Here is a 110,161-nt window from a genome sequence, read left to right on the forward strand (position 1 = left end):
CTTATACCGACTCAAACCGAAAATTAATAGCATTTAGGTTCCTAAGTATAACGCGAAATTCCATTAATAAAATTTTATTATTCTTTCTGGACTCAGTAAAATATTTTGTGACTTTCTTCTGAGGTTCAAACTAAACTGAATTTAACGAAAATATATTGGCATAGAAAGATAATTGAATATTAACTCTTTTACTATCCGTGACTCTGAAAGTTCTACACAATTCTTATCGACACAACTGTAGGTAATCTTTGAGACACAGAAATGTTTTTAACCGACTTCAAAAAGGAGGAGGTTATCAATTCGATCGGTATTTTTTTGTATACATATACAAAAACTTTTACTCTGAGATTTATGATCCGATTTACGTAATTTTTCTTAGTTCGATGCAGAATAGATGCCATTTGGTCCCATAAACATTTTACATAGTTTGGCCCAGTAATCTTCATTTTAAATGAACATTTATATGAAAATTTTTGTTTACCTGGATGATATAATTGTTTTTTTGTGTACGGCTTTTTTAGTAGTTTTCATTCGGCCACACAACAGCCACTGCTCATAGAATCTTTGTGAAACTGGATTTTGCGACATTACATCACTTCTTAGACTCCTTAGGCGCCTCCTATCTCGTTAACGCGACGCGGTTGCTATCGGCAGTTTGATTTAGGAGTGAATAGTAACGAAACAATTTCGTGCTCGGTTTGTAGGTTTTTTCAATTTTCGAAATTTAATTTTGCTGCTTACTGTGAATAGACTCCAGCATGTCATTTATATACACCGTAAGTGTAATTATCCTAGTAAAATTTACGGTAGGCAGCTTTTACTTATGTGTCATAGTTTTTTATAAAAATGTACTAAAGGACAGCTTGGCATGGGGTGGGAGACATTACCCTGCCGTCGGGAGGAGAATTTACCCATCTCTCCCGCAATAATATTTATTTTCATATAATTCTTGGACTTTCAACAACTTCGCACGGAATGAATGGAACGGAGAGGATTTGAGACAAGAAACTTTGAACTTAGTTTAAGAACCCCAGAAGCAAGCAACTTATCTAGATCAACCAGGTTTAATAGAAAAAGTGTTTCTGATTTCTTCGAAAACTCAAAGAAGTTCAAGTTGTCAAATACGCAAATTTAAATGGAGTAACTGCAGCCAACCCCCTGCAGAATTAATTTAAAGCCTGTAGATATTGCCATTTACTCACCTCGCATGGCTAGATATAATTCAGCCATTGGTAATTGGATGGTTAAAAATCCAGTACGAACTATTAAGATCTACAATATAGCCATTTGTAAGAACAATTATCTCGCAGGCTTTTAGGCGACATTTTTACAGATAAAGGTTTTTATACTCCATCACCATCAATTTTGACTAAGGAGGATTCGGAGCAAGCAATTGTAATATTCAGACAATCAGCAGAGGGAGCTTCTACAATCTCAAGATCTGGATATCCAGAATAGTCAAATGACAAAGGTAGATTCGGAGTCACGACAAATGTTTGTAGTCTTACTACAAATGATTCGTCCATTTCCAAAAGCTGCTAAATGCCAAAAACTAGATAAATCTTCGTCCTGGTAGACGTCTCGGAAAAACTAGAACTAAAATTAATATACTTAACTAAAAAAAACAGAAAGGTAAACAAAGAAAAAGATAATTTTTGCAGTCAAGTGACAGACCCAAGAATGATTATAGCTCTGATACTGAATTCGATGAAGAGCCAGATGTAATTGAATTTGATTCACGTGTTCGGAGAAGAGAAAGTAATGGGCATGAGAATTTGTGCTTTTTGTGGCAAATATGTCTATGAAATTTGCGATGGAGTCTCCAAAGATGATAAGGAACAGTTTATTTGTCCTAATTGCTCCAATTAAGAAAAGGAGGTGATGTAGATTCAATTTTTGTTTTATTATTTTTACCTAACCCGGGTAAAGGCTCCCTACTTGGGGGGTAAAGTCAGGAGGTAAAGTAAAGTAGTAAAGTCCCACCCAGGCGGGAGATATTAGCCGAATGTCACTTTGGTATAAATCGTTAATTACTCTTAAACTATGATGATGTGTCAAACTTTATTAAGATAAAATGTAGCTAAATAATGCAGCTTAAGATAAAACTAATGGAAAATAGCGATTTGTAAGTAAAGAAAGAATAATGAGTATTTTAGTCGAAGGCGGGTATACTCTCCCGGATTCCCCCTCCGTTTAAAAAAACCGACATCAAAAACAAAAGTATCAAATAACTAAAAATTTAATACACCTTTACCTTTAATATTAATAAAATACTATGATTTGTATGTGCTACATATTGATAGCTTTGAAGTCGGTGCCAAGCCAAGTAAGTACCTACACTCGCCACGCGTGACTTTGAGCGGGATAGTTTCGTCTGGAAAAAAACAAACCAAGCGGACAGACACGCGTGGCCAGACAACTTTAATAATTACAGTAAGTAAGATGTTTACAATATTAAGATTTATTTTGTTTAGGGCTTGGCACCGACTTAAAACCTATTAATAGGTAGCACATATAAATAATAGCATTTTATTAATATTAAAGGTGTATTAAATAAAATTTCTAGTTATTTGATAATTTTCAGTTTTAGAAGTCGGTTTTTTTAAACGTTTTTTTTTTATAATATCATTATAGTGTACATACATGCGTATAAATAAAACGCAAGAGATATTCAAAACTTTTTACAATCATAGACAAAAACATTCATATACAAACAACAAAAGTGTTTAAATATTAATTATGTTAAAGTAATTTATATTTACTGTATTGTCACGTGAATCGTCACGAGATCTATCGGGTAGTCACACAATATTTTATAACCTCAAATTAATACTATGAGAGATGAGAAAATGCATGATCTATCTTATAAATGGGATAGTAGCAGTCTTATGTATAAAAAAAATCCAATTCCAAAACAAAAAATGTTTGCTAGTTATTAAAACAGCAGAAAAGACCTCCCTTCTTTTGTATAAATATAATGATGGTAATAGAATGGACGAATAAGTTTTATCTATTGATATAATATATTAATGTACCCTTAACTTAAATTAATTATTATTACAAATAAGGAACATTGCGGATAGCATATTTTACAATTTCACTTATTAAGTCAAATTATTGATTGAGGTTCGCTTGTAAATGTACTTTAAGATATACTATAGATAACTAAGAGCAAATATTTAAATAAATAGGTGGCGCTATTATCCCGACATTAAATGAACACACGGTTGCAGCAGGTATCTAACCTTAATCGTAAAAAAATGTAAAGTAAATACTTGAAATTTTCAAACAATCAAATTATATATTTAGGAAACAAAAATTAATCACCCCTTCGTGTTGACATAAGGCGGCATATTTTTATGGGGAGGAAAGAAAGGGAAACGACTACAATTCGTTTCTGGCACTTGCCGGCCGTTGCCGCGGCACGCTACCCTCGGCTCGTGCGTTGTTTTAACAGTGATCAGCACATGATTAACTAAAGTGTCAGTGCAGTGTGCTAGCACGCGGCTACTTGATATCTGACAGGTTGTTCCGAAATGATATTATGGAAAATTGATTTATGTAGGAGAAATACGTATTTTATTTTGAATATTTTTTTTATGATTACGGTTAAGTAGTACTACCCGTGTGTTTATTTAATGTCGTCATTGTAACGCCACGCCGTATAATAAAAGCTATAATTGCGAAATAATAAGTTTGTGCTGTTACTCAATTGTTCAAATTAACTAATATTTTGTGTGACTACCCTCACAAAGTACAGTGTTATTCAATGAGTTTCTTAGCCTTGAAGTACCTGCGGAGGTAGAGCACCTGCCACGTGGCAAGCCCCAACAAGCATACCATAGAGAATATGCTGAAGAACAACACTCTGTTATTTGTTGACTCTGAAATATTTAAATTAAAAATTGTAGTACATCATTAATCTAAATCAAAAACAAGTATTGCTTTTACTTCAGTTATGATTTTTTTTTTATCAGAATAAGAGACGCCCTGCCCAATACAATGCAATGCCGCTGATGATTCTTGAAAAACCCAAAAAAAAGATATAAAATGTTAGGTCTCATTTGCCCAATAATTTCATTAGCTATGGCGCCCCCTCAGACCGAAATACAATAATGCTTACACATAATTTAGATGACATTTTTTGCAAAGGAGCCTCCCACGACACCTCCTTGGCGAGATGTCGGAGTGAAACTTTTTCACATGATAGAACATATTATATTTATAAAAAGCAGAACACTGAACTGTTTAAAATTCAATGAAAACGTCATATCTTATTTAAAGCGGGGGACAAGTATTTTACATGATGAAATTAAAAACCAGGCATCCAAGGACATCCGCCATACTAGAGATCCTACTAAATGGTAGTGTGCAAAAAAATATTCTTGACAAACGTTCGACTGTGGAATGAAAAAAAAATATGAAAAATTTTCAATTTCTGACGTGTTCATCATGTTTTATTGAAGATTTTGACAGACCGAAATGCTAATAATTATAATTCATGCATTAAATCTATCAAAATACTTCAAATATCACCAACCAAAAGGTTGATATTTGCAGTTTATTGTATTTTTTTTTTTCAATTTTGCTTGCTCGTAGAGTATAAAGCATTACATAATACATATTACTCTATTGTATAGAGGTGTATTGGGACCATCAATTTCTTGAACCTACAAATTATAACAACCCTTCATAGTGACCACTAACATGCAACTCTTATTGAATTATGTATGGGTAGGCAGTTTATTTTGATGGTAATGTGTTTAGAAAATTGTAATTGATAGACAAACACGAAATTTAAATGGATACTATCACAACAGAACACAAAGTAGAAACCAGAGTATTATAATTGTGAAAAAAATGCATTAATTACCATTAGTGTCTCTCATTTCTTCTTCTCTTTTTCTCATCAGTGTAAAGTCTTGAACAATAGCCTCCGACAGATCTTCCAATCTTTTTAACTCTAATTCCATTGGTTTCAATTTGGCAGCTTCACCAATCTGTATGAACACAGTAATCATATTGTAACATCCATACTTAAACAAAATGGACGTGTGAGTTTGTTTTGTCAAATTAGCACTAGTTACAAAATGCATTCTATGACCAAATGAAGAAAAAAACCAAACACAAAACCAACCAAAAAGTATTGGCTCGCAATAAAACTTTGTGTCTCCCAAGCTGCTGGAAGCCATAGAAATAGACCGTCGACCTAACTTTAATAGAGACAAGGGTTGGGCCTTCTTGGAAACCCGTGTTACAAAACTCATCTCGCAATAAGACCCATAGTGCCAATGTTCACGTAGACATTGTGAGTACATTGTGTGCAGCCGTGGACACCAATAGTGACATAATGTCAGTGATACATGATGTCAATGATCAGTGACCGGCGCACCACGCGCCCTGTCCAGCCGCGCACTACGAGCCCAAGTCCGCAGTAAGAGACGGGACGTTATCGCGAAACCACCACACTCACCCTGATGAAGGATCTCCGAATGGTCCGAAACTAGTCGGTACCCACACCGATAAAATATACAATAATAATAATAAACAATTAAAAAATTCTAATACATTAGTCAGTTATCTGTTATAGGACAATACTAAACTCTTACAAATGATCTCCGAATGGTCCGAAACTAGTCGGTACCAACACCGATGAAATGTACAGACGATTCAAATAAATAAAAAGCTCATGGTAATTATAGTCTTGTAGAATTATGTTTGAAATAAATTGTTGAAAAAAATCATTTAATTTGGATTCTTAACAAAATTTGTATATTTGATAATTTGCCTGGATCCATCATGTTGCCCCATTACTTTTAAATCTACATGTCATTGAGCGTAACAAGCGCGCGAACAAAGGTTTAAATTCTACTACTTAATTACTTAGTGACAAAAACAATAGGTATCTAATTAAATGAAAAAAGAGAAATCGAATAAAGCAATAATTTGTATTCTAGTCCAAATCGTCTTTCTAGTCGATATCTTTGTCGAGGAATGCGTTAATTTGGTACTTGAGAAGAGTGTTGATGAACAAAAAAAACAACATTGTTTTTTTCTGAACAAAGAACCTTTTCCTTGCCAATGGAATCTTTTGCTCATTTTAAGCTTTAGCTGTTAATGTTTCTTGCAAATAAATAAATTTGATGTTGACTTTGAATTATACTGTTTACTGATGCATCAGGGAGGTAAATGAGGTAAAGATGTTGCAGCAAATGGTCATTTATTTCAAACTGTTAAATATTCATGCAATATTTTTTGCAGACCAAAACTAATTAGTATTTCAATTATGCTGTGAACATACATTGCGCCTAAAAAAATTCAATTATTTAATATTCTATTAACATTAGAAACATACAATCAAAATGAAAATTTGATTTGTGATTTTTAATACCTTGCACAAAATTTAAAATAAAAACTGTAAGTTAATGGGAATGATAGTGATTTGTTGTAATGTCATAATTATAAAATGACTACAATTCTTTAACACAGATGATTATTAGGGAAGGCTGAGACTAACTTACTCAGGCAATATGAAATATTATTCGTATGGAAATAATTAGTATTAGATCTTTGTTATTGAAGGACATTGTTAAAGGTGAACCTCAAACACATATTACCCATGAGTTCTAGAAGATAGCAGTGGATCCCAGCAGACACAATAGAAAAATAAACATAGTTTAACAACAAAAATTGTAAAATATAATAAAACTTTGTTCTAGTAAGGAATAAGCAACATATTATACTCATTATGTCGTGAGGCGGTTCTTTATGACATAAGGGATGAGACAAGCAGGATGTTCAGCTGATGGTAATTGATACATCCTGCCTATTACGATGCAGTACCGCTCAGAATTCTTGAAAAACCAAAAATTCTTAGCGGCACTACAATTGCGGTCGTCACCTTGAGACATAAGATATTAAGTCTCATTTGCCAAGTAAATTCACTAGTTCCAGCTACCTTCAGACCGAAACAATAATGCTTACACATTACTCCACGGCAGATAAATATGCACTTGTAGTTACTATAATCTAGCGGGTATTCTGAGCAAAGAAGCCTCCTACTGACAAATTAAATTAACTAAATTGCATCCTACAACACTTTTAGGCCTGGGACATCCCTATTCTTTTTATGCCCCGGAAAGCATAGGGCAAAATTATTGGCAGTGTCCAATTATTTCAATAATTATAAGAAAACGAGGGAGTAGACAGATATGGATCACCTAACAATAGATAATCAGGGAATACTCAATTTATAATACAATGCATAATATTATATTGTATGTTGTCTCCCCTAATGCAAGGGATGCAAGTTCAGGATTTTTGATAAAAGACATAAGATGTTAGGTCTTATTGTATCACTTATTTCACTGGCTTTGGCTCCCTTCAAACCCAAACACCAATAGTGCTCACTTTCTACTGTTTGACAAATGAATGTCTACAACAATAAACAATGGCCACCAAATGTCCATTGACAGAGTACTGAATATAAGAATTCTAACAATACTTGCATGAAGTCACATTCTTTGAGTTGATACTGAGGTGCACCAGATCACCAGGAGTACTTCCTGGACTTATATCCAGGAGAACTACACCTTTTGAGTTTGACTGCTGGAGTAAACATGTTAGCATTGAAGTCAACTCACAGGCACAAATTCTAAGCAAGGTGTTAGAGATGCAGACCTGCTATACTTATAGAATAGCTGTGACACCTTGGGAATGTTTGAGGTGTCATTCCATTTCCGAGTTGCGGCCATAATTCATCCGGAACATTCGTATGCTGCTTTAATTGGTACATTGAACCAGGACTGTGATCTACCACCAATTGGTACTACAGAGCTTGTTACTTACATACTTCAATTTTATAATTACAAACGAAATATGAACACACAGAAATGGTTTCTTCTTTTTTACTTTGACCTAAAAGTTTAAAAAAAATATGGTTAACTTACACCTTCATAATTTTTTGCTTCTATTCCAACTTTTATATCTAAGTTTACATCTTGAGGTACTCCCCTCCTTTCTGAAAATTTAATAATAAATTATCATTACATTATTAATTATTGCTAAGTACAAGAGATGCTCTTATGTCTAGTTTTATATTCATATTTCTTAATAATTAAATATTATTAGTTATTGACATTAACTTGTCACATTTGTAACTCTCATCACTTTGAGGTCTTGTGGAGTAAAACATATTATTTATTTATTGAGTATTAATATACAACAGTGTGTTTCAGCCCTAAACCTGGAAAGAACAAGTCCCTAGGACAACCACACTAGTGCTGAAGGGCAGGGAAGTATTGTGCAACAACTGAGCAGTGGGCAAATATAACCTGTGCTTACTACCAATTTTCCTTGTCATTCTTATAAATATATCTATTTCCATTAATTTTACATGTGTCCCGGATGGGTAGGCAGAGATTTACAAATATTTGCTGGAACTGACTTCCCTGGTTTGCTGCACAAGCAAAAAAACTTTCATACAATCTCATTAAATTATAGTGACCTGATTTTAGTTACTTTATTGAAGTAGGCGTTACTTTGCGGAAATCCATAATTATCCAAATGATTTGAGTTTTCTTTAGTGTTAATTCCACCAATATTTGTCTTTAAACAATTCGACACGTGTTTCGCCTCTACACGAGGCATCCTCAGGACGTGTTGACTCGCCAAAATCTGGCACGAGACATTAAGAGACTGTTTTTAGTTATTTATTGCTTGTGAAATGTTTGCCTAAGGTCTGGGTCAAGACTTCCACCAATAGTTAAATTAGTTACGGTCAATCTACTTTCATAAAGCTTTCTCCTTTTGTTGACAAACTGTCCTAAAAATGTTTAACCCCATTTGATTGTTTAAAAACCTATATATTTATAAATATCCATATATATGACGACCTGTATAGCAGAGTGGTTAGCGATCCTACCTACTAAGCTAGAGGTCCCGGGTTCAAATCCCGGTAGGTGCAAGCATTTATATGATGAATATGGATGTTTGTGTCTGAGTCATGGATGTTTAAATGTATTTATGTATGTTTATATGAATTTATAATAATAATAATAAATCTTTATTTGTTGCAAAAAAAATACAATTTTGCTTAAAATTACCATCGACCCCCAAACTAGGACAGCCCGTGACATGGGGGTCAGTCTCTTCCCAGTTGTGCATTGTAAAATGTCAAATAACAAACATCAACGTATTTTAAGGTCTAACAATGGAAGTTATGCAACAAATTATGAACACAGAAACTATTTTATATATAATTTAGTGTGTTGTGTGTTTGTGTGTGTATATGTGTGTGTGTGTGAGAGTATGTGTTTAGCTTTTTATTTTTCAAATGCTATACCTGGTTTAAGTAGTGGTTATCGAATAAGATTTTCAGTAGCTTCGTAATTTAGGTTTCTTAACATGTTCTTGAGTTTCTGTTACGGGTTTTATTATGTAAATGACACACCTTTGGTAAATAAGAACTTATATTTCTTGCACTAAATCAACTGTAGCCTTATTACACCTATTATATTTAAACTAAACTAAAGCTAAGTACTAAGACTACTTTGGACGCCAGGAGAATTTTATCCACGTTGGAGGGAATTCTACCAAAACCCAAGCTCTCGGCTGCTCAACCTCTCAGGGTACTTATGTATTCATTAAAAGGGCATTTCCATAGGCTAGGACAATAAAAAATAGTAATGTTATTTTCAGATACAAATACAAATGCCTAACTTCTATCCCAATTAGATATAAATTCTGTGCAACTTACCCCTTTCCTTGTGGTTTAATAAATATTTTTGATGGCACAAATTATTTTATTACTATAACAAAACTATAACCATGACGAACTATAATATCACATTGACGATCACAAAGGTACGTGTTACTTCATTGCACAGCTGATCGCTAATGTCAATGACCGACCGTAACATTCGTTATGAACCAATAATCGAGAAAGAAACAAAAAAAAACTAAAAACGAAAATGAAGCCAGGATTCGAACCCCCGATAGACGACAGTATAACGCTTCACGATTCTATCGTCGATACCGCTAGACCACGAACGTTATGACCGAAAGTGTGAAATTATCTAATATGTTATACTCAAAGAGTCGTAATACTAATTCATAACATTCCCCCAACCTACAAAAGAAAAAAAAAATATATATTTTATCTAAAATATATATATTTTATTTCTTCTATGCATCAGCCCACAGTCTTTAAATCTTTTGCATGCCAAACGCCAATCGGTTTGCCATAAGCATTATTTAGCTGAAATACATTATCCGACAATTTTTTAACAATTAGAGCTTTTTCAAATTTCGGTGCAAGCTTGGCCATAAATTTGGTTCCCGCTTTTGACAGGAATTTCGTTCGTCTCCATACTATATCGCCCTCTTTAAAGTTTGCTTTACGACGTCTTTCGTTATAAAACCTGAGACTTTTGTCATGTGCGAGCTTTATCCTTTGTTCAACCTCTCTATGTAATTTCGATCACGATTTTAAGCTATGTAAATATTCTTCAATGTCCACACGTATCGGTTGGTTCTGCACTACGTGTTGTGTACCAACAGATTCACCAGTCAGTTTTACGGGAAAGGATGTTTCTCGGCCAAAGAATAAAAAAGAGGGTGTGTACTCAGTAGTTTCATGAACTGATGTCCGTATTGCGTGTGCAAATTCTTGCAAATGTTTATCCCATTCATTATGTTTTCTTGAATTAATGTAAGACGCTATCATTGTGCCAACAACTCTGTTTACACGTTCTGTAGGATTGCTTTGAGGATGATAATTAGGAGTATACCAAATTTGAGTGTCATATTTATGTGCGAGATCTTTGAATATTTGTGATACAAATTGCTTTCCATTGTCACAGATTATAGCTGAAACTTTGCCAAAAAGTAAGAACTGTTTCTCTAAAATTTCACAAATTTTGTCTGCTTTTCCTGTTCTCAAGGGAAACATTAGTGTGAATTTACTAAATAAACAGGTTATTACTAAAAGCATTGTGTTCAAATTCTTGCTTTTTGGAAAGGGGCCCATGAGGTCTGTTGATATGACTTGCCAAGGTCCAGTAACAGTCCTCTCTTGACCCATATGACCTAAGGGTGATTTCTGTGATACTTTCACTTTTGCACAAGTTTCACATTTCCTTACATATTGCCTAATGTCATTCAGCATATTTGGCCAAAAGTAATGTTGTTTTATCCTGAATAAAGTCTTGCGCACTCCGAAATGGCCTGCTGTAACATCATCATGACAGTGTCTTAAAATATCAGATCTCAAAGACTGTGGAATGACTAGTTTCCAGTCATTCGATTCATTGGGATATTGCTTCAAACAAATTTTCTTGTATAAAAGACCCTCTCTAACCTGCCAGTCGTTACAATTATTCTGTTCACTTCCAAATTTAGCAACTTTACTTTTATACCACTCATCCTTATGTTTATCTAATATCCTTATATTTCCCCGATCATTGTCCATAATTGCATCAACACACCTAGACAGGGCATCTGGCACCACATTACTTCTGCCTGGTCTATGAACTATATCAAAGCTAAATTGTTGTAACTTCATAGCCCACCGTCCTAATCTACCATGCGGATCTTTCATATTGTGTAGCATTTTAAGTGCACTATGATCAGTAATAACTGTGAAGTGAGTACCATCTATGTAGGGTCTGAATTTCTCAATTGCATAAACTATACTTAAAAGTTCCCGTTCGGATGTCGAGTACAATTGTTCACGGCTATTAAGTTTCCTACTTAAATAAGATATCGGTTGTTCTGCATTATTAGTTTTTTGACAGAGTACTGCGCCAATTCCTTTGTTGCTTGCATCACATTGTATTATAAAGGTTTTACTAAAATCTGGACAGGAGATGACCGGTGTTGTAGTGAGCAATGTTTTTAATTTAAGAAATGCTTTTTCTGTCTCATCTGTCCAGACAAACTTTTTGTTTTTCTTACCTTTTGTCAAATCATGAAGTGGAGCAGCAATTTGTGAAAAATTTTTAACGAATCTCCGATACCAACTAGCGATTCCGATGAACCTTCGTAATTCAGAAATATTTTTAGGTCTTGGAAAGTTCATGATTGCCGAAACTTTTTCGGGATCAGTGCGCAGACCATCTTCATCTATGATGTAACCTAAAAATCGTAAACTCGGCCTTGCAAATTTACATTTCTCAACATTTATTGTTAATCCAGCTTCTTCCAGAATATTCATTACCTGTCTCAGGATTTCTAGGTGTTCTTGAAAGGTTTTAGAGCAGACCACGATATCATCAAGGTAAGACCACACTTTACCCTCTAAGGCGTGAAATAATATGTCCATTAACCGTTGTTGCGATTGTGACGCATTTACTAAGCCAAATGGCATCACTTTGAAATGAAAAAGGCCTCTACCTGGAATTGCAAATGCGGTCTTTTCTTTGCTAGTTTCCTCAAGTTCAATTTGCCAAAAGGCGGATTTTAAGTCAAAAGTGCTAAGGTATTTTGCATTACGTAAATTATCGATAATGCTAGATATTCTTGGAAGTGGGTATGTGTCCCTTTTTGTAACTTTATTTAGCTGACGACTGTCTAAACAAAGTCTGTTGTTACCATTAGCTTTTTTAACAAGTACCACCGGTGAACACCATGGACTGTGAGACGGTTCAACCACATCTTTTTCTAACATTTCATCTAATTCGCTTTCGATTTCTTTCTTAATGACCGGAGAAAAAAACATACTGTTTCTGATATATTGGTTTACTGTTCCCTGTATCTATAGTGTGCTTAATAATTTTAGTTCTACCTAAACCTGTACCTATACATTTCCGTATTTCTTCAATAATATCAGTTAGTTGTTGTTGTTGACTTTCATCTAAATCTTCTTTACTTGTTAAATGCGTTGCTTTATCTTCAATGTTGTTGACTTCTGATAATTCTTTTACCAACACTCCTTTAAATTTAAAGGAAATTTCAAAAATGTCAAAAAAGTCTTTACCTAATATCAATTTCTGTGACAAATTAGGCATAAGAAGCATAGTGATATAGTGAAACTGATCATTAAAACTTACCGGAACATCAAAACCTTCAGTTACAGAATAACTGGCACCATCTGCAGTTGCAATATCCATAGATTTTATTTTCTGTATTTTAACCCCCAAGTGCTTCAAAGTTCTTGCGAATTCACTATTTATGACTGAACAAGTGGCACCTGTATCTAATAATCCGTAACAATTATAATTTAAAATGTTTATTTGTATGTATGGCCTGTTATCATTTTCTTTCTTGAGGGTTAAGGGTGAAAGTGCTTTCTTGGACATGACGATACGAATAAAATTTAGCCAGTTCTGCCACACTTTATTAGTTTTAGAGGAGAGGTTCAGTTGGCAGGTTTCAAACCCTCCTCTTTGGCGTTTCCCTTGCAGGTACAATCTTTTGCAGTTACGCCAAAATGACCACAACGATAACAAAATATACGCTGTTTTGGCATGGTGCAAGATCTGAATAAATGACCAGATTCACGACAATTCCAGCACCGCATGTTCACACTACTTTTATTGGTGGTTTTTATTTCATTAACTAAGTCATTGTTAGTCATAGAATTTCTGCTCAATTTATAAGCTAAATCGGGTTCTAATGAGTAAACTGACGTTTTCGGTTCCTGAAACTTGTCACAATTAATTTTAGTTCTTTCAATGATACGCATAACATTTATTAGATCGGAAATAGAACAGAAAGTGTCCCTACATATGGCCCTTTGATAAAATGGTTGCAAATTTTTACAAATAATCATTATTTTTTCTGATTCAGTAATTTTGTTGGGGAGTCTATTAAACATATTTTGCATTACTGAAATAAATATGAGTACTGACTCATTTTTACCTTGTGTTCTAGCTTTTGCTTCGGTCAATAGTTCCTCTTGGTAGTAAGGAGATTGAAATGTCCGTTTAAGCAAGATTACCAGCTCATTCCAAGTACTTATAAACTCTCTATTTGCACGAAACCAAATTAACGCATCATCCTTAAAAAAATCAATTGCATGACGCCATAAATCATCCTCAGTTGCGTTCCTAGCCTCCTGAAGTTCCTCAACCCGTTCAATAAAAGCATTCACGCTAAATTTATTGTCACCATAAAAATGGACACCCCATTGACTTATAGGTACAAGCTTGCGTACTGGTCGAGTCTCCTCGAATGAAGTGGAATTAAATAATTTAGAGTTTCGCTTTTTGCCATGAAAAGTTGGACTTTCAAAGTCCTCTTGCGCAAAACATACCTTTTTGTGTTCTAAAGAATCTTTTAAAATTTGATCTTCTTCTACTAACACTCCGTGCAATTCCTTAGACGTAGATGCCATAGGTTTCGTCATCATATTTTCTTCCTTTAAAAGATTTAAAATTTTTTTACTATCCTCACCTATGGAGTTATGTAAAGCCTCTTTCATTTCCGGAGTTATTTCCTCCCCATCCAGTATGTCGTCTTTGCCCTCTAAATCTTTTAAAGTTATAACGGCCTTATCTAATAGTATGTTACGCCTATCTCTGTCTTCCTCTTCCGTAGGCGCGGCCAATTTCAATCTGTTGACAATGTGACACAAACGAGAAACTAGACGTTTGTACAACTGTTTATCTGGCTTTTCTTTTAACTCTGAGACATAACGCATAACATTGCTTATTTTGTCTGAACAAATGTCTAGTTCTAGCCCCGGGGTGGTAATAGATGCTTGCGGTGACTTTATTTCATAAGAGACTATCATTGAGCTTTCAGCTTCTAACATTTTTTTTAAGATAATTTTAAGAGCTGAAACTAAGCCTGGATAAGTATACCCCCGACACGCAAGTTCGAATTCGACTTCATCTTTTAACAAAAATTGAGGATCCATATTTAATATACAATTAAAACAAAATACTATACAAAACTAAAATTAGTTGATTACAATAGCGGTATTGTGTACAATTGCCTTATATTATGTGTACCTAATATAACTAATGTAGAATTCTTTAATTACAAACACAAAGAAATAAACTTTTATGTTTATCCGGTAATATAAATAAGTAAATACTATCAATAATAATATTATTCGCAAAAAAAACTCAACACAATATACAGAACCACAAAATAAACTTTTCGCCAAGAGGGAACTCTAAAAGTATGTACCTACATGTACCAAACTGATTACTGTCATACATAATATTTTAATCAAAAGTAAGTCTTATATATTATCTTATTTAGATCTAAAGTCTGTAAATGTTAACAATAATTAAACAAAATAATTATGTGCCTAATAATGTAAACTAGTATCTATTAGAATGCACTATCTAACTTAATCTATCTACTTAACCTATAAGTAACCACAAGATTAGGCAGTATTATATTATAGGTAAATGCAACAAGTTAGTGTGACTTTTGTACCTAACTGCTCGCCAAATATTATTATACTAAGCTTAGGTAGATGTATGGGTAACCGCATTGAATTACTATTCTTTTTGAAATTTAATTGCATACAATACACTATATTTTACAAGTTACAAACCCACGACAGGTATAATATGCCTACTGCCACTATGTAACTGCTACAATTAACTTATGAATAATTAATATATAAATAACCAACTTATGAATTACAATTAAGTATAAGCGTTATAATATACGCAAGCGCATCAATCTTATACTTCAACTAAAGATGCGTAAATAGGTATGAACAAGTTAAGTTAAGCCGTATGTAGGTATTTAGCTGCCGTTAAGCAGCCAAAGCATAACCACGATGTCAAACATAACCCTTTAGTTTTAACGTTGGGCGCTATTCTGTTACGGGTTTTATTATGTAAATGACACACCTTTGGTAAATAAGAACTTATATTTCTTGCACTAAATCAACTGTAGCCTTATTACACCTATTATATTTAAACTAAACTAAAGCTAAGTACTAAGACTACTTTGGACGCCAGGAGAATTTTATCCACGTTGGAGGGAATTCTACCAAAACCCAAGCTCTCGGCTGCTCAACCTCTCAGGGTACTTATGTATTCATTAAAAGGGCATTTCCATAGGCTAGGACAATAAAAAATAGTAATGTTATTTTCAGATACAAATACAAATGCCTAACTTCTATCCCAATTAGATATAAATTCTGTGCAACTTACCCCTTTCCTTGTGGTTTAATAAATATTTTTGATGGCACAAATTATTTTATTACTATAACAAAACTATAACCATGACGAACTATAATATCACATTGACGATCACAAAGGTACGTGTTACTTCATTGCACAGCTGATCGCTAATGTCAATGACCGACCGTAACATTCGTTATGAACCAATAATCGAGAAAGAAACAAAAAAAACTAAAAACGAAAATGAAGCCAGGATTCGAACCCCCGATAGACGACAGTATAACGCTTCACGATTCTATCGTCGATACCGCTAGACCACGAACGTTATGACCGAAAGTGTGAAATTATCTAATATGTTATACTCAAAGAGTCGTAATACTAATTCATAACAATGTCTAAGTTCATATATATTACAATGCATAATTTTAAGTTTTGTGTTAATATTTTTGAAAAGATATCGTCCCAAATAGTTATATTGGCGTTGTGCAAATGAACTTTTTGTTCAGGGAATGTGTATTACAGTTCGACGTCGGGGAGTACTGTCCAGTGGTGGAATTTGGTGCATCCGATGGTAACGTGTAACGCTTCTGTCTATATACAGCTGACGTACCATAAGAAGTTCAGTGATTTTGTATAGTTCCTCAGTAGAGAATCTACGAGGTTTACCGAGCATCACCTTTATGATAGCTGTTTGCGCTCTTTCTACCTCAATAAGGTGTGAGGAGGCTGCTCCACCCCATGCAGATATGCAATAGATCAGTAGGGATTGACTTAGTGCTTTATAAACCTGTATTATCAATTTGGTGTTAGCAACGTCACAGAGGTTTCTAAATACGGGGATTAGCCTCCTGACTCTATTAGCAAGTGCTGTGATGTGGGGATGCCACTTTAGGTTTTCGTCGATGACAACTGCCAAGTACTTCATGGTTACTTCTTTACCGAGTACTTCACAGGAGCAGTCATTAGGAGTGACTTCTAATTTGTTACAGGGAAATGTGTGTAACTTAAGTTTGAAATTAGAAGGGGGCTGGGTGACTCGCGTTATGCTAAAGCAAATGTACTTGGTTTTTAGAGCATTTATGGTGAGTAGATTATTTTCCAATGTTTTTGTGATCCTTAAAAGTCCAATTTCAGCTATTGTGCGGGTCTCATTCCACGTTCTCCCATGAAATATTATGGCAGTGTCATCGGCAAAGGCAATAAGTTGGGCATTATCTAGTCTTATGTTGCAAATTTCATTAGCATATACTAAAAAAAGCGTTGGTCCCAACGTGCTACCTTGTGGAATGCCGTGTGTCACATTTAGGTTCTTGCTAAAATATTCTGCTACTTTTACTTTTTGCGTCCTTCCTAATAGGTAGTTATTAAAGCAGTCAAGTGCGATTCCTCGTATACCAAGGCTTTCCATTTTTCGGAGTAGGAGAGGTATGGACACGGTATCAAACGCTTTCTTGAGGTCAAGAAATACTCCCAGGCATTTGTTTCTTTGGTCCATGTGCTTGGTGACAGTATTGGAAAAGGAGATCACAGCATCTTCTGTAGATTTTTTAGCCCTGAAACCATATTGGTTACTTGCTATCAGGTTATGTTGTTCAAGGTAGCATATTAGTCTTGAATTAACCACCTTTTCCAATACCTTACTCAAGGCTCTTAGTAGTGAGATGGGCCTGTAGTTTGAAATGGACAGCTTATCACCACTCTTATAAATTGGAACAACTATCGCTTGCTTGAATAATGATGGGAAAGTACCTGTCATCATACTGAGGTTACAAAGATGATCAATAGGATAACAAAGGATATCCCGGAACTTTCTCAATATACTCGTAGGTACACCATCATCGCCAGTGAATTTTTAGGTTCCCCAGAATACCTTTAATTTCTATTGGATCTGTGGGGTTTAACATCATCGAATTCCCTTTATGTGTGTGTGTTCCCTGTTGGGATATTAACTGTTCTTCGGTTTTATTGGAGGAATTTAATATTTCCTTAGCCAATGAACTTCCTACATTAGTGAAGAAATCGTTAACTCCTTCTAGGGATTCCAGTGGATTGGAAGCCAAGCTTAATAATTCATTAGCCGAGGTTTTTTGCGGGCTTAATTGGCATATTTCTTTTATAACATCCCAGATTTCTTTTTATTATGTATGTTTATATGAATTATATGTATGTTTATTATTATTATTATTATAATTTATATGTATGTTTATATGAATTTATGTATGTTTAAGTAAGTATATTGTATTAAATATATCATTGTCTTGTAACCCATAACACAGGCTATATATGCTCAACTTGGGGCAAGATAATTTGTGTAAAAAGTGTGTCAGTATTATTATTATTTATTATATAAGATGGGGCAAATGGTGAAGTGAAGAAAGTGGTGAGAAAACTGCCCATGAACATCAGAACCAACAGGTGTCAAGAGATGTGTTGCCAGCCTTGTTTGGACCATTTTCTGGGACTTTGCTGTAAAAGCATATACAATGCCCCACAAGACTTACTAACTCAAAAAATTTGTAATACTAATTTTATTAAAAGTTATGTTAGAGAAATACACTAGATAATAAGGATGTCCTTAATATCTATATTCATATACAGTCCTTAATTGGTAATAGGAGATTGGTATTTTATTTCATTTCCTACTCATGGCATTTCAATGCAGATCTATGGAATGTTTCATTAATTTTGTTTGTCAATCTATATGGGACGACATATTAGTATTTTGACTTTTAAATATATTAATTTGTATGAATGTGAGATTTAAGAAATTAATATTGAAATGCAGATCAATTTACGGATGATATAAAATCTTGATTAAAAACAGTCTTAAACTCCCAATGTGATATTGTAAATTGCTTTTATTAGACAACCTTTCTAATTTGAAATTGAAGAATTATTCAAGAATTCAAACCACCACCTGTGCTATCACCTAAAGTAAAATGGCAATGTGAATGCTATAATAAAGTTTACCCAATAAGTAATGACTATATCAATGTTAAACATCCACTATCACAATTAATAATAATATTTCCCTCAATAGAATGTCAGCATTATACAGTAATTTTGTAAGAAAATATACCTGGAGGCACTCGGGATATGAAGCATACTTCAAATGTGTCGTATGTCTCTGTTACAAATGTAAATTTGCCTTTATTAATGTTGTCTTTTTGTGCAAGAATATGACCTTTTGAGTCTCTTACCTGTAATTATATAAAATAAATAATTTTAGGATGTGTTCAGTTCTAAGCAAAGTGCAAAATGATTATAACAAAAGATTTAATAATAATAATTGTTAATAATTAGTAACATACAGGTACATTTTTTATTTGCACCAATTATGGAAATTATAAAGCTTGAAAAGGTTAACAACAATAACTATTTGGTTAAGAATATTGTAGGAATAATTTCCAGAGGTGGGGGTACAAATAATATCCATAAATTTTGTTACAAATACAATTTTTCAAATTGTTTGAGCTGTCATAAACTAAATTACCTATCGAACTGATTTCCCACCAACTTCCTAATCTAATATTAGTTCATAGTTATCCACTATGATTTATTTCATGTATATATACTCCTTCATATATCCTAATCAGAGAGGGCATAAACCACAGCTATTTATTTATAGTGATCTATATTCTCTTCTTAATAATATATATTAAGTTCAAATTGGTAATTCATTTTCATCATTCCTCAAGAGAATAGAACATCATATATTTATGAACTGCAGGGAGTGACAAAAACATAACATATTGCAACAAAACTTGGTAAATGTCATTGAAATAATTAAGCTAGTAAAGATGCTTTGACATGGGCAGTAACTGATAAGAAACTTCCATTCCCTTTAGCTTAGTTAATATGTAGGTACTACAACTAATAAAACAACAAAAGATACAATTTTAGGTGGACCAGAACCAGTCAAGAATCATGCATCATCTATATAGTATATGTATAATCTTAAGTGCTCAGGTCTAATACACGGTCTGAATGTAGGGAGGATATGTATTATTTTTGTCATTTTTCCTCACAGCTGGTTATTATTGAGCGTATTTATTATAACGTCGATTTTAAGATAACCTCTAAAACACAAATACTTACGACATAATCAATTCGTTGACCGACAAGTTCTGTGACTTCATATTCACCGGCAACAAGAACATTGGCTTGTAATTCTTCTTTTAAGCATTTTTGAGTGTTGGGAGGCAAACTCCACATAATAGCGTCACACCCGTACCAAAAAATACTAAATAGCAAAGCGAGATATTGCACCTCCATTTTATTGTAATTCTTATACGTACACTTTCAGTAAAAAATTAAACAAATCCCATTACTAGCTATAATGTAATTTTCAATATTTCGTAAAAACACGGATGAGTTGGCTGCTTGAATACCGAAACGTCAAACGACAACCAGAGAATAGAATATGATGGACGTCAACGTTGCCATACGTCACCATTTTTTTGTCATAGATTAAGAAAGAGTAGATTATCACAGACTATCAAGCCACGTCACATTTTTTTCATGTTTGTTAGAATATGGCGCTACACATTTTATTTGGTTTGCGTGGCATTCTGCTATGTTTCGAATTTTCAGTGGGTATATCATTGGTCTGAATGTAATATATAAATTAAATTTTAAAACAAAATTTATGTACTAACGGGACTCGAACCCGCGACCTCTCGCGTTCCGTGCGAGCACTCTTCCAACTGAGCCAACGGTTCGAGTGATGTATCGTTGACAAATCTTGTACATAATATATCTTGTTCAACTATCATGTTGTGGCTTTATCTATAGGATCTACTTAACAGTTGATAACCTGCTCAACGCCAAAATTTGCATTTTAGGAAACTGACTTAAGATATCGCACTTTCAAATGTAAACAAGTCCCGCATCATTCATAAATTTTGATCGTTTATTCACAAAATTTAAATAATAATAATTATTATAACTAAATCTCAGAAGCCAGGGTTGTCACTTTAAAAATAAGAAAATGGTCTAATGTTAATTATTGATATAATATAAATACAAAATATTAAAAAAAATTAGCAGAAGAGCATTGAAATGTATTATACTGAAGTAAAAGTTTGGCAATGCAAAAGAGTCAGCATATAGTAAAAGAGTGTGTTGAGCAAGATAGACAGATGGAACCATTTCCAAACACGCTATCAGCCTGTAACGGCCTGATGTTTGTTGTTGGCAAAACATATCTGGCTTGTGTGGAAAGACTCCGTAGTAGTAGTAGATTAAGTAGAAGAGATTGGAAATGGTAACGTATGCTGTATCTGGATGTAACTCATCCAAGAAATAAAATCTTCAGAATAGTTAACACATTTCACATATAAGTAGGGCTTCCAATATTTAGCTGTTAAATGCAATATTTTGGAATTATTCCTAAAACCTTATACACGTTTAATTCAATTTCTAAATATTCCAATAATGTTTGCATTTATTTTAATTAAATATCTTTGTGTCTATGTTTTTGAAATGTGTGTAACACCTATAATTAAGCCAACACTTAGAATTAATTATTTATTGTAATAATATTATTAAACTTTTGTTAGTGTTTGTCTTGATGGTGTTATATTTTAAAAATAAAAATAAATACACTAATAGATAGGAAAAAAATCAAGTTTTATCACATTAACTACTCATGATGCTTAGGAATTCGAATAAATAAAAACAAATACGAAAATTTGTTCTATTTTTTATCTAGTTTATTAATTATAATTAATTGACATTTTCAACTCCCAAGTATATTTGTTTAAACTGAATAAATGCTTAGATGTAAAAGAAAATAATCATATTTATCAACTTCACTCTTTATAGTTTTATGGGATATTATATGTTTATTATTCACACCAGTGATGTTTTTCAAGTCATGTAAAAATCAAAAACATATCTCATCATAATTTTCTACTAATGTAAATACATCTACTAATGGTAGTGCTACGTTGCGTCCAAAAGGACACTACCAAATAAGGCCAGCACGGCCGAAATGATACCACTATCCCACTTTATAATCGTCACATAATTGCGGCTTTGCCAGTGTGTATATAGTTCAGAGTGTGCCAACGAAGACCATTGGCCCTGGCAGCATATAATGTCAAGACACTGCGGACCAACGAGAAGATGGTGGAGCTGGAGGAAGTTTTGAGAAGACTTCGGTGGGATGTCGTGGGGTAATCTGAGGTCCGAAAAAAGGGTGAGGATTCGATACCGGACTTCCAGGTGGTGTCGGGTTCCTCGTGCACAAGTCTCTCGTCAGCAACGAAACTGAAGTGGGGGGCATGTCAAACAGGCTAGCGTACCTAGTATATCAGTTACTATGCTTGGAATTCCTGGACTATGAGAAAGCCTTTGAATCGATCGAGATCTGGTCAGTGCTTCAATATTTTCAGAGCTGCTACATTAATTATCGATATATCGAAGCGTTGAAGTGTTTATACGAAAACGCCACCATGTCAGTCCCTCTCCAAAATCAGTTCTCGAATCCTATCCGACTGTAATGACATCGGTCAAAACTGTTCATCGCTGCGTAGGAAGATGTCTTTAAGCATCTGGACTGTAACGGGATGGGTATCAATATCAACGGCAAATACATCACTCACCTTCGATTCGCAGACGATATCGTTATCATGGCAGTGACCATGTAAGACTTAAGCCATATGCTCGATAGCCCCAATATAGCTTCCCACGGAGTAGGTCTCAAAATGAACATGGACAAGACGAAAATCAAGTCTAATGCCCATGTCACGCCCACTCCTGTAACAGTTGGGTACTGTACTCGTGAAATTGTTGACGAGTCTACCTTGGACAAATAATGCGTTGGACAGGTGCAATTTCGGGAAATAGGTCACTCGTCGAATCCAACTCGGATGGGCAGTGTTCGGCAAGCTTCGTTAAATCTTCTAGTCCAAAATACCACAGTGTCCGAAGACGAAAGTTTTTAACTAGTGTGTGTTGCCAGTGATGACATCCGGACCTCAAACATGGTCGCTATGAGCCTTTTGAGGAAGCTCATGGTCGCTTAGAGGGCAATAAAGAGGGCTATACTTGGAGTTTCCCTGCGAGATCGAATCAGAAATGAGGAGATCCGTAGGAGAACCAAATTCACTGACATAGCCCACAAAGTTGCCAAACTAAAGTGGCTGTGAGCAGGCACATAGCTCGACGGACAGTTGGCCGTTGGGGCAGTAAAGTCCTCGAATGGCGGCCACGTACCGGAAGACGTAGTGTTGGCAGGCCCCCCACAAGATGGACAGACGATCGGATCAAATTCACCGGAATAGGTTGGATGAGGGCAACGCAGGACCCATCGTCATGAGGATCTCTGCGGGAGGCCTTTGTCCAGCTGTGGACGTCTTCCAGCTGAAATGATGATTGAAATGAAAAAAGTTCAAAATTAAAAATTTCCAAAATTTTAGCTCTGGAAAGGACAAACTGTACATTTTGCAATACAAGTATAAAATATAATACAACATGTCAAGACAAACAATAAAGAACAGTGAAAAAGCAAAAAAATATGAATAATTTGATTTAAATCAGCAAACTGATTGATTTTTATCATCAAATTTAGTACAGACAGCAAAAACGGAAGACTTTTTTTATAAAAAAAAAATCAAATTCAATTGTCATTTGTCAACTCCACTCACAGAATATAGGCAAACTTCTAAAATATAAGTTCTAAAGTCAAAACTTCTAACCCTAAAAGCTATTGCCCAAGTCCCAATTAATAATATTATTATAAATGTTATAATAATATTACTTATACCTAGTTAAATTTATTTTCAAATATTGTGAACCTACATACACAAGTTGCTTTAGCAAACATTTGAATTATTTTTCCTCATAGAGTTGAGTTTTCGAAGTTTTAGCAGTCATGACTCAAGTGATTATTTTTTTTCAATTTAATGAGTAGATGTGGAATCATGGAATGTATACATATCTTGCATATCATCTGTTTGTAAACAATATTACTTCATATCTTTAGTATTGATTGTAAATGTAAGTCTTACAACATATTCTAATTTTAATTCTTTACATAACATTGTAACTTTGAAGTTTTGTTTGTGATATCTTTGGCTAATTAATTAGTCATAGGGAAAAACATTGACTTCTTTTATTGCAATAAATTCTCTTCATTGGTAACCACCAATTTCTCTTGATTTGTATTATCCCATCAGTCTTAAGTTCATCTTTGAAGTTTATATACATACAAGACTGGTGGCTAAAACAGAAAGTAAAAACAACAATCACTAAATGCTATTGATGAATTGAGGTCACAAGAGCTTGAAATGCCTTGTTTAAAGTCCTTCAAAACTACACAATATTTTTAAAATTGAAAATGTTACTACCTTTTCCAAACATCTTCTAACTTTAGTTTAGCAATCTTTTGAGAAATTGCAGTGGTATAGTAAAAAAAAATGTTTATGTTATAACTAGCCACACTTTGCTGTGGGTCAATCTTACAGCTTAAGGAAAATATGTGCAATAGCCAATAAATAAAATAATTTTGCCCGGATCAATGGTATCCAATAAACAAGAACCTATTAAATTATCATTAAAAATATCCACACCAAATGGTCATAGTCACAACCCAATAATATGTGCCTTAGAATTATTATATATATTGCCCAGTAATGTTCCTGTTAGAAAAGTGATTTTCATTTAATATAAAAACAATAATTATGGCAGTAAACATACACTTTGATTTCTTTTAATAAATACACCAATTAAATGCTGAATTTAGAATATCACAATAATTAATTTATAAAATATTGTTATTTTGTACTAGGTGTCAGCTATTTCAATGTTTTACTTTCTGTACTTGTTTTCTGATTTTAGTTTAAATTTTACACCATATTTTCCTTAGTATGATAATACTTATTACAATTAGTTTCTTCAAGTACTCTCAGTTAAGTTTTTAATTTGTTATGTTATTTAATTTCAGGGAATTGAGAAAAAAATTATAAATTTAATACAATAATTATGTATATCACAAGGGATTTGGATTATACAACAAAGAAGATATTCATATAGGTAAGTAAACATATTGAATAATACTCGTACCATAATATTATGGTGTTAATAGCTGTGGGTGAGTGTTGCAAAAAAAAATACTGTTGCTTTAGTAGTCCCTCACTGTGGTTATTCTAATAACAATCTACAAACAAATTGTATGCCCTGTACAGACAATTGGCTATACAGTTTTGTAATTTAATTTGCACTACAAAATTTTAGTGCAGTATATACTTCTCCCACACCTTATTTGTAATTAGTAGTACATACAAGTATAGTAGAAGCCTCACCTGTCTGCTACAATGTACTTAAAGTTGAACAGTAACCAAGTCAGTAATATTAGTATACAGTCATACAGTAGTATAATACAGATTTTTGTAATAACCGCCCATTGTTGCAGGATGTTCAGCTGATGGTAATTGATACACCCTGCCAATTACAATGCAATGCCACAAAGGATTCTTGAAAAGCCCAAAAATTCTGAGTGGCACTTCAATTGCGCTTGTCACCTTGAGACATAAGATGTTAAGTCTAATTTGACCAGTAATTTCACTAGCTACGGCACCCTTCAGACCGAAACACAATAATGTTTACACATTACCGCTTCACAGCAGAAATAGGCGCTGTTGTTGTATCTATAATCTAGCTGGCATCCTGTGCAATGAAGCCTCCCACTGTTAATATAGTTTAATAGTAAAATAAAATTTTACTTAAGTGGTAGAAGCCAGGAAAGCCAACATGTCTGGGCAAGGCTAATGGTGATATATAATCTTCGCCTACCGCCTTTAAGACAGGTGTGATTGTGCGCATCAAACGGGCATCTTGAAAACACTGATCTAGAAAATTGCACCTGTTGAATCTTAACTGAAAACGAACTCAGCAATTGCCCATATTACTATTGCAATAATAATATATATATTATATAGCTTTAGTTTTATATACATAATATATAAAATTTGCTAGGATAACATATTTTAAATAAAAAAGGAGTTATTAAAAATACTTTTATTTTTTTATTCTCTTGATTTCTTATGCATTTCTGACACATAATAAGAGAACTTATACTGATTATTTGAGAAAATAGCTATGTAATAATAAAATTGCCATAGTGTTAGTATATTTACCTTTTTGAGCAAATTATATAAGCTATTTTGTTAATGCATATATTTATTTAAAAAAAAATTGTAGCAGTCTATATCAAATGCAGTTAACATGGTTAATCAAAGTGTTATTATTATACTTTTATTGGTAAAGATCATGTTCCTTATTGGTACAGACTACTTAAAGATATAGAATAAAAGTGATAAATCAAATCAAAATCACTTTATTCATTTAGGTCAAATATGAATTAGGCACTTATGAATGTCAATAGTTATAAATTTTACCAATTACCATGATGCAGTTAACATGGTAAATCTACTTGTATATTTTTATCAAATTCCTTATTGATACTGAATACTTAAAGATAAAGTATGACAATAATAAATTAAATCAAATCAAAATTACTTTATTTATTTAGGTCAAATAGATGGGCACTATGAGTGACAAAAGTTGTACTTTTTACCATTTACTACCAATTTGTAATGATGCAACAAAAATACTCTAAACATCAAAAAATTAATGACTTACATAAGTAAGTTAAAAAAATAAATGTCAATTATTAAAAACATCACAGTATGAAAGTTATGTTATAAGACTAATTATTCATTAAATTTTACTTTATCAGCTTAAGTAAGATTGCAAGTGACCTATTACAGAAAGGGTTCATTCATGTAGCTGTGCAATGTATGAATTTAGAAATAATTATCTCTTTTGCTCCCATTTATGCAGTTTTTTTATCAACTTTACTTCCATAAACTCTTGTTTTTTTTAAATAAAACATTGAAAAGTGTATAAAGCAATCCTTTGGATAGAATTACTTTAATGGGTATATTGTTTTGGTCCACTCAATTCGCAGAGGTTTCAAATATAAGTAATTCCATAAGTACATTAGGAAGTGATTTTTGCTACATATAAACTAATTCTTAGTACAACACATGAAAAATAATTTTAATACAGTTAAAAACTATCAACAAACTTGTCCAAGTGATAAAATGAGCTAAGATGGACGAGGTTTGCAAGTTAATCGACAAATGTAAATAAAGCGCGTTCATGTTGTGATGTAACAACATTATACAACGAAATCGAGAGTTGCATTCGTTTAGTGCGAAAATGCTCTTTATTATGCTGCACTCGGTTCCATTCAGCTGCCGCGCCAGGCGGAGGCGGCCGTGACAAACGACAGCGCGCGCGGGCCGGGGGGCGGGGGACACGTTGGAAAAGTGGGTCGCTCACGATGTGTTGTCAAGTTCAAGGCCACGCGGAGAGGGACGGGGCTTCTGAGAGCTCATAGATAGATGGCGTTGCGTGATACGAAAAATTTTGCGAACGGGGTTGAGGTGGGCGCAGGGGAGAGGCGCGGGAACGAAATTTCGGTGCAACACACGACACGATTCTGCACTCGTGTGTCGAACGTCGCGACGCACAGTACTCTAGCGGGGCCGGACGCGGTAGTCCCAAATTACAAATACCTAAATCGGCACAATCGTCCCGACATGGAGTGGATGGAAATGGACGATGTGGTGCGTACAATTTTCCCTTTTTTAATCATATTATTTCAGGACGTTACATGTTACACGGATACATTAGTTAGTGTTTATATTTTTTATGAAATATCTAGTCTTGACCTATCCTAACATTTTATCAGTGAACAAAACTGTAGTGTTCTTATCATATTTGAATAAATGTTGGCATATAATATTTGATATCACTAATTATAATCCTTAACATTTACATGACATAGAAATGATTAATACTTTTATTCGACTGTAGAGAATGAGGTTAGAAGGTAAAGCAAAGTCTTATCGTTTTAATAAAATAAACAATTGTGTAAATTGTTCAGCAATTTGTTGCGGTCTAATAACGCTTTCAATTTCCAACCTATTACGTTGTCGAACGTAGCCTTCACATGCGTGCCGGAAGTCCATAGTTCAGCAAATATATTTTTATAAAAATTCTAAATATATCATGGACTATTTATCGGAGTATGCATATAGGAAATAGTTGTAAAATATTAAGTAATAAATATCTAGAAACACGGTGTTACACGTGAAAACACGGAAAGCGTACCTGACCTGCCGCAACGCGCTGTGATCGATCGTAATTCGTAGCCGGCCGGCGTCTAGGTGTTGCGAGTTGAGACTTCCCTAACGGTCCTCACTCCTATTTCACGCATTCACGCCTATTTGTTTAGACTGCCAAACTTATGATTTCTTTATACTCGGCTCGAATTTGACGGACAAAAATAGTTGTAAATTTGTTTTGAATCGATAAATGGAACGCAGAGAATAACGTCATTCTATGAAGAAAATTTGAATAGTGATGTGTGTGTTTTTTCAAATTTGAACAGTACGTACTATTAACTATGATTATTAATTTACTTTTGACATAAAATAGATAACTAATAGCATATAATAGCTTTTGGGTCACTATTATTGTATCACCGTTCTTTTTTTTTCCAAGTGGGTTTTGCCCCACACCAAATGCCTCCACGCTCACACACAAAATGTCAACCATATTAAATGAAAGAAATTAAGATATAGGATGGATTACAAAAAATATCTCATGGACACATCACGGACTAGTAAATAAAGAAGGACTCCGCGCCGTGATATTAGCAAGTGAAGCACCTTTATGCTAGTGTGTGTGCGGTTACGGCGTATACCAGTTACACAATTTTTTCTCCCTTAAATAATCATATCAATAAATACCTTTATAGTATTGTTTTTACACTTTTTCACAACGCACGACGGCATTTTTAAAATATTTTATTGCGACGCAAACTGATCTGTCACAGACTATGGCAAATCTTATAATGGCGGCCGATCAGCTTGTATTAGTTTACACTAATACTTAGTTACATTACATTAGTTTACACTAATACCCCACGCCTACACTTGCGTGTAGGCGTGGGGCTATGTACTTCCACGTTTACCGGCTTGTTTTGGTGCCTCACTGTTATTTAAGGTGACACGGAGTCCTTATGTTTTTACTCGTCCGTGAGACACATTAATGCTACAAACTAAGTTGTTGTTTTTTTTAAATCCTTCTTTATTACTTTCAACACTATCATATTCTGTATTGAAGTTTTGTTGATATATTTATTGCACATGAGCTTACAAACATCTCCAAAATCCATCATCTTTAATAATCTTTTTATCGGCGTTTATTTAAACAGGTTTCATAGCGAGATTGATGAGTTAGGGAGGGGTATGGTGTTGCATTCTTTAAAATGTCATGTTCAATAGTTAAATATTGTTTATCTTTTAATTATTAATATTAATTACGATCGCGTGTTATTTTATGAGAAAACATGTAGTCTAACTCCATACTAAATTGCATCAAAATTCAGCGGGCTTTGATCGGATATTGAACTCGGATTATGTGTTAACATTATTGATATAAACGTGCTCTAGTCATGCGAGTGAATAAAGAAAACCCCGATTTAGGTGTTAAAAAGCCCTAAAAGTGTATCAGACAGACAGCGGTTATATCACAGTATAACCCTGAGTTTTCCTGACAAAATTCAGATTTGAAGGTGGATTATGAAATTCATATTAGATTTCATAAGTGCGATCTTTCGCCTTATCGAAATTGCTCTTAAATCACTCAGATGATTCGAAAAATACATTTTCAGTGACATCCCGTTCTGTTGCTATGCAACTCAATCAAAAGAATGATATTTCTTTATTTTTAGTTACACTGTTAAGTATGTCTATTTTAATTATTATTATATATTTATTTTGTCTTCTATCTAATCTGAATTGCATTTGAAATATCATTTAAATGCAATGGCCTTGATGTCTTTATTTATCGTATAGCAGGTTTTTGCCCAACACAATTTACAAACATCCGAATTTCAACCTTATGTCGGATCACGAAAATCTTTGTGTTTACGTAATGATAACATTTAGGTCTGTTTCTACTAGTGTTCCAAGGATCATGTGTGGCTATTGTGACTAAGACTGATATCTATAGAGCGTACTTACGACTTTGCTCAAGACTTTACTTAAGGCGAAGAGTAAGCAGAAAACACGCAAACATGATGTTTTTAGACAAGTTTTGTGGTGAAAATATGGCATTACGAGCTATGAACACTATTTAATCCTGTTACACATATCCTTTAGTCTTATTTGTAGGTTGCTAATGCTTGCTCTTGGTTATAGTTAAAACTGCCGAGCCTTTTTGAACTACCACTTTTCTTTGAAGTTAAACAAGTTTTTTGGCATGGCGGGACGCATTTTTTGGTACTTCTCTCCGAAAAGTTATTCTTATAGCTTGTAATTTTTTGTGTAGGTTCATTTATTCAGATTTCCACGCAAGAATTTTGAAAATATTGGCTTTGTTACATAGATGGCGGGCCAGCAGCTGTGAACTCATATCGCTCAAGGTCGCTGGCATTTAGTGTCGCCTTAAGTAAAACTTAGCTGAGTGTGATAAAACGCGAACTTGACTTTTCCATTGGGCTGTCTTAGCTTACGCTCAGCACACTGACGTCTACTATATACCACTGGACCGGCGGCTGTCAGAGTGCTTTTGTGCCTGATTGATATTCGCCATTTTGGCGCTGTTGGCCATGTAGCGACAGTCTGCAGTACTAAAACTAGTAAGGACAACCTCAGCAAACATCGATAGATGGTGTGGAAACTATTTACAAAAAAATTGTCTATTTTATTTGTTACATCGATTCTTGAAGTATATTAACACGGAAAACGAACGAAATTAATTCGAAATACAAAAATACTTCAGAGTAGGTAATGTACGTTCCTTCGCAGCCATTTGTATTATACGTCAAAATTAGTTCTCTGGACCCTCGCGAATGGAACAGCCTGTCCAGTGGTATGTATATATATATCCAGGTCAGTGGCTCAGCATAATTTCAGCTGTCAAATGACTACAAAAACAAAATCAAAGATTCAACTAAGCTAAGTTTTACGTAAGTAAAGTCTGAGCATAGTCTAAGTACGCTCTATAGATCTCAGCCTAAATCTAGACTCCGTTCCTTGTTTGCTTTTTCTGTCTTTGTCCAGTTAAGTAATACTTTAAACAATATTCGAACTGTTTGCTCATATAATTAAAACTTTTTGCACCGTGGAAATATTTAGCGGCGTTATCGTCACTAGCCTAGGTCATAAACATATGTTGTCACGTTTACAGCGATAATACTTTAATATTAGATACCTGTGTCATTATGTATAGCACTGTACCGTGATAGCGCGATGAAGGCTGTATTCAGCTAGGTCTGGGATTCGAAGGCCAGACGGCGGGCACAAATAAAAAAGCGACCTGTCTTGGTCTTACATCATTGTGAGTCGACTGGGGAAGTCGGACCGCGCCGCCCATAAATTACAGACTGCCGAATAGTGTTACTCATGTACTGTTTTATTAATAAATAAATAGTTTATAGGTACCACAACGGCGCCTATTTTTGCCGTGAAGCAGTAATGTGTGGCTAGTGAAATTACTGAGCAAATGAGACTTAACATCTTGTCTCTAGGTGACGAGCGCAACTGTAGTGCCGTTCAGAATCTTTGTGTTTTTTTTAAGAATCCTCAGCACTGCATTGTAATAGGCAAGGCGTATCAATTACCATCAGATGAACGTCTTGATCGTCTCGTCCTTTATTTTCATAAAAAAAACGCAATGTAAAGTTACTCCACGTTTAAAATAACTTCTCCCTGTCATGTAATTCTATTGTGGCAAAGAAAAGAACGGCCTTACAAATAAATTTGACATAAAGTTATACACTCAGTGACCAGTGTAAACCAAGAATATGCAAAATATTTTTTAATTTAATTTTTTTTTTAAGATTTAATAACATTTCCCGCGTTTATTTGCAAGGCTGCTTGACATTCGGAAAACTTCAGGATTATCATTGTATTGACAGTGTTGACAACGATACAGTCAATATTTTGCATATTCTTGGTTTATTCTCAGGTATAACTCTATACTAGGTTTATTTGAAAGGCCGAAAAAGTTTTAATTTGGAATAATTTTAGTTCGCGTTTATTAATAAGACATATAGAGTCGAAAGCGAAGGAAATAAACTAAAGAGACTTAAATAATGTAATTGAACAACAAAATAAAACAGATGATAAAATACAGATAACCTGTAGTAAAATCAACATAAATGGGTCAAATATTCTTGGAGAATGTTTTTAAAAACAGTAGAATGGTTTACGGGTAGAGGAGGGATTCGGACCTTGAGTTTTAAAGGCAAATAGAGATATGTTTTTTTTTTGCGATTTATTTGGAAAAATGTATAAACATACATTGTTATGTACGCTTAGATCATGTATACGTCTTGATAGATAGACTGTGACAGCTGTGAAAACGTCGAAAATAATTGAGGTTGACAGTTAACCTCTATTTTGAGCAATGCACGCACACCAACATAAATCGACATACAAATCGCGAGTGTGTGACGTAGTCCTATCACCGACACTAAAGTAATGGACTTGGCCTGTTTTGATCTGTTGTCTAGCAGCAAGAGGCTCGAGCATTACCTTGACTTGGCAGTACCTGAATCCTACATCGGTTTAAAAATATTCTAAATATTTTCACAGCTGTGATAAAAGAACTTAGATATTTTACTCTTTGTACTGTACTACTGTTGTTAATATTAAGTGGTAGATAGGGTTGTCAAGGTTTTCTAGAAAAAGTGAAGTATTTATAATTCATAGAGGTTGAATGATTAATATTTTTTTTATGGAAAAAGGAGGACAAGCGAGCGTACGGGTAACCTGGTGCTAAGTAATCACTACCGCCGACATTCTCTTGCAACACCAGAGGAATCACAAGAGCATTGCCGGCCTTTAAGAAAGGTGAACGCTCTTTTTCTGAAGGTACCCAGTATCGTCCCGGAAACACCGCACAAGGAAGTTCATTCCACAGCTTTAAAGTACGTGGAAGAAAGCTCCTTGAAAATCGCACTCTGGAGGACCGCCGTAATAGTAGAGATTAATAAAACAGAGTATTGGTTATTGTGATTTTTTAAAATGTATTTATTCTACACAATAACTTGCCAAATTTTACATTATATTACGTCGTGACTGATTCTGTCTGCTTGCAGAAACGGTCGAGTTCGATGGTATGGTAGTATGGTATACATTATTATCTTTGTTTAAATCACATAATATTTTTTTTTGTTTTGTGTGATCGCTGGCATGGACTCTGTTATTGTCAGATTATAAACTTTCTTGAAAATGAGTACAAAACTATTTTAGAGCACGTTTGACAACCCTAGGTACCTAGTAGATAGTTTATTGCAAGTATATTTATCATTAGTCGACGCGATAGCATGTCACGGTTCATGAGTTGAGATAGCTTTGGTCATGGTTGTCCATAGATTAAACTTCCTGAATTAGATTTGTCACAGTAATATGAATGTTTTGCACATGTGCATTAGATACCATATTTCGTCTTGGTCTCTGACATTGTAAGTGGTTTTCTCTTTAACAGTCTTCAAGAGTGATTAATGAACCCACACGTGTTTTGATTGTAACACTACTTAATTGTATACATTGTTATTCTAGAAGTTGCATTTAATTGCGTTATCTGGGGAAATCTTTGGATGATATTATTTCCGTTAGAGTTGACGCTACAGCAACTGTCAGATGTTGCAAAAGATAAGATTAAGACACGTTCACACGTTGAAATCGTCACCTTTTTGCTCTTAATGGTGATTTTCATTATTATAACACAGGAAATAAGGGATTGCTTGTAGCTAATTCTAGTAGGCTTCATAAGATACATAATAGCTTTATGGGTAAATGTATACATTTTTAAAAAAAGTCCCAGCCACTGTTCAGGCATTATCTATAAATAAATTTAAATGTTTTATTAAAAAATGGCTCTGTCGTAAATCCAACTACTCCAAGTTACTAGATTATGATTATTTTATAGCAATAGCAATGACAGTACAATATTGTATATTTCATTTAAAAGAGCGCAAAAATATAATGCTGGGAGAGTTTCTTGCGCAGTTTATTCTCTCTCAGAGCGACATTTGTTTCTAAAGCGGTTGTAGTATCTAGTATATTAGAAATGACATCAAAAAGAATTCTAGAGGAGTCAATTTTGTGACAATTTGCCTTTTATGCCTTTATAATGTAGACTTGTCAATGTCATATTCTTAGTTAATTAGTGCCAGCTGTGAATACGTCGAAAAAAATAGCGGCGAACTGTTAACCTCCAAAACATACCTACGTATCGCTAGTGTAAGATGCAGCTTGTCATGCACACTAAATAATTAAACCTGTCCTGTTTTTATCGGTTGTCTAACAGCAAGAGACTATATAGACGTATAAATTATGTAAGATTATATACATTGTAATTTATAGATAATGATATTAGTTGCAATTAATTGAGTTTTCTGAAGAGATTTCTGAATAATATGTTTTCCGTTAAAGTTGACGGTGCAACAACTGACAGATTTTGCATAAGATAATGTAGACTTGTCAATGTCAGGTAGCGATAATTGAAGTTACACTTCTTTAGGCGCGTTACGAAAAAACTATGAGAGTGAAATTATAAGATGCGCGCGCATCACTTTAACACAAACGTAACAGGTTGAAGTTGGCTGCTAAAATTTTTTGACGTTAGCGTCATTCTTTTTTTTTTGTTTTATCGTCCATTATTAGGACAGGCAAAGGGTTCAAGCACATACATACATGTTCATTATGCAATAATTAATTGTCAAACCCATCTTTATTTTTTACAAAATTGTTCTTTCCATAAACGTAGAATAGCACAAGGAATTAATCGTTTTAATGATTTTCGCCAGGCCAAAGAAGTATAACTTCTTGCGTGCATATATAAGTACACACACTCTTTTTAGTACAGTCTGGAAATCTGAATTTAATAGTAAAGTAAATGATAGTCTGCTAGTGTCTGAGTCAGTAGACTATAGTATGATATGTGAAGGGGTATGGAGAGGGGCGATCGAGCGGGAAATTTGGCAGTTGGCCTTGACAATGAACCGGCGGCGCGCACACAAAGCCCTCGTTTATTTCACACACACACACTGAAACCGCTGCTATTCCTCGAACGGCCTCTCCCACACAATAATAATTTTTGTAGGGATGCCATGATACTTGCGTCGCGCTCGTATTTCGAAATAAGAATTAATCTGGTAATATAAACAATTTGTTATTTTTAAAAGTGATAACCCTCGCTTCTGGGATTGAAAAGAGATCATACAAATTAAATATGTAACAAAAATTTTTGAGCGATTTGGACTCGAACCCCCGACTTTTCGGGTTTTCTCCGAGCGCTCTTTCCAACTGAGCAACAGTTCGAGTACGCATGGGTCGTAAATTTTCGTACATCGTACCATCCATCCTAGCCAGGTTGTGGCTCCATCTTCAGGATCTACTTAACAGTTGATAACCTGCTCAACCCCAATACTTGCATATTAGGAAATTGACTTGAGATGTCGCTTTTTCAACTCTAAACAGCTTGGACAATTTGGCTCGGACAGAACCCGAGAGATCGCGGGTGCGAATCATGCGGCCATAAGTTTTGGTTACAAATTTAATTTGTATAATCTGGTAATGTTAAATATTCGTTCAGATGGACCTCTCAGGGCCGATCTCATCCGGTGACGTATTTTCTTCTACTTCTCTGCAATGTAGTCAGCATATACACAGAAGCAAGCAATGACGTGCTACAGATACAGATCTGTAGTAGTTCTGAGTTGCGAGCTGAATGCTCTTGATCCTAGTTTCACTAGTTCCTCCCAATCTCATCAACCCTATCTTGAAAGCTAAGAGAATCTTATTTTATTTATAACCTAGGTCCTAAACAATCATTAAGAGAAAAATTTAAAGAAATTAACATTTTGACTGTTGCATCTCAATATATTCTTGTTAATGTTTTATATGTTCATAGGCACATTGAGGAATTTTCTAGAAACTGTGAAAGATAGATAGAAACATAAACTAGTTACTGTTTATTAGGTTTAATAGTATTTTTAGGTTAATACTGTATATTTAGTTTTATTGTAAGTAGTATAGTTAGTATTATAGATATTTTTGTTAGTATTATCTTTGCACGAGAGTTGCGACAAACTACTTGGCAGACTGTACTCATGAAATTTGTAAAGGCTACTGCAATAAATGAGTTAAAAAAACAGTTATGCCTACTACTAGGTTAAGTCGAGTTAGTAAGTCTTTTGATCCCAGAAAATGTACAAAACAATTAACAAATGCGTTACGTAATTTTAAAGAATTGTTAAAAACGTTTCCTAATATATAATTTTCCTAATGACACCACAGACTGAGATTGAAGCGAACACCCTCATGCTCTTGAATTTATAATGTTTATTGTACAATATCACATTGTAATCCTTATTTATATAAAAAAAAGCCCGCTGAGTTTCTTGCGACCGTTCTTTTCAGGTCAGGGTCAGTCTATTTTAGGTCAGGGGTAGTTTTTGACGTTCAAAAAGTGATTTTGAATCCTATTTTGAATAGAAATGTTTGAATTTGAATTTGTAACCTTCTTGGTACACTTTATTCTTCACTTCTACATTCACACACCTACATTGATTTATGCCTGATCGACGGATTCAGCTCAAGAAGTAATACCTTGTTATATCTCGTTTACTGACGTGTTAGTTTTAATTAATATGGTGTCAGTAGACGTTATAATATCGATGGGTGATTCCGCCAGGTGTATTTTCGTATCAAAGGTAGGTGCGAAGTCAAGAACACCTGGGTGATAACTCCATTAGTCCGTAATTGCACTCAGAATTTTTAGGTTTTTCAAGAATCCTGAGCGACACTGCATTGGCAGGGCAGGGCGTATCGATCACCATCAGCTGAACGTTCTGCTCGTCTCGTCCCTTATTGTCTTAAAAAAAATATACCTAATCATAAATGTTAAACTTTTCGGTAATCACTGGGGTGGTCATACACACGGTTCCCAGTGAGAGCCAATCAAAGGAATTAAATTCAAAGACATAGAAAGTACGACTTCAAACGAAAGACATAGTATAAAAGCACACACCACCTTCTCTTTTACTCTCTTGCTTCTTTCTTTCCTTCTGTAGCGCGTGGGTCCTCCCTCACACGCGGGATCGTTGCATAATAAAACAATGTTACTTCTCGGATACTTCTATATATATTCACATTCACTTTCTATTAAATATCTAATATATAAATTCTCATGTCAACGGTGTACTTAATTGAAGTCCTCCGAAACGGCTCGACCGATTTTCTTGAATCTTAGCGTGCATACCGACTAGGGTGGAGAATCGGCCAACATCTATATTTCATCCCCCTAAATGTTAAGGGTCCACCCCTAATCTTATTTTTTTGATAATTATTTTTTAATTTTATTTTATTATGATACAGCATTAAAAAATAGATGTCTACATCTTCAAATTTTCGCCCTTCTACGATCTACAACTATTTTTGTATCGCGATTTTTATATTATTCTGTTGCATCCACAAATCCGCTATAGGGTTGCAAGATGGCAATACTATAATTATTGTAGTACTATAATCTGAGAATCGGTTGCATCTACTCTTTCTACCCCAAATTTTTTTTTACTACGTCGAGTATTAATTATAAATATTAGGCTAAAGGCCGACCGTTTTCACTCTTCATCATTCCTATTCTGTCTTATTCGATAATTTTATCATTCGCGTTAATACCTATTCAAATTTCAAATAAAATTCAATTCTTTAGCTTGACGGCCAACCATAGAACAATGAGTTCTTATATGCGGATAAGATCTTCTTTCAAGTTACACTTCCTTGTTTTTTCGCCGTCTAACGTTGTAATGTCCCAGGTTTAAAAATATAAAATAGTTTTAAGCGTAATAATGATGTATTATTTGTAATATTCTTTCTATACATATAAATAAAATTGAAGTGTTAAAATTGAAATGCCTTACATATGGTAGCTGAAGTATGATACAAATGGTCTATTGACCAACTAACGTCAGGGTGTCGAATTTGCGTGTCGGTGTGTGCGCGCATCATAAAGATTTACTCTGATATTTTTTCCCTAACGCGCCAAAATTCTCTTCCCACGATGGCTTAACACTACGCGCACTTCATCGGTATTGTCATGAGACTCACATCTAGAGGAGGTCTATCACAGGCATCGCAACTGATGAGGTATTCTTATGCCAATCACGTGACCCTTACACTATAGTTTCTCAACCTTATTTTGCTCACCGCCCACTTTGAGAATATGTTTTTTTATTTTACTTTAGTACGTGATAAGCGCGTATTTTTTGCCTTTTTAGACTATATTTTTTAATCTAACAACGCCCTATCTGCGCCATCTCAATGCCCCCTAATTTTCTCTGGGTCTTCTACTGCCCCCCGGAAGTCTTAAAGGCCCACAAGGGGCGTTATCGGCCGTTGAGAACCTATGCTATAGACCCTACGTGATTATACAATGAGAAATATCAGTTCAAAAATAATATTAAATAAATAAAAACAGCGAGAGACAACCCTAGCTCCAAATTTGGAGGTTGTGAGCTCGCCGCCGCGGGCCTGCCCTCACTCAACATACTTATAGCCAGCCTAGGCGTAGGCTCTATCGACATCGCTCGGTTCGATAGAGCGTGCCTTCCCGACTCAAGGTCCTTCGTCCCCTGCGAACAACTGCCAAATTGTACCTCACAGAATATATTAATCGTATTATTTATCCGTCCTACACAGCATATCAATTAAGCCATATATAAAATCTTAGCCACAGGCATTGCTTTGACTCTGTGAAGAATACATTATATTGTTATGATTTATTCAAGGTGCTGCATTTTGGGTAAAAACTAAAATGGCCTTGCTTCCAATTGTCTATTAGTAGTAGTAGGGATTCGCCGGTTCTGGCTCGATTCTGGCTCACTTGCTCGTGATGCCTACTAAAAAAAAAAAAAAAGAAGTTTGGTGTCAAACTGGGGGTTTTGATGTATTTCCGAGCGATTGCGCTGATCCGTTTTTCGATATCTCTTATAGTTTCAAAGTTAGCATTTTAAATTAAACAGATCCATAATCATTAATAATCACTGGTCATTTAGCTAATGATTGGTGAACGACTCAATGTCTAAATTTCCATGAACGTGATACAGGTAATTTACTAATTACCTCTATCACATTCGTTACTACGATTAAAAAGACAGTTTCTGTATTTATTATTTATTTTTAAAACATGATTTAAATAAAGTATATAATAAAACATCATTGCAGATTGTATCATTTTCAAAATATTTGATGAAATCATTCAAACTCTTCTTCTTAAACTTAAAGTATAGATACATTATGCAGTACTCGCCACACACTGCGGTATATTCATTCTGTACTCTTGCAGTATTGTAGTTATACATTCTGCAATTCCTTTGTAAAAACATCAGCTGGAATCCCTGAGGTGGACGACCATATGAATCGAAGTATTGTCCAATACCCTGCTCATCAATGTGTATTGCAACCCAGTGAGTGCCTGGCTTATTATCACTATCTAAATTGCTGACAATATAACAGGGCGTTACAACATATATCGGCAATCGGTTTGCCGCATAAACATTATTTTTAATACTGGGATCGATTTTGTTCAAATAATTCTGTATCTCGATTGTATTCATATTAGTTGAGAACAGGGTCTTGTCAGTTGCGAGGATTGAATAGTTATGTGGATCATAATAACATAAGCACTCAATAAATAAGGCTTTAATGTATCTTATTCATGTATTTAAAACTTATATGGTTACAATAAAACAAAATATCATTACAAGCGATTCAAATATAAATCTATGAACATTTGATGAAATTATATTTTCATCAATTTTATTATAATATAAAAGCTGATTGAAAACGAACTTTGTACCTACATACTTACGTAGTCATTAGTACAATCTGGAAATGTTGACTCCATTAAACTATCAATAATTGAACTTATCATTTAAGTGCCATTATGTTTCACCACAATATTTAAAAACCAGTACTAATCATAAACAAATTTACTTTTACGATATTTTAGTATAAAATGCTAGAACTGTTCAGAAAAATAATCATTGAAGTGGCGTATTCAGTCAAATTATTATATATTTTGTGTGTTGTGTAATTGTTGAGTGATTTGCTGCAATGGAGGTAAGTTTTATCTATTATTCACTTTAAAATTAAAAAGTAATATCATTTGTTATATTAAGATATGTATGTATAATACTATTCTAAAGCAGTCTTATTGTTGTTGTAGAATGCATTCACCCCAACAATGGAAGAAACTACATATAAAACATTTTACTATCCATTATCTGAAGATAGTCAGGATTCATTAAAAGTTCCTCAACTTAAATCCTTGAAGAGGGCCAGCTCAAATGAAAATATAGATGCATTATTCGAAGTGAAAAAAACAAAACAAAAGAAAATATCATCATCAATATCCAGAGCACATGAGAATGGAAGTATTTACATTACAACTAATGCAGATGACGGAAGAAATGCATCACATTTGGTTAAAATAGAAATCTATGATCTCAATAAAATAAAAAACACGCCTGCACAAGAACAATGGAAATACGCTGATTATAGATTAAAATATTATACAATCGACAATAATGAAAGTTATAAGGACATAAAAAAGATTTTATACAATGTTACGAAGAAAATTTTAGAAACAGAAAATTATAAGAAATATAATTTTAACAATAAGTAGGTAGCTATGAAGATATACATAAATATTAGTTCAGTTTAGTTATTAGTTTATTTATTCTCTTATACAAATAATATTATTATATTCTCATCATTTGGAAAATTAAACATAACGATATGGAACTCTGCTTTGTATGTAATGAGGTTGAAAAAATTATCAAGTGAGTTATTTTCTTTGTAAATTATTTAGTATTATATTATTGATGAAATGTGGCTAATATCATTCACTTATGTTGTAGTCAACCTGTTCTACAAAGTGGAGGAGGTTTTAAGAGAAGAAGTGCAGTATTACAAGGCAGTGAAGACAATGATACAAGTACAAAGAGAGGACGACAAGGGGAACCATCCACATCATCGGGGCTCACCAGTGTGAACGATGAAATGGTGAACTGTTCTTTATGTCAAATCTTAATACGGAAAAGATATTATGCAAATCATCTTAGAAGTAACCTCCATAAGAATAACGTAATGCAATTACATAGTACTTTAAAAAATGTCACAGTACACGAATCGGCTTTTGGTAATAGAATTATCTCATATAAAATTAAGAGTAAATCCAACCAATTACAAACATTCGAAACACCAGAAATGTTTTTGAATTCTATTAAAAATGAAATTATTTCACTATTTGAGGAATCTGTTCGATTGCTTACAATTTTTAAAGTTAATTTTATTCTGCACGCTAATTTTGTTCAAGAAACAAAAAATATTTCTAATGAATTTGAATTTCAAACATGTGGTTATACTATAATGCAGGGTGAGGATTTAAATTTTTTCTTTTCGTCCTTATGTGATATGTTGATGACTAAAATTAGCACATTTGAGAAAAAAGATAGTGGTTGGAGTCTTAAGAAAATAAATGCATTATACATGAATATAAACAAATTCAATCCATTACGTGGAAAATCATATATTGAATTACCTAAAGAAATCAAATTAAAAAAAAGTGTTATAAATGTACAAAACTCGGATGATTTATGCTTTAAATGGGCTTTGCTTTCTGCATTATATCCAGTTACTAAGAACTCTCAGAGAGTTTCATCTTACAGTAAATATTCAAATAAATTAAATTTTGACGGAGTTACGTTTCCTGTTAAAATGACAGATATACAGAAAGTAGAAAGGTTAAATAATTTAAGTGTAAATGTTTTTGGTCTTGAATACAATTGTAAAAAGAAAGTACATGAATTAGTTGGTCCATTGTATTTAACAAAATCACGGAAAATTGTTCATATCAATTTATTATTTATTTCGCACGGAACAATTAATCATTTTTGCTACATTAAAAACCAATCGCGTTTAGTAAGTGGTCAAATTTCAAACCATGAACATGCAATCTACATCTGTGACGGTTGTCTTTTACACTTCTCAACAAATGATAAGTTATCAGCTCATCAATTGAATGATTGTTGTCATATTAAAGTGGAATTGCCTAATACAGAAAAAACTTTAAAAGATTGGTTTGAACAACCAATTTCAAACAATGTCTTAAAATTTGATAAATTTAATAAGATGTTACAAATACCCTTTGTTATATACGCGGATTTTGAAGCTTTCCTTAATCCAATTCAGACATGCTTTAACGATCCATCAAAACCTTATACAACTAATGTTCACAAACACGAAGTTTATAGTTTTGGGTACTATATTAAATGTTCATATGATGATAGTTTATCAAAATATGAAACATATAGTGGTCCTCATTGTACTCATGTCTTTATGAATCAGTTGTATAAAGATTTAGAAGTGATTTGCACAAAAAAATATTTTGTCATAAGTCCAAAACCTTTGACTTCCAATGATAATGAAATTATTTCACAATGTAAAGACTGCTTTATATGTCAATCTAATTTAAATGGTGAATGTGCATTATACTTTGACTCGCATACAGGAAATTTTAGAGGAGTTGCACACGAAGTATGTAAGACAAAGTTTAGAATCCCCTATCACATTCCAGTTTTTTTACACAATCTTAGTCAATATGACTCTCATTTTATTGTTCATGCATTAAATTCTATTGAAGGGGAAATTGATATTATTCCACAAACGAAAGAAAAGTACATTTCTTTCACAAAAACGATAAAATTAAATAATCATAAAATTCAATTGAGATTCGTTGATTCGTTTAAATTTTTACCTTGTAGTTTAGACAAACTTGTTCAAAATTTGAAGGAAGAACAATTTCAAACATTAAAATATAATTTTCCAAATAATAATGATTTTTTACGTCTTAGAAAAAAAGGAATTTATCCATATGAATTTATGTCATCACATGATTCCTTAAAACTTTCAGCACTCCCTAGTCGCGATAAATTTTACAATACATTAACCGACACACATATTTCCGATGAAGATTATGAACATGCCAAGGATGTTTGGCAACACTTTCATTGTCAAAATATGTCAGATTATTCTGATTTATATCTTAAAACCGATGTTTTACTTTTAACAGATGTGTTTGAAAATTTCCGAGCCTTATGTTTGCAAACATATGGTCTAGATCCAGCTCATTATTATACAGCACCTGGGTTAAGTTGGGATGCTATGTTAAAATGCACAAAAATTAAATTAGAATTACTTCAAGACTTTGAACAAATAGCTTTTATTAGATCGGGCATTCGAGGAGGTGTATCTCAATGTAGCAATCGTTATGCCAAAGCTAATAACAAATATATGCGAGAATATGATAAAGACACACCAAACTCATTTTTAACTTATCTTGATGCTAATAACCTTTACGGATGGGCCATGTCTCAATTCCTTCCTACAGGAGGTTTTGAGTGGGTAGATGTCACAACTAATTTTGATGTCCCTGATGATTATGAATATGGTTTTATTTTGGAAGTAGATCTAGAATATCCTATTGAACTGCATGATTTACATTCTGACCTACCCTTATGTCCCGAGAATATATATATTGGTAATACAAAAGACATAAAATTAGTTCCAAACCTTCGTAATAAAATTAAATATGTGATTCACTACAGAAATTTAAAGCAATGTCTGACAATGGGTTTAAAATTACAAAAAATTCATAGAATTTTAAAATTCAAACAATGCGCATGGTTACAATATTATATAGATTTAAATACAAGCATGCGTAAACTAGCCACATCTGATTTCGAAAAAGATTTTTATAAATTAATGAATAACTCAGTGTTTGGAAAAACAATGGAAAATATCGAAAAAAGAGTAAATTTCGAAAAAAGAGTAAGTAAAATTCTAGGCGCACAAGATTTAATTGCTAAGCCAGAATTCCATAGTTTATCTATTTTTAATGAAAATTTGGTTGCAGTTCAATTACGAAAGACGAAATTGTTCCATAATAAACCTATTTATTTGGGATTTTGTATATTGGATATTTCTAAAACTCTAATGTACGACTTTCACTATAACTATATGTTTAAAAAGTTTCAAAACAAATTAAAATTATTGTACACAGATACTGATAGTTTAATATATCAAATTTTTACAGATGATTTTTACAGAGATATAAAACCTGATTTACATTTGCGTTTCGATACCTCGGACTATACAGAAAAAAATATATTTGGCTATCCAAAACTCAATAAAAAGAAGTTAGGCTACTTTAAAGATGAAAACAATGGTAACATATTTAATGAATTTGTAGGACTTAGATCTAAAATGTATGCATTAGATGTTGAGGGAAAATTCACAGCTAAAGCTAAGGGGGTTAATAAAAGTGTTACTAAGAATATGAAAATGGAAAATTATAAGACTTGCTTATTTGAAAATAAGAACGAATATTGTTCAATGCTTAGATTTAAGTCAATAAAGCATAATATTTTTACTCAAAGAATAAATAAATCTAGTCTGTCATTTAATGATACCAAACGGTACATTTTACCAAATAATATTGATACCTTAGCTTGGGGTCATCATAAAATAGAATAAATATTATATTAAATTTTAAGAATAAATTATTATAGTTTTAAAAAACCAAATGAGAGATTATTGTATTTAGATGTATAAGTTGCGGAGTAAAACATGATGTACTGTATATTGTTTCAATTATAAATTTTTCTGTTTAAATAAATGGTGGTTTAATAACAGATTGTTTCATTACTATACTAAACCTTAACACACATAGACGTAGTAGATAATGCATCATTTCAATCATCCATTCACTGCAATAGTTGCTGGTCCAAGTGGATGTGGAAAATCAGTTTTCGTAAATAATTTTATAAAATTTTTGAATGATATCTGTGATGCAAATTTTACCCAAATCACCTGGTGCTTTGATGAAATGCAGCCTTTATATAATCTCAACCACATTAATTATCTTCAAGGTTTACCTGATTTATCTATGTTTGACGGAAAAAATCCTCAACTTGTAATAATTGATGACCTGATGAGGGAATCAGATGGTCGTATTGTTGATATATTCACGAAAGGAAGTCATCATAGAAACTTAAGTGTGTTTTATTTATCTCAAAATTTGTTTCATCAAGGTAAAGGACAAAGAGATATATCACTCAACTCAAGTTATATAATATATTTCAAAAATCCTCGAGATAAAACCCAAATTCGATACTTATCTCGTCAAGTATTCCCTGAAAATCCGAAATATTTGGAAGATTCTTACAGAGATGCTACCAATGAAGCTCATGGTTATTTAATGATTGATTTGAAACAAGAAACAAATGAATTGTGTCGCGTTAAGACAAAGATATTTCCATCCGATGGATATTGCACTGTTTATGTACCCACAAAAGGGTTTAAATATGGTAAGAATCAAGAAATTTCGATCATTTATAAATGATGCATAGACGTTTAAAGACGCATAAAAATTTGTTAATTGCTCTACATAAACTGAAGCCAAAATATCAAAAAGCTTTATTAAAATCATGTAACAAAACAGAAATAAATTACATTTGTGAATGTATTCATAACGTACTGCGGGGTAACGTTGAATTGGCCGAGAAAGAAAAATCTAAATTAAAGAAATATAAAAATATTCTTCGAAAATTGGTAAGAAAAGGTACGAATAAAATTAGAAAAAATATAATTGTACAAAAAGGAGGTTCATTTCTACCGATAATATTGGGTTCTATTCTAAGTGGGTTGATTAATTCATTTATTTAAGAAAATGGATAATGCTAAAAAAATGTTACTTATTGAACCATCATTATTGGAGAAGTTAAAACAACACAAAGAAAATGATACGCCAAGATCTCGATTAGATACTGATATGCAAAATATCTTAAGCAGTGACATAGAAGATCGAAAGAAATGTATTTTATATTTGCAAACCCTTCAAAGATATCTAAACTTCGTCAAAGAGGATCGACAACCATACCACATACCACTTATAAATGATAATGATTCATATATTGGTTTTAATCAAGGTCATAATGAAATCGATACTGATTATATAAATCATGATGTGAATAAAATAAATGTAGTTCCTTCTCAAACATCAGTGGAGGTTAACAAAAATATTGGGGAAATATACACGAGCTCTGAAATACTGAAACTAATACCGAAAACATATGCTAAAAAAGGTGAACTTTTACTAAATTTGATTTCCTTGAATAAAAATAAAATAAGCTGGGATGAATCTGGTACCGTGATTATAGATAATGAAAAAATACCTGGGAGTAATATTGTGGACTTGGTGAGTGATACCTTGAGAGCTCTTCAGAAAAGTGAACCTATAGGTTGGGAAAAATTCGCAACAACTTTGAAGGAAATAAAAGTACCACTCACTTATATCGGGAACCCAAAGCGAGTGGATTTTATAAACCATTTGCAATTAAAAGAGGTTGAATCTAAATCAGTACCTGACGAAGAATTTTCTACACCAACAAGTAATAAGTACACAGGGAAACTAAAAAAAAGATCGGACTGGGAAAAATGGACCCCATATTAGAAATAAATAAAATTTATTATGATGCATCACATCCTGCTGGCTACAGCACTATTGATAAATTGTCAAAAGCAATGAAGGGTAAAATGGACAGAAATAGTGTCTTAAAGTGGTTACAATCACAAGAAACATATACATTACATAAACCTGTTCAAAGAAAATTTTCTCGTAACAGATATATTTTGTCTAATATTAATGAGTTATGGCAGGCCGATTTAAGTGATATGAGATCTTATTCTGAATATAATGATGGTTTCAAATACATACTTTGTGTTATTGATGTCTTTAGTAAATATGCGTATGTTCGAGCAATGAAAAAGAAAAACTCTGAAACAGTTAAGGAATGCTTTGAAAGTATTTTTGCTGAAGCTAATACTACACCTACACATATACAGTCTGACAAAGGAACTGAATTTGTTTCCAAATATGTACAAAAATATTTTAAATTAAAAAACATAAATTATTATACAACCAATAATCCAGATATTAAAGCAAGTATTGTCGAAAGATTTCAGAGAACTCTTAAAACGAAAATGTGGCGCTATTTTACACACAAAAATACTCATAAATACATTGATGTTTTACAAGATCTAGTGCATTCATATAATCATAGTTTTCATTCTAGTATAAAAATGTGTCCATGTGATGTTAATAATACAAATATAATGAGTGTATGGCAAAATTTATATGATAGAGAATGTAAGATAAAAACATCAATTAGTATGGTGAATCCAAGAATTCACGTTGGAGATTATGTTAGAATAACAAAACATAAACATATTTTCCAAAAAGGATATGAATCAAATTGGAGTGACGAAATATTCATCGTATCTACCATAATACACCGATCTCCGTTTGTAGTATTTACTTTAAAGGATTTAGAAGGCGAAGAGATAGTTGGTACTTTTTATGAAAAAGAGTTACAAAAAATCATATTCGACCCCACTACTAAATACAAAATAGATAAAATAATACGCTCTCGATATACCGGTAACAGAAAAGAATTGTTGGTGAAGTGGAGAGGTTATCCAAATAAATTTAATAGCTGGATATTAGCTTCTACTTTGAAAAAAATATGAATAAAGATAGTTTTTATTTAACTTTACTAAGCAATAGTTCTATGGATTATTTTCCTGATAATACAACAACATTATTTTCTACGAAACTGCCAAAACCAACAATACTAGAAGGTGAATGGAGGGTTGGAGTAGTAGAATTTCAGTACCCATGCACTATGTTCACCGTTCAAGAACATGAAAACATTATTTATATAACAAAGTTGATGCAAGTACCCAATGAAAGTAAACCGTCATATGTTTATTACAAGACACATATTCCAGCCACAAATTACGATAACATAAATCACATTTTGATGGCACTGAATAACACTCGAGAAAAAATTAAATTTAAGTGCGATGAGGTTTCAAGGATTGTAGTTGCTACGATAACGGATGAATCCATAAAATCTGTAACTCTATCACCTAAATTATGTCTTCAACTAGGGTTCGAACCAAACAGGAACCTCGTTGAAAAAAATTTTGGAAAGTGTCCAGCTAATTTGCATTTGGGTTTACCGTCTCAATTATTTGTTTATTGTGACATAGTGGAGCCTCAAATCGTTGGAGATGTTATGACACCCCTTTTACGAATAATACCATTGGATCCCTCAAAATACATATATGGAGCGTACAAAATGCACGTTTTCTCTCCTCCCCATTACCTACCTGTGATGCGTAGAGAATTTGATACAATTGAAATAGATATAAGAACAAGCACCGGTCAAAAGATACCATTCCAATTTGGAACAGTGTGCATTAAACTCCACTTTCAAAAATTATAATGTACGGCAAACGTGATAATATTTCATGTCCATATGAACACTATTATACTCACCAGGCCGGATCAGGTATCGGAGTTATTTATAAAGGAGCACCGTATCAAAGAGGTCATGGAATCGGAAGTTTTCTTGGGGGGCTGTTTAGATCTATTTTACCACTACTGTCTAGTGGTGTTCGAACTATTGGTAAAGAAGCATTAAGTACCGGTGTAGGTATATTATCAGATATGGTTAATGCACGCCCCATGGAAGATTCAATAAAAACTCGTCTAAAAGAAGTCAGCTCAAATTTGAAACGAAAAGCTGATGCCAAAATAGATAATATCAACATGTTTGGATCTGGGTATATAACAAAACGAAAACGTCGTTCTGCGATCATTCCATCATTGACTGCGAAAGCGAAAGCTATTAAAAAATTAAAATTGAATCAAAAACAAATCAAAGATATATTTACTGATTAAATATGTCATTTTTACATAGTCAGTCTTGTGAATGCATTAAGTCCGAATTGGATTTATTTGCATTACCATCAACTCAAACTAGCATTGAAAGTGGACTATGGATTCATTATAAGCCCATTTCATCACTTGCTGATGATGGACCAATAGAATTTCAAGTACCTGGGGCAGGTGATGACTATGTGGATTTATCCCATACTTTACTCCATATAAAAGCTAAAGTTTTGAATCAAGATTATACAAAACTGACAGTACCGACAGTTGTGGCCCCAGTTAATAATTGGTTACATACACTTTTCAGTCAACTTGATGTATATTTAAATCAAAAACTTGTATCGCCACCGAATAATACATATGCATATCGAGCTTATATTGAAACTCTATTGAATTATGCACCTGCTGCAAAAGAATCTCATCTCACTTGTGGTCTATGGTATGAAGATACAGCTGGAAAAATGGATGCAACTGATGAACAAAATAAAGGATTTATTAAAAGACAAGAATTGGCTAGTGAAAGCAAAGAAATAGAAATGATAGGACATTTACATGGAGATTTATTCAACCAAGAAAAATTTTTGATTAATGGCGTTGACATGTGCGTAAAGTTAGTTCGTTCTAGAGAAAATTTCAATCTCATGGCTTCATCAACTGACCATAAATTTAAAGTGTCTATTACAGATGCAACTCTTATTATTCGAAGAGCACGAATCAACCCAACTGTGCTACTTGCACATCAAAAAGTTTTATCATCTACCACAGCAAAATATCCAATCACGCGAGCAGAAGTCAAAGTTTTAACTATACCATCAGGCATTCAGGGGAAAACCCTTGATAACATATTCCTTGGCCAAATACCCAAAAGGTGTATAGTCGGTTTTGTGAATAATGCATCCTTTAATGGTAGTCTCACAAAAAACCCATTCAATTTCGAAAATTATGATATTAATACATTTTGTTTATACATAGATGGACAACAGATACCTTCAAAAGCCTTACAGCCATCGTTTGACAATAATATTTTTACTACGGTCTATCATACGTTATTCTCAGGAACAGGTATACATTTCCTAAATGAAGGCAATGGAGTATCAAGAGAGCAATATGCCAAAGGGTTTTGCTTGCTAGCCTTCGACTTAACACCCGATTTATCAGCAAATTCTTCAAGTCATTGGAATCTTATAAAACATGGTAGTGTAAGATTAGAAGTTCGTTTTGAATCAGCTCTTACACAAACAATTAACTGTATTGTTTATGCGGAATTCGATAATGTTATTGAAATTGATAAAAATCGTAATATTTCTGTAGATTACAGCAGTTAGAATATAATAATTAATGTTTGAATCGTTTGTATCCTTGTGTATTTTTTATGTTGATTAAATACTAGATTACCTTATAAATTTATATAATAAAAATATGTATATAAAATGATATTTTGTTTTATTATGGTGAAACATAATGGCACTTAAATGATAAGTTCAATTATTGATAGTTTAATGGAGTCAACATTTCCAGATTGTACTAATGACTACGTAAGTATGTAGGTACAAAGTTCGTTTTCAATCAGCTTTTATATTATAATAAAATTGATGAAAATATAATTTCATCAAATGTTCATAGATTTATATTTGAATCGCTTGTAATGATATTTTGTTTTATTGTAACCATATAAGTTTTAAATACATGAATAAGATACATTAAAGCCTTATTTATTGAGTGCTTATGTTATTATGATCCACATAACTATTCAATCCTCGCAACTGACAAGACCCTGTTCTCAACTAATATGAATACAATCGAGATACAGAATTATTTGAACAAAATCGATCCCAGTATTAAAAATAATGTTTATGCGGCAAACCGATTGCCGATATATGTTGTAACGCCCTGTTATATTGTCAGCAATTTAGATAGTGATAATAAGCCAGGCACTCACTGGGTTGCAATACACATTGATGAGCAGGGTATTGGACAATACTTCGATTCATATGGTCGTCCACCTCAGGGATTCCAGCTGATGTTTTTACAAAGGAATTGCAGAATGTATAACTACAATACTGCAAGAGTACAGAATGAATATACCGCAGTGTGTGGCGAGTACTGCATAATGTATCTATACTTTAAGTTTAAGAAGAAGAGTTTGAATGATTTCATCAAATATTTTGAAAATGATACAATCTGCAATGATGTTTTATTATATACTTTATTTAAATCATGTTTTAAAAATAAATAATAAATACAGAAACTGTCTTTTTAATCGTAGTAACGAATGTGATAGAGGTAATTAGTAAATTACCTGTATCACGTTCATGGAAATTTAGACATTGAGTCGTTCACCAATCATTAGCTAAATGACCAGTGATTATTAATGATTATGGATCTGTTTAATTTAAAATGCTAACTTTGAAACTATAAGAGATATCGAAAAACGGATCAGCGCAATCGCTCGGAAATACATCAAAACCCCCAGTTTGACACCAAACTTCTTTTTTTTTTTTTTTAGTAGGCATCACGAGCAAGTGAGCCAGAATCGAGCCAGAACCGGCGAATCCCTACTACTTCTATTACGCAGTTGCGCATTTTTATATACCAAATACTTACCTTATAGTATTTCCCCAACATTTCTGAATGGTACAACACAAAATTTGGAAAAAAAATCTTTTTATTTCTTAGAATTACATACATTTTAAGTAAGATATCATCATTCTTTTTTGTAACGATAATAAGTTTAAGTTTTTTCTAGTGTATGTTTGAGATATTTATTGGGTTAATGTTAGCTTATTATTAATTTAGTCCAAGTCAACGTACTGGATACTCGTACACTGTGTTAGTTACACTGTTTTTTATTAGAATCTTTTTAAATACCTACTCATTTAATATTATATTATATACAGGGTGCTATCATTAAGTATGACCAGGCGATTATTCCGTAACTATTACAGATATAAAAAAAAACTTTAAACTGATATCGAAAGAACCTTACCTAATCAATAAAATGGCATATATAACTTTTTAAAAATCAAATGAGAAGTATTCAAAATTTTGTTACTAAACACTCACATACATTTAGTATGAGATTAGTAGAAGTGTCATTGTATCGCACAGCAATTTGTATTTAGTAAGAACTAATTATTATTATTCAATTAAAATATAGTCTCATTACTTTCTTAGGTCAATACACAGTTTTCTTTAATATCAGTACGTACAGAGCTAATATAAGGAATCTCTACTAGGCTCATACAAAATGTATGGGAGTATTTATTATCAAAATTTTAGATACTTCTCGTTAGTTTAAAAAAAATTGTCATATTACCGATTAGGTAACGTACTTTCGATGTCAGTTTGAAGTGTTTTGATATATTTTGTAATAGTAGGAGCATTTGTAATAGGAATGTATATTGGCCTATGGACTTGCATCCCGTGCCCCTAAATAAAAAAAATAGTTAAAAAAACTAAAAAGCACGCTTTATATAAAATTCAACAAAAAATAGAAAATAAATTTAAATTGAAAATAGTGTAAAAAAGATATATTTTATTGTAAAAAAAGAGTGGGGTGTAGATAGTTTTTTTTAACTATTATTTATTTTTCATTTTTTAGTCAAATTAGTGTAATGTCCTGGGTCCTCGATAAATCTACAAAGTTTGAACGAAATCTAGCCGTTTAGAGTGGGTCAAAATCGCGCCCAAAGAAGTTATAAACATACAGGTGAAGCTAATATAAAGCGTATAAAAACACCCTGCATACATAGGTTGTACCTATTACATAGGGTATAGTTCTAAATTACATAGTACTAATAATACGCTTCCAAACCAAAAGTGAAGTGATAGCTGTTGAAGCTTTATTATCAAATTTGTGACGTTTCTTCCAGGTAGGTACTAACTTTACTCTTCTATATCTAACATTGTAATAAGCGTGAGAGCACGAAATCGCGTATTTTAAAGGTCCCATTCCAATGCCTATACTCATTGGCAATTGATGACTTCCGCTGTGCAAATATAGATCTTAAGGACGCGATCCACAAAACTGGATGAGCGTGGACTCTATGTCTCTTATAAAAATTCTGGTGAATTTTATCTTCCCTGGCTGGTCCCTGGTAGCTTGTTTTATTCCATGCTAAAAAATATGAATGTCAATTTGTATGTAATTTAAACATCATGTAAGTTATACATACATATAATCTCGCCTCTTTCCCGTAGGGGTAGGCAGAGACCACTTCTTTCCACTTGCTACGATCCTTACATATCTACTTGTTTCGCTTCGTCCACTTTGATTAAAAAATTTAAAAACTTTCAAATGAAAGTGGATGAAAGAAAATGTAAGTTATAATATAAGTAAATTCATGTTAACAACCCAAACTGCTTTCAAAGGCCTTTCTTAATTTCAATATTTTTAAATGTAATAACAAAATATGTGTTACGAAATTGAAAAGAATTGTAAAAATGTGTTATTGTTAAAATGGTTACTGTAAATGACAAAATGATAGCATCCTACGGCTAATTGAGCTATTTTACTTAAAAATTTCATAAAATAACCACAGTAGGTACAACATTGCATATGATAATAATAATAGTAGAGACACTCAAACGAATTATGAAGCCCCAAATAAGCAATAATATATGTTATACATCAATGAGCTATGGCTAGACAACATTTAATACAGTATACCTGCATACCACCAGTTTTACCAGTGGGAGGCTCCTTTGCACAGGATGCCGGCTAGATTATGGCTAACCCAACCGTGCCTATTTCTACCGTTAAGCAGTAATGTGTAAACGTTGCTGTGTTTCGGCCTGACCTGAAGGGCGCCGTAGCTAGTGAAATTACTGGGCAAATGAGACTTAACATCTTATGTCTCAAGGTGACGAGCGCAATTGTAGTGCCGCTCAGAATTTTTGAGTTTTTAAAAAATCTGCGGTGCTGCATACAATGCAATGGGCAGGGCTTATCAATTACCATCAGCTGAACGTCTTATTCGTCTCATCCCTTATTTTCATAAAAAATACTTTAAACATAGGTACATTAAAACATAAAAATCCATGACTCGGAGAAAACTATTAATACCTATATATTCATCATACAAACGTTTACACCTACCGGGATTCGAACCCGAGCATTCCTTAGCTTAGTTAACTTCGTGTTAATTTTAAATTTATATCCACAAACTTCCGCACCTTACTGCCTGCTGTTTATATTGGCCACAAATTGCGCCAAAGCAATAAAATTCCCCTGATAACCATGTCTAAATGAATCCGAACAAAGGCCGTTCAGACAGTTTGCGTCATTTTATATGCAAAGGCATAATAATTAAAACCTAACATTGTGTAGATCGCAGACGAACGACGAGGGGAGGCTTCAGGTTTCGCCATAGAATGGTTTCCTTTAAATCCACAGGAAGTAGTTATGATTGTATAATCTGAATTTGATGACTCAGCTCTTCTGTCAGTGTCGTGCTAGTTCGTTTATTTTAGTGTGATATATTATGTGATGTCACTGACCTGTATAAATACAACTGGACAGGCTGTTCCATATGTTTGACGGCATTTTTTTTGTGCCTATTTGAAGCGCCACTCGCGAGCGTCCAGTGAACTAAATTTGACGTATAATACAAATGGATGCAAAGGAACGTACAATACTCTGAAGTGCTTTTGCATTTTTAATTAATTTCGTTCGTTTTTCGTGTTATTTATACTTCAAGAAACAACGTTATTACGTTGATTCTTGTAGTATAAATAACACTTCTTTCAGTACAATTTTTTTTTGTAAATACTTTCCCATCATCTATCGATGTTTGCTGAGTTTGTCTTCAATTTGTGTTAGTAGCGCAGACTCGTTAATGGCCAACAGCGCCAAAATGGCGAATATCAAACAGGCACAAAAGCACTTTGATAGCCGCCAGTCCAGTGGTATATAGTGGAGGTCAGTGTGTGGCGTTGTGAATCTTCTTCACAAGCTTCTATACTCTAGATAGACTGTCACAGGTGTGTACAAGTCGACTCACGCACACTAAAACGAAGATACGAATATATCGCGAGTTTAAGACGTAACTTGTCATGCACACTAAATTAATAAACCTGGCCTGTTGTCTTTCGTTGCCTAACAGCAAGAGACTCTATCTAGACGTATACATTACCTAAGTAATATACATACTTTTGTGCTGGATTGAAATGCGTGCAACTTCACTTGATTAGGTTTTTACCTATAAAAAACTAAAACTATATCGATTTTTATATGCAGCATTTTTTTTCAAATATCTTGCCTTAAATGATGACGAATGAGTTAACTAAAAACATAAAAATACCACGTCCGAAAAATTAAAGTGTATCAGTGTAGGAATCATACTGTTTTACCCTAAACACATGATCGGATTTGGTACGCTCGGAGATATCCTCTCCAGCATTTTTGCTCGGGCCGCCCGTCGTATTCTGGGGAGGGCACAGTAAATTATAATCCTCTGGTGTTGCAATAGAATGTGAGCGGCGGTGATCACTTAACCCATACCCTAATCTGTCCTACCCTACCATAAAAAACTCACGTACCTACATACTATCTACCTGTGTTTTAAGTTTAGGTACTGTAGGTACCTAAGTTTTATTATTCATAAACTATGTAACACTCTGTAGGTAGGTACTGTATTTAAATCCTGCCTTGATTATGTTTATCATAACCCTGCAAGTTAAGTACCGCAATTTTGAATCCTTCCGGATTAGACTAAACTCATATTAATATATCTACATCTTATAAAAAAACTACGATTAAAAAAACCGTCATATAAAAATTAAAAAGTATAAAATAACTCAGTAAAGATGGTATATATCTTATTCATAATATTCTGCTAACTTAAAGCATTGCTAATTCTCACTCTGTCTTCTTCTATTGACCTAAGTCAGAATGAGAAAAAATGCTACTAAGCGGCTGTTTAAAGTTAGCGGACCATTGTGAATAAGGGGATTAATTTAATACACCTCTTATGTAAACCTAATAATAATAATAATAATACTACTGACACACTTTTGCACAAATTGTTGCCCCAAAACTAGGCATAGCCTGTACTATGGGTGCAAGACAATGATATATTTAATACAATATACTTACTTAAACATACATAAATAATTACTACTAATACCTTTAGTATTATGTATACTTTAGTAGTATGATAGGGCTTAAAGTTGTGTTATTATGTAACAATATTGAATTATCACACGCATGTGGAAAGAACCTGAGTTTTGTTCAAAACACTGACATGTTGTTTATTACATTTATCTTGGGGTCAATTAAAGCAACATACATACATATTGATACTACAGTTTATTTAAGTATAAGAATTCGGCTAAAGCTTCAATCTAATCTTCGAATTCTTTACAATCCTGTTAAATATAATGGTTATTGACTCTCTCACAGTGTCTCACTGCGCAGAAATCAATCATATCTATATATATATATAAAAATGAATTGCTGTTCGTTAGTCTCGCTAAAACTCGAGAACGGCTGGACCGATTTGGCTAATTTTGGTCTTGAATTATTTGTCGAAGTCCAGGGAAGGTTTAAAAGGTAAATAAATATGAAAGTGTTGGGAATTAAATAAAAACAACAATTTTGTTTTTCCTTTGATTTGTCCTCCATCGCGTCGCTCAGAATCAAATTGAAAGAAAAGTTTAAAATGAATAACTAATTAGAATTTTTGTATCTTTCTCACTTTCTCAAGAGCTAAAAATCAAACTTAATTTTAGCTACCTATAGTTGGTAGATTAACTACAGTTGCTATCTATGATGGCAATACAACGTTTGCTGGGTCAGCTAGTTTAAAATAATTTAAAAATAAGTTGTTGCCACGTTTTGTATAGTAGTAGAGTGTATCTTATTTAAGAGAGGGTAATTTATTTTATAAATATTATTTCTTCTCCAATATCTTTTCACATTGACATTATTAAGTTGACTGATTGTGGGTGCGTTCAGAAACTTCGGCGTCATGGCTCTAGGCTGGCATTTGACACAAAAGTCGGTTTAAATCTTAATAGTAATCTATACTAATATTATAAAGCTGCAGTATTTGTTTGTTTGTTTGTTTGTTTGTTTGTTTGTTTGTTTGAACGCGCTAATCTCTGTTACTACTGGTCTGATTTGAATGATTCTTTCAGTGTTGGGTAGTCCATTTATCGAGGAAGGCTATAGGCTAGGTTTTTTTTTCAAAATTAGGGATCCGTAATAAAATTGCTATTTTGTAACACAAGGTGTAAAATCGAAAACCTATTTTTGCGTGCGCTGCAAAAACTATTGACAATAGAACAAAATAATGTACAGGCTATAATATAGGCAATATTTTATTACTTATAAAACTATCGCGTGAATTATACTTTATATGGCAAAACAACGTTTGCCGGGTCAGCTAGTTCATAATAATAATATTGACACACTTTTTACACAAATTATCTTGCCCCAAGTTAAGCATATATAGCCTGTGTTATGGGTTACAAGACAACGATATATTTAATACAACATACTTACTTAAACATACATAAATTCATATAAACATACATAAATATATTTAAACATCCATGACTCGCAAACAAACTATTTATCATATAAATGCTTGCACCTACCGGGATTCGAACCCGGGACCTCTAGCTTAGTAGCTAGGATCGCTAACCACTCGGCTATACAGGTCGTCAAAGTATTTTACCGTTCTCTATTAAAGTACACTTACATGAAATAAAGTATAATCCTCTATATTAGAGCACGGCTGACAACCCTACTAATAAGGCTCATATGATAATATCTATCATTCACGTTTAACGGACGTATTTAATAACCTATCTATCCTTAGTTTAACTTACTACATGTAGACAAATCTATCCTTTTACGCTTACTTATATTTCAATAACTTATCAACCGATAGCATTGGACTTTAACTAATAATATAACTATATTGGGCATAATTATGGATAGATAAGACCTTGTCATTAGCAATGTATCTGTAAAACGCCCGTAAATCACCATGACTGAATAGAGTTACCTAAACGTTTTTAAAAAAGAAAGGTTTGCTTCCGAAACTTACAATACATGTAATATTTTTTTTCAAAAACACAGAAAGACGTATTGGTTAGATGAGAGCAATTTCAACCAGAGCGTTTGTGATAGGGCCGTTGTAATGCGTGAGGTAATAATTGATTGGATGACAAGCTATAGGCAGTTAACATTGCAGCAAGGCAACAGCCAATAGCGAGCGAATGCACTTGCATTGCGGGAAAATATTTTCTCCCGCATCAAATCGCTGTTGTACTTGAAGGGATATTGTATAGTTCAGTCGTGGCTGTGTAGGTGAAGGGACCAATCTGAGCGCGGTGCGAATGATCGCCGATCTCTTGGGCGGCGCGTGTACGCACGCACTGGTGGGGTTAGGCGTGACTTGCGCGTACGCAGTGCGTGAGTGTCGCTGACCGGCCGCACCCCGCGACGGCAGTGCGTAACTGTAGTTTGTTTGTTTACGTCTTCATGTAACGTATTTAATTACGTCACGAGCCGGTTTGGCCTCTTATCCATTTCGAGATGCGTGTCAATGTTTGTTGTCGTAATAATTTTGGGAAAAGTGTAAGCAAGTCTAGAAATATTAATTTATTTAAAAACGGTAATTACTATCATATATCGTAATTTGATCATTATAATACATAGCAGTTTTAGATTATATTATATTATTACTAACCGTTCCCGCCCGCTTCGCTGAGCGAATTTTAAAAGGAAATAAATTAATGAAGGAACATTGGAATTCGAAAAATAAGTCATAGACCATCTAGGATCAATCAAAGACCATTTTTATTAAGTATATATATATAAGATAGATTAGAAATGCTGACCCTGCTAACGTTGTTTTTTCATATAAATTAAGTAGGCCCGCTCATCTGAGTAATTGCTTGACTGGATTATATGTATTGCGAATACACCTATAGGTATTTCTATGTAAAAAATATAGGATCTGGTTAAGAATTCACCAACAATCATATTCTAAAACCTTTGCCGTAACACGCTGCATCTTCTGGTATAAGTATTATTCCAATCGGTTCAGTAGTTTTCGCACTGTAACTGAAAAAAAACGAATCTCCATTTATTAGTATATAAAATTATTATATTTTTTATGTAAAGCGAATAGTGTCTGGCTCCGCAACTTACACCAATGTCCTTGTATTTGAAGTGAAGACCTGATAAATTATAAATATTGATGTCTTCATATTATTTTTTACATTATTATTCTAAACATGTGTAATCACCTTAATCTTTAATCAAGACGGGGTATTATTATAATTATTGCATTGCAAATAATGTTTGTTTTCGTCGTACATTTTACGAGCGTCAGGTTTCTGAATAACTTCCACCTGACTGTGTATGAGGGATTAGTCCGTATTTGTTTGTGACATTCTTGAATATTAAGTGCCCTCTTCATAAATATGATATTATTCTACTTCTTTTTGGTAAATTAAGACTAACCATATCGTACTTACCGACTGCAATGGTATTAGGTCTAAACCGTGAAAATTAGGCCTATAATCAATTATTGTACCTACTTATGAGACGTCTATTGGAGTAGGTTCCAGTTCAGAACTTTAAAGACCTCTTTGAACGCAGTGGTGAACATCTTCCGCGATATGGCATCGCCTTGAATGACTCCCCGGTGCAGTCGGATAGGCTTCGCGAACTGATCCTGAAGACGGACTGTCGTGGTGGCGTTTCAATACAAACATACCTCTGGATTCTGGAGAGACTGAAGCACCGCCCAGATGTCGATCGAATTAAAGGCTTCCTCATAGTCCACGAAAGACGAGCATGAGGCTGGTTATACTCCTCTGTCTTCTGTATAACTTGCTGCAGCGTACGTATGTGGTGTATGGTGCTAAAGCCTTTTCGGTTACTTCGGAAAAAAAGAGCTATAATGAGACGAAATGGCGAGGAGCTCATCTCTTTTAAATCAACAGTTACAGCTTAATCGTTGTACAAATTATTTTAATTTCAATATATTATGTACTAGTTGACCCGACAGACGTTGTTCTGTATATAATAAATAAAATACTGGTTTTTATGAATTTGTCAATAATATTTCATAACATCAAGAATTATTTCGTAAAATATGCTCCCTGTTGTTGTAATGAAATTGTTTTACAGCAGAACTGTCAAACCGTGCGTCAATAAATTTTCTCTTAGAATATATGTCCATACAAAACAAATATCGGACGACGGGGGACACATCAAAGGAAAAACAAAGTTGTTGTTTTTATTTAATTCCGAACACTTTCATATTTATACCTTTTAAGTTTTAAACCTTCCCTGGAATTCCACAAATAATTCTCGAGTTTTAGCAAGACTAACGAACAGCAATTCATTTTTGTATATATAGCTTGTAAAGAATGTAATAAAGAAAAATAAATTGTTTCATTAGGTCAAACTGACACTTACGAATGTCAAAGATTTTACCAGCACTTCGGAAAAATTGAGCTTTAATAAGAAGACATGGCAAGAAACTATTTGCCACTCGTTTTTCGAAAAGAGTAAAGGTTTAGAATTACATATTTTTGAAGAACGGTAACCTATTTAAATGAAAGCAAAAACTTTATCATTTCCAGCTTTAATATATTGTTTAACACATTAAAAGCAAAATGGCGTCTAAAAGAATTAGAGACATCACAAAAAATACCCCAATTGCAAAACTGTGCGGCTGTGTAGGCTAGCTTAACGCTTTGTTCAACTCGATTCGCCTGCCTAAAAAACGACAGCGATGCAGTTTTTTTTCTAGAGAAATAAGGTTTCTGAGTCTACTAAGATCCGGCTGCTGTGTTTCAAAGAATGTACTGCCCGATTTGATATTTAAGGGGACGTAGATACGGGGGTAGATATAGAATTTTTTAGATATGGTATAGTTTTGTGAAGCAGATGAACTAATCGTAAAAGATCTTCGAGACTAGTCCCGACTTTAATATACATTATTACAATTCTGTCACATGTTGTAACTAAGTGGTTTTATGTTAAGCAATTAGGTTTTCTGATTGTATTTTCTCTGAATAAACTTCCTATAATCAGCCCTACCAAGGTATGACTAGGGTTTATTGCGCAGGCCAAATTTCCGCGTTGATATTTATATTGCATCACTTTACATAATATATTGTAATTAATATTATTTGTAAAACGATGAAGGTGTAAAATGTAAATATTGATTTAAAGGAGTGGAAATGAGTTTCTTGCTACTCCTTTCACATTAAAGCAATTCAACCTTTCACGAAGTGGCGGTAAATGTAAAAAAATCATAAGAGTCATTTCAGGGACCTGCATGAATAAAGTGATTTTAAATTGATCGTTTGATATAAAGGAAATCCCAGCGTCTATTGAAATTGGTCAATATTAATAATAATAATAACTTCAGAATACCTATTTCTGTACCGTGTTGGTATCTAGAACATGTTAGAAAGAATTATTATATAAAACGGCTATCCGCCACGGAGCCCTAACCATTTTGTTCAATGATTACTGATCAGGTTATTTTCCAAATATCTACTAGACTGCGTTATTTCCCCATTCTTTATTCATTCAGGCATACGTCAACTGCTGAACCACTCGGAATCCACAAATATAGGTATCTTGACGTCAGGCAATGACCTGAGTACGATGTAGGCTTAGGTAAATATTTCGTTGTGTTGAAAAGTAAAACTCAGTAAGCCTGAAAGCGACGAGGCGTATTATTGCGCCTATGTCTCGGGCCTTGGTATAGGTCGGTTGTAGAGTCATCGGCCGAGCAATGTCACCCGTAGAAAACCTAAGCAGCCTCCCCCTCTCCTCCCTCTTCTAACTCCATGTCTGCGTGAATCACGCGAAGTTCAATTTGGTACATTTCCGAATTAAGATTTACATTTGAGAAACTGATTGTCGAATCTTAAATATCATTCTGACGTATGAGGTCCTCGTGTACTGTTCCGTAACAATGGCTTACAGGGAAGTATTTATTGAAAGTATGTACAGAATGAAGAAGAGAAGAGCGGAAGCTCACGTAATGATTGGTATACCTCCGCTGATAGCGGTGTGGTCTGTTTTTCAGTTTTTGAACTTTCTAATGGTTATTTTTTTAAACATATGAACACCCCGAAATGCCCATAACTTGTGTTAAAAATGTCCTAAAGTGTTCCGAACAGAGCAGGAATCAGGCCCATCGAATACCCACTACCTTTAACAAAAAACTCGCTTGCAAGCTGCATGCTTTAGTACAATGGGAACGGACTATATTCTAAGAAGCTTATTAAGACCCTCAGGGCGTTGTTGCTGCACTACGATTGGTTGGGTCTTATTGTGCTATGCATGTTATCCGGATGGAAGGAAACGGCTTATCCAAAGTGAAGGTAGCGATTCGTACCGCGGTAGTCCAGGTGGTTGGTGGAACCGTGGCTCGTGCTAACTTTGTTTGGCTATTCGGCGCTGAGTAGTATTACAAGCCTTAGGAACCTCGAGATGGAAGCGATTAGCTCACAGTAACACCAATTGGTGTTTCTATAGTAGCTGTACGGCCGTTATAGCAGATATATAGAGCGGACTTAAACTTTGCTCAGACTTTACTTGCATAAAACTTAAATAAACTTAACTTAAATAAAATTAAATAAAACTTAAATTTATGCTTATAGTTCTGTTCTATTATCGTGTTAACCCACAAAAATATTGTATAACTCTTGGAGTACTATATTTTCCGAAGCGGCGATGATTTAAGTAGTTTATTAGGTTTTAGTTACATTGACGTCATAATTCGCTGTGGAATGTTTTTGACATGCGAAAGTTTGTGAGGAGCGGTTAGTAGGTATAATTATTTTTTAAACAAGCAGGACGTTCAGATGATGGTAATTGATACGCGCTATCTATTACCATGCAGTGCTGCTCAGGATTATTGAAAAACCCAAAAATTCTGAGCGGCAAATTTACAATTGCGTCGAAACACAGAGTTAACACGTTACTGCTTCACAGCAGAAATAGGCGTCGTTGTGGTACCCATAATCTAGCCGGCATCATGTGAATCTAGGTGGGTCGGTGGTGGCGGCGGCAGGTGTATCGCTCTGGATGTGTCGCCCATTGTCCGCGTGGTGATATTGGGCGATGTCGGTCGTTGACTTGACGCTATCTGCATTATTTAGCCCCGGCTCAATGTCGACGCAATGTCGAATCGCTAGAGTTCACAGACCGCCGCGCTGTCGGCACACGGCGCGGCGTGCGCCTTACCCACTGCGAAACGACTTGTTCTAGCTCATTTTTATCGCAGATTCTCACTCACACATATAATATTATGTGATTAAATAAATTTATTACGTACGCTATTCATAATATCTGTCGCATTTTACTTCAGAACATGTTAGACATTGACTTGGAGTTATGAATTTCCAAGCCGTTATCGAGTAATTTTAGTTTTGACTACCCGTTCCCGCCCGCTTTGCTGGGCGAATTTTAAAAGGAAATAAATTGAACAATATAAAAATAATAGCCATAAACCATCTAGGATAAATTTCGCATCGAATGATGGTAGTTTCATGTCGATACGATCAGTGGCTTAGGCGGTTACAACTTATGTCTCATGTTAATTTTATTATTGAATATGCTATCAATTATTAATTAACAATATTGAATTAAGTTTTTATTAAAAGGTACATATATAAAGAGTTTAAAATATGATATATTTTGTAACGCACGCACGCACTAAATCAATCCAATTTTTTTAACCGAATTGGTAAAAATTTTTTCATTTACTCGTTCGTCATTTAACTGAGTGCTCTTTGATTGCAGTCTCATAGTTGAAATATGGTCTAATTGTTTTAATACGTTCTATTGGATGCTTAATAGCGCCATTATCGCTTGGAATTCAAAATTATTGTATGAAAAATTTGCTAACCGACCGCTCTATGTCCTTATATACTTTTGGGTATTTCTTCGTAATTGCTTTATGGAGTACATTGTTATTAGTATATATATTATTATTGTCCAAATCTCGATGCAAATACAATGGGATATTGTGTAACAAAACACATATATCAAGGCATGTAATTCTTAGCAGTCCCCCCACTGAGTACCGTTTCTACACGGCCGCGGCGGCAATACTTGTCACTCGGTCTGTGGGCTGCGACAGTGGGTCGACTCTACATCGAGCGCACGGAAACCACGCCACGGTCAAGGCCGCTGTCTAGACGCGATCCCCTCCCCCACCCCCTCCCACATCCCCTTGCCTCCCTACAACACCCTACTCCCACCCTCGTTGTCCCCCTCTGTATATTTTTAACCTCTCGGGCCGCCGAATTCGCCTGGGCTTCGTTTGTAGGTCCACGAACCTGACCTAACAATACGTAACGCTATAGCCTAGTCGCGACGTCTGCTCCGCGCTCAACAAATAAAATATCTCTCTCAATAAAGTATCTAGTAGCCGAGACGTAAATTTTACAAACATGCTTTATTGCTTACAGTTTTCATAACGCCAGCAATGTGGTCGTTAAAAATATCTTTATGTAGGTGTTTGCTATTTTTGCAATGCTCGATCGAACTCTTTTTTGGTTTTTTGGCAATATTTGCCTTATCCTGAAAGAATACTTTTTTATGTATGTATTTACAACCAGATGTATGGGTATGGATGCTTACTTATTGTTTGACCATCCATACTGAACCATATTATGAAAGTGAACATAGACGTACGATTTAGGGGTCTTGGGTGATTCAGCACTTTAAATTGGCCATCGTGCCTTAACCTTGCCCTAGGTAACTTACTTGATTTATTTTCAGATGATATACCTGTATTATTAGATATAGCCCATATACAACAAATATTTAAGCAGTCATTTTCACATTCGAACGTTGTTGAGTGTTTCCTTCTTTGTTTTTTCAGCCCAGATGTTAACATATTTTTATTTAGTTTTTTTATATGCTAGAATACAAACAGTGCTTTAAACGGGTAAACCATAGGCCGCAAACTACAATCTAGTATGTAAATCCCACAAGCATAAGCTGAAATATTAAAAATCCTTCCCATTTAGTTTACGAAATTTCTTACAATTGGTTGATACTTTTAGACGAGGAAATAGTCGAGAACGTAACCTTGATTTTTGAGTTATTTACTAAGTAATGAGTTGTAGTCTAGATGCAGTTGTCCTTGTCCCACTGGTTTTGTTTTGGCCCGCATCAGTGCGATAGTAATATTCATTTAGGATTCTTAAATCTCAGACAGGTCTTGGCTAATGTTACCTCTTAAGCGGCGATATTATTGAATACGCAAAGAAGGGACCCAATGATTATGATTATTTTATAGCAATAGCAATGACAATACAATTTTGTATATTTGATTAAAAAGAGCCCAAAGAAATGCCGAGAGATTCTTTCGCCGCTTCTCTCAGAGCGCCATTTGTTTCCGAAGCGGTAGTAGTATCTAGTATATTAGAAGTGACATCAAAAAGAATTCTAAAGGAATCAATTTTTTAATGGTCGCCTTCTGGGGCTTTATGCGTAAGACGATGCTTCGACTTCATTCGAAAGAAATAGAGGAAGATAAATAATCAGATGGGAAAATAATCTAGCATCTGGCTGCAGGCTGTCTTTCAGCTAGCTTTAAACACTAATTTTTGTGAGGTCAGTCGGATAGGCTGGTTCACTGCGTCATCGGCGTTCGCTGGCGTTATAGTTAGGGCTTTATAAATAAAATTATTGATCCTTGCCTAATACATTTTTAATAGTTCGGGATACCATAACACGACTATTACTCCTAATACAATAGATATTTTATGATTAAAATTTGTTATACATGGGTGATATTTCCGGGCTCAGCCAGTTAACTACACCGTAATTTTAAAATTTCGAAAAAAAGTGGTGATCAGACAGACATTTTTTTGAGAAACAATATATAAAAACAATGTCAAGGTATCCCTCGAAATTGCAAATCATTGACAAATTTTGTTCTATTCACAATTTATTTAAAAAATCGTTTAAAATCGTTTAAAATAGTTTATCGCCCTGTGCTACTTGCTGCCACCGATAGTATTCGTAATATACACTTTCATTAATAAGTATTGTATGCATAATTTTATAAATAGGAATTTTGAAAATTTAGTAATATTTAGGTCTATTATTTTTCAGTAGAAAAATGACTGCGTATCAACCATCATATAACTATTGTACATTGCCCAGCCTTCTTTAGTATTTAAAAAATAGTTGTGTATAATAAAACTAATACAATAAACCCTTTTATACTAATTATCTAACTCTCGCTACCTTTTCAGTACATTCCCGATCTAATCATAAAATGTCGGTGATGTATTCCTACCTGCTACTACTTATGTACTCCTAGTGCGTCTTCCAGAAAATTCGCTCTATAAATTTTTGCAATCAACCCTCTTTCATTTATCCTCTCTATATTATCACCACATACATATCCAGAGTCATATATTTTTATCGATCACGTTTTCATCTGTACAAATGCCTTCTCAAGTACTACGAAATATCTATATGAAGTCTAAATATCAAATATTCGACTAGTTCTCAGTCGCCATGTTGATTGAATGTTGGGAAGTGAACGAGCGGCCCGTCTGAATCACTAATGTGCCGACCTTGGACAACGTGGCCGTGCTTGGACCACACACAATTATTACTATTATATTTTAGTTGATTTCAATATTCACCAATCCATCTATTGTTACGTTCGCGGCTGACATTTTTATGAGACAGAAGTAGTTGTTTGGGATTTCTTATTGGGAGTCTCAACTTTAGCTTTATTTTGTGTCTTTCTCTATTCAGTGTATATAGAAGATACACATACACCTTAAGCCGAAGCCTTAACGATCGAACTAGCATTTAACACACGCGGGGTTACCATTAAGTAATATGAAAAAGCCTGACATTTCGATAAGACTTCGGACGGAGTCGTAAAGGTTAAAGACTTATTTGATATTAAATAATATTCAAGACAAAATCCGGACGGATGGTAAGCCTTAACACACGTTAAAATAACTCTACCAACGGTCTCGTGGAATATAGTTGTTAGTAAATCGTCCACATAGCTGATCCTCCTACCTTTTTATGAACCCGAAATGATTTCAGTATCATAAAACCGATATACCTTACGAGACAACATGCAAAGCTAACCCGTTTAAGTCTTAGCCAATTATCATGCAAACAAAATAGCTAACGCTTGCATTCGGCAACAATTACAGTTTTTGTGGGGTATACAGAAAAGGTCTAAATCAATTTGTCAGAACACGGTGTACCGTAGCAAATTATAACATAAAAACTCATAAAACCTGTCAGATTTGTAATTACAGGGTTTATTCTTAGAATATTTTTGCGAGTGCTGTTTTGTAAATGATTTTGTTGTAATTCTTCAGTCGTATAAAGTTCAACCTGTCTGCTGCGTTTGTTTTTCAGATTGTAAGACTGAATAAGTTGTATAATCAAATACAAATATTTTTGGAGCCAATGCAATGTAGGTATTTTTATGGTATGCAGATGAGTGATACTCTTGTATCATCAGGAGAACCACAGTAGCACTGCCGGAATTTTAGATGGGAGTAATTTGACGCTATTTTTGAATGCACAAATTTTTATATTAAACTGGAAACCAATAAAAAAATAAAGTGGAAAATATTACTTCAGAATCGAAAAATCTAGATGATAAAACTGAAAAATAAAATAAAATCTAGATGAGTTCATTCTTAGGAGCAGATGTTATAGATCTTCGACAGAATAACTTATTATGATGAAACAAGAAAGTAATCTCTTTGAGAATGTATTAAGCAAATCAAAAGAGATAAATCAAGATTTTTGAAGCATTTAAAAATTGTCTGTCTGCCTAACACCTAGACAGGCTTATTAAACTTTAGAGTAGTTAGCACGTTTTTCAGATGGAAGTACAAATTCAAATTGACCTCATAATAATTGTGAGCGTAAATATCTATTTTGCCCTCCAATGTTCTCAAACAAAGTATAAAACTACTCAACCAGGTTGTGTTGTCTAGTTTTTCATTCGCATTACAATGACAAAGATATGATAAAACATGGAAATGCCTATTGTACAGTGGCAACGGTAACTAATCATGTTGAGGCAGGTCCGGGTTTTCATAAACAATGTAGGAACGGTCTATGTCGCGTTCAGTTTTTTCTATCAAAGATTACTAATCCGCTCACGTCATTGTTGCCGATAGCGTCGCCTTCAGCTTGATGTATGATAATACCATTTACAGATTTATTGTCACGTTTTTATGGTCCTAATTATAATGTACATTTACCAATTGCGTTATTTGATCATTTTGTTCATCTACTTAATTTAATAGTAAAATGGAAGGAATAGACAATGATTGTGATTTTGGGGGTACTAATTGATTAATTGACGTTGGCAATTACGTAAATCCAGCAGGAATTTGAGGTCTCTTTATTCACACTTTATCCGTTACACGGTTTCTCTAATCTTCTATCTGGTTTCGTGACTGAGGTCCTCAACGTTGGGACCGAGGCCCTTCATATCCTTTTGGACGTATCTTATTTATTTTATATCAAAATTGCTTTTCAAAGCATATTTTCATGAGAATATTAATATTAAGGCTACCTACTATCATGAAATAACTAATGTTATCGTTGTATTTTTATCCAATTAGAAAAGAAATGATTATGAGCACAGTGATAAGATATCTAATGACAAGCTTATTTGAATAGTTCAGAGGAATTAGTTGGCAAAAAAGTAGCTCAGGCGGGTGGCCTTGAATTCGATAAAATCGTAAGTATATACGAATTTTGGTGTGTTGTGGCGCGAATAGATATTCATAATAACAAGCGCGCCAGTTCATCGACCGTGAGTCCGCCAAGTCACCTTGGAGATTCGTAGATAGATGGCAGTTCTACGCTGTGGCCTCGACGCGGCCCGGCCGCCTACCGATCACGCACGTTGCCCAAATCTCACGAATCGGCAACCCGCGCCCAACCGCTGCTCGGTTGGGGTAGGCTTGCGAAAACATCTAATCTGCTCTACGCGTTTACTAGCTTTATCTATTGCTTCACGTCTTGTAATAATCAAAATGTTTTGAAAAGCGTTTCTTTTTTGTTTGAATTTTGAATTATAGATTTATTATATTCTGGAGAGGACCATCCATATTCCAACTCTGGTATATCTATTTTGCTGTAAGTTTAATTATCTGTTGCTTCATTCACATCTTGAAATCAACTAGAATGCTTTGAAAAGCGTTTCTTTTTTGTTTCAATTTAGATTTACAGAATTATGTTCTGGCGAGATGGCAAACCAACCATATTTCCAACTATGATATATCTCTTATTCTGTGAGTTTAATTTAAGGTGCTCCGTGCTAATGCAAATTCCTGACTATAAGAAATTTAGTTAAATTTACTCAAATTTTTTGTTAGAAATTACTATTATTTGGTATTGATCTTTTCCATCTAAGTGCTCTTAAAAGCCTACTTGTTGAATTTCTATTTTAATAATGGAATTTAATTTCCTTTATTGCCAGTATCGATGATGCTTAAATCTAGTCAAATGTTTCAGTATATCTAGGTAACAAGTATTTGTTTTGTTAGTAAGATTCTTATGTTTAACTTGATCTGTTATTGTTTTTTGTCCAATAATTTAATTCCGACCAAGTGTTGCAGCTATTGTATAATCGTGGCTATTTATAGCAATTCTTTGGTGCGATGTAGATAGTTATTTTTTTGTTATCTTAGCTGTGCTGATTGCGTCACGCTTATGTTTATCACAGCGCAGCAATGTCATTGGGTCGATGAACTCGCTCACTGCACTACAATAATCATTTTGGACTATTCGATAAATTGTAATCAGCAGTTTTGTTTCTGGTGACCTATTTTATTATGCAATTTAAATTTGTTTGTTAGTTGGGAGGGTTTTGGAAGCTGAAAAAGCGTTTATAAGTCTTTTATTAGGGTCATTTTTGTTCGGTGAATTTCTTAATGAGTAATTATGAGTTTCTGTGGGCTCTCGCTAGAGCAAAATGTTTGCTCTGTATACATAGTTATCATCGCACATGGCTAGTTTTTTAACTGGAACTGTGAAGGACTGCGTGAGTCTTCACCTGCACGTAACCCATGGTTAATGTTCTGATACGATTATGAATTAGTTTGCTCTTGTTGTATGGCATTGGTACTAGATTGTCTACAATATGCTGTCAAAAGATCTTGGGGTGTTTTGACCATTTAGCCCGACGCCTTCCCAGTAATTTAGACAAACTGATAGTCATAGGCAAGGTGGAGGGCAAAACACAACGAGGACGATCACCTAGCCGCTAGTTGGACCAAATCCAGACACTCATTGGCCTATCACTTACGACAGTTTAAATATCAGGAAGTTTGAAAACAATGATCAGACTTGTTAGTGAGGACCTTTAAGGCCCCTTCCACTTGTAGTATGTCGCAAATGTGCAGGGTTGCCAAAAATGGAAAAATAAAATAATATTATTATGTACCAAATCATTATTTGTAAATATCTATGTACCAACGACAAAAATGTATTCCTTACCTACTTTGCTGATAGTCCTACTAATATCTTCCCTTTCTTGGCATGCGTCCGTGCAGAATGGAATGTCGCTATACCAACTTAATGGCTGACAGGCTTGCCCTGCATGTTTCAGTATGACAACTCTCTCTCTGTTATCCCTACTTAAACATTTTATTGATTTAAAACCTTTCCTTGCGAATGCAACGGGCAACTACTAGTTGGAAATAAAACAGTTAAGTTTATATTTGCACGAAAGAAATTGTATGACTATTGATGGACTGTCAGTGTGTATAAAATAACAGTTACGTAGAAAACATATGTTCAAGCGATTTTCGACCTACTTGTTTATTATGACTGTAGGAAAATAATATTAAGGTGGGTCACGATTCAATTTTGTGGTAAGTAGGTACACAGAGTAGTTTTCAAGTCCTAAGTCACGGCCACATTATCTCTGGACCTCGGTGGAACGGTTTGCAGTTTTAGTACCGTTAGGTACATGTTATATTTTCGTACTATCACTGCTTTGCTTTTGAAGCTTTAATTGTTAAATTTTGACTTTTCTTGTTAAAAGGTAGTTCCGCAGTTTCTGTTGTTCTGTGTCGCTTTATAATAGTACTGGCAGAAAAATTAATAGAACCCATATTCTTTCACAACACCTTAACATCAATCTATAGTACTGAAAAAATAAATCGTTGTTTATTTATTAACTAGTAGTTGCCCGCTGCATTCGCAACTAAAGGTTTATCTCAATATAATGTTTAAGTAGGGACAACTCATAACAGAGAGAGTTGTCATACTGAAACATGCATAGCAAGCCTGTTGTTGTCATGGCAACATCCCATTCTACACGGACACACACCAAGAAAGGTATAGTTGGTAGATATTAGTAGGATAATAATACCCTAGTGATGCTTGTTTTGCACACCGTAACAAAGCGACGATGTGACGTCATCGACGCCTGGTAATGTAATTGGGTTATTTGTTGCAGGTGCAAATGATGTCGGCGGTGAGCGGCGAAGGGATCCTGCGTCGCGTGAAGCAGGAGGCAGAGCCACCGCCGCAGTACTCTCCGGAGCAGCAGCAGACCAGGCCGCTGCAGATGATACAGGCCTGCGATGTGAGTTCATTTTATGTAAAGTTTTTAAAACGACACGTCACAAATTAGGACACCATCCCCACCGTCTGGATGTATGGCTCCTCCACAGTGCGGTTTTCATGGGACTTTCTTGCACAACAAAGCTGTGAAATGAGCTTCCTTGTTCGATGTTTCCGGGACGACACGACACATACATACCTTCAAAAAAACGCGTACAACTTCCTTAAAGGCCGGCAATGCTCCTGTGATTCCTCTGATGTTAATATAAAAATAACATGCGTTATAGTCCAAACGGGGATCCTGGTATGAATTAAGTACGAAAATATACTTAGTGAAATATTCTTAAAATATTGTCTTTTTTTTTTATGGAATAGGAGGACAAACGAGCGTACGGGTCACCTGTTGTTAAGTGATCACCGCCGCCCACAATCTCTTGCAACACCAGAGGAATCACAGGAGCGTTGCCGGCCTTTAAGGAAGGTGTACGCGCTTTTTTTGAAGGTACCCATGTCGTATCGTCCCGGAAACACCGCACAAAGAAGCTCATTCCACAGCTTTGTAGTACGTGGAAGAAAGCTCCTTGAAAACCGCACTGTGGAGGACCGCCACACATCCAGATGGTGAGGATGATATCCTAACTTGTGGCGTGTCGTGCGAAGGTGGAATTCGGCGGCAGGAATCAGGTTAAACAGCTCTTCGGAACACTCCCCGTGATAAATGCGGTAGAAGACACACAATGAAGCGACGTCTCAACGCAACGCCAAGTGATCCAGCCGTTCACAGAGCACTGTGTCCCCGACAATTCGAGCTGCTCTGCGTTGCACGCGGTGAAATGGATCGAGCTGATACTGGGGTGCGCCAGACCAGAGATGACAGCAATACTCCATGTGTGGCCGGACCTGCGCTTTGTAGAGCGCTAGTATGTGGGCCGGCTTGAAGTATTGCCGTGCTCTATTAATGACGCCCAGTTTCTTTGAAGCCAATTTGGCTTTGCCTTCCAGATGACCACGAAATTGGCAATCGCTCGAGATTTCGAGACCCAGTATTCCGATACTAGGCGAGGCTTTGAGGGAAGTGTTGTCGAAGAGCGGTGATACGACAAATGGTGTTTAGTTGTAAACGCGCAAACTTGAGTCTTCTGGGGGTTAAATTGGACAAGGTTCAATTTTCCCCATTCCGCGACCTTCTCAAGAGAGGACTCGCATCATTATTCGTAGGCAGGCAGATTCGATTATTATAATGATAAAAAAACTTTTGTTTTAAAATTCTTCTTATGAATAAAAATTAAAAATTTGTTTGGCTGTTTTTAGTTGACCTAAATTTGCGGAGAATTTACAAAGTACTATGTAAGCAATAGGGCTACTATAAACCCAAGCACTGGCAGCTATTTCGGTGAACGGATCAGCCTAGCTATCCAGCGCGGAAATGCTGCCAGTATTCTTAGTACCTATATTCCCTCGAAACGATAGTTTTAATTTCATGTAATCAAAGTATTGTTAATATAGTTATAAGTAGAAGAATAAAAGTTGTTAGTCCGTCGCGCAAATCATAAGCAATAACTATTGCATCGAGCACGTTAAACTTACTAAACCGGTTATGAAACACCAATTAACGTCTATCTTACTTATCACACTAGTTATTGAGTAAGACCGGAGCGAAAGTAATAAATTATGAAGATATATTTACTCGTAGTTAATAATTATTTCTTATTCGTAATTATGACGTCTGTATATTGTCGAAGCCGTGATAATACAACTTCTATATTATCGATATTTTAGTCGATATTATACTATACCGGTAGATTGTCAATCGACTTCATTTCTTACAATTTAACGGCCTCGCTTTAGTGACATTGTAATGTCACGGGTACACTATAGTGATATTTTTATTTATTTAGAGCATAGGTTCTCAACGTGGGCGATAACGCCCCCTTGTGGGCGATTGAGACTTTCGGGGGGGCAGTAGAAGACCCAGAGAAAATTAGGGGGCATTGAGATGGCGCAGATGGGGCGTGGGTAGATTAAAAAATATACTTAGTCTAAAAAGGCAAAAAAATACGCGAAAATACTCTAGAAAAAAACATATTCTCAAAGTGGGCGGTGAGCAAAATAAGGTTAAGAAACTATGATTTAGAGACTTAAAAAAAATTGAACACCATTTACACCATAATTTATAGACTAAATTAGCATTAGACTAAAACTTAAGGAATGGTGATTGCAACCGGCAGTCCAATTAGATCGAAGCCTGTGGTAGGTCTGTCCAAATATCCTCGGTCAAATTGTAAAAAAAAATCAAAGTTTTCTACTTTGATTAATTTAAATTTACCTAATTGTGATGATATTTTGACAGTTTAGCTGGTGGTTGGTTTATGAGGCCGTGACTGATTGCTCTGTTTGTTGTGTTTATTGTATAGTCATTATTGAAGCTATTTCTTGATGGTTTATGCAAAGCCTATATTTTACAAAATATACTTATATATCTACAGAATATGAGAAGAAAATTCATTTTTTCTTTACATTTCTAATTTGCATTGCAAAAAAAATCACCAAAATACCTCTGACTTTTACAGTTGGAGCAATCCTAATCATTCAATCTATATAAAAATTGTATGAAAATTTACATAACATAGTTTTGTAAAGAAAATTGTATTATGTTTGTAATAAATTAAAAGTGTTTCTAATTTCAAATTAAAACAATGGCGATCTTGTTCGAGAGAGGTTATCTAGTTCCGCTTGATTGCTCAAGGCCATCGGCTCGGTTCCCGGCCTTAAGAGATCACCGCCGCCCACTTTCTCTTACAACACCAGAAGAATCACAGGAGAGTTTTTTACGGTATCGTGTACTTACAGGTCATATCTAGTTTGGGGTTCAATAATATGTGTATAACTAATTCCAAAAGCGGGGTAAATCACTTTAAAATAAAAATTTGTTAAGATTTCAAAGCGATATCTCAAGACAATTTCCTATTGGGGTTGAGCAGGTTATCAACTGTTTACAGTTGATAACTACTTTAGTAGATCCTGTAGATGGAGCCACAACCTGAGAGTTGAATAAATCATACCAAGACTTACGATCCATGCGTCACTTGAACAGTTCGCTCAGTTGGTAATAGCATCGTTCATAAATGGTTTCAAATTAAATTTGTGTAATTATTCCCAGAAGTGATTACTTTAAAATATACAGTCAACAACCATAACCTGAGAGTTGAATAAAGCATACAAGATTTTATAACGACACGTCACTCGAACGGTTAGCTCAGTTGGCAGAGCACTCGCCCGGAACGCCAGAGGTCGCGGGTTCGGGTCCCGCATCGTTCCTAAAGTTTTGTTTTCAAATTTTATTTGTATGTATAGTCAAATTTGTTTTTTTTTTCATACCCAGCTTCAGCTAGAGCCTAAAGAAGAGATGAGGTTCTGTGTGTCCCCGGGCGAGGGTAGCCTGGTGGGTAACACCAGCCCCGAGCAGCAACACTGCTCGTCCACGACGGTGGCGGCGGTCGACCGCGACCACGACCGCGACCACGACGCGCCGCGCCGCCTGTGTCTGGTGTGTGGCGACGTGGCCTCGGGCTTCCACTACGGCGTGGCCAGCTGCGAGGCGTGCAAGGCCTTCTTTAAGAGAACTATCCAGGTCGGTTATGCAATCCTCAAGAACCAACTGAAATTAAAGGAAAAATCTTTATTCGTTTAGGTGGGAGATATTTACCAGTACCAGTAGGCTCCTTTGCACAGGATGCCGGCTAGATTACGGGTACCACGACGGCGCCTCTTTTTTATGAATGTATGGGACGAGACGAGCGATACGCCCTGCCCATTACAATGCGGTGCCCGCTCAGGATTCTTGAAAAACCCCAAAAAATCTGAGCGCCACTAAAACTGCGCACGTCACCTTAACCGTCACCGAAACAAGTAATGTCTACACATTACTGCTTCACGGCAGAAATACGCGCGAATCGGTCTGAAGGGCGCCGTAGCTAGTGAAATTACTGGGCAAATGAGACTTAACATCTAATTTTTGGGTTTTTCAAGAAACCTGAGTTGCGCTACGTTATAATGGGCAAGGCGTATCAATTACCATCAACTGAACTTCCTGCTCGTCTCGTCCCTTATTTTCTTTAAAAAAAAGGAACAATTTATACGCTTATGAAAGTCAATTTTGATGCTATCACTTCAAGAGATAACCTAGAGGCTTTGTTCTGAGACGAACCGGCAAGAAACTCAACAAGATTTAAAGTTTTCATATAATCCATATATTTTTTTATCATCTTTAGTACAATCCAAAACCCTTATGCAGCCTCATCCAAGCCTTCAACAACAAGGCTTGGTTGAGACACTAGGCTTTAGCAAGGAAAACATACGCATTCTAACCAGGACACTAATAGGGCACTGCAGTTTAAACAAACACCTCTCAATCTTAGGCCTCAGAGATTGAGAGAGAGAGCGTGTAGATTCTGTAATAATGCAGATGAATGATTGATGTGATGGTGAATGAATAATGCGTAAACGTAGCATCTCTTTGGGAGTTCCAATTCTTCAACCACTTGAGAAACGTCAGCTCACTACAAAAGATATAATAAGATTCATGAAAAGAATTAATCTTAGCAGTGAGCTTATAGTTAACAGTAGCTGTCACAATAGATCACATTGGTAGTAATGAAACAGGGCTGAACTGAACTATACTAAAAAACCGCTTTACAAACCATAACCATCAGAACAGTCGCATTCTTCTTCTACACCTATTTATTCAGAAGGTTGGTCGCCAGATTTTTAGATTTTTGTCCTAATCCAGGTGATATGATTTGTAATAATAATAGTCTATGCAACTCCGTAAAGGCTTCTTCTAATAACTATTATCAATCCAATGTTCAAAGTATTATTATTCCTAATGTCATTGGCCATATGTCGTCCGTCAATTTGAATGAAAAGGAAGTAATTAAAATGTATAAAACATTGAATAAACCAACAGGCCCAGATACCGCCTATATTAATTCACCACTGTGCTTACGTTTAGAAATTCCACTCACACTTTTGTATTGACGGTCAATATGTAAAGTTCTAATGCCTATCATATGGAAATCTGCATTAGTTACAACAATATATAAAAAGTAGCAAAGAAACAAGTTGAAAACTATCGGCCTATATAATCTTAACTTTGTATTTTTGCTAAAATATTTGAAAAATTTAATAGTTTGTCTCAAACAGTAACATATTTACTGTACAAACTAAAACTTCCCCAGTTAGTATAAAAAACTACCAATTTCAATGTATGTATATGTGAATTATAACTTTTTTATTTATTAGGTAGTTGAGTTTATTGTGATTTTATTGTTCTATTAAATTGCTTCATTTTTTCGCAACTGTATGAAAAGTAGTTGTTCAGTACACGTGCGGAACCTTCACTGCAACTTGTTCCGACTTTTTGCAATGACAGGCTTTCTGCACTTGTAATGAAATATACTATTCATACCAAATCTTTTGACAGAATAGAACACACAATACGGAATCCCCGATAAAACATACACTATAACCGTATAAATTTCTAAGTGGACAATATTTCCACCTTTTACAGTACCTGCATGGCATCAGACCCGGGTTATCTAGTTAAAATAGCAAATGAAATGATAGACTGCCCAGAATTACTTTATTAATTTTGTTACAAATAAAACTCTCATAAGGGGCTCGAATCTTCTTCATATTCCTTTGTACGTTGGGTATCTAGAAGTTTATTACGTCATAAGGGCTTACAGATAAAAAACTGACGCAGATTTATTATACAATTCAATTTAACAATTTAAATATAAATTTATTATTTATTTATCAATAATATTGCCTTTTGTTTTTTTAAGATTGCTGTGTACAGTTCGTAAATATAATATAACACTTGATCGAATTTGAACACAATCAAGTACCTAGTTTGTATAAGTTTGTTAATTTCAATTACACGCACCTAATGTAGGTATCGCTGATCTAAGGACGATGAATACTATTCTTTCGTGATACAGTTTTTACTAGTAGGTACAAACGATAGAGTTAATCAGTTTAATGACAGCCACTGAGTTACCTATAATAATGAAAGAAACTTTGAATAATAATTAGTTCTATTGTATTTAGTTAATTGTATAGATTAAGAAGCTGTATAATGGTTGTTTTCATATTTTGTAATTAGCAAGTAACTATTTGTGTAAACTTGTAAATAGCCTTTAATTTAAATATTTCCAAGTTTAAAAAAAATCATTAGTTATTAGCCGTAGTCACTGAAATTACTGGACCACTGTGACTTAACATTTTGTGTGTCTGAATGAGGAGTGCAATACCGATGTTGTCCACATATTCTCTTGTCATGATGAGCTCGACCAGCTTATAATATAATGTATTGACTATTGTATCTTAACACATGCCTGAAGCCGTGATATTGCGGCTGTCGATAGTAAGCACCATTTTTGCTGCATGTGATAACATTCACATGATGTGACAGCTGTCATATGCAACGAACGAGCGCAAGGAAAAATTTTGATGTGAAACATCTATAGCCGCACGTAAAACCGATTTCTGGCGTGGCGACGCATGCCGTGGTGACGCGTCGCCTTGTCACAGTAATACCGTCCTCAGAGGCAACATCGAATATAACTATTACCGAAGTCACTGATTAAACGAATTAAGTAGTCACGATTTGAAATAAATTCGTAAATTTTTGTATTTAATGAAAATAAATGTTTATTCAATAAATAGTCATCGTTATCTGGAAAAAAATCGTAATATTATTATACAAATCAAGTATCTTTTGCCTATTATTAAGAACATAGTTACATTGGCGCAGGCCATTTCCTGATATAAAATCCAGTAATCTCTGAGCTGGGGGTATGTTAATATTGTTATAATGTTGCATGTGTGTGTCAAATAAAAGATATTATTATTTGATATGCATCAGACCAGGTCATAAGGCACACATAGTTTTAATGTGATGACAAATGTTGAATTACAGGGAAATATAGACTACACATGTCCAGCGTCCAACGAATGCGAGATCAACAAGCGACGACGTAAGGCGTGTCAGGCGTGCCGCTTCCGGAAGTGTCTGCGGACCGGCATGTTGCGGGAGGGGGTGAGGCTGGACCGGGTGCGGGGGGGGCGCCAGAAGTACCGCCGAGCACCCGACCTGCCCGTCACCGCGCAGCAGAGGCCGCAGCTCGATGACATCAAGGTGACGATCACACTCCATTAGGCCTGCTTCAAACTCGGATTATATAGTCTTGGTTTAACATTACTACAGTGGGAGGGTCTTTTGCACAGGCCTTTTACTGCCGTGAAGCAGTAGGTAAGCATTACAGTGTTTGCGTCTGAAGGGCGCTGTAGCTAGTGAAATTACTGGGCAAATGAGACTTTACATCGTATGTCTCAATATTTGGGTTTTTCAAGAATCCAAAGCGGAACTGCATTGAAATGGGCAGGGCATATCAGTCACCATCAGCTGAACGTCCTGTTCGTCTCGTCCCTTATTTTCATAAAAAAAGTGACATTTTTCTATGTATTAGTACAAGAAACGAGTGTCGGTACGTCTGGATCTCCAGAGAACCCTCGAACTCCTATTACGTTTTCTAGATTCTAGAAGCCCTGACGTCATACGAACCGGAGCTACTGAGTTGCGGCGCGAGCCCGGCCGGCGTCACTGACCCCGCAGCCCGTACGCTCACCATGCTGGCGGAGCTCTACGACCGCGAGCTGGTCGACGTCATCGGCTGGGCCAAGCAGATCCCGGGCTTCACCGAACTCACACTTAACGATCAAGTGAGTTTGACATCAGTATGCATATGATTTAAACAAGAGGTAAATATTGCACTGATAACTTCTTATGAGAGAGTAAACCGTTTCGTAACGTAACGCGTTACAGCGCCAGTTTGTTTGCCCTTTCTCTCAGGCAGCGGTAGGCAGTCTCCTCCTTTCTCACTCTAACCAATTGTTACTTTTATAGGATCAAATAATGATACTAATGATGTCAATGATATTTAAAAGTATAGATAGGTTACCTAGACTAAATTCGATGTTTAAAAATGATTCACTTACGCACACATTAATCATTTAACATTTCAATAGCTCACTACATTACGATTAACTTGCTGAGATAAATCTAACTTGCTGATTGAGTCTTCGTTTAAGTTGAAACAACATAGAGTAATAATTTATCAGATATGACTTTTACCCGTACACAATGATTTATGTCTAAAATACGATTCACTCATGAGTTCATGTAGTAAAAGTTATAAAGTAGTAAACTGCATTGATATTAGGTAGATAATGTGTCATTGATTTTATAAAAAAATAGTTTAATATTGATTATAATATATAGCCACATTGATGATATTAATTATTTATATATAAAATAATAAAAAAACATACAGACACCAAAACAAAACCGAAAGGTATCTACAGTAAGGGTCCCATTTTTACAATTTTACTAACAACGGCTCCCAAAAAGTTTTAAGATTACAAATATTATTTTTTGTATCTTATATTATTTATGAATGTTTTTTGTTGAGGGTTTATTACAATAAGGTAATGGGAGAAGAAGAAAATGATCCATTGATTCTTCTGCAGTTAGCAAGGGATATACTGAAAAAACTCCTACGTAAACAAATAGCACTCACTGTCTACATCCGCTCTCTACCCTAAAACTTGTTTTAGTAGTTTGATAGTTCAGCTGCCTATATACGCACTTGTTTATTAAAAATTATTTCGTATTAAATTCACTGCAACAATGACTTTTTTATATCATTTCCTAAAATATTCTACCTCGATCATCCCGCAACAGACAGTATCAATATTTTGTCATTTCTGTATGTTAATCTATAATCGGCTTGGCGGCGATCGGCGTTGTCATGGCAACATATTTATTTTATTAGATAAATAATGAAATCATTTAAAATGTTATAATTCATGATTTCTTAACTGTGTACTTTTTTTTAATTTTTTTTACTTTCGTAATTAGTGCATCTTCCCATAACACAAGACGGCATTTTAGTGTTGTACCTATATCAAATTGTAAGCAATTCTGTCAACAACAAACGCATGCGTACCGTTTTCGTATCGAGAGAGCGACTACGACCCCATGCGCCAATTGATTCAATTTAGGCGATTGATTTTCGGCGCGCAATGACATATCTACCTCTTTTAATATTATAATAACATTGAATAATGTACATACACAAAATTCTAATGTACATATTCAAGAATTGTAACTGAGAATAAAATATAATATTTCATTATCAAGATTTTATTAATAAATAACGTTTCCTTACATTATCATATTAAAATAAACAAAATTTAAGTAATAACCTAACCTACGCTTTTCTCTAGTTATACAATATCAATAGTTTAGTTTAAGTTATCACTACTGTCGGACGTCCCGAGACGCACACGATTTTATTTTCATTAAACTTTAGACTTGTTTGTTGATTGATGATTTTATTTTGAGCAAGAAATAATTTTTTTAAATCATGCAAAACTATTCTGGGAAATTCAAATATTTGACAAGCGACGCCATTGGTCAGAGCGAATCTGATGCAATATACAGGCTGTCCCAAAGTTATGGGACATGAAGAGAAAGTACCTTAAATATCGAAGATAGGCTATTTTACTGAAAGAAGACTTTATGTTATTTTTAAAAGTTAGTACTTCTGCATTCAAAGATTTTCTAAAAATTACCTCGTCTGGGAATCGAACCGACTTAAATGTAAAAAAAAAACCCCTACTCTTATGATGCCAATCGAAAGAATGGCCAAAAACTAATAACTCTTTTTAATTAACATAGTATTTTAAAAGAAAGTAGTCAATTAAGTGGGTATTTTTTTGTATATTAATTAATTAAATGCTCAAAATGTGACCCCTCTTGTCTTACGCAAATCGCCAATCTTTTAATGAGTCCGCTGCCTGTTGATTTTCTTATCATTTTATGGTGAATACTCGATATGATATGGCACAATTCTGTTTGTAACTCGCCCACTCGTATCGTTTTTTGTATAGCATATCTTTCACGTATCTCCAAAAGAAGAAATCTAATGGTGTAAGGTCCGGGGATCTGGCCGGCCATCTAATCGGTCAATTCGTACCAATCCAAGTAGGAAAACATTCATTTTACGTTGTTCCTTTCTTTTAAAATACTATGTTACTTAAGAAGAGTTATTAGTTTTTGGCCATTCTTTCGATTGGCATTATAAAAGTAGGGGTGTTTTTTTTTTTACATTTAAGTCGGTTCGATTCCCAGACGAGGTAATTTTTAGAAAATCTTTGAATGCAGAAGTACTAACTTTTAAAAATAACATAAAGTCTTCTTTCAGTAAAATAGCCTATCTTCGATATTTAAGGTACTTTCTCTTCATGTCCCATAACTTTGGGACATCCTGTATAATGTGTCGTAGATAAGTTTCTGTTCTGTCAAAAGAATAGCTGAGATTTTCAAGTATAGGTAATATGTGTACACGGCCAGATGCGGCTCCTGCAGAGCACGTGGGCGGAGATGCTCAGTCTGATGCTGGCCTACCGCTCCATGTCCGCGGGCGGTGCGAGTGCGGCCGCGAACTCCTCGCTGCGGCTGCGGTTCGCGACCGACCTCACGCTGGACGAGCAGCAGGCGAGGGACATTGGCGCCCACGACCTCTACCTTCAGGTACGTACCACTGTTTTGAGTAATAAATGGCTTTGTTAATTCTAAGTAATGAATTACTTAGAATTAACAAAGACATTTATTGATTTACAATGATTCAATTTGAAGATGTACTTTTCATTTATTTATTTATTTATTTTGTATGGATCTCCAACAGTTGTACATATTAACTTACATCTAACACATGCCTTATAACTAAATATTTATATGTACTACCAATTATAGGAGAACACATCATTCCATAAAAATAACAGTGGTTAATTTGCATTTAATGTGACTATAAACTACTTAAGTGCGCCGTGGACACTGGAAAAGTGCGCCGCAAATAAGTTACAAGTTTCTTTTAGTGCATTCGATTGCCTTTGTCCTAAGTACATCGATGGCGGATATACCGAAGAGTTTTTACGTTTGTTGGAAATGTGTGTCCAGAAATATTTAGAATTTGTACCTATTTCGTGTTCTAGAGTACATATGTATTTGTCATAACATATTTCAGTGAGTTTTACACAGTCGTGACGTAGGTATTGAAATTCTAGTAAATCTAAGGGATTATTATAGATCTTGTACCTTGAATGATATTTCTTTTTTTGCCTTAATAGATATATCAAGTAGGAATTATACCAAACTGGGTGTCTATTTCTATATTTTTTACTTTTAGGTACATACAGATTTATTATTTTATAAAGTATTAGGTACAATTGATTGACCATATCGTTAATGTAAAAGTTCATTTACCCATGAGATTTCGTCCAGGGCTTTAGTTATTTGAGCGTAGTCACCTTTAATATAGTTCGTTTTTTGGTGTTTCACAGGATTTGAGTTATGACTAGATGGAATTGCAATAGAAACTTCTAATGGTGGATGGTGGGTGTCAACATTACGTATAGGGTTGGAACATTCATTAATCTTTACTATTTCGGAATTACATAAAACTAAGTCCAAAATTTTTTTGTTACAATTTATAATTGAATTAAATTGCTTGAAGTCATTCAATTCTAAGAAATCTAAGAGTAAATTCTGTGTATTATTATTGCTGTTTAAAATTGGTAAAAGATACGTACCAGAGCTATGTTGTTCCCAGATAATATTTGAAATATTGAAGTCACCTGCTATTAACGTCTATTTTGTGTTATACTTATTCATGATTTCATTGGTTTTGTTAATATATGTACTCAGTAGGTTTTGAGTTAAGGGTGGTAGTAGGTAAGAAACACAGATTTTAAGACATTCACATTTCTTGCCACTAAAAATCTTAACCTTCACCCAAAGATCTTCGCATTTACTATTGTGATTTGATATGGCACAAGATGTTAAATTGTTACATACTGCTATAAGAACCCCGCCACCAATTTTGTTATTTGCACGATCTTTTCTGTACACTGTGTATCTGTTGTCAAAGATTTCTGAATCATAAACTGTACAGTTTAGCCACGTTTCTGTAAGGATTATAATGTCAAAATTATTTCTTTGGACTTTTAATGAGACATCTCGCACATTAGATCTTAGGCCTTTCATTGAAACTTAATTATTCATTATTTGAGTAAAAATAGTCGCTAACAATTAGAGAGTTTTAACAAACAATAAAACTTACCTATTATTTTTCTGATATATCCGGAATCCATATTGAGTCAAAACCTTGCTTTTCAAGCGTTTTCGATGCTAGCGACATCTATCTCCCTTCCGGTTTGTGCGTGCAGTGCCACCTAGTGTTTCTTTTACGGACTAAAGTTGTTAAGTTGGAATGACGCACAAAATATTTCCTCATTATAAGGCTCAATGTACTAGGTAGACATTACCTGGATTCCGGATATCTCAGAATTATTTAATAGGTAAGTTTTATTGTTTGTTAAAACTCTCCATTATTTGTTTCGTCTTCGATATCCGGAATCCATATTGAGTGATATGTTTATTATCTCCTGGTACTCTTTACGATGATGCTATAATGTGTTGATTGCATAAATAAAATTAAATGAGAATTGATTAAAATCGATATATTAATTATTGGTATACAATAATTAAAGATCAAAATATCATCTATTTGACAGCATTAAAATAATTAGATAAGGAAAGGGTCTCCTGATTATTAACATAAGAAATGATTTGTTTCTAATAGTACTTCCGAAATGTGTGTTGTAATTTCCAATTTCCCGTGGACAGAATCTGATCGATGCTAAAATTTTCTAACCAGTTTAAGGATCCAACTGCCGAACGAACTGAACCAGGTGGGGTGTTAATTCCTGCATCTTTAAGTGCTGATTTTACCCAGCCCTCTATTATTGTTCTCGTAGCAGGTCGTGGACTACCCCTGGTTGTAATAAATAAATGACTGTAGTTGCCTCTCTCACGGCGTTCCTGTGATACCTGTATCAGACGTCTAATCAAGTACACACAGCAGATCTTTTGGTTGGTCTTCTTAAGCATTTTCCACCCGTACTGTCTGTGAATACTGGCCAAAGCAAGACTGAATCACCTTCATCTATAAAGTTTCCTGAGCCTATATGCAGCAAGGTGAGATCATGGACTCTTCTGCCGGACGACAATAATAACAAGATTGCAGTTCGTTTAGAAACTTCAAACATATTATTTTCATTAGGATTGACTTAAGATAAATGACCTATAAGAATTTTAGGATCCCAAATAGGGGGTTTTAAAGCTTTTACTCGTGATACCGAAATTGCTTTTAGTATATGCTTAATAAAGTAATTTGAAGATAAATCAACGTTATTGGTGATATTGGTAAAAGTTGAAATCACGGATTTATGGACAAGTATAGTTCTACAGGCCAATCCTTCTACATTGTGGAGGTAAGCTAAGTATCGTGCCACCTCTGTAGGAGAAGGAAATTTTAAATTTGTTGAACCCTTAGCACACCATTGTTTCCATTTTCTCCATGCTGGCGCATAAGTGTTAAGAGTTGATTTTCGCCAACTGGATAGCAATAAGGCTTTATCTTCTTCTGACCAATCCTCGATTACCTCTGACCGTCCAAAATCAGCCACGCTTCCAACTGGATTTCTTGTATTCGAGGTGGATGCATCCACGTCCTTGTGTCTACCAGTACTCTGTGAAGATTTGCAATGCGAAACGGGGCTTGTATTGCTCTGCGCTGGATGTCGGCTATCCAGAAGGATCTCGTCCATTGTGGGGCTATCAATATGTAAAGACCCTGAGCCTCGCTTAAGTGCTGCAATACCAGAGGAAACAAGTTTGGCGGGGGGAACAACCATGCTTGCCGAAAGTTCCATTGTTGACAAAACGCATTGTGAAATAGGGCTTGACTGTCTTGAGTGTCTCTCGTTACGTAACAGTCCACTACATGAGCCGTATTTGATGCAAACAGGTCCACGACTGGAGTTCCCTACATCTGAAATATAATTTGAGTAGCTTCGTGTGTCAGATGCCATTCGGACAAGAGGCCCCTTTGGCGTGACAAGGCATCTACTTCGACATTGAACCGCCCCGGGAAGTACTGAGCTGTTATGCATGTCTCCAACTCGTCTAGGAGAACCAGTAACTTCTTTGTCAATTTGAGTAATTTCTTTGACTTGGTCCCACCTTCCTTGTTGATATAAGCTACCACTGTGCTGTTGTCGGTTTGGATCAGTATGTGACATTGGGGCAATTGATCCTTCTTTTCCGATATTGCTGCAAAAACTGCATATAGCTCTTTGACATTTACATGCCAGCGTTTCTGTGTCTCTGTCCACTGACCTTTGATCATGGATTGTCCAACCTGAGCACCCCATCCCATATCGGAGGCGTCCGATGTTAGGAGATGGGAGAACGGGGGACTGTGAATCGGTGTCGTACCCGAGGCTGCGTTGTACCCCCATTTCATTTCTGTCACGGCAGGTTCTGGCAACTGAAACGGTTGGTAAGGGTGTAGTTTTGGAAGCTGTCGACTGTAATATTGTAACGTTCGACAATGAAGCCTTCCTCTCCGAATCACGAATGTGGCATAGTTGAGTCTCCCCAGTAGGGACTGGGCCTGTTTGAGGGACCAACTGCCTTTCGACATCTGTTTCTGAAGTGCTTTGCGGAGCGTAGTGCACTTCGGCTCTGACAAGGATCTCGTGTTGTGTTCGGTGTTCCATAGAATTCCTAAAAACTAATTGACGAGTCGGAGCCAGAACAGATTTGTCGAAATTTATCGTCCATCCCAGTGTCTGCATGAAGTGTACTGCAAAAGCTATGTGATCGTAAAGTATCCGGCGATTTTGATTTACGATCATAAAATCGTCGAGATATACTACGCACCTTATGTTGTGTGACCTTAGATGTTCTGCGATCCAGTTTGTCACTGTGGCAAAAGTCCTTGGTGCCGAGGACAGGCCGAAGGGTAAGCAGGTCATCTGGAGCAGTTTCCCTTTGTAGCTCAGTCTCAGGAATCTGCGATGTTCTCTGGCAATCGGCACGTGGAAATAAGCCTGGCTCAAATCTAATTTTGCCATCCAATCTCGATTCTGTAAAAACTGTGGCACTCGGAAATGGCTGAACAGATGGAATTCCTTGGAATTCCGTTTTTACAAATTCGTTTAACTTTCTGAGATTGAATATCGGTCGAAGCGATCCGTCCGACTTCGGGACAAGAAAAAAGGTTGAAAGGTAACTGGGAGAAGTTTCGGCTTCCTCTAGAATTTGGGACTTGAGCATCACTTCTATTTGTTGGGTCATTAGAACACTCTCTTTGGTTTTGAAACATTCCAGTACTAGACGACTTGGGGTTATTAGGGGTGGTTTCAACATAAAAGGGATGCGCATACCTTTTAAGATTTGACAGACATGCGGTGGTGCTCCAATTTCTTTCCAGATATGATAATACTGCTTTAGACACCCACCTCGAAATGCTCGCGAGTCATGCACGGCGATTGAAATGTCTAGTCGGGGAGTCAGAACGGTGCTTTCTTGGTTTTCCATTCTGTCTGTCATCTGAGAATGATTTTGATTTAATAATTTTGCCTCTTTTAGAGCTGTTACGAAATGGCTTTTCATTCAGTTGCTTGCTTGTGGAAGGCTTAGGAATATTATCATTCCTCTGAGGTTGCCTAATTGAACTGTTGCTGTATCCCTGTGTTGTACGCATTGCTGATCTGGCGGCAGACAATTTCTCGGCCCCCCCAATTTTTTGAATCAAGATATTTATTTGTTCGTTATTAAACAAATACTCTGCGGATGGTGGGATTTTCCTCAGAGCTTCAGAATGATACTCATCAGGAATTTGTTTAAGAAGCAGTTCGCGACGGTTCTGAATGGTATCAGCTCGCCTACCGCAAGCAAGTTGTATTAAATCATCTGTAATTTTCATGTAAGTAGAATCTTTATTAAACAATTGATTAATTTTTTTGAAAAAGTGAAGTATGTGTTAGATTTGTTTCCTTATTTCCAGACCAATCAATTATTTCTTGTAATATTTTACCCAACTCATCTTTGTGTCAAAAGAGCATTCGTCATAGCAGAGAAAGAACGTTCTTAAAGATATTGACGATATTCTTCAGTGGATTGAGAACCAAAACGTTTTAACTCGTCATTAATTTCTAGTTCTACAAATCCAGGTGTCGTAACGTATTTCTTTTGTACTTCAGGAAACCGTACCGAATTCCATTCCTTACAATTAAATCTTTGCAATTCTTTTAACTTAGTGAGGTACTTTTCATTTGATTTAGGGTAGATCGGATCTTTAACTATTGTAGATGACTCAGCTAAAACCAGTTGATTTTTATCCTGATCGTTATTTGGGGGCACTAATGAGAAACTCGAACACGATTGAGAACCCGATGTCTGCATTGAGGGTACATCAGAATTTAATGACGTAATCGGAACATTCTTTAAACACGACGTTGCAACCTCTAAGCAAGATTGGTTTTTTGTATGTGAGGTATTCGCAGAATTTAACTGATTATTAATCATATCTGATTGAGATTGGGTAGTGATATTTGTTAAGAAAGCAACTTGTTGTGATAATAATTCAAATTGGGAATCACTTACTTGGCGCACTCGTTTCGACTTACGAATGTGTGATTTTCCCTGCTGCTTATCGGTATTTGAACTGGATTCACTCTCCGAACTGGAACTCGATGACGAATTTTTGCTACTTCTCTCTACATATCTTCTTTTATTTGAAGCACTTATATTTCACTAATTGAATTAGGCTCCATTTAGAAGGGAGACAAAGTAAAGCTTAAATAACTTTTTTTAAATTTAATTTGCTTTACTAAATTAGCTAGATCGATGTGAACGCAACGAAAAACGGCGCTATAATGAGGAAAAGATTTTGTGCGTCATTCCAACTTAAGGACTTTAGTCCGTAAAAGAAACACCAGGTGGCACTGCACGCACAAACCGGAAGGGAGATAGATGTCGCTAGCATCGAAAACGCTTGAAAAGCAAGGCTTTGACTCAATATGGATTCCGGATATCGAAGACGAAACACATAATGTCAATTTTATACATTTTACCATACCAAAACCGAATTGCCACTCTTAAATATATTTTTACAGCTATTATTATTATTAAAAATACTCAAACGTCGAGTAAGTTCATGTGCCGAGCTTGGCCATGAGCATTATACACAAACCAGCCATCGCTTCCCTCGATCATTTTTTAGGAATGGGAGCGACTCGCCTCACGATGCCGCCACAAGCAATGTAATGTTAATGTTAGCTTTTATGCTAATAAAAATTACGATATATCAAATAATAAATTTATTTATTACTCGGGCTAGATAATTTTAATCATTTTAAAACGCGCAAAAAGAATGAGAATAGATATGCTCACTCGTTTTCATTTCTCTTATCCCTACAAAGTCAGTGAAAAGTGGAAAAAATCAAATATAAATTTTGCAGTTGCATGTTGTGTTAAAGTCCAGTTTTAACTGTAGACTGTGATAAGAATTCGATGCTTCGAAAATAATATTTTTATATATATATTTTTTAAACGATGAAGGTACTACTCTGTCAAGAAAGTACCAGGAAAAGATCAATAATACACAAAATGTTATTCATCCAAATTTATTTTATCACCTTTAAAGTATGCTCCTTCAGAAACGATACATTTACGCCAACGAATAATCAAATCATCAAAACATTTTTTAAACGCTATTTCCGGAATTGAGTTCAGTTCTCGCTGCGTATTCTCCGTTGCCTCCGTGCCACGAAGTGGTAATTTGAGTGTAGGAAAAAGAAAGAAGACGGCTGGAACCGTATATGGTGAATGTGATGGTTGCTCGATGGTATTTGTTGAGTGTTTGGTCAAAAATACGTTTACAATGCTAACCTGGGCGAAGACGCATTATCGTGATGCCAGGGGCGTGCATTCCGTATTTGCCAATAGGCATAGCCTACCTCCCATATTTAAGAGTCTCACTAGATTATAAGTTAATTCAGATAAATTTAGTTCTTTTATTCTATAATCGAACATCTATTGAACACCCAACCAGTAATTTTTTCGTTACGCGATATACTAAATACCTATAGTAGGCAGTTCCGATAATGCCTACTCAAGGCTAGTAGAATATGTTCAATTTCTTTAACAAAATTTATTTGTCAAGCTTATACGACCACAGCAAAAACTATTCATGACTGTATATCGTTCTTAAATATGACCATCGCAATTTGACTTCTTTGGCACTTCCTGGGTAGGCAAGCTTATAACAGTTCGAACTGACGACTGCAGCTGTCACGGATTAAACTTACGAAAGAAATTATACCTACATTATGATTTATGAGTAACTATTATGACGTATCTTGTTCGCTTAGTGTCCGAGTTTCAACCTTATTGCGCTCCCATAAGAGTGTTGACATCGCACATGACGTGATTTTGAAATATGAAATATCACCTTTTCGGAAATAAAAATATATTGTTCAGTAATCAACAATGACAGCACCATTTTTTTACTTGTTGTGTTTTCGTGTACTTTATATCACGGGCGTGAATTATTAAGCTAATTACATTAGTTATTTGTTTTGTGTTGATTTGTTTATTGTTAATTATATTTAGTGTTTGTATTGGGGAAAAAAAGAAGTTGCTGTGTGTTTTGTGTTTAAAATAGGTAACTAGTAAGGAATTAAAATATAATGGAGAAATTCCAGTGTCGCAATTGTGACGAAAATACGATTTGTTTACAGAAATTAGGTACGTATCCTTTTCCACAATTTTCGTTCGTAGATAAAATAAAAATTATTTCTCTTAATAGACCAATGCGAAATATTAGTTTAACTCAACAAAAAAGGTAAAACTATGATATTTCAATACAAAGTATTACGAAAAATACACTTGGCGAGCTGGATGCCGCCATTCCAATTTATTGTTCTGCTTTCCTTGCTGTTTATTTTTTACAACGAGGACTGCGTGGAATGATACTGGTTAAGGTGACTTGAATAATTTGACAAATCTTGTTAAAAACACGATCTATTTGACAGAATGGTAGAAAAATGTTGGTAAGTGAACTTATATTTATTCTTATAACAGGAACTAAATGTTTAAATATTAATCGCAACTACGACTAGTTAGGCTTCCAGTGCCTACCGTGCTGGAAAACCAATGCACGCCACTGAGTGGTGCAAACTCCATGAATTTTCTTTCCACATATCTATCTTTTTCGCAGAATTTGCTCTCTTAAATGCCGCATACCGCTTAAATAATAATATTTTTTATTTACCGTTTGACCTTCAGGCAAGAATTGAAGAAGAATTGTCAAAACAATCGCGGTGTTGTGCACTCGGAATTCTTTGGGAAACAGTCGACATGACTTTTGATCTATTTTGGTATGGTATTTTCGGTTTCGGTTCAGTTGGAAGGCGCCTCTCCGAAATTTGTTGACTTTTGTAGTTTGCATGTAAAACTCGTAAACCCATGTCTCGTCACCAGTAACGTTTGATGAATGTTGGGTCGGAATTGACTCCTTCTAGCAAAAAAAAGTGCACTATCTAAATGCACTTTCCATTTGGTTAAATATTCTATTGAGCCTCAATTCTTTTTATTGCGTAAATCTACAGATTAGTATGCGTCGATGTCTGGCTGTATTCGGTGCGTGTTTTGAGAAACTGTCGAAACATAATATAATGTTTTCTAGTGAATTAAGTAATGAGTTCAAATGAGTCCTTATCTGTATTTTATCGTTTGAATTAATTATTTCTTCAAACGCTTTATTAATAATATTTAAGTTATGATTCAGTCGCATTTCGCTTTCATTCAACTTATATATAGAACTATTAAAAGTAGAAATGGTGTAAAGTTAATGGAAATTTCTAGTAAATTCAAGATCAAATCGAACAGAGTAAAAAGGTTGAAAAATGTGTAAGCAGGATAAAAATAGTTAAAAGAAATTTCTAGAACAATTTAAATTTAAAGATGGAATGGGAGAATCATTTTGAAAACAGAACAGATTATTGAGTATTTGGAGAAAATTCAGGTCTTTTGGGATTAATCGGGTGGTAATATGTTTCATACCCAAATGATTAGTTAAAATGGTATAGATCGACTCGTGAGATACAGAAGGTTCGGCGGTTACCTCTCTCAAATTTGAATGAGTATTTTCAGTCACTAGATTTAGCGAACGTCTATTTGTGGCCGGTTTTACTTTCAATCATATATGACTTCGTTTACCCTCTCTACAAGAACAAGTAACTTGTATGATTTTAAAACCAATAATGGTTGAGTTTATTGCCAATTCTTTTCAAAATGAATAGTTTTAGAATAAGTGGTAGTGCTAAAATGTAATCGATGACTCAATAAAGTTTGAAAACAAAATTTTATGAACGATGCGGGACTCGACTTCTCGCGCTCCGGGCGAGTGACATATCGTCATAAAATTTTTATGTTTTGTTCAGCTCTCGATATTTGATTAGATTGAATTTGTACAAAACAAATTGTTTAGAGCCAATAAAGAGCCAGGCGAGTCGCGTTCCAGATATCGGTGGTGGTGCGGCGCCTGGAGCGCGCGGCGGCCGTGCGCGAGGAGTGCTTCCTGCTGAAGGCGCTGGTGCTGGCCAACTCCGAGGCCCGCATCGACGAGGGCAGCGCGCTGCGCCGTCTGCGCGACTCTGTCCTGGCCGCGCTCAACGACGCCGTGTCCGCGCTGCGGTGAGCTGACACCCGCTACCAGCTAGCGAAGTTATACGTCTTTTGGCGCGATGGACAAAAATGATGGGAGTCAATTTAAACGACGCGCGCGCACACCGACACCTGAATTCTATATCGTAAAGTTACTTCTAGGTGGCATGAAAGAAAAAAGTAACAGTGTGAAGTTGGTCCTAAAATTTTCCGACGTTTGCGTCATTCGTTTTTTTTTTCTTCGGCCATTATGAGGATAGGCAAAGTGTTCAAGACCATACAGCCGTATTCATTATTTAATAATTAATTGCCAAAGCCATGTTTGCAAGATTTTTACAAAACTCTCTTTCTAAAACCGTAGAATAGCACGAGGAGGATAGGCCAAAGAAGTATAACTTCTTGCGTGCATACATAAGTACACACACACTTTTTATTTTTATTTACCACACATAGCAACTATCACTACGACAGACCTAATGCGACAGTTACAAACAAACAAGAATAATATATGTTATAAATATTTAATTGTTACCTAGATTTCTAAGTCAAGTCGCTTCAAAAGTAGCAACATCCCATATTAAAATAGCCACGAAAAACACTGTTGATTGCAAACCAAGCAAAATCCACGTTTGTCAAATGCATACATAGCAATATCCTAATTGGCCAATCACAGCCCCTCATGTATCACGAATTAGTATGGCGTCTATTGTTTTGGAAGCTAGAGACCTCTCCGTGTTATCTTGTATTTTTTTAAGTTCTGGTGGAAAATTCGTGGAAAACTTTAATCATGGATTGTTCTCCTGTAGCTGTAGATAATCGTATAGCTCGAAAACGTATTGCACATCCCGAAAATTGGAAAAGGAATGTGGCCAAAGTTGAAAGGTTTGTATACATGTCATTAGTATGATCACATCATTTTAATACATTTATTTTGTTGGTATTTATTTAGGGTTATTTGGTTGCTTGTATGTTTATTTAAATTACGTTTCTTTTTTTCTCTAAATGTGCTAAAGAAATTTAAGCTGCTTTTTTACAACTGCGGTAATAAAGCTGTTTTATGATTTTAAGCTAAAAAGATTTTTTTTTTGTAAGTTTCTTTGTTAATGTGTGTTTCCAAAGCGGCTCAAAAGTTTTTAAGCCAGTTGTCTATAATTGTTTTACATCGATGAAACTTTTATATCAACTTTGACTCCTTTTCAACTATTGCTTTGTTTTAGGTATTCACCGAAAACATTTGCTGTCAGACCGTTATGTAATCATAATAAAAAATTTGAGTGCAAAAATCTAAAAATGTCCGATGTTAAATCATTTTTTGAAGGATTTTATAAATTTAAGGATAAAACTAATCAAGATGCTTTCATATTGAAACACTGCTCAGTAAAGTCGATTCAACGTCATCGTCCAAAAAATAACAAGCACAAGCCAAAATCTTTTCAAATTAGCTACTTCATGTACAGCCTCTCTTCAAAGAAGCGAGTGCCTGTTTGTCAAACATTTTTTTTGAAAGTGCTACAAATTACTAAGTACCGGGTCCAAACGGTAATGAAAGAATATTTTGAAAATGGAGTTTTACTCACTGAAAAAAGGGGTGAAGATCGCGTTTCCCAGAAAAATGCTCGAAAGAAACTTGCAGTTATGGGTTTTATTGAAAATTTGCATTGTGATGAGCCCCATTACTGCCGTGGGAACACCAAAAGGTACTACTTATCGTCAGAATTGAGTATCAACAAATTATGGCGACTGTACAATACTCAGGCTGAAAGTGAGTTAAAAGTTAAGTCGTCATATTTTCGAACAGTTTTTACGAGGAATTACAATTTGGGGTTCGGAACGCCTCGAACTGATGTTTGTTCATTTTGCCTTCAGTTTGGTGAGAAAATCAAAACGGAGACGGATGTTAGTATCCGCAATGATTTAATTATAAAACAAAGACTGCATAAACTAAAAGCTAAAGCGTTTTTTGATTTAGTTAAGGAACAGAAACCGGAATTACTTATACTATCATACGACTGTCAGAAAAATTTATGTTTGCCCAAAACCCCAGACCAATCAGCGTATTACTCCCGACAGATAAACTTGTTTAATTTCACTATTGTGCAGGGTTCGTCAAAAAGTAAATTAGAACCTTCAAATGTATTTGCATAAGAATTTTCTGCCCAGCAATATGGGCAGAAAATTCTTTCCCTAAAGCGTCAAATCAAATTGCATCAGCTATTTATCATAGATTACAAAATACTGATTTAATTGGTATCAAGACAGTTCGCTTGATAGCCGATGGTTGCGCTGGACAGAACAAAAATACAACAGTTGTGGGAATGTGTGCGAAGTGGCTTTCTGAAGCCCCCTCCCATATAAAAAGTGTGGAGCTTATATTTCCAGTAGTGGGTCACTCATTTATACCCCCTGACAGGGTTTGCAAGGATTGAAAAAGAAATTAGAAAAAGGGAGATAATCGCTAATCCAGAAGAATATCACGAAATAATTAAAGAATGCGCAACACTTATAACTTTAGGAAATCACTGTAAAGTATTTGATTGGAAAGATGCAGCTGCGGATGTTTTTAAGCCTGTAGGCAAATGGCATTTCAAATTTAAAAGCTGCAAACGTTATGTACTAAAATGTTCAAAGAAGGAAGGAAATATTTTGATTAAAGGATACGTACATTACAAACATGACGATAGTACTTTCAAAAATGTAAACCTGCCAGGTGTGCTTACATCTAGTCTCAATCCGAGGGAAATTTTTGCAACCAATAGTGTCAGCGTAGCAAAAGCAACAGATGTCCGCAAATTATTAACTAATCACTATGGCAACAATTGGGAATCTATTGAGCGCTTGAGTTTTTATGTTAATTTGGTGTCTCATAATCAGTCAAGTGAAGAAAGTGACACCCAAGGAGGCACCCACAATATGTCTGACATGATTTGTGAACCGCAAGAATCATTCACAGATTTGTATGTTTAATAATTATTATGTATAGGTACAATTCCATAAATCTTGTGGCTAAAGTTACCTTAATTTGATTAAATACAAATAGTATTCTGATTTATTATTTTTATTTATTTGAAACATTTTTTTCAACTTCTTTCAACTAGGCATGAAAAATGTTAGTTGGTAAACTACTTCATGCAAACATGGTAAGTACAGGATTCCGCAAAAAGTATCAAAAATGTTTGTTCCTCAATATCTGTATTCAATATGGCGTCATAATTTAGAAGTTAGGAACAAACACAGCAACATCAGTTGAAGTGAGATTCAAATACAGCAATTATCAAATGTCAAATTCAAATACAGCAAAATCCATTTATGTTTTGCTTTTTTTTAATTAATCGTTTTAATTATTTGTTGTTTTGAATTGTATTAACAAAATATTAACATCTATTAATCATAATATAAATTTGTTTCCATGAAAATGCAACTGTACGTGTCTGAATAAAGTTTTTTTCGTTTTACCAGTAACTGTCAAAAAAGGATATTGCTTGTTTTGCTTTTATATGATTCAATTAACAGATACATACTTTTTTTTCTTATCTGAAAGCTCATAGACAAAATATGTTATTTTCGTTTGCCCATGTTTGTCCCACCTATTCTAGGACATCCAGAATATAACAAATATTCTTAAAAATTGAAAGATAAAAAGATTTAATTTATATTATTAAATATATCCGGTCCGATACACGGATACTCGAGTAGCACACAACTCTGGGGTTGTGCTCCTTCTCGCGCAACAAATTCACCACAAACGTTGCTAGAAAAAAGTCTCTACGGATGCTCAACTCATTATACCCTACTATACCCAGCACGGACAGTGTCGGGTACATAAGTGGGTTAAATGGGTATACTCCTTGAAGTATAGGTGTCTAATTGGCATTTTGTGGTAGGAAAAAATCTTATGGGTTCGCGTCACTGATATAAGGCACGCTATAAATTAATAATTAAAAAATTGAATATAAATGCTTATAGCAGTATATCTGTAGCCATATAGCGGACGTATTGTGCAGCATTAGTGCTGTGTATATCCTATAAGTGAAATTGAATGGATTTAATGAAAGATTCAATGTGTATTGTAAATTGTTGAAATAGTGTTTTTGTTTGATTAATACATTAAACTTTCACTTCCATCGGCAGTTTCTACAATTGTCAATTTGTTTTTCTTATGGAAGAGTTCTCATTCGAGCATACGGATCACGTAAAATAGTTTGAGAACACGTAATCACGTGACCCAGCTGCCACGGGAAGAGAATACCAGTCGCAGTATATTATTATACCATCGTTAAAGCAAATTATGTTTCAGCAGCGTGTGCAACGCGAATTCGTCACTGCAGCAGCTGCTGCTGGTGCTGCCCGCGCTGCGCGGGGCCGATGTGGCCGTGCGGCGGTTCTGGTCGGCCGTGCACCGCGACCGTCGCGCGCCCATGAACAAGCTGTTCGTGGAGATGTTGGAGGCCTGCGGCCGGTAGAGTAGAGAGCAGTACATAAACTACGCACTAACTAATACACATACGCCGGTCTCAACAAGCCCACTGACGGCCGTTTTCAATAACGTTTCTCTAGATACGGATATATTGCTATCACCGTTTATGACATTATTATGACAAGATCTTATCTATCCATATTTATGTTCAATATAGTAATAGTCCGATGCTATCTGTCGATACGTTATTGAGATGTAAGTAAGCGTAAAAGGATAGATTTGACTACATCTAGTAAGTTTAACTAAGGATAGAAAGGTTATTGAAAACGGCCGTAAGCGGACATCGCAGTGCTGTTAGTCGCGCGAGTCCTGCGCATTTATGTGCGTTAAATCTAACATTTGTACGTAGCGTCCTTGCTGCATTAGCTGATATATATTCTGTGGTAGAAGTGACTGTGTCCTAAAAAAATTTACGTGAGCGCCGTGTAACATCTTTTTTTATTTCTTTTTTAATAGTAAAACGATTCACACGAATATGTGTTTCGGTTCTTGTAATAATTGAATAATATACTCAACAATGATGAGAATAGGAAAAATAATTTAATTTTTTATCATTAGGTACTTATTTTGAACGTAGGCCCTTTAAAATTATTATGAAAATTTGTGATTCCATGGGAGGTAGATTTTTTTTACTTGTGTTGTCTGACTGCGATTTTAAGGCGTAAAGCTCACGAGATTTATTTCTTGACACAGATCAGATGGTGAATTTGTGTAAGAGTCGTGTTATCTGATGTTGTGACTGTGTAGCACTTTATGTAACGATCGATGGAAATTGTTTTTCTCTTTGCTACAGAAACTATGTTGTGTCGTTGTAAATAATGGGGACGCGATTGTTACCTCGTGAATATTTCATTTTGAATTCATTTTATACATTGCTTATATTATCAATGAATTTAGTAAGTGAAAATATTTTTTAATCAAATGTGAACATGTTGTGAATTATTAAATAAAGTTGAAAATATCAATCGAAATTTGTAATTAAATATAAATAATAATAATAAAAATTACAGTCATTTTTACTGAATATCGCATTGAAATCGAATCGTTTTTATAATCGTGTATAATAATTTATGTCGTCATATATTACCTGTATTTATATTAAATGGCCAATAATATATGATCGTTGTGAGTGTATAATTAATACGTTTGCAGGCTGCTGTCTGGGTATAAGGCTGTGAAATAACGATCAATTAAAAAACTATTTTTAACGTTGCGTTTTTATTCAGAAGTGGGATAAAACTATTTTGACCAGGACGTGTTGATTCAGAAGTGGGATGTCGCGTCCCCGATGATTAATGTACAAAATGGACGTAGTAGTACAAACTTTGTTACTATTTTTGTATAATATTAAATTTATATGTAGTGTAAGTATGTGGTGTGGTATTGAGATTATGGCGCTTGTGGAGAGGATGAATTAGTTATTAATTGTTGTTGGTTCTAAGATTTATATTTAACTTGTCTGTCGCAATTTTTTTTAGAAGTTGTTGTGATATTGAGCGGTAATTCGTAGGCGACGTGCAAAGTCCACGTGTTATTATTTTTTTAAAAGAGTTACATAGACACCTGTTGTATTTTTACTTGGTACATTTGTTGGACCCTTTTCAGTGCAGTTGAATTGACACCTAGGTTGTGCGTGGTTTTTTACCGCTAATTCATGTACACATGTTTTTTCCAGCTAATTCTAAGATCAGATCATTTAATTCAATTAGTGTGCTGTGAACCTCGTATGTAATTTACTAATCATCCAAACTATTCAAAAAAGACATTATAAAAGTTAGTACTAGATATCGCAAACGTGTCTTTCTGCATCACAGCATACACTCGTGGCCTATGTGTGCCTCGCCTGCCCTGCCCTGCCTAATCTATACTGTGCTAAGTCACGTGCGTCTCAGCAATACCTATGCTTAGCCTTAATAAAGTGTGTGTGTACTCATGTATGCACGCAAGAAGTTATACTTCTTTGGCCTAACGAAGCAAAAATCATTAAAATGATTTATTCTACGTTTTTAGAAAGAACACTTTTGGGAAAGGAAAAGATGGCTTTGACAATTAATTATTAAATAATGAATACGGCTGTATGGGCTTGAACCCTTTGCCTGTCCTAATAATGGACGAAGAAACCAAAAAAAAAGATGAATGACGCAAACGCAGAAAATTTTAGGAAGCAACTTCAACCTGTTACTTTTGTGTTACAGTGGTGCTCGCGCATCTTAAAATTTAAATCCCATCATTTTCTCATAACGCGCTTAGGCGTATAAGAAGTATAATTTCAAAACGTTTGATTTCTAACGACTTGCGCATTCCGCAACACAGACACTAATGTCAAGGTAAGTTAACGCGAGTGGTTAAGAAGGTTTTCTTTCCTTGAACATAATGTCATGTCTATTACCTATGAATTACTTAGTCGGGTTCGACTAAATATAGTTACTAATAATAATTTAAAGCTTATGTATTAGTTAATCACCAAGTGATAACTTTATAATGGAACCTCTTTTCTATAATATTATTTTAATTAATTATTGTGTATTCTCAAGTTTTTGATAGTTATAAAATAGATCTATATAATTTTCAGTTTTTTGTTCAAAGCATGTTAGCAAGGATTATGTTTTACGCGATATCAAAATGATTAGTATACCTGTATTTTATATATAACTGTACAAATTAATTTATTGATACTATGCATACCAGTTACAGACATTTTCGTTTCGTATTTCCATTCCTAAATGTAACGTAAAGTATTAAAGCGAAATGGTTATTTTGCATTCATTGACGTACAATAAACAGATTCTGAAGATCGCTTACGCGTCTATTATGCAGAGTTGTGTTTTCACCGCGCTTTGAACACAACGCCACGCAATGACAAAGTTTTGAGTGAGAAACTGTCCAAATAACAGCATATCCAAACTTAAAAAGGATGAAATGTTATATTTCAGCTATATTAACAATGCTATTTAACTAACTTGACGTTTTTAATCACGACGAAATGTGCGAAAGAGACGGACATACCTTTTCGCTTCATTGTCAATTTTCAAGTTTCTTATAAGCGTATACAATAGACTTGAACAATACTGCCACGTGTTTGCAATGGTTTTATGTGAACTGTATAAGTTAATGTATACGTGTATACAACGCCGCTCGGATATTTTTTGTCGACCTTTTAAAAGGCGATCGGGAGTTTGGTTGTTTATATTTCGTCAATTTTTGTATTACAATAGCTTAGTGTTTCTATACTATTACTATATATTTTATTCATAACAAAGAGTACTATCCGATTTGGATCTAAAATCAATTCCAGAGTGCAGATTGTACTGTCTTAGACGGTGAATTTCCCGAGTACTCCCTACAATAAAATATTTGGCGGCACTAAAAATTATTTTGGTGTTCGTACGTAAGTCCGATATGGCACAAATATAACGTTACAATCTTAAACCATTCCCTGCATATGTTAAAGCAACAAGCTACTTATTTACTGGCACGTAATATCAAATTATATACTAAAATATTTTTTATTATAATACCACTTGTTGTTGAACGTCAAAAACTACCACAAAAATTATTATTTATATCCTGAGCGCTTTGTTGTTCCATTCTCAATCTGTGGTATTATTGAGAAAGTCATTTATGTTACTGCATTTTTAAATGATTCTTTTGAATTGCGTAACACATTTATTTTGTACATTTTCTGGGATCATGTTGTAAAATCATCGCCCAACAAAAGACTTCGAGTAATAGGAATAACAAGTTTATGTTTGTTCCTGGTGTTAACATTATAATTATCACAGTTTCTATCAAATTAGCTTATGTGCTTACGTACATGAACACTATGAAGAATATATTGAGATGCAACTTACAATTAAAGAGCAGTATTTTACAAAACTAGTTTTCACTCAAAAATACCTCAGTTATTTGTTACCATATAAAAGAAAGAGAAAAAGAGTTATTAGAAGTGGACAAAAATATCCTACAATATTTAAAACAGCATATATCTACTGTTAGTTACTAAGATTAGAAAACATGAGTTAATTGTGTTGAAAATATGTTTCGAAAGGTGTTTTTAGAGTTTCTGCTGCCGTAGAGAGAGAGCATTTCTCAATGTTTCATATGTACCATTCTACGGCAGGAGGTTGTCATCCATATTATTATTTTTTTATTTTTAATTTAGAAGGCGAAGGAAGCGATTATCATTATTGTTGTTCGATTTGTAAATGTAGCGGGGAGGAGGCCGTCGCAACATAGTTGGGTTGGCGTATTATTATTATGTTTATTTCCAGTGAGCTGTAGAAGTGTCCTCTTAGTTAGTCTTATGTTAAGAATATTTTATATATTATGAAATAATTGTCTCGCTGTGAGTGTGATACATGTACAAAGCGTGCGATGTGCCAGAATTAGTTTTAAATTTCGTTGTTTACTCTGTGATCATGGAACGGAATTCTAGTAGCATTGTCTATGGAAATGTTGAAATGCCAAACAGAACATCATCGAAAAATAAATTGGCTTTACACGTTAATGTTTGTTTACATTCGTGAACATACCTTTATTTGAGGCTGTAATGTGTTATTCCTTTGCTATGTTGAGGGAAGACAACGAATAAAGAAAAAAGTTTGTGATTACAGATTAAATATAATATTATGTATTTAGTTACGTTATTTTAATAATGAATGATATGATTTTATACATATTGTATAAACACATCGATTCTGATGGAGATGGTCCTGGAGATAATTAATATGTGAAATAAATTATATACCAATATATTGCATTTTATTTTTATCACGACAAGGGTAATTTTTTCCAGATGAAATAATTTTTCACTGGCAGTAAGAAATTTCCCCATGAACACAGTATGTGGAAGTTCCTACGCAGATAATTCCTAAAGTTATTGATATAATCATTCAAGTGGTTTATACTAATGGCAGAATTGTAAATACAATAATGATGATGATGGTTATTAAAAATTCGCGTTGACGATGAAAATTTTAATGTAAATATAATTTTTCAGTGCAATACAGCAATTTTATAGCTTGGCCCTAATATATCAGAATTTCGTACACCTATTCACTATATAACTTTAGTACTAATGATAGATAGCATTATTCTGATCTTACTAAAAATTGCTTAAGCATAATTGATGAATCGTCTACAATACAAGTACGTAAGCAAATTAAAAAAAAACGAAACAAAATATTTCTCAATCAATATTATTCTTTTACGTGCCCTAGATAATATTTATATACCAAATTTAATTTTTAGATTATTAATTAGCAGAGACCGGATTATATGCTACAAAAAATTCCCAAAATATGCAAGTAAAATAGCTAAAATATGCACGAAAATCCATAAAAAGGGCCAAAATATGCATACAATTAAAAAATACACATACAATACAGGAAAAAATAAAAAGTCATATTTTTAAATAATTTTATTTTATAAAGGCATGTACTGACAATCTAACAAAACTATTACAAGATATACTTAGCTAACAATGAAATTTAAGACTTACCTTAAAAAATATATACTTCTAAGTACTGTTCTAAATGTTCTGTGGATAAATCGTGTCTACGATCGCTTAATATATTGTAAGCGGAACGGCGTTCTACGTCTACTGAGGTTACTGTGCAGAGTTTAAATTTGGGTGCAATCGTTGGGCTCACTATGAAAAGCATCGAACGATGAGCGAGATCGAGCGTAAATATGCATATTTTTTTTTTCTAAAATATGCAACTACCGCTGAAAAGGTACTAAATATGCAATATGCATTTGCATATAATCCGGTCTATTAATTTGATATTATGGATAGATTCAATACCAAGGGAGCAAAGCACTGTATTACGACATAGGCGCCATATTATAAATTCCTGAACGTAGCAGCTCAAAGTTAATTAAAATTTACATCCTGAGCGAGACGCGGGAGTTATGTAGGCTTTGGAATGATTAAGCCGCCCAAGACTGTCTTTGGCAGTGAATACAATTAAAAGAAAAGGCTACAAAAGTAAGCATTCATTAAGTTTAAAATTTATAATGCCACTATTGATGGCAGATTTGGGCTTATAATTATAATTTAGGCTTTGATTTTTTTCTGTTTCTATACTAATAAAATTTAAGCTTTTAGGTAGATGATATTATGTACTAATACTGTTAGCAATGAAAAGGACGAAAATTATATATTTTGTTTGTCAGAATTTTCTCTTTTGTTTCATTGTTTTTGATCGTTATTCATATAAATTATCTTAAAAATATGGTGATATGTTTATATTGTAAAAGCCGCACTGAACATAAATCATAAAGTATAGCCTTTCAAACGCACGATTTTAAGTTTAAACAATGTTACATTTTTTGTTAATAGATTGATTCAATGAGAGTAGTACTTGATAAAGAATTCGACAACATTAGAAATAAATGAGTATGTTATTTTTCATTTCTCATACTCGGAAAGTTATGTTGTTCTGATCTGATTATTGGGTGGAAAATACTGCTTCCCTCCATAGAGAGGGAAAAACTCATATAAATTACTTCCCGCCTAAGGGCCGGAATGAATTTTAAAAAGAGAACTGCTGTCAGCTGTGAAGTTTTATGTAAAAAACAACTAAAAAAAAATACTGCGGCCATGTGACTTTCTAAACAGCCAGTGTGAACTTAGCGAAAACTACTTTGGGCGGAATAAGCCGCAAAAAATTCGCGGTGAGTTCCATATTTAAAATTTAAAAAGTCGACATAAATTGTCCTAATTTGACAATTAATTTTAAATAGGTACTACTAATATTATTATATATTATCAATAAATAGTTTAGATAAACAACTACTTTTATTTTCCTCATATTCGAAATGAAAAGTAGAGTGTTTAACACGGGTAAAATAATCAATTCCTACTCGGAGTCGGACTATAGCCGCCCTTGCTGCGCTCGGGCGTCTAAATACCTCGGGAATTGGTTCTTTCGACCCTCGGTTAACAATCTACTATAACCAAATCAGTAGCAAGTTTAAATTACCAAAGACAAACTATTCTATTAGGCTTAAAACTAATAATATGTTCGCAAAAAGTTTAGCTTGTGAGAAGAACATAATATAAGAACTCAACAGCCACTCTTTTCAATCAAATAGTGTATTTTACAATGGCTGTAATATAAATAACTAAATAGTTTATAAGGTGCTGCATCCAAAATATGAATCGTGTAATATAAATTATTTCATGAAAAGTAAATCAAATCAAATCAAAATAACTTTATTCATGTAGGTCACGGAAATTACACTTATGAATGTCAAAAAATATTTTTCTTATTGATTCTACCGCTACTTCGTAAACGGTTGAGCTAAGGAGAAGAAGTAGCAAGAAACTCACTGCCACTCTTTTATAACAAGATTTACATTTCCATCGATTTACAAATCATTTCAATTACAATATAATATGTAAAATTATGCAATAAACATACTCAAACGTCAAATAGTCAATGCCTTAAGTAAGTCAAAAAAGTAAATGTAAATTAATACAAAAGTTATTGAGTATAATATTTATAATATTATTTAGTTATGAGTATATACAGTAGCTGCATCATCCACCCACACCGTAAATAAATAAAGGTATTCTGTGAGCATTTTATAAGCGATTATAAATAATATATACTTATATGCATATTAGTATAGAATATTTAAATATTATTTTGTATGGAATGTATTATATTATAATAGTACGTAAATGGGAATTAACGGAATTGCTATCCACATTTATATGCTTATAGATGGACCAAGCATACCCATGCTGATGATATAAAGTGTTATGTACATAAAATAAACACCGTTTTAGACCTACGTAAAAATCATATTGTGTAATAAGTAATCTTTATATTTTCAACAGGGTAGCCGCCATGTAAAAAAAAGAAAAAAAAAGATAGAAAAAAGGGATCGAAAACGGCACCCTTATTTTCAATATTTCATAGAGTAATTATTGTCATTATCATTGTTCGTTACTAGTAAATGTATATAGGTATCTTTTGTGTTAGTATTTTGTTAATATTATTGATTTTCAAATTAAAGTATCTTGTAAGAAACGAAGTTCGTAAATTAGCGACTCTATTGTATAAAATTAATTGATCAGCAAGATCTTAAGAAATAAGATATCATAAGCATTTGATATATTTTAAAACGTGACAGCAGAAAAAAAGCTAGGTAATTTTAAAAACAGGATCACAATTCCTTCCGCGTGATGGAAGGAAAGCACAGTGAGACATTATCCCGTGGTGGGTGCTTGTCTATTTATAAAAAATATTAAAACCTAACCTAACGTAACCTAACCAGTCACAGTAAACAAGATATGGAAAATATAGCCGAGGTTCACGATGGCAACCGAACTGAAACTATCCCTAAAAACCTTCTTAAGGTCCTAAATGTCAAGAGCGACAAGATCTTGACGTTTAGGGCCTTTGATCGCATCGCCGCGCAGACAACACGGCTTTTGGAGAAACCGTCGCCAACCACTGTATCACCGACCTATGCGGATGTTGTAGCACGAGCTCTGGCCACATCCGGCCACTCAATAATCGTCGAGAGCACGTCTCAAGAGGACTCGAGCGAGAGAGTGCTCAAAAAGATTCGAGTTGCCGTTGATGGTGTTTGCAGGGTCTGCAACCAGCGCGTTGTCATCACGTGCGCATCGAAGGAAGAGATGGAAGCAGTGACCGCCGACTTAAAGAGAGCCCGACACTTACTTACCAGGAAGTGAAGGGGAAGAATCCCCTTATAATTATCAAGTATGTTCTAGCTGACCTTAAGGACGAAGGCGTCCTTACGGCCCTTACAGCACAAAACCAATAGCTATTTTCTGGGCTCTCAGCAGAGGAACAGACCATGGAGATCAGATTTCGTAGACGGTGCCGCAATCCTCATGTCAATCATATTATAATGCGCGTAGCCCCGAAGCAGTGGCAGCGGGCGACGGCGGAAGGTTCAGTCCACATTGACCTCAAGCGGTCAACGGTAGAGGACTTCTCGCCAGTCATATTCAGTCGGAATGCTGGCCTTGAGAAAACGGACCATGGGGCCTTTTGTGTCGAGTGTCCGGTGAGGCGAAAGTGGCACTCCATAGCCCGCTTGAGCGTGACATATCGCTAAAGGACCCGCCCGCGGTACTTGGTTTTAAATATTCATATTATAATTATATAGTTATGTAATGTAGTGCAAAGAAAATTAGTAAATAATGCCTAAGTATTTAAACTACCAGTAATTGCTTATAAAATATCTATTTATTTTACATATATAAATTTATAAATGTATAAAAAATACATATTAATTAATTTGCAAATAAATAAGGAAAAAAAATTGTAAAAACATTTCAAATAGAAATTTTTAATTTTTCTGTATGAAACAAATTGATACTAATTGTTTATTTGATATTAAGCTACATTATTATTTTTTTTATATTATAGAAAATTTTTATCTTTTATTATTTAAACTATATACTGTAATTACTCATTAAGGCGAGGTTTTCCCAACACTTTAGGCAGAAAACACTCGAACGTATTTATCTATAGCTTTAGATATATACGTTCGACACGGGCATGGCTGAGACACTAGCCGAGCGAAGCGGGTCAACGACCCCACCCCGGAAGGACCGCGTAATATTTTATAAAAATGGTTGCGCAAGAGTACGAAATGTTGTGATATTTTTATGCATTTTGAAGTGAAACTTCTTTAGGCGCATGAGGGTAATTTTTTTTACAAATGAAACGGAAAAGAACGTCTCAGAAATTTGAGACGTTTTTGTTCAAGGGAGAGACCGATTGACACCGATTGAGGAAGAGTATTTCTTACTTCCCTACTAGCCTAGTATCGTGCTGGTTTAGCGCGCGGCCGCTAGAAAGTAGAACATCTTCATTTGTCTCGAGGTTCTCGAGGATGCAGAGAACGATTCTGTGATCATTTTTGAAATCCAAGATGGCCGCCGCTCATAATTATGATTTCAGCAATATGGAAATCGTGTCCGAGGTTCTCGAGGGTGCAGAGAACGATTCTGGGATCATTTTTGAAACCCAAGTTGGCCGCCGCTCATAATTATGATTTCAGCAATATAGATATCGTGTCCGAGGTCCTCGAGGATGCAGAAAACGATTTTAGGATCATTGTTTAATCATACCCATAATGCTGTAATCATAATTTTGCGCGACGGCCATCTTGGATTTCAAAATAGATCCCAAAATCGTTATCTGCACCCTAGAACCTCGCACACGATATCCATACTGCTGAAATCATAATTATGAGCGGCGGCCAACTTGGATTTCAAAAATGATCCCAGAATCGTTCTCTGCACCCTCGAGAACCTCGGACACGATTTCCATATTGCTGAAATCATAATTATGAGCGGCGGCCATCTTGGATTTCAAAAATGATCACAGAATCGTTCTCTGCATCCTCGAGAACCTCGGATTCGATACCCATAATGCTGTAATCATAATTTTGTGCGGCGGCCATCTTGGATTTCAAAAATGATTACAAAATCGTTCTCTGCACCTTCGAGAACCTCGGATATGATACCCATAATGTTGTAATCATAATTTTGCGCGGCGGCCATCTTGGATTTCTAAATTCCCTAAAGTACATACATACAAATATCCCGCGTGCCATAATATTCTGTAAATTTTATTTTAGTACTTCCATTTACCTATATATTTCAACGAATACGCTGTCGCATGATCATTATTTTTTTACTATGATTCCCGCTTTGTACTTGTTTGCTAAAATCTTACGTAATGTGAGCCCGAGAGACACAAACACAGTACCTTCCTTGACAGTGGTCACGGGCATACTGCTTGTATGCACGCGACGCCTTGATTGCATGCACGCTGCATGCAATCAAGGCGTCGCGTTTGGTTTATTACAAAAAAAAAATAATATAAAATAATTCACAAAGCGTATTGATAAAACCCACAAGGAAAATTTATAAATACTAATAAACTATCGAATAAAATAAGTTTTGTGTTTATAGCTATCATAGTTTTATGATAATATAAACAATTCAAATAAAAAAGACTATTTTTCAAAAAATAAATCAATCGAGTTTTTTTTTTCGTAATCGTGTTTTCGAAACTGAGATAATTTAGATAAAGAAATGAATATAAACATGTCAAAAAATTGGAACCGTAGTATTTGTAGAAGTATTTTAAGTAGATTTTCAAAAAAGATACTTTTTAGGACTATAGCGCCTTAAGATATATAATGTCTGTAGTCTGAAGTTTTATAATGTATCAATAAGGTTACTTAAATAAATATATTTCACATAAATTAAAAAAGACTGGAGAATATAATATATGACAAATTGAACAGTTTTATATTTATACAATATTAAGCAATTTAGAACATAAATTATTTTTGGTTTTCAGTTGGTTTACAGTTTTCTGTGATAAAAAATGTGTAAATCTAGACCTAAAAGGTTTCTATGGCAGTATTTAGTTAAGATTTGTTAGTGGCTGTTGCAACTTTTGGAATATATAAAATCAATATTTGAAAATCTCTGAGACTTATTATATTAGTTCTTAATGACCGTTAAGGCTCCAACAGAAGTGATATTCTTCAGCTTTTTAGAACTATAGAAAATTAATTGTACTTTTATTATTACATTTATAAACTATAACTATTAAAATATAAGTAATTGTTGAAGGGAAATAGTCTATATTGTGTAATTTGATAAGAAAAAATATTTGTAGAAGTTATTTGTAAATTATTAATAATAATTTAAAAAAAATTCTGAGCATTGCTATGACAATTTGAATAATACTTTTTTTTTAAATTTTACAATAACAAATACGTAAATTATATAAATGAGTTAGCTTTAAAAAAAATCTATAGCAATGTACATTATGTAGTAATCATTTATGATTAAAAAAGAAAAAAAATATATTAGTATTTGTATCGGTTTAGAAGACTATATTATGTTAAAAAATAATAATTGTACCTTTATTATTTAAACTATAAATTTAATTTAAGGTGGGAACCCATATTATACAAGTATAATATGGTATATATAGTTAGTTGAAAATTAATGTGTATTAATGAGTAGGTACAACAAATTTTGTTTGTCCAAAATGATTGTACTGGTAATTAGTTTATTAAATAGAAAATCAAAGAATTTTGAGCTCCCAAAGTGATGAATATTTTAGAATCCTTAAACCTAAGCAAGAGCAAGAAATTATTATTGCCAATGAAGAAAACACTGTGTATAGATCAAATGAAGAAAACAATAACAGTAGAAATAGGAAAGATGAGTTTGATATTAATGGTGAATATATTGCAGCCCAGTTACGGACAATGGAATTAAAAAAGGCCCTGAGATTACAACTTGAAATACAAACAATGATAAGATTATCAGACTTAAATCAACAAGTTTATAGTTCAATATTATTTATAATCTTCAGCATAATAAGTGCACTAATTTTAAGTAATATGTAAAGGATGTAGTTATTATTATTGTATTTATTTATTACTGTCAATTTATTATATATATATATATCGGGCGTCACGGTGTTGGTATCCACCATGCTGTTTTAAGTCGATCAGTGCGCACAACCGGCGCGGGCGCTAGCTTGAAGACGACTGCGACTTCACATTTCACAATGAGCGCTCTACTGATGGACAATAATAACTTACTTCAATCACGTCACCGACAGTGACGTACACAGTGACAAGTTCAAACACACTTTGAAAGATGACGTTCGCCATCAGTTCAGCTCAATACACAGAGTAGAATATAATCAAACAGGCCATATTACTTTTATATTCTTATTCTCTTATCTCTTATAATATATATATATTATATTTATTATTTACTGTTAATTTTAATTATTATAAACAAATAAATACTTTTTATAAATTCTAAACATCAAATGATTGTGGCCCAGATGACAGCAATGATAATTAATGCACAGACTAAATACAATTTCTTATTGTTAGAAGGAGTGAAATAGAAATTCATTTTAGATTAATGAACCTCTATTTTGAGCAATGCACGCACACTAACACAAAGTGACATACACATTCTCTAATGCTGGTTGTGGGATTCCATGTGAATTGTAATTAAGGTATAAATAAAACAATTTTTAAGACTGATATTTATTGCTGTAACATTTGTTTGCAGTACAAAGAAATACCACATAAATGTCCTTAATTGAATATCCAGATCGATCCACTTTACAATTTTCTCTATTTTCGCGCTCAGGTCAGTTTTTTTTGGAGAAATATACTATCACGTCCGAGCTGCTGACATTTTACAACTTTTGATATTTTGAGCAACAGTACTTAAAGCTATTTAAGTATTTGGAAAAAAATTCGTCCGATACTTACAATACCTACCTACACAGAAT

General features: G+C 34.5%; 4 protein-coding genes across 8 annotated transcripts; 2 read left to right on the forward strand and 2 right to left on the reverse strand.

Moving 5' to 3' along the window:
* Positions 1-2,668: 2,668 nt before the first annotated feature.
* Positions 2,669-20,495, reverse strand: LOC126965918 (transmembrane emp24 domain-containing protein bai). Its single transcript, XM_050809710.1, has 5 exons — positions 20,190-20,495; positions 19,171-19,291; positions 7,950-8,020; positions 4,874-5,000; positions 2,669-3,884 (listed from the first exon to the last, which is right to left on the reverse strand). The coding sequence occupies exons 1-5, from the start codon at positions 20,364-20,366 to the stop codon at positions 3,763-3,765; spliced, it is 618 nt and encodes a 205-aa protein (XP_050665667.1). The 5' UTR covers positions 20,367-20,495; the 3' UTR covers positions 2,669-3,762.
* LOC126965908 (uncharacterized) lies at positions 11,865-14,877 on the reverse strand. The gene is made up of 2 exons (XM_050809690.1): positions 13,861-14,877; positions 11,865-13,639 (listed from the first exon to the last, which is right to left on the reverse strand). Exons 1-2 carry the CDS (start codon positions 14,858-14,860, stop codon positions 13,593-13,595), a joined length of 1,047 nt encoding a protein of 348 aa, XP_050665647.1. The 5' UTR covers positions 14,861-14,877; the 3' UTR covers positions 11,865-13,592.
* Positions 20,496-23,777: 3,282 nt separating the features above from the next.
* LOC126965902 (steroid hormone receptor ERR1) lies at positions 23,778-101,570 on the forward strand. Of its 5 annotated transcripts, XM_050809677.1 has the most exons (9): positions 23,778-24,095; positions 25,042-25,130; positions 71,531-71,659; positions 75,020-75,268; positions 78,620-78,838; positions 79,237-79,422; positions 82,097-82,297; positions 92,202-92,374; positions 96,639-101,570. In XM_050809677.1, the coding sequence occupies exons 3-9, from the start codon at positions 71,537-71,539 to the stop codon at positions 96,802-96,804; spliced, it is 1,317 nt and encodes a 438-aa protein (XP_050665634.1). In that variant the 5' UTR covers positions 23,778-24,095; positions 25,042-25,130; positions 71,531-71,536; the 3' UTR covers positions 96,805-101,570. The 5 variants fall into 5 exon arrangements, with proteins under 5 accessions (XP_050665634.1, XP_050665630.1, XP_050665631.1 ...); XM_050809673.1 differs by lacking the exons at positions 23,778-24,095; positions 25,042-25,130 and adding an exon at positions 27,389-27,730; XM_050809674.1 differs by lacking the exons at positions 23,778-24,095; positions 25,042-25,130 and adding an exon at positions 27,391-27,730 and having other exon boundaries at positions 96,642-101,570.
* Positions 92,431-96,729, forward strand: LOC126965910 (uncharacterized). The gene is made up of 2 exons (XM_050809693.1): positions 92,431-93,226; positions 93,562-96,729. The coding sequence occupies exons 1-2, from the start codon at positions 93,132-93,134 to the stop codon at positions 94,487-94,489; spliced, it is 1,023 nt and encodes a 340-aa protein (XP_050665650.1). The 5' UTR covers positions 92,431-93,131; the 3' UTR covers positions 94,490-96,729.
* Positions 101,571-110,161: the final 8,591 nt, after the last annotated feature.

The sequence above is a fragment of the Leptidea sinapis genome, chromosome 9, assembly GCF_905404315.1.
Source record: "Leptidea sinapis chromosome 9, ilLepSina1.1, whole genome shotgun sequence".
NCBI lineage: Eukaryota > Metazoa > Arthropoda > Insecta > Lepidoptera > Pieridae > Leptidea > Leptidea sinapis.

Coding starts and splice junctions, on each gene's coding strand:
- LOC126965918 (XM_050809710.1), bottom strand. CDS start 20,366: ATGGAGGTGCAATATCTCGCTTTGCTATTTAGTATTTTTTGGTACGGG. Junction 8,021..19,170: donor CATATCCCGAGTGCCTCCAG/GTATATTTTCTT, acceptor TTAAATTTTCAG/AAAGGAGGGGAGTACCTCAA. Junction 3,885..4,873: donor AGAAATGAGAGACACTAATG/GTAATTAATGCA, acceptor TAAATATTTCAG/AGTCAACAAATAACAGAGTG.
- LOC126965908 (XM_050809690.1), bottom strand. CDS start 14,860: ATGGATCCTCAATTTTTGTTAAAAGATGAAGTCGAATTCGAACTTGCG. Junction 13,640..13,860: donor AGCAAAAGCTAGAACACAAG/GTAAAAATGAGT, acceptor GACAAGTTTCAG/GAACCGAAAACGTCAGTTTA.
- LOC126965902 (XM_050809673.1), top strand. CDS start 27,506: ATGGCGTTGCGTGATACGAAAAATTTTGCGAACGGGGTTGAGGTGGGC. Junction 71,660..75,019: donor AGATGATACAGGCCTGCGAT/GTGAGTTCATTT, acceptor TTTCATACCCAG/CTTCAGCTAGAGCCTAAAGA. Junction 79,423..82,096: donor AACTCACACTTAACGATCAA/GTGAGTTTGACA, acceptor TTTCAAGTATAG/GTAATATGTGTACACGGCCA.
- LOC126965910 (XM_050809693.1), top strand. CDS start 93,132: ATGGATTGTTCTCCTGTAGCTGTAGATAATCGTATAGCTCGAAAACGT. Junction 93,227..93,561: donor AATGTGGCCAAAGTTGAAAG/GTTTGTATACAT, acceptor GCTTTGTTTTAG/GTATTCACCGAAAACATTTG.